The sequence below is a fragment of the Panthera pardus genome, unplaced genomic scaffold (genome assembly GCF_024362965.1).
Source record: "Panthera pardus isolate Hobbes unplaced genomic scaffold, ASM2436296v1 HiC_scaffold_22, whole genome shotgun sequence".
NCBI lineage: Eukaryota > Metazoa > Chordata > Mammalia > Carnivora > Felidae > Panthera > Panthera pardus.
In genome coordinates, this window is record NW_026526788.1 from 30,360,653 (window position 1) to 30,501,427 (window position 140,775).

Sequence of the window (140,775 nt, forward strand, 5' to 3'; positions counted from 1 at the left end):
TGTGTATAAAGCACTTGGGACAGTGCCTGGCACGTGGCGGGGGCGGGGGGGGGGGTTGCCTGATAAGTGGTGTTGAGCTGCCGTCACCCCGCTGTCCTGAACCCCAGCCCTGCACCCTTTGGACTGTTCGCATTGCCTCTCTTCCCAGTTGCCCTGGGGACCAGCCCTTCCTGAGGGCTGTCAACAGGAGCCCCTCTAGGCTGTCTGGTGGCCGCAGCAAATGTGGGTGTCTCCACTGAGCCCCCTTGCTGTATACAGGGCCCCAGCGGTCAGGTGGGCACAGCCCTTTGTAAAGGCTTGGTATCTGCACTGGGAGATGAGGGCGAGTCCTGGCATTGGTGTACATTGTGTGGCCCTGACTCTCTGGGCCTCAGCTCCTGCATCTGTGAAATGGGGCTATGACAACATCACTGAGTAGCTGGGAGAGGCCCGGGGGTTCATCTCTGGGAAGGTTCTTTGAAAGCTCTACCGTGGATGTTGCCATTTGCCATGAACCTGCTGGTTGTTATTTTCGTATTTACATGAAGGTGGGCAAGACCTGACCCTCTCCTTCCAGAAACCCATCCCCTCACTGGATCTTCAAGCAGTGTCCACAGGAAGCATTTCCCGCTTAGACCCTGCATTTAGAAAGCATGGTGGTCTCAGAAGCCTTTTGGGGAGAGATAACCCCTTCATTCATTCATTCTCATGGGCAGACACCAAGCTAGGCTCTGGGGATATAAGGATCAACGTCACTGACAGGCCTGCCCTCCTGAAGCTTCTAGTCCAGTGAAAGAATTAGCCAGTAAGCACGTAAGGAAATAAACGAGAAAATACCATTGATGGTTATGACAAAAATGAAATCAAGACATATTTTCTACAGGGTCTGGTCAGTGGGGAGCAGTGCTTCTGTGTTTAATGGTGGTCAGGGAAGGCGTCCACGAGAAGGGGACATTTGAATTGACCATAGGGAACCAGCCATGCAAAGAGTTGACAAATGATTCAGAACTTGAAAAGTGCATAGAGTGAGTCTGGCATAAGATAAACCACAATAAAAGTGCCCATTGAATAAATTAATGAAGTAATTAAATCAGAGGATGGGGAGTGAGTGTTCTGACCAGCAGGAACAGTGTGTGCAAAGGCCCCGAGGTGGAAATGAGCTTGTTGTGTCTAAAGAAGAAAAAGGTCAAAGTGGCCTGATGGGATGAAAGAAATGGAGAGAGAAGAACAGCTCAGAGTGGTCATGGGGCCAGCCTGGGGGCACCTTGCACGCCTCCTGGCCAGTGGGTTTGTAAAATTTGCCCTCAGTGAACCAGGAAGCCACTAGAGGGTCTAAGAGAGGGAGCCACACCCTCAGGTTTAGATTTCACATTCCTCTTGGCCCTGATAAAGAATGGATTGCAGAGGTGGAGAGGCAGGGAGAGGAGAGCCTGTTGTGGGTGTGCAGGTGAGAGATGACGTTGACAGGGGGGATGGGGAAAGCGGACAGATGCGGGAGAGGTTTTGGCGTTGATGCTGAAACAACTGTCCGGGCTGCTTGTGGGGCTGCGAGACCAAGGGGGGCCTGGCGGCTGGGCTGTGAACTGGAGAATGGCTGTGGCCCAAGGTGCTGGGGAGGAGGCCGGTGTCCTGGAGGGATGGCACAGAAGAACGGGCTGGAACAGACTGGAAGAAGAGTCTGGTCGCTTGGAGGTCCTGTAACTGACACCCCTGGCCCCCAGCTGTGGCATCCGTTTGCGACAAATGTGAGAAGCGTTGGAATGGCCTCGTTTCACCTCTGTTCATCAGGCTTGCCCTGCTTAGACCCCACATAGAGGGCCTGGGTCAGGGGCAGGGAGAGACGGGCAGCCTGTCCTTAGGGTTGTGGGAGTACAGCGTGTTGGCTGATGAGATGCAAAGGGCCCCGGAGTCAAAGATGTCCTGAGTTCCCCTTCCCACCGCGGCAGCTCATGTGCGTTTCCTTCTCTCCCACTCCCGAAATACTAGGGATCATGGGCCCCCCTTTGAAACTTGAGCGAGGTAAGTTTAGGACAAATTAAAGGAAGTCCCGCTTCTCACAGTGACTCCGGAGCTCAGGGGACCAGTTACCCCGCGAGGTGGTCCAGGCCGGGGACGTCACGGGATCCCAAAGGGATCTGGGTAAAAGACAGATTGGAGCCCTAACTGCTCCTGAGAGGAAACCTGGGATCTGTGTGACCTTTGAGTTGACGTCAGCGAGGCAACCAGTCCCCTGAGGCTTCTGCTGGCAGTGAAATCCGGAACCTTCCCAGCCTAGCCCCATGGGCCTCATACCCCCGGACGCCAGAGCTGGAGGGCCCCCAAACTCAGTCCTCTCCTTTACGCAGGACACTCCTCTGTCGCCCCTCTGCCTGAAGCCCCACAGTGGCGCCAGTGCCTTCACAACAAAGTCAGACTCGGCCGTCTGGCCCCTTCTCTCCCCCACTGCCCCCCATCTGCCTTGTGGCCTCACTGCTGCACAGCCTTCCTTGGGCTCTCCCCCTGCCGGACCTTTGCCCGTGCTCTGCCCTCGGCCAGCGGGCCCTCCAGCATACCTTGAATCAGGGAAGTCCTCCCTGATTCCCAGCCTCACCCCTCCAAATGCCTCTGTTAAACGCTTGTAGGTCTTGAGCAAAACCTTATCCTGCTGTGTCATCATGGCCTGTTTACTTGTCCGTCTTCCCTCTAGATAGTCAGTTCTGTGCCCTTCCCAGCACCTGGCATAGAGTAGATTCTCAACAAGTCGTAATTTAACGTATCGGTCTCAGAGAGCACAATTGCCTGGCTCAAAATGACAGCAGCATCCTTTCATGCATTCGTGCAATTCATGTTACTGAGCACTTACTCCATGCCAGGCTTTGTGAGGTGCCGGGGACCCCACGGTGAGCAGACCATGACACCTGACCCTATGGCCCTTAAGGTTTAGTGGGGGAGGCAAATGCACAATTGCAATGGTGACCAGCCTTACCGAGGGGAAATACGGGGCTTCGTGGAAAAACTAGAAAAAGTCCTTAAGGTCTCTGGGAAGGCTCCTCGAAGAAGTGATCCTTGAGGAGGAGAAATTAACCGGGCAAAGAGGATCAGCTTGTGCAAGGGCCCTGGGGTGAGAAGGAGTGTAGCAAGAATGAGGCACAGAAGGAAGAGCAGGGTGGCCAGAACCGAGAGCTTGGGAGAGGGTGGTAGGAGACAGGTGCTGAAGGTCAGCTTAGCTGGAAGGCATGGGCTTTGCAGGCCGTGTTAAGGTTTTGGTCTTTATCTTAAGAGCAACAGGGAGCCAGTGAAGTATAGTGAGAAGAACCCGTTCGGATTGGGGTCACGAGAAGCTCCCTGGCTTCTGTGCAGAGCAGGGATCAGAACCGAGTGTCCTTGCACCCAGGCCCCATGTGATGCTCATATCCGTAGCCCTCCCCCTCACCCCAGGCCACTGCCTCTCTAAGGACGGCATCCCACTCCCCCCCACCCCTGCGGCATTCATCTGTCCGGGCTCCTGCGACACTAACGTCATCCCCACCCCAAACACTGGCTTCCAATGATGCCATAGTCTTCTCTACACCCTCGTCTCCAGCAGCCAGGACAGGCTGTGGGCTCCCAGATGCTGACCCCCACGTGCTGCCCCAGGGGTGCGAGGGGCAGTGTCAGCAACGGCACCCGCCGGGCGAGGACTGCTTCACTCTCGTTTGCTCCTGTGGGGACCAGGGATCCCAGCCCTGGTGGCCAAAGGCCTCTTGCAAAAAGACTGTGGCTTGTGGGATGTCAGCGAGGGAGGATGTGGGTCATCTCCTCCGGGGCCCACTGTCACAGCAGGAAAGGGGACCCAGGGGGGTCCAGGGTCTCCCACAGGTCCACCCCAGTCCACAAAGCGTCCGAGGGCTCAACGAGAGGCCACGGAGGTCGCGGAGGTCTAGCTCCTCCCACTGCACCCACCATCGAGGGGTGAGGCAAGGAAGATGGAGGTACGGCATGGGGGGGGTCCAAGTCCGGGCGTCGGGGGTCCAACACCCCTGGTCGCGAGTCCTACCTTTGTCATTCATCAGGTGCAGGCTCTTGGACAAATTACCTAGCCTCTCGGGTCTCCCTTCATCCATGACATAACCACCATGTCTGTTATGACCACCCTTAGTGACCTGTGGCTCTATATTTAAATCAATTAAAATGAATAAAATTTAGAATTTAGTTCCCGGGTCACAGCAGGCGTATTTCAGGTACTTGAGTGGCGAGGGAAATTGTACTGCACAGCACAGACGTAGGACATTCCGTGACTGCGAAATGTGCCACCAGACAGCTCGTATCTGGAAAGCGAAGACCAGGGCAGGGCTTCCGGTGTGGATCGTGATGGGAGTGAGATGATGAATGCACAGCAGGCCGCGTGGGGCTGAGCGCATAGTAGGTACGCGACTAACGTTTACCGGGACGGCGAAGGCGGTGACGAGGTTGATGACGGTGCGGTCACTTCCACCTGTGTCCTGCTGCGTCCACCACGAAGGCTGCGGTCAACCAGCACATCAACAAACCCGGATTTGTGCGTCAAAGGTGCCGAGCATGTGCTCTGGCCAGGCACTGTGGCCAGATTGTGACCGATCACAAACCTAGACGAGACGCGGTCCCCCTCCTCCAGGGCAGATGCCCACAGACACACAAGTGAGGTGAGAACATCCTGCCGTCGAGAGCAGTCCCTTCACAAGTACAAGGCGGTCTGAACTTTGTGCTCAGTTCTCATCTGAAAAACTGGGAAATAACAAGGGCGCCTGGGTGGCTCAGTCGGTCAGGCGTCCGACTCTCGGCTTTGGCTCAGGTCGTGATCTCGCGGTCTTGTGAGTTCGAGCCCCGCATCAGGCTCCGCGTGGGCAGCGCGTGAAGCCTGCTTGGGATTCTCTCTCTCTCCCTCTCTGTCTGCCCCTCCCCTACTCGCGCTGTCCCTGTCTCTCTCAAAATAAATAAGTAAACTTCAAAATATCGGGAAATAATAGTCACTCCATCGGGTCGTCATCAGGATTGAGCGGGTCAATGCATGTGGCGTGCCCAGCACGATAGCAGACACGAAGCGAACACTTTATATAAAAGGGTCAGCTGTCAACGTCGGCAGGATGAGAACAAGATGGCCACTTTTGTCTTGGAGAAGGGAAGCGTCGGCTGACCTGTCTGATTCATCTGAGAAGGACTTAAATCCTTTAGGTTCCTAAAATCATGGCAGCCATGCCTTACCTGCCTTAAGGGTGTTTGAAACCCTAAGTACAGACGCCAAGTGATCGCCCCCTCAGAGAGGAGTCCCCCAGACTCGATTACAGCGTGCTGGGGAAGCGGATGGGATTAAGTCTCGGTTCCTGAGTTGACATACTGGTTTTGTTCTGGAGCGCCTGCGTTTCGTTTTGGGAATCCAAGGGAAGTGACTTCATCTGGGTTTTGAGAGATGAGTAGGAGTTTACTGCAGAGGACTGCAAGAGAACCATGTCACCTAGTCACCTCATTAGTCATGTGATTCTCTGTCCCCCAGTTTCTTGATTTGCAGAAGAAGATGTTTGGATGGTGCCTAAGATCCTTTCTGAGTAGTATCTTCTGTTTTGTTCCATGGAAGGCTTAGGACTTCTCTGGAGGTTCCTCTCCCAGAAGGGGCCAGCCTGGGCAGGCCGCAGGCACTTTCCCTCTCCCATAACTTCTGCATCCAGTGGTGCACGGGCATCAGGGAGGATGGAGAAGTCACAGGTGGAACAGTGTGGGCCTGTGTTGGAAAGGAAGTAGGTGATGCCGAAGGGGCCACTGGCCTCTCTCGAGAGGAAGAGAGAGAGAGGGAGAGCGAGAGGGAGAGGGAGACAGAGAGAGAGAGAGAGAGAGAGATCACCTCCAGTCTCCAGCTCCCCATACCTTTCCAACAATCAGAGCCCGGGACAATGTCCCTGATTTCTGTACCCAAGAACCACTCGGTCCCGGAGGATCCGTGGGAAGTGGATGGGAGACCGCTCCATGCCCCTGATAACAGTCTGTCCTGTCTCATGGCCGAGCTCACGCCTACTCACTCCTCAGGCCTTAGATGAGAGTTTCCATGCAAGGGGAGCTGCCTTGAACCCTCACCCAGATTAGCTTAGGTCCCCTACGTTCTGGGCCTAGCACGAGGTCCGGCACATGGTAGGCCATCAGCATATGATAAGTGCCGCAGCTGATGGGGGACCAAGGCCCTTGGTCCTCAGCACACATTCCCACTCAGCTGCAAGCAGGTCTCGGCGTGAACAGGGATGCGAGTGCACATCTCCGCACGGCTCCCCTTACGCCTAGAGAGGCCATGTGCACGCTATAGAGATGGGGTAACAGAGGGGTGGGCTGGCAGCCCCTCACAGGCCACGGGGTGAGGAGCGGAGATAGGGAGGAGGGAGAGTCTTAGGTCTCCTTAGGCGAGGCCCTGCACCTCCACAGGCCTCAGTTTCCCCACCTGTAGCATGCCCAGAGTGCCTCTGAGACCTCGTCCTGTGCTCCCCTTCCCTGAGTCCGGACCAGAGGCCAGGGCTCTGGGCGCTCCTTGGCCATGCCCTGCTGGGTCCCCTCTTCACACGTCATGCTCGGTGACATCTCTCTGTCACCTCCTTTGTCCTCTCTTCCAGGACCCTGTTTCTCCTGGGTTTGCTCGTGCCTCCCTCCTCAGTCCACTTTGCTGCCTCATCTCCCTGTGGTGCTGGGGTTCCTTGAACCCACCCTGGCCCCCCAAACCCTCCCCCTCGTGGCCTCATTCACTGCAGCGACTCCCCTTTCCACGGAGATCAGCGTTTCCCAAATCGCAGTCATAGCCTCTCAGCGTACAATCAATTTAGGGGGCTGTGACCGGCATTTTTTCCTGATGTAATGAAATCAAATAAAGAAAAATGAAGTCGGAAGTATCGAGTGCATTGCACCTGGGAAGGGAACTACTGGTTCACAAAACTTTTTGCTTCTGCGGGGGACTGACCTTCTTATACTAGGTCGGTTGAAAATTCGAAAGCCACAACGACTTGGGCCCTGCGATCTCCAAATCCACACCTTTATTTGTTTGTCTTTCCCCTGGATCTGCAATGTCCCCTTACTTGCCTGTCCAGGGCCCGTCTCTCCGAGGAGGGCCCACAGAGAGCTCCCGGTTTCCGGGTCCAGAACCAAATGTCCCAACTTCCCCTTGAACCGGCCCATCCTCTCGTGTCCTCAGCCTCAGGGGGAAGCAGCGCTCTCCACCCACCTCTGAGACTAGAAACTTGAGAATCACTGCAGTTTCCTCCATGGCCCTCCCCCTCAGTCCACTAGGCACCGTGTCCTGTGGACTCAGCCTCCTTGGCATTCCCCGTGACTGTCCGCTCCCCCCCGACCTCCTGCCACCCTCTTCCGCACCCCACTCTTGGCCCTCATTGAGATTCCTGCCCTGGCCTCCTAATAACTGCCCCCTCCCCCGTTCTGGCCCTCTCCACCCATGCGACTTTGCAGCTAGAACGTTCTCTAAACTGCAACCTCAAGCAAGACCTCCCTTGCCGAAGACATCAAACTCCCCCGGGGGGACTTCCACGATTTCACTTCTCGCTCAGGCTGGGCTTCTCCTGTGTTCCAGCCGCACCAACCTAGGCATTCTGCGACCCACCAGCCTGCTGCACCCCTCCTCTGCCTCAGCCTCCCCTTCCTCCCCAGCAGGGATCAGCTCAGGTTACCAGCTCTAGAAAGCCTCTCCTGTCTCCGGCACCCATCCCTACACCTCTTCTCGGCACTACCCCCCCCCGCCCCCCCCCCCCCCCCCGCCCATCCCCTGCATTTCAGCCTTCCTCCAGATCAACGCTGACATCCACCTGCATCAGTATCACCCGCTCTGCGTAAAAATGCAGATGCCCAGGTCCCACACCAGACCTCCAGCATCAGAATCTCCAAGGGTGTGGCCTAGAAAGCTGCATTTGGATAATCCTTCCAGGCCATCCTTTTCCTGTTGCTTTCTGAAAGCCACTGTTATATATACCTTTCCTTTTAGCGCATTCTTTTTGTTCTTCTCTCTTCCTACCCCACCCCCACCCCTGGATGGCGAGTTCCCCGGGGGGCAGGACCTAAGGCAGGGACAGGAACAGTGCCTTGCTATCTGTTTCCCAGTGCCCAGCACAAGCCCTGGCACAGAGCCGTGCCCACGCTGTTCGGAATGAACCATTCCTGCACAGGGCACGGTTCCATGCCCCCCTCTTCCAGCCTGTGCCGGAAATAACCTTTTATGAAGGCCTTCCTGAGTGGTTTTCCATCTCTCTGGGAGGCCGGGCACGTTTCCCTAGGTTACAGGGGAACCTGGATGAAGAGTGGCCCAGCCCTTAGTGACAAGGGGCCGGAGGGTGGCCCCAGAACAGGGAGCCTGAATGAGGAGGGGGTCTGGTCAGGCTGGAGGGGTGCTGGGGGAGAGCGTCCTGGTTCCTAATCAACAGGAAGGGCCTTCTTCCTCCAGGATCACTTTTCAGCCCAGCTGCTTGGACATAACCTGAGCTGGGGTTGGGGCAGTGGGGGAGGGGCGACAACAGACAGACAGGCTGATGGGAAGGCCAGCGTCTGGACCCACGGCCAACCGCCCCACACGCCTGCCCAGCTCCCACACACCCCCAGTGCCCGGGGAAGGCCTGTCCAGGGAGAAGTCTCAGCTGGTAAACACTTACCGCCCTCCTCTTCCCCTCCCCCAGTGCTTTTCTCCCCTCCTCTGCTCTCTCCAAGCTCAGGGACATTCAATCCTTCCTTTGATGGACAGCCAAGAAAAGACTTCTTCCACATCCTAAATTTGTTAGCACCAGCTAATCATCTTAACCTTCCTCCCTCCCGCGCTCCCAACAGGCGCCTCCTTAAAGACACAGGGTGCCTTTTTGGTTCTCAGCAAGGAGCCCCCCACCACCCTGGGGCGGGGCGGGGCGGGGAACCAAATTCCCACCCCCTGAGGTCCCTCTGCAGTAATCAAGGAATTTGAGGAGGGGGCAGTGGTGACAGCTCTGCTGCTTGGAGCCCTCTGGTCCCCTCTCCATCATTCTTAGCTGGGGCCTTCCCAGCGGGATATGCCATCTGCCATCCACCTTTCCTTAGCGGCCCATCCCCGGGATGCTGCTAGAAAGCGGAAGCAGGCCAAATCCCAGGTGGACGCGAGTGATGAGCTCTCGCGCTCGGACGCTCCACCTCACCCTCTGCTCTTTGTTCACCTTGTCTGTCACCCCCTTCTGCCCTAGCCTCTCCTCCTCACGACAGCCACCGTTGCGCTGCTCACGTGTGCATGCGAATGAGCGACCTATCGTAATCTGTTCCAGTAAACGCCTGTGAGCACCTCATCCAAGGCCAGGCACAGAGTAGGCCCTCGATACGTGAGTGCCCTCTCCCCCATCCCATCCCCTTATCTCTCTCTCTCTGCCCCTTCTCCTTCCCTCTCTGCTTACAACCCAGGTGAGAAGAGCCAGGGCAGAAGAGAATGTGGCCACAATCTCATCCTGGCCCTAAGCCTCTCAATAAATAACCGGTCTGTGTATAAACTTCTGGCTCTGCAGCATCTCAGCTTGGGAGGACAGGCGTTATGCAGGGAGGGATTAGGAGCCCTGGGAAGGAGGGACAGGGGCCTTTGGCCAAGGTGGGGGAGGGGCTCCTATTCCCCCTTCGCCTTCCCCATCTGCGACCCCCAAAAGCAATGAGGCAGGCCCCGCAAAATCAGCCAAGAAACTTAGAGAATGTTCAATAGCTTCTTCCCAGCAAGGTCCTCTGCGGGCGTGGGGCTGGCCCACCGGGAGAGAGGGAGTGGGGGAGGGGACCCTCTCCCTGCACCAGGCTTGACGGGGAGGAACAGAGTCAGGAAGCACAGCCCCCTTCTTGCCCCCTGGCTCCACCTGGCTTCCTCTACCCGCCTGTCTGTGTCCTTTAGTGGGTTGTCTGGGTCCCTGGGACTCTAGGTGGGGGAGCCACGGGAACCAGCTGAGACGAGGGGCTCCGGGGGAGAGGTGGCCGAGCAGATGGGATCAGCTGGCTGCGTGAGTGCCACGAAGCCATAGGCTGAGGCCACTGACAAACTGCGAGCGAACTGTGCCTGAAAGAAATGAAAATCACCCTGTGGCGAACATCCTCAACTCACATGATGGCTTGCTAACAAGAAGCGAAGCTGGAGTTTATTTTGAGTCCTTATGAAGTGCGAGACCTTTTACGTCCCTATGTCCTGCCCTCCCGATAGTTTTGCAAGCCGGTGCTGTTGGTCGGTTCTGTTTCATAAATAAGGAGACTGAGGCTCAGCGAAATTAAAAGGAACTTGGGGGGGGGGGGCTCCATAGCTCCTGAGTCGCTGGGATTTGAACCAGAGTCTGTTAAAGCTTAGGTGCCTCTGAGGAAACGTCTGTTCTGGTATTGTCAGGACTGCTGGGAGTGTAAACAAATCCGCACTCTGAAAGGGAGGTCAGCCGGCAGGCGAGCACTGACTTTCTGTGTCTCTCGGATGGCATCCGAGAGACTCATCCTGCTTCCCTGCCCCGGACTCCTGTGGTGTCTCTTTTGGGAGACATATGGACAAGGATGATTCCTTGGACCAAAAAGGGACCCCCATCTCCTTATGAAAATAGAACGAGGGGCACCCAGGTGGCTCAGTCGGTTAAGCGTCTGACTTCGGCTCAGGTCATGATCTCACGGTTCGTGGGTTCGAGCCCCGCCTCGGGCTCTGTGCTGATGGCCCGGAGCCTGGAGCCCGCTTCGGATTCTGTGCCTCCCTCTATCTGCCCCTCTCTTGTTCGTGCTCTGTCTCCCTCTGTCTCTCAAAAATGAATAAATGTTAAAAATTAAAAAAGAAAGAAAGAAAGAAAAGAGAATAGAACAAATCACCTCCCACTGAGAAAACAGCTGGCACTATCAGGAAGCTTAAGGACGAGCAAAGCTGTGCCATCACCCCTGATATCCCCTCTCTGACAGCTCACTTCTCCTGGCGTGCCATAGGCAAGCTGGACATTTGTCCGGCCAAGGGCTGCCACAACCAGCCAACATTTACTCCTGCAACACTGTCCCCAGGGGATTTCCCACCGTTGCCACCAGGCCCAGCAGCCCCAGGTTCCTTGACCCCTTTCTCTGCCTGGGCCATGACAGCTATCGCCTCCACATTCTCTCCAGCTCAGATGGACTGGAATTGCCGTAATGGTTTTACCAAAACAAAGAGAAATATCAAAACCATTTTTTAAAACGTCTCAGCATTCCAACAGTTCTTTTTAACGTTTATTTATTTTTGAGGGGGGCGGAGAGAAAGAGAGAGAGAGACAGAGCGTGAGTGGGGGAGGGGCAGAGAAAGAGAGGGAGACACAGAATGCAAAGCAGGCCCCAGGCTCTGAGCTCTCGGCACAGAGCCTGATGCGGGGCTCGAACTCGGACTCGTGACCTGCGAGATCATGACCTGAGCCAAAGTTGGACGCTTACCCGACTGAGCCACCCAGGCGCCCCCCCCAAAGGGTTTTGAAATCACAGTGCTTACAAACAGTAGGTTTCTCCCATCCAAGTACTAACCAGGCCCGGCCCTGCCTAGCTTCCAAGATCCCATGTTCAGGATAATATGGCCATAGACTCAAGCAATAGTTTCTGGCTCTAAACCAAAGGAAGGTCATTTCCAGGCCTCAGCCCCATTCTCTGGTCCCAGCAGAGACAAGACAGAGTTTCCCTCCCCTGGAATCCCTTTCCCACTTCCTCTAAGAGGGCGGCTGGAGGCTGGCGTTGACGCCCTGGTGGCCTACCCAGACCCTCGAGGGGGACTCAGTAGGCAACGCCGACCTTGGCCTTTCCCTCTACCCCACCATGGAGGCCCACGGTTGGGACGAGGCTCAGCAGCCAGGTCAGCCCTCTGCCTGTCTTTGGGAAGGGCTGTGGGATGATTCCCTCGTGATGGCAGGTTTCTATTCTTATTTCTTTTTAATAAGAGGAAAGAATGTTGTTTCTCTTTTTTTCTCATCTCCTTTTGATCCTGGCCCCAGCCCTCCCCATCACCGGGCCCCAATTCTGAGAACTTTATGACCCTAGTCGATGGGAGGAACTGTTTCCTCAGAAGCCTTGTGTAGCTTTTGCATAGTCTCGCGTCGTGTTCAGGGCAACAAGGGCAGTGTCTCTTGACATCTCCCCAGGCTGCCTCAACTGTCCCCAGGGCAGGCCACCACTGTCATCCCCAAGTGACTTTTTTATGGATGTTTTTTCCCATTTGCTGAAGTCACAAATGTTCCTGGCCCCTTTCCAGGCCTTGCCCACTGTGGGCGGCCTCGCAGATCGCAGCTTCCCTGAATTGTCCTGCCCCAGTACCTGGGATAGATGATGGTCCCGGAGCCAGCTCCTGAGTGAGGTCAGAGGTCAGGAGAGTAGCTTGGGTGGACCATCTTGGGTTCCACTGAATGATTTATCGGCCTCTGTCTCCGTTAGGGGCTGTTGGCACATCAAAGCAGTATTTGTAGAGCCTGGAAAAGTAGTGACTATGACAGATGACAGACAGTAGCTGGTAGCTGTAGCCACCCCATCAAGCCCACTCGGTGAGCAGGGGGTGAAGGGAAGAGAGTGTCGCTTTGGTCCTTGACCGCGGCAAAGGCGAGAGGGGATCCGAATGTCCGTGTTCTTTGACGCGAATTCGTCCTTCAACGCATGAAACCTGGGGTTTGAAACTCTGCGAGTCTGGGCTGCATGGCGCAGTGCAGGCGAAAAGAGTGGATTCTGGAATCAGTAAGGTCTGAGTTCAAATCCCAGCCCTGGCCTCTGGGAGCTGTGGGAAATTGGGCTCGTCACGGACTCTCTCAAAGCCTGGGCCTCGCTTCCGGCGGGGGGTCGATTGCAACACTGCTCCTGGAGGCCCCGGGGAGGGGACCTGGACCCGCACGTGTAAACTGTGTGGCAGGGGGGGGACTCGGAACATATGATTTCTCAGAGGAGGACGCCCCCTCTGGTCAGGGCTGGACTGGACTTCCTGCTGCCCTCGTGGTGACGACTTTGTGGTCCGACTCCTCAACTGTGTCCCGCTAAAAGACAGGCTGTTTTTCTGTCTGTTTTTCAGCTGTTTTCCCTCAGCTGAGGGGCTGAGGCGGACTGGGTGCCCTGGGAAGCTCAGGTCAAATGTGGGAGGCGGAGGGAGGGAGCAGGAGCGGCTGAGCTGTGATGGAGCCTCGAGGAAGGCCTCCGCCCACCCCAGGTAGCTCCTGAGCGGGGACTGTCCCAAGTCAGGCACGGGGTCCGGGCCACCGAGGGGGCCCTGAGACAAGGTGGCTCTCTTCAGCCAAGGCCGTTCCTGAAGGGAACTGCCGATAAAGGCTCTGTGCCGACAGCACTTTCAGGGTCCAGGGGACTGTCTTTCACCCTCCGAAGGGGCGTCTGGGGGGCACAGCACAGCTTCCACCACTGAGGCCTTTGTAAGGTGCCAGAACATAGCCAGGACCAGGAGCTCCACCTCTGCCTCCGCGAAAGGGAGTCACTCACCCCTTGGGAAAATGCCAGCTGCCTGGGAGTTTCTGTGGCATTCCCGTTTACTCTTCAGAACTGGGAGGTTTCTCATACTCGGTGAACACATCTGTTCCCCTTCAGCTCTGACGTGGAAGGATTCCGCAGGCTCGGACACGTGGGAGAGTCAGCGGGTGCTCCTTCTCTACCCCTAAGCCGAAGTCTGCACCCCCAAAGGTTTCCCAGTGCGCTTGGGACGATCCGAGGCTCCTTGCTCTGGCCTCCCGGATCCTTTGAGGTCTGGCCCCTGCCTGGCCTTCCTGCCAAATCTTGTGTCAATCTTTCCTCTTCTCCCAAAGCTCTAAGGCAGAGCCGCTTAATAGAACTTTCTACAGTGATGAAAATGTTTTACACCTGTGCTGCCGAATATAGGAGCCATTAATCACATGTGGCTATTAATGCTTGAAATGGGGCTAGTGAGATCGAGGAACTAAATTTTTATTTTATTTCATTTTAATATAAATGGCCTCAGGTAGCTACCGGCTACCATATTAGACATCACAGTTCCAGCCACCTAGGCCTTTGTCTACTCTCCGGGGACGTAAGCTTGTACTTGCCTCGGGGCCTTTGCACTTGCTGTGGCTTGTGTGGCATGATCAGCCCCTGGATCCTCTCAAACCAGCTCCTTCTCATTTTGTAAGTTTCAACTCCAATCCCTTCCTCAGAAAGGCTTTTGCCTACCACCTAGGCTAAAGCATCTTCTCCAGCTCCAGGCCCCCTCCAGGGGGGTACACCACGGACTTCTTCATGGCAGTTATCAATGCCTGAATGTTCTCAGTTAATTGCTTCTTTTTAATGTGTGTTGCTTGCAACCAGAAAGAGTAATAACGATCAGTGTAGAATGCAGTAATTCACACGGACTTCCTGTGTGCCAGGCACGGGCTCGAGCGCTTCACATACGTCACCTCACGTGGTTCCCACCACACCTCTCGGCGGCAGATGCTTGCGGCTTCATCCCCCTTTTACCGATGGGGACGCCAAAGCTCAGAGGCTGACTTGCCCGAGTTCACACGCCAGGACTCATTATCTTTTTCGCCACTGCAGCTCCAGCAGCAGCTTAAGACAGTGCCAGGCACCCAAGGCAAGGGTCCCATAAGCATCTGTGACTATGGGCTGGCTAGAACTCTGCTAGGTGAGGAGGCTGGGCCCACGTGGGCCCAGGAAGGCCCTGCAGCTCTGCGGAACGCCAAGCTGGAACAAGGAGCTGGGGACAAGGTCCGGGGTGGCGCTGAGTATGACCTAGAGTGACACTCATTCAGTCCTAGGAGGACCCCAGCGGGTGGAGTGGGGAGAGGGGTGGGGCCTGGAGGGCTAAACTGACAGACCTTTCTCCTGGGCAGTTGAAGTGTGCTCTCAGTCAAGGGGGACCCTCAATGGCTAAGGCTGGGCTGGGGCTAGGACTGGGGCAGGGGCTGGGCTGGGTCTGGGGCAGAGGCAGAGGTAAGGCTGGGACAGGGGCTGGGACTGGGACAGAGGGGCAGGGCTGCGGCAGAGGCAGTGCTGGGGCAGAGGCAGGGGCTGGTCTGGGGCCGAGGCCGGGGCTGGGGCAGGGGTTGCTCGGTCCTGTGTTTATTGTACTTTCCTGGTGCCTCGGGCAGAAAAGGACCAGAACTTGGGAGACCACCCAGCCTTTTCCTCTGTTCTCACACTCGCCTGGCCCTCCCCACCAAAGCCCGAGCCTGGGGGCTGTCCAGCTGCAGGAAGGTGGGGTGGAGGGGCTCTGTGCAGAGATGCAGTGAGTAGAGCCTTCTCTGCTGTGAGCTCCTTCATGCGAATCAACACCTGATAACACAACCTGGTGTGCCAGGGTGACCCCGCCCCCCCAAAAGCGTTTTCCTCTTCATTAAAAAGTCGTACGGGGGGTGGCACCTGGGTGGCTCAGTCGGCTGGGTGTCCGACTTCAGCTCAGGTCATGATCTCCCGGTTCATGAGTTCGAGCCCCGCATCGTGCTCTGCGCTGACAGCTAGGAGCCTGCTTTGGATTCTGTGTCTCCCCCTCTCGCTGCCCCTCTCCCCGCTCTGAAAACTCTCAAGAGTTTGCACGCGTGAGGTCAAAAGCCAGTGCAAAAAGTCATAGCGATGCTCCTACGGAGTTTTCGCGCTGACCCCACAGCTCCACTTCCTTCGCTTAAAATAAAAAATAATCTATCAAAAGAAAAAGTGCTCCGTGCACAGAGGTATTCGTGGTAGCATAAAACATAAAAAGCACAGAAACTTCCAGAACTAGCAGCCAACAGATCTAGGTAAATCATGATGTATTGTGCAGCCATTTGAAAACTGTCGTCTGGAAGGGTTGCACCGTGTGGGGGATGTGTTTACCTTGTCACGTTTAAGCGAAAGAGGCAGTGCGCCCTATTGCGTGCGTGCTAATTTCCACCCTGCAAATGTATGTATGCACGCGGAGGAGGGCCAGAGGCAAGAAGAGAAAATGGAAACAGTTGTGGGAGAGCAGGGCGCTGCGGGGTTAGGGACGATGCTTTTCTTTCACAAAAATGTCCTTTAATGTTCTTAAAGAGCTGTTTTAACAATAAATAAACGTCAAAAAAACAAACCAAACTATTTTTTAGAAAGCTAAGCCAATGTGAGACCCAAAGTGTTCTCACTTTTCGCGGCTCAGATGTATCCAGTTCCTTGGCTCCTCGTTCGCCCCAGCACCCCCACAGCCCCAACACGTACGGGCGGGGTCCCATGCCAGCCCTGCCCCCCCAGCCTGTCCAGCCTGGCATATATGCTACGGGCCTCACTTCACCCTCTCCTTTTCCTCCTGCCCCTTTTCCTGTCGCATGTCTAAGATAGCAGTTTCCGTCTATCTCTGCTTGCCACTGGACTCTGGCTAGAGTTTCTACATCCTACGTTACGGAAATTCTTTTACTTGCTCTGCTGCTGAGACCCTGGCCAAGGAAGGCAAATATATTCGTCACAGGTGCCAGCTCTAATTGATTGGTTATGGCTGCCCAAAATTACAAGGGGCAGTGCTGAAATCGACTAGTTCTGTCTGCCATGGGCCACGGATAGAAGTTCGTGGTATGTGTCTCAGGTATTTGCAGTCTGGGTGCTAAAAATAGGGCTCCGACATCTGGGTTTCGTCTCAACCCTGCCAGTGGTTCCCTGGAGAATGGTGGATGCTGTAAGGAAGAGTAGAAACACCCCGTTCCCCAGGCAGTGCACTGGTGTGGAAAGAGGATAGGCTTTACAGTCTGATAGACCCAGGTGAGAATCCCAGCTCTACCGTTTAGTAGCTGTTTGATCTTGGACAATCCCTTTAACTTTATCGAGCCCTTGAACTTCCATCTGTAAGTGAACATATTTGCAGAAAAGTTGTGTTATGAAAATTAAAAATTGGGAATGAAAAGTACCCAGTCTGCTGCCCGGCACATAGTGGGTGTTTTCATGACCACCATGAGGTTCAAGGGCTGGGCTGTGGGGGTGCAGTTCAGGCAGGTGGTATGGCAGATGATGCATCCAGGGTCTCCAGGCTGCTGCCCATGAGCCCATGTATTTCTTTACGGCTCCCTGGCCCATACCTGCACACACATGCCTTAACCATGGTCTTATGAGCAAATAACACAGCTAGCTGCTTAACACATAATTGATGGAGAGACAGAGACAGGCAAATTTTTCACTTGATTATGCCCCTATAAATTAAAGCACTCTGTATTATGACCAAACGCTATCATTTATTAATTACTAATTATGGTATACATTAAAAAAAATTTTTTTTAAGTTTGTTTATTTTTGAGAGAGAGATGGAGAGAGTGAGTGGGGGAGGGGCAGAGAGAGAAGGAGAAAGAGAGAATCCCAAGCAGGCTCTGCACCGTCAGCACGGAGCCCGACGTGGGGCTCGAACGCACAGACCGTGAGATCATGACCTGACCCGACACCAAGAGTCAAGATGCTCAACCGACTGAGCCACCCAGGCACTCCTACGCTATATATTTTTAAATGTGTACAAAGTAAAGTAAGGTTTAAGAAAAATGGGTACCCAGGGCAGTTAAGTACCTAACTGATTGTTAATTTATCCCAGTCACTGCTCAACATAACCCTGCTTTCCCTCCAGGCCCGAGTAAGGTTCAGCCTTCAAACTCACCTGACATCCGGAGACTGGGGCCTTGGTCATGCTGGTCTTCGGCTCTGGGCTTCCACGCGTGGTAGACGGAGGGCGAGGGATGTAAGCACGCTCGAAGGTGGCATAGCCGAGCCATTCCACACTGGGTTAAAACTCATGCTCAAACACAAGTTCAGTTTCCAGACTCCGTTACGACATCGTGTCTTCACAGCTCCCTAGCTCAGGTGCTAGCCAGCGGACCTACGTGTACTCATTCGTGAATTTGGCAAGGATTTACCGAGCCCACTTTCTGGGCCAGCACTTCTGGGCTGTGGAGTTGGAACGCATCAGGCCTGGAGAGCCCCCCAGAGGCTGTGTGTTGTGAGTTGGCAACTTGAGGACCAAATGCAGCTTCCTTTTTGGCTTGCAGACTAGTTTCTCTATTTTCTGAAGCGAATAGGGACATATAGAAACCAGAGGATTTTGAATAAAATCTGCAATCTTTCTTGAATATTTTCAAGATCCAATAATAATGAGTCTGCATCCCAACCTGGTGGTATTTGGTTGGAGCTGACGAGTGGTAACTCCATTTTAGGCACGCAGGCTAGCTCTCAGCACTTTGCCACAGTCTCTATCCTGCCCTATCGCCTGCTTCATTCATTGGTACTTCCTTGGCTCTTTGCAGGCACTGGGGTTTGCAGCATCTAATCTCCCTCAACTCCTCTTGGAGTAGTGGCTAAAAGATAAATGACCACACCCATCAGAAATCGTACGTTCTGGCAGAAAAGACCCGAAAGGAAAGATAGGGAATTAACATCTGTACATAAAAATGAGAACGACAACTAACTGAATATTTTGAGGGCTTGGGAGAGATCCGAGCGTGGTACCACGGCATTGTGGTCAATCAAAGCCGACTGCTTGGAAGAGGTGATGTGCCCCTGCCCTATTTCTGCTGCCACTTTTGCTGGAGAACCGTTCCTGGCAGGGGAGCACCATTTATTTGTTCAATGGCTGACTTCCTCAGCTTCTCACTTCCCGGGAAGGACCTGAGGTGAGGGGTGGGGGTGGGGCAGGAAGTGACTCTCCTTGAGAGATATCTCCAGGTCACTCGGGCCCACGTCACTGCTTCTTGGAGATTCCGTCAAAGGTGACAAGTTCAAGTGAGACTCCAGATCCTTATCAAAATAGAGTCGGGGCGGGGGGGGGGTGGGGGGGCGGTGGTCAGAGCCACCAGATCTTGATGGGAGCCTCATCCTTGATTTCTTGATTGACCTCCACTCTGACTACCCCAGGGGTGATTTGATGGAGAGCCTCTCCCCAACCCCCTGCCCACTGCCCTCATCTGCGCTCAGGCAGCTGGACCCCTCTGCCCTGAGCCTGAGGCTGTTCCGGGAAACCAGCCAGAAAACAATGCCTGCCGCCCCTCGGCCTGAATCTACAGAATTGGTCCTGTAATCTCCACCCCCAAGACCTACCCTCCAGATTTCCTTACTCAGGACTTCTGATTCTGACCCCAACTTGGAAGTGTCAGGGGCCCAAGGAAGCAAGAAAATGCGTACGTAATTTGTCCCACTAGTTCAGAGCTGGTGACTTTAACCGGTACTATTTTGGTCAAATGGTCACCCGACTCCATCCTGCTCTGCTTATCTCCACACCCTCTGACCCCTGCCTGTTTGTTCCCCGTGGTTTCCAGGGTTTCGGGGGCTCGTCTGCGAGGCAGTGAGTGCGACCAAGAGACTAACAGCATGGGCCCTGGAGTCAGCGTGCTGCAGCTTGTGACCCCAAGCAGGAGATACTGTGCCTCAGTGTTCTCGTCTGTAAAATGAGAGTGATGAAGGTGTCCATCTGATAAGGCTTAGTTAATAGCCCTAAACCGTTAAGAACAATGCTTGGCACATGGAAAGAGCTAAGTGGTAGCCATTCTTCAGGCTGGAACGAGAGGAAGGTAGCAGGCCCTTCTGGGATGGGATGCCCGGATTTCAGAACTGTAATAATTGCCAGAGCTCTCATCTACTGAGTGCTTACTCCAAGCCAGGAACGCTGCTAAACCCTTTACCAGAAGTCTCTCATTTACTCCTTGAAATCCAATGAGGTTGGCCCTACTGTTACCCGTTTTACAGAAAAGGACACTGGACCTCAGAGAAGTTAAGCAACTTGCTCAAGGTCACCCAGCTCACAAAGAGCACACTTGGGATTTGAGCCAGTGGCCGTTTGTCTCCAAAACCGACGCTCTTACCCACCATTCTGGGAGGGAGACCAGTTTGATAAGCAAAAGACCCAAGGTGTCAAGTCAGGTTTCTGTTCCATTACTTCTAAGCAAAAGAAGGAACAGTGAAACCATGAGACCATGTGTGAGTGTGGCTGGGCCTAGTTCCCCCTCAGATGCGCAGCGTCTGGGTGGTGCTGGCAATCAGTCCTCAGTGGGAGGGCTCAGGGAGCTGGACTTGAGAGATGACAGTGGTCTGACATAAGCCCGTGGGTGAGGTCGCGAAGTTCTCAAAGGGACTAGAAACGACCTACTGCCGATTATCTTACTCTACAGTCTGCCCTTCTGGCCCCATCATCTACGTTCTGCTGACTCTTATTGGCTTCTACAGTTGAAGCAATAAATGTGGAAGTTAAAAAGAAAAGCATTAGGGGTGCCTGGGTGGCTCAGTCAGTTAAGCATCCGACTTCAGCTCAGGTCATGATCTCGCGGTTCGTGGGTTCGAGCCCTGAGTTGGGCTCTGTCCAGCTCAGAGCCTGGAGCCTGCTTCAGATTCTGTGTCTCCCTCTCTCTGTGCCCCTCCCCCGCTCACGGTCTGTCTCTCAAAAATAAATAACCATTTAAAAAAATATTTTAAAAAAAGAAAAGAAAAGGATAAAGCCCTTTCCCCAGGAGGTTAAGATAAGACCTACGGAGCCTGTGGCCTGTCCTGGGCCTCTGAGGGAAGCTCCTGTCCTATGTGGGGGCAGGAGGGGGAGTCCTTCACAAGGGTCCTGGCCCCCCCATGGGGGGTCTGACCAGGACCGCGACCCCTGGCTGGCCCCCCCCGCTCCTCTCCTTCCAGCAGTGGCCTGGTGGGGCCCTGCCAGGGGAGCGGTGACGTTTGAGCTGCCCCAAGCAGGGCCTTCCACGGGAACATCGGATACAGTGGCAAGATCCGGTGTCAGGAAGAAGGACCAGGGTCAGAGGTGTGGTGCCTCGGAGGCTTATCCTCCTGCGGGGACCCACGTGACACCCCAGGGAAGAAAGTAAGCCCTGGCTCGGGGCTGGGAGTGGAGGTGGAGGGTCTTGTGAGGACCCTGGCCCTGCGGTGCAGGCCGATCCTCACGAGGCCTTGGGCAGCACGTCCCCTGCCTGTACCTTGGTTCGCCACCCAGAAGGGGGCTGCTTTTACCTGCTCCCACTCTCAAGGGTGTGTGTGTGTGTGTGTGTGTGTGTGTGTGTGTGTGTGTGTGTGTATCAAAGAAGGAAAGGTGAAACAAGAGCCTGGAGAAGGCAAAATCCAGCCACATAGCACGAGGGGCAGGAGCTCCCCAGGGAGTGGGCAACCCAGACCCACAGCACATCTAGGCCTAATCTGGATGGCACTCAGGGCTTAGGGCTGAAGCCGGGGGACAGCACGGGGGCCCCGGTCTGACTTGGGTTTCTGGGCTCGGTCTCGGAGGTCTGCGGGAGGCAGTAGGTAGGGTGACCGGCAGGCGGCCTGCGCCAGAGGGAGAAGCTGGCCGGAAGCTGAAGCCCGGAGACAGAGTGTCGGGGGTGGGGGTGGGGGGGGAGTCACTTGGGGTGGGGAGGCATCTCCTGAACTAGAGAGGAAGTCCCCCAAGAACAGCGACAGTGTCTGACTCTTAGCACCCCCGGCACAGCTGGCCACGGGGCTGGCGTTGAGCAGCTGTCTGCGATAGCAAACATTTGTGCAGCGAGCACGGTGGGGACGTGGCTCCGGTGAGCCAGGGCATACTTTCCCTTCACCCTCCTCGTACTGCGCTCCGGGCTGCCCTCAAGCCTCTGCCTGCTTGAGGGCGGGAAGACCAACCGGGCCTAACTCAGCCCCTTCCTGCCCTTGCCAAGCCTTCCCGGCGCCCTGCTCTCTCAGGCTCCCAGCATCACAGCTGTGGTTGCACTGTTGTGGACGGGGACACAGGTGTGGCCGGGGGCCAGCTGTGGTCTGAACTGTTGTCCCTCCTGCCTGAGACTGAGCACTGCCCTCTGCCCCTGGGCAGGACCCCCACGGCCAGGTCCTCCCTTCTTCTCCTCCCTGCTGCAGCCTGTAGCCACCCTCTCAGCCACCCCCCAGGGCCTTGGGGCTGCTTCCCCAGTGACAGGGGAACAGATCCCCTGTCCCTTGGTGTCCTCGGCCGTGGCTTTCCCCCTTGGCCTGTTCATACTGACCCCACCAGAGCCATCTTCACAAGGGTCCTGGCCCCAGGGACAGGGGCCCCTCGCCCATTCCTAGTGCTTGGCCTGGGGTTGGCTTCCCTGCAGACATGGGGCCGTGTGGAGGATGTCAGAGACCTGAGGAAAACAGGGATCACGTTGGGAAGGAGGAAGGGAGAACAAATGTGGGGCACACAACCAAGAAAGTCTGCTACCCAGGTGTGCACCCGGTGTCCAGAAGTGCCAGGCGAGGCGCCGAGCCCCCCCTCGTCCCACCACCCTCTGCCTGTCCCCACACACTCACCAAAGAAGATGGGAAGGAAGGACACGAGAGAGCACAGCCTCCAGATCGAAAGGAAGGGTTTGCCAAGGGCAGAGTGTTCCAGAAACCCCTGGAGTTGGCCTGAGGCCCCGCCAGGGACAAAGGCCACTTCCACGGTGTCTGCAGGAAGGTGGCCACTTGAATTGCCCTCTGATAGCTCCAGATGGGGCAGCATTAGGTCCCGGGGCCCGGGGACATCCTGGGGCCAGAGCATGAAGTGAACTGGAGGTGGGGGGGATCTCACTGGCTGCTCCTTTCCCTGCTCGGGCTCCCCACTCCCAATGCCATTCTAGACAGCTGGATGGGGGTGGGGAAGAGGGCTGCCGTTAATGCTACTCTCTACCCCAAGTGTGCGGCGTGTGTAGGGGTCCTGGAAACCCAGCCTCTCCTCCTCCATCTCTGCTATGCCCCAAGGCTAGACCCAGCTCACCTGAAAAGGCAGAAAAGGACCCTCAGGCTTCTCCTACTTGCCTCCCTATGTCTCAGCCCCCAGGTGGCTCTAGTTCCAAGATGACTAATAGGTTCCATCTCCCATGCCAGTTCCTGCTGATTTATAGTGGTTGTGTTGGAAAGAATTCCGAAGCCTTGTCAAGGCTCATTGGGGAAAGACTAGCTGTGATTGATTAGCAATGTCTGCAGTGAGTGCAGAAGTAAAGCATGTGGCGTGTGTGATTTTAACTGCTGCCCACTCCTCCCAGGACCTGTTACTCTCCACCAGCCCCAACTGGAAAGGTCTGTGGATGTCTTGTGGCCAAGAGATATCATGGGACAGATCTGAGCTGCACCGTGCTGGGAAATGATTAACAGATGGCTCTTGGGGCGGGGGTGGGGGGGTGGGGCTGCTTTGTAGCTTTTGCCAATTTCTGTGGTGTGAATACTCCCATAATGGCCAATTTCCAGCTGCCAGTGTGAAGTCCCTGAACAGAGTTGGAAAGAGATGCACACGGCCGGCTCTCACAAGGCCATAGGATGAGCTGGCTTCAGCACAACCCCATCTGAGTGGTTGTGTACTTTTTTGAAGAGACGGAAAGCCTCCTTCCTCCCCCTCAAAGCTCTGCCAGTAGTAGGCTGCTGTGGGAATAGCACTGGAGTAGGAGTCAGGATCACTTACCTGCCACCACCCACAGTCAAGTTATGTCCCCTCTGAGCCTCAGCGTCCTCATCTGTAAAATGGGAGCTGGGTTGTGGTAGAGCTCAGTGAGCATGCTCCCAGTCATAAAGTTTGACTTGTCAGACACCCTCTCGGAGCACGGCACCCGGAGCGTCTGCCCAGAAATCTGCCTTGGCCCTCTCTGTAAAGTCCGTGTTCCTGCCGCGGGGCTGTAAAAGGAGACAGCCTTGTTGTTCATTTTGATGTCAGACTCAAAAGACAGAGGCTGCCTGGAGGCTCCTTCAGTTTCCCTTAACCGGCCATCACGCCCGTCACTGATGAATTTCTCGTAATGGTTTTGGAAGCTACTCGTGTTTCCCTCCTTGGCCACTCCTTAAGACAGAAGGGGCTCCATTTATTTCCCACGCGTGTACCTTCTGCAAGCTTCAGGGACCCCCCCGGTCCTGTAAGGCTGCACCAAGTTGTGCTCGTGACGCGGTGGTGCCGGGAAGATCCGTAGTGCGAGGGCCAGCTCAGGCATGCGTTAGCTCTGGACCGTGAGCATAGGTCTTAAGCTCTTCCTGGGCCACAGCTTTCTCATCTGTAGAATGGGAAGAAGAAGAATAGAATCTATTTCACTGGGTTGTTGGGCGGACTGAGTGCAATAAAATACGTAAAGTTCTTTGCATAGTGCCAGGCACAGAATAAATGCTCAATAAATGAATTATTTGTCCTAACAAGGTCTTGAGTGGAGGTAGAACAGGCCAGCCTTCAGAAGAACGGGATCCCCAAAGCTGGCAAAGCGCCAGGTTGAGGGAAGGCTGCAGGCTCGACATAGGGCCACAGGCGGGACTGTAGGCACACTGGGAGCCCCAAGGCAGGACTGGTCCCTTTAGTCTGGGACAAGGTTTCTCACCCGCAGCGGAACTGACATTCTTTGCTGTAGGAAGCTGCAGGAGACCAGAAGCAGATTGTTGTAACAATCACAAATGTCTCCAGATATGTCCAACCCCCTGGGGTGCAAAACTACCCCCGCTCAAGAAACCCTGCTCCAGCTGGCACGGCATGACCAGCAGGGGTCAGGGCCAGGACTTCAGCTGCTGGGAGCACAGCAATCCCGCAGGATCAGATCACGGCTCATAAGACGTGGGCTTATGAGCTCACCCTGTGGCTCTTGGCTTCCCCATCCAGGACCAGGACTGGACCCAGGGTCTGGGCGGGGCCAAACCCTCCGGAAAGGGGGAGGGGGCTTACCCGCCCACATGAGAAAGGTGTGGGGCTGAGGGCCGCGCTGTGCTACCCCTGATGACTTTCGTGACCACTGGCTGGAGAGCACAGGCTTCTGGGTAAGAGAGACCTGGTTCAAATCTAGGCTCTGCTGGACAGAAATTAAACCTAACACACACACACACACACACACACACACACACCCCAGACACCACAAGGAGACCACCTTAGGCGCCACAGCAGGCACTCAGTAAATGTTGTCGACTGATTAAATGAATGGATCCTGTGGCAAACCTCTGTCCTGAAATCCTTGTGTTCATTTTCTCTTGTCTGGAATTTTGCCAGCTTTCTAACACAGGAAACTGTTGACTTCTCAAGGGGAGGAAATGAGTGATTCATCTCCGTATCACTAGAGCTTAGCCTGGGGCCTGGTGGATATTAGGTGCTTAGCTAATGAAGTTTTCCTTCCTCAAAGGGTGATGACTATGCCTTCTCTTTCTGGACAGAGCCACAGCCTGACACAGCAAATGACACATGGCAGGCAACTGTCAAATGTTTGTTGAATGAATGAATGAATGAATATACAAAAAATGGTTGAAGAAAGGCATGACCTAGAACACTACCCCAGGATTCTTCTTAGAAGTTCATTGCTACAGGTCCATTCAAGAGGAGCATTGCTGTTTACTTGAAGTAGGTCAGCCATACCCTGGAGAGGACAGCAGTGTCCTCAGAGAGGTGGTGGGTGACAGAAATCAGGCGGGGAGGAGGGTCTCAGGCAGAACCTCTGCCGTGGACCTACCCTGGGAACCTCACCACAGGCTGCTGGGCTCACCCCAGGACCTTGGCACAATCTTCATAATCCTCCCTGCTGCAAAAGGCCCAGGGATGGAGTCAGGTGATTTCCCCCTCCCTCCAGCTGTGGTAGTGTGTGAGCGTGGGATTTATTAGGAAGACCCCTGGCTGGGGAGTCAGGAGACCTGGGTTCTGGCCCCATCCCAATCATCTACCCACACAGTGACTGCATGGTCACTACCCTCCCTGGGCCTCTGTTTTCCCATCTGTACAATGAGGACTTGGGGTTGCCTTGGGGTTGACCCTGTCCTCTGGTGCCTGGGCCGTGGAACAGGTCAGTCGGCATCGGTGTTACTGAGGAATGGCCAAGGGGCCACCTGGGAGGCCCATCTATAACCGCAAGGCACTGCTGGATCTCGCAAAGCCGTAGGCTCCCAAGCCACCTTCTGACTGCTGGGCACCGAATGGAGCACTCTGAAATCCAGTGCTGGCGGGGGCAGGGCCGCAGTGAGGTTTTCCAAGGGCCTGAAGAGTTCAGGGGAAACACTTAAGGATCGTCACTGACCGGAGAAACATGTCATTTTTATGTAACTCCCCTAACCTCTTTCCCTTCCTAAGGTACAGAATCCAGTGACAAACCTGGGTTTTTCCCATTCCTGAAGCCTCAGGTGGGGGAGTGGTGGCCTGGAAGAGATTGACCCAGCCAGCTTCCCTTGCATAAGAAAAAGGAGCCCAAAACAGAGAGATGGGAGGATCTAAAGAGGGGAGCCAGAGGCTGAAAAGCTGGGCATGCGGCTGAGGGAGAGGTGTGGAGAGGGGCACTGTAGTGAAGGGCCTGGGTGGAGTAGCTCTGACTTGCTGTGACTCAGTTTCTTTATCTGCCAAGTGGGGGTAATAGAACCTTCACCATAATGGGGAACACTTAGAATTGTGCCTGGCACCGAGGGAGGACCATGGAGGCGTGTGCCGTGATAATGGCGGTGAGGATGATATAAAAACTCCTGGGGCGCCTGGGTGGCTCAGTCGGTTGAGCGTCCAGCTTCTGCTCAGGTCACGATCTCACGGTTTGTGAGTTCGAGCCCCGCGTCGGGCTCAGTGCTGACAGCTCAGAGTCTGGAGCCTGCTTCGAATTCCTCTCTCTCTGCTCCTCCCCGCTTGTGCTCTGTCTCTCTCTCTCCTTCAAAAATAAATAAAAACACTAAAAGAATAAATAAATAAATAAATAAATAAACTCCTGAAATCTTTTCTTTCTTAATTTTTTTTAATGTTTGCTTATTTGGGGGAGAGAGAGAGACACACACACAGAGTGCGAGCAGGGGTGGGGCAGAGAGAGGGAGACACAGAATCCAAAGCAGGCTCCACGTGCTGAGCTGTCAGCACAGGGCCCGACGCGGGGCTCAGACTCACGAACCATGAGATCATGACCTGAGCCAAAGTCAGACACTTAACTGACTGAGCCACCCAGGCGCCCCCAGAACTCGCGGAATCTTTAATAGAATTTCTATCACTCCGGGGTGGACCCAACAAATGGCTCTCCCGGGAGCTGGCTGAGTGCCAGCCTCATCGGGCCCGCCTCATGGGGCATACACATGCAGCAGAAAGCCTGCTAGCAGTGGGCTGGGCCTTCGCCGGAGCCTGCAGTGCTGGGAGCTGGGGCCCTGTCAGGCCCGGAGGATGCGGGGCATCTGCCCTCCATGTGGCTAAACCGTCCCCAAACTGCCGTGTACTGAACTTTGTCACCAGCCTGCTTCTCATGAGAATGCTTCCCCCAGCCGGGAGGCACGGACTTTCCAGCTGGGCTGGCCCCTCTGGCAAACTGCACTCAGGGGATATTTTCAGATTCTGGGTGACATTCCCCTGCCCCTCTGCCTAATAGGTCCCAGACGCTCCCCTCCTCCCTCAACCTCCCTCCCTCTCGCTGTTCTCAACCACCCCGGCCTGCCTTGGGCCTCTCCGCCCAGTCACTACTCCTCTTGACTTATTATTTTCCTAATTTAAAACATTTTGTTCCCCCTTAACGGGATGGCTTGACAGGGGCCAGCATGAAAGAGGCTGTTTTCTCCTGGCCGGACGGAGAGGCAGGCAGATGAAGGCAGAGAGAAGGAAGCCGGCTTTGGGAATGTGAGGAGCAAGGGGAAACTTAAGGAGTCTTTCTTGGCCGAGCATAAAAGACGCAACAGAGTAGCAGCTGTGTTAACGTGGCCAGGTCGCTAGGGGCCCGGCGGACACACCAGGCCCAGCTGCGGATCCCACTGGCCCTGGGGGTCTCATGACTCATGTTCCGCAGACATGTTTTTAGCTCCCTAACTTGCTGCTGCCTCTTCCCCACCTTTCCTCAGCACCCATCCTGCCCCCTCTGTGAATTTGCAATTCTTGGCTGGCATGGGCTATTGCTAAGGCGGGGGGAGGGGGGCGGACAGGAGAAGGAGACAAGAGATAAGTGCAGAGGGAGGGAGACCCCTGGGCACAGGAGGGCGGGGAGGAGGAGGGAGCGGGCAGCAGACCCAGGAGGGTAGAAACGCCTGACTCACCCGCTTAACAGAAACCAGGCCAGAGGGACATCAGGCAGGGAACCTAGCGAGAAATGTCGTTCGCCCCTGCTGCTTCCTGCTTGTTTTCCCTTGCATTTCACGGGAGCGTGGAGAGGACAAGGAGCCTGCTAATAACCATCATCTCCTGAGGTTCTGTCGCACAGCTGGCCTTTGGCCGTGTTGCCTTGGTGCCCACGGCCCTGTGTCCTGGAAAGCAGCCGCGTACCCAGGTTGGGGCGGGAAGCGAGAGGGGACTATTCTCGGGAAGTTAGGGCCCCAGCCGGGCTGCGCCTGGGGCCCAGACCTCTGGATTTCTCATCCAATAATGCAAATATGGAGATGAAATAAAGGGGGAAGAGATTATATCGGTGAAAGTGGGCCAGGAAAATACAAACTCCAAAGACCAGATGGAATCCCCTCGGCCGAAGAATTTTTGGATGCTGCTTCTAAGGCAGCTCTGCCTGTCCTTCCAGCAGTGACACTGACCCTGGCCTTTTCTCTGTCTCTTTCAGGACCTCCTGTAAGTAACTCCAGCCGCGGCCCGGTCTTGCACATCTGAAAGGCCCTGCTCCCTGCTGGTAACCGGGCCCCGGGTGGGGGAACTGACAGCCGGCCCCACTCTCTTCCAGGGGCGCCCCTGGGCCTTCCTCTGCAGAAGCCTGCGGGGTCCCTCCAGAATGTTGACACAGGGAAGGAGGCCGCCATTTTGCTTTCCAACCACTTCTGCACCTCTCAGGGCGAGACAATGGCGGCTCCGGGGGCAAAGTAGGTCCCAATTTCAATCTGAAAGGCTGGCTTGCCCCATTGTCAGCCCAGCTCCTTTGTCCCCAGAAGAAGCAACTGGACTCAAAGAAGCTCCGGGTATTAGCAAGAAGAGATAATCTCTTCTCAGTTCTGGTCCTTGAAAGGTCTCCTGGCCTTTCGGTAAACAGGCCAGCGCGTGGCTCTGAGCGTGGACCTCTCCTGAGGACGTGCTGTCCACGCTGCTGTGTGGCAGCTCCATTCTGGCCCACTTACCTTGGGCAGGTGGTCGTGGCTGTTGGTGGTGGTGTTTTGATGTAGGGGATCAATTTCAGTGGGCTGGGTTGGGAGACAATACCAGTTCCAGCTTGTCAGGCTTCTTCCCCTGGCGTCGCCCTAAGGCCCAGGGCGGGGCAAGGGAGCCCAGTCATTTCCAGAGAACCTGAGAAGAGCCCAGAGAGACTGGCTCCCCGAAGTAATGGATCCAGAGAATAGGAGCACGTCTGCTTTGAGGGCAGCATCTGATACCTGGACAAAAGGCCCAGAGGTTGCCGGGGGAGCTGGGGATTGGAGTGGAAAGGGCGGAGCCCTCACATCAGATCTTTGTCAAGGTTCCCGAAAGCTGCTCTATGCTCACCCTTCCTCAGAGCAGCCACTGCCACACTGGTTTCCCTCTCGGTCTGTCCTGCGAGAGCGGCCGGCCCGATTTGCCGTAAGACCATTATTTGCTATTCCGTCGGGTCCCGAAAGGCACATTGAACCCGCGCTGACGGCCCTGCCCAGCTCTCTGACTGCCGGGTTACAGAGGGAGGAAAATCGTGTCAGTCTCTGAAAGCAGGGGGATGATTTATCGTGGCATGTTTTAGATGTCAGATCTCAATTCCTGTCATCAATCTTCCAAAATAAACTCCACCGTAGGAAACTTCAACAGACCACCTGCTGGAAATGGGCTGCTTTCCCCCCTCTTCTTTTTGCCGAAGCCAAAAAGAGTCCTCACTTCCCCCACTCCTCGGGCCTCCCCCCCACACCCGGCCCCACGGCTGGGCTGACCTGCCAGCGGCAGCTCTGGGTCCCTGCCCTCACCAGAAATGCCGCTTTCTGAGAGCCCCTGCCGGCCTCGCCCCCAGACCGTTCCCAGCCAGAGCAGGTGCTCCCACCCCCGGGGGGTCTGCACAGCGTCTGTGTGTGTCTTACACCTTCACTCAACTCTGGTTGAAACCACAAGGAGGAAATGGGAAGCTGGCCAGGGTGGGAATCGCCTCCTAGCCCTGTTCTATCTGCTTCCTGCAGGGGAAGAATCCTGTTGAGGAAGTCAAGAGATAGGGAGATAGATGGCAGCTGGTCACAAACCTGTCCCCACCCTCTGAGTGTCTCTTTGGAACCCCTCCTGGGGTCGCTCTGGACTCCAGTTGGAAGACCCAGGCTCCTGTGGGCACGGGATGGCCAGTGCCCGGAGAACACAACCACGGAGGATGGATTTAAGTAGCAGCAGGAGTCACTTAATTGGTAGAAACCTTGTAGTTACCGCTACTCCACTCCTTGTGTCCATGGCAGACATTGCTAATCAATCAGGAGGCTTCTTAGCGTAATGCTTGACTCGGTCACTACCAATCCACTGGAGTCTGCACTCAAGCTGACACCTGCTGGCCATGCCTGCTGTGGATTTCAGAGAGAACTTCTTAATGGAGTCTGTGAGATCAAAACAGATGACAGAGGGAAGTAGGGAGGTGTCTTTCTCCAGACAAATACAGGGACATATGTGATGGCCAGCTGCTACCCTGACTGAAGGTGATCCTTGCTGAAATACTAGCTAACACTTAGTACACGTTTGTAAGGAGGCAGCCTAATATAGTGATTACAAGCATGGACTGTGGCACCAGACTGCCTGGGTCCAAATCCTGGCTCTTCTATTGTGTAACCTCGGGCAAGCTGCTTTACCTCTCTGTGCATTGCTTTCCCCATCTGTAAAATGGGGATAGTAATAGTATGTGACTCTTCTAGGAATTGTGAGGAATATATATGTAATTGTACGTGCGTGTGTGTGTGTGTGTGTGTGTGTGTGTGTATGTGTGTGTGTATTTTCTTCCAGTTAGAATATATTAATGCATCTAAATCCTTGGTGATCCACAAAGATTCCAATAAGCTGTTACTTTTAAGGGGGAAATGATTATTCTGTGAGCTTTCATTAATTTATTTACTATTTCACACATTTCCACCCACCTTATTCTGAAAACTATTTCAGGGTGATTTAGAAACTAGACACGGAAATAGTGGAGGAGGGTGGAGAGCAGAGGCAGGAAAGCAAAAGGATCCAGAGCTGATGCCACCACAATACCCTGGGCAGGATGAGCCGCTGACTTGGCTTTGGGCTTCCTGGTGCTCAGAGCAAAGAGGAAAGCAGGGTTGTTGAAGGCACACGAGTGAAACACAGCTTTTCCTGGTACTGAGACCCAAGAGAAGTCCCTTCCGTGTGCAAACGAGGTAGGAGGAGTAGGTAGTTGGGACACAGGAGCGGTAGGTAAAAGTGGTAGGTCCCTTCTGTCCCTGTTTGGGGTAGATTGTGAGGTTGGAAACCGTCGGCCTGGTCCCTCCCCTGGGGTGTGAGGCGGCGACTGCCCGGCTTCTTGTGACATCAGGCCCAGGCAGTGCGGAAGTGACAGGAAGAGGGTATGGGTTCAAGGCTAAAAGCCCTGGGGTGAGGAGGACATTTGGCGGCTGAGCTGTGTTTGTGGGGGGCCCGGGAAAGAAGGAGGCTGAGTTCCCAGGTTTGGAGCATCGCCCGCAGGTTCATTCATCCACCAAGAACTCGGCACTCCTCGAGGCACTAGAGACACATCCGTGAACAAAACAGAAAAATCCCAGCCTCGGGAGCTTATGTTTTAGTGCCGTGGGGGCAAAATCAAGTGCAGTGAACACATGGGGACAGGCCCTGCGCCCGTGCGTGCCGTTACCCAGCATTCCCCAGGGACTCCCTGACTGGGCCCCACCTTGGTTCTCTAGGAGGGAGTCACTGCCCCACCGCCTCCGGGATGTCCTCAGGAGCAAGGGCCGGAGCAGGTGACTTACTCCCAGTGCTGCCTGGGTTTGTCCGAGCCCTGCAGCAGAAGGATTCGTCTTCCAGTGAGCACCCTGAGACCCACCCCTGGTCATGCTTTGGGTTTTGCGCGAAGAGCAGGATGTCTAGAAGGAGAGAACCCACATCTGGTAGCTAAGTCTCGGCAGGGAGAAACCGAAGCCAGCTCCACGTACCTCCTGCCCGTGCTTTTCTCTAATTGTCGTAATCGCCAGCATTTATTTAGCACTGTTGTGTGCCAGCCCCTGTGCTATACATACATTATCTCATTTAATCCTAAGAAGTAGCTATAATTGTTCTCCCATTTACAAGATGAGGAAACTGAGATCCAGGGAGGCCCGGCAGCTCGCTTATGGCACCGACCGCGACGTGGCAGAACCGGGATTTGAGCACAGACAGGCTGACTCGGGAACCCGTGTTTGTGACTCAGTCCTAGTGTCTCTGTTACTGTCTCTCCTGGACTCCGTGTCCCAGCCATGCCAGGGCCGCCTTTCAGTTCCAGAAGCCCTCTCCAGGTGTTTCCTTCCCTTTACAAGGTGCTACGTGATGCCCCGAGACAGCTCCTTGAGCAGTTTCTCTGCCACCCTCTTGTAGCAGACCCATCTGGAAGCTGAGTGCCAGAACAAAAAAGACATGATTTTCTTGGAATTTGCTTCGTTCCTGAGCTCTGCATATTGCTACTATGGCAATTATTAGCACTAATATACATGTTGTCGAATGTCTCCTGCTTTTCAGTGGGATTTCGGATCTATTACATGGAGCCTTTAGTCTGTGCCCTGAATTGTGCTCGACAGGAGCCCTAGGAAAATAGGAATAAAGGGCTTGAGAAGGACACTGATGTGGTCTGTGAGGACAGGCTCCTGGAGCCACACGGGGTCCCATGTATGAGGGGGACCAGGTTCCTGCCTCATGCCCTGCCCCGGCTCATCATGGAGAGGTCTGATGCTGGTTGGAGGCATCAGAGGAAGGAAGTCCTGCCTCCTCTGCCATCCCAACAGAGGGGAAGAGGCCCCCCCGGGGTGCCGCCCCCTCTCCCACCCCCTCGCTCCCTGGTCATGCTCCCTGGAGCCAGAAGATGCATCTCCTGGTGGACCTGCTTCGTCAGAGCAGGCATCTGACTTCTTCTTTGTGGTAGAATGGGGAAGAACGAGCCCCGACCCGCTCGGGTCCTTTCCCAGGCCAGAGCCGGCACGCAGGCCTGGCCAACAGCATATTGCACTGACTGAGACCAAAAGGCTCAAAGGAAGGGGATGTGGTGGTGAGGCCCACAGCCCTAATGATCCTTGAGTGATGAGAGGCAGAGACACGGGAGGTGACATTCGTGTCTTTCTTTTCCTTGCACCTACCCTGGGCCTGGAGGAGACCTCTATGAATGAGTGAATGAATGAATGAATGAATACTAGAACTGAAAGGAAGCTTAGTAATCAAGGCCCTACCTTCATTTTGTTCATAAAATAACAGAGGTTCCTAGAGCACCAGTGACATCAAGGTCACACAGCTGGCTGGGCAGGGTGGAATGCTTAGGTATTACTATCCTTTGACCTTTGTAAACCTCACTCTTTCCCGCTTTATTTCAGGGTCCCGCTGGAAGACCCGGCCTCCCAGTAAGTAGTTTGCATTTCTTCCTTCCTTTGTGTCTCTCTCGCCTGCTCTCCTCCACTAAGGGCTGGCTAGGTTGGGTGGCTGCTTTCCTCCAGGCGTATCTGGGTGAGAGGCCTCTGTCCAGTACCTCTAACCTCAAAAACTTCTCCTGGGGCCCCAAGCAGGCAGATGACAGCATGAAGGCCCTTCTAAGGCTGGACCCGACCTCTAGACTGAAGGCCCGCTAAGGGGGTGCTGGAAGGGGAGGTAGCTCACTGGCCTTCCTGGGTATCCTGCATACCAGCTTAGCTTAAGACCACTGTCTCTCCTTTGTCCTATGACCTCTGGTAAGAGTAGACTCAAAAACTTTGTTTCCCCTCCCCGCCAGTTACCATTTCTGAATGCTAGACAGGTTGTGCCAAGGAACCCTGTGGACTTTGGAATAAAAGGGGAAGAAATACTAATAGCCCTCTCTTACTGAGATCCTAACACATGCCAGGGTCTATGCTAATCACTCTTCATATATTTGATTCGGTCAACGACTCAGTGAAATGGCTATTAGTATACCCATTTTATAGCTGAGGAAACTGAGACCCAGAGAGGTAAAATACCTTGTCCAGTTGTCCAAGCTTCAGTGGAGACCTGTGGGGGGGGGCCCATGTTATCACACACCATTTCATACCTGTTTCCTGTAGTCTCTGCTTGACGTTTGAGAACAATCTTTGAAGTCTTCACAGACGTTGCTCTGCGCGATGTAGCCTGGGGCAAAGATGCGTTGAGTACTAGATATCATGGGGCCTCAGATGTCTGGCGAGTCAGGCAAGATGCTGGAGCCAGGCAGAGGGCCAAGGTGGGGTATGGAGGGTGAGCGAGGGCTGGCACCGGGCTGCCCTCTCTCCCTTGCGTCAGGGGCCACATCCGTTGGAGGCCAGACCCTCCTGTGCATCCCAGTTTCTCCTCTTTTAGACATGAATTATGCTGTAGCCTCTTGACTAATCCAGCAGCTTCTAGGATTCATGTCCAGCAGTGACTTTCTTTTTTTTTTTTTTTAATTTTTTTTTTTAATTTTTTTTAACACTTTATTTATTTTTGAGACAGGGAGAGACAGAGCATGAACGGGGGAGGGTCAGAGAGAGAGGGAGACACAGAATCCGAAACAGGCTCCAGGCTCTGAGCTGTCAGCACAGAGCCCGACGCGGGGCTCGAACTCACGGACCGTGAGATCGTGACCTGAGCCGAAGTCGGCCGCTTAACCGACTGAGCCACCCAGGCGCCCCAGCAGTGACTTTCTTAATGAAATGCATGTGGGAGAGTGTTCGGCCTTGAAAATGGAAACTCTCCCAGTTAAGTGTGAGCCCCGGAGCAAAGAAGGACGGGTCAGTCGGTCCCATGAAACCCAAGGAGGGGAAAAATCAGATGACTGGGGAGAACGTGGGCAGACTTTGTTTTTTCTGACAACTTCCACCTTTAAAAAGCATTTGGGGGCAGTTCACAGAGCAGGGGCTGCTTCTTCCCAGTCTCTGGCCCTTCCATGCCTGTCCCTAACCCGAGCATTTTATGGCCAGGACTGCAAAGAACATTAGTTTTAAAAAAGAAACAAAAAGAAACCAGTATACACGTCCTGCAATATCATTCAAAAGCCCAAGAGTGAGTGGGCCGTGGGGGGTGGCACAGCCAGTGTCCAGCAGGCCCTGGTGTCCTCAGCAGGAAGGGCGGGCCACTCGTCCACGGAGGGAACCTGGGAACGACCCACGAAAAGATTTGCTGCTCCCAGCCCCTTGTCAAATGCAAACAGTGTGATGTACCGACACGCTTATAAAATTCCCTTGCCCGCGGCCATGCTGGGCTCACTAGCTGTAGACTCCGTTTATGCGACACTCACCAGGTGCCACGTCCTGGGAGAAGGCTTTCCCGGGACCCCATTTCATGGCGTCCTCCCAGCAGCCCCGTGAGAGAGAGACACGGGTGCTCAAGGAGGCTACAAAAACAGATCCAGGCTTATAACCAACACTGCTGCCCCACCACTCTTGCAAAGGGTGAAAGTTTTCCTGGAGACCCCGTTGGCCTGTGTGTGTGACAAGGACCTGACTTCAGAGCCGCATGCTGTTCTCTGTGCGTCCACACACATCTTGAGATGCTAGCTGTCCCTCAAGGCATTTTGCCTCGGTGGGGTCAGCAGATGCAGAATCACCCCAGAAATGCCCACCCCCTTCAAGGAAGCCGCAAGCCCAGCTGTCTACTGCCTAGGCAGGAGAAGCCGGGGCAGGCACCATCTAATTGTTGGCCCCCGTTGCTTTCCGTCCTTCCGGACTCGTAGCAAACCCCAGGCCCCGCCCCAGATTTCATGATGTCTTCACACATGCAATTGCAAAAAAATATTTTCTAGCAAGAAGGAGAGGAACAAAACGTACTAAGCAGATTTCCAGAGCGAGAAGATGTAACCCCTGGCTACAAAACACAGTGGTTCCCTCTGAGCAGCTCACATCTGTGATGCAGGCACATCCCCATGGCTCACCGTCCTTCCCGTCCCTGCTGGGGGTGCAGGAAGGGCATGGAGAAGGGCTCCTTCGTAACCTTCTCAGACAGAGCGCCTGGGGAGGAGCCGGGGGACATGGGCACTGCGCCCCAGCTCTAGCACAGATAAACCACTCACCTGTCACGTGGGGCCACCACTTACCCTACTCTGGGCCTTGGAGTTGAACTGGTCAAGGATATGGCCCATCCTGGCCATAGCTGGAAGAGATTGTGACAGCAGAAGCCTAAGAGAGGAAGGGCCTTAGACCCCTTATGAAACACATAGGGAAACGGAGGCTCAGGCCAGGGACCAGACTCCTGCATTAGTGCACTTTCCACAGCACCGTGCCCGATGGGGTGGCTGCTTGCCCAACAGTCCTTGGGGGCTGAATGGGCAACTTCACCCACATGACCCCTGGCCATCATCCCAGTTGCCTATGTAAAGCAGGTCTGGGGTGCACAGCTGGCCCACGGGGTCCTTTACATGCTGGCCCGGCTCCAGCCACATCTAATCGTTTCTGCCTCCTTTGTCAGGGGGACAAAGGTGCCATTGGGATTCCTGGACGTGTGGTGAGTTGGCGCATTCGTACGTGCTTGGGTGGCCATTGCTTGCTTCTTCATGCTGGCCTGTCCTCCAAACCATGGCAGTGTCCCCAGCCCCAAGGAGGGGGCCAGGCCTCTGTCTCCCCCTACCCAGGTCTGCTTCAGAGAGGGACAGCGGGGAAGAAGGGAAGGAGTTTTATTCCAGTCCTTCAGACCTTGCAGTCTGACTCTCCTGAGGGCTCCCAGGGCAAAGGAAAAACCCAAGAAATTGCACCGATCAAGTTCTTGGACCATCACCCCCTGGGTGACAGGATGAGGCCCAAGCCCCTCTTGACATCAGGAGGACTCCCACCCACGCCAACCCCCACCCCCGAGGCTCCCCAGAGGCTCCACACCCCCCAGCAAGAGCAGCAGAAAATGGGGAGAAACGCGGCCCAAGATGCCCCACGGAAGCCGCTGTGGAGCTGGCTTCCCGAGGCGCCTTCCCTAGACAGAGACTAGAAGCTGGCGGGGACAGTGTCTCCAAATTCTCACAGGGAAGCTGGGAGTTAAAACGCTGAATGTTTCCTGCTGAACCCTTAGGTGAAGAAAGGGAAACAAGAATGTCCGGCAGGGAAGGTATGGAGCTGAGGAATGGGAAGGCCGGCACTAGGCCGCGGGTCCCAGCACCAGGGCCGTCCCTGCTGGCTTCTAGGGGCCAGGAAGGGCAGCTGAGGCACCGCGGGCGGCCCAATGTAGTGATGGCCACATGCTGGCCTCACCGCCACCCAACGAGTCTAGAACATACGTGCCCAAGCTACTCTCCTGGTCTACCCCCGACTCCCCACCGGCCATCAGCCCCGACGTCCACCCTGGCTCCCCCGTGCCCCCTGACTACCCCCACGCCATCCTTCCGCCACTCACATGCCTTGCCTCGTAACCTCACTCCTCACCGGCTTGGCCTTAGGCCTCGCTGTGGCCTACTTGTGCCTGGCGTGAGCTCAGAGAAAAGGCGGCCACATCACAGCTAACACCCGAGAGCGCTCACTGAGTGCTGGGCGTTGATGTGCTGAGAGCCTCACCGCATTAGCGGGCCCCACAGGCGCTGCCTGAGGCAGGCGCGATTTCCACCCCCATTTTTCAGATGAGAAAATCAAGGCTCAAATGTTGTGTCTTTCGCAAGCTCCCGCCCGGCCCTGTCCCTCTGCTTCAGTTCTCTACCTCCAAACCCTGCCCCCCGCCCCCCTCCGAGCTGTCACCGAGGCAGGGAAGGAACAGCCAGCCAGCCTTTCTCCGGAGCTCGCCGTGCGTGGCCTGGGCCGGCACGTTCTCCACCATAGCCCTGCAAGAACCCGTTCTATTGATAAGCATGTTGAGTCTCGGTTTGCCCAGGATCGGGGAGGAGCTGGGGTTTGTACCCAAGCTGACTGTCAGATGCCACAATCCTCGCTCCTAACAGGCAGGTTTCAGGGGTCTCTACGCCGAGTGCCCCTGCCAGCCTGCAGGGGGCGACTGCAAAACGCAAAGTCCTGCCCTGCTTCTGCCCTCCTCCTTGGGCCCTTGTGGACATGTGCCCCCAGGAAGTGTCCATCCGAGCCTAGTTCTGATCCTCCGTGGTGGGGGCAGAAGGGTGGGCCCCAGGAGGTCTCCCCATTTCTTTCTACACAAGGCTATTTTCCAAGCCAGTTGGGGGCTTTTGTGCCACTTGGGCTAACTTAAATGTGACAGTGGACCCATTTGGCTGCCCAGCAGGCATCCTAACCTGAGCCACCTGATAAGGACATGGGGGGGGGGGGGGAGGGGGTGCGGCCAGTGGGTGTGAAATGCTTGAGCTGCTCCCAGGGTTCCACAGAGCTGGCGTCACTGGCTTCCGTGGATTGGAGCTGCCTACCTGTCAGTCACTGTGGTTACAGGGACCCGTGGTGATTCCCCAGTTTCCTCTGCCTCCCGGACCCATCCCCCATCCACCCTGATGTTTATGTCCTACTGTCCGTCCTCCTCCTCCCACCGTCTTACCTGGCCGGCCCTGAGGACTCTCAGTGTGTCTAAGCTTGGCAAAACTTTGTGCTTGGTACTCGGTTGGACCTTCAAACCAACTAAACGGCTCACAGCAGTCTGCCTCCTGCCTATCCACCCCCCCTCCCCCACCTCAAGTGACCCAGGCCCTGGGGACATGGCTTCTCAGGCAGATTTTCTGACCTAGGTGGGTTTCTCTCTCTCTCTCTCTCTCTCTTTCTTTCTCTCTCTCTCTCTCTCTCTCTCTCTCACACACACACACACACACACACACACACACACACTCTGAGAGGGCCTTAATTTTAAGGCCCCGGCCACTGCTTCTCTCGGTTATCCGGAACGTCTGGCTGGGGCCGGGCCCGGGGGTGAGGCGGTAGCCGTCCAGGTGCTGTGCCTGTTGGACGCGGAACCTGTCACGTGTCAGCATCTGTGTTTTGTTTTGTTTCTTATTTCACAGTGATTTCTTTTGTTTGGTCGTTGTGCCGTTAACACAGATTCTTGTGTGTGTGCCTCTCTCTTATCCTTTCTTTTTTCTCTCCCCGCCTCTCTCTTCCCTACACCCTGTGTTGCATGTGGCTGCCCCAGGGAGTAAAGGGCCAACCAGGCGAGAAGGTGAGTCCTCGCTTTCCCCTCCATCCTTCCGCCCCAGTCTCTTCCCCTTGGACTTTCGGGGGTGCTTTCCGAGGCCCCCATCTCAGCCCTTCCCGTCCCCCAGCATGCAGGCCGCAGCACTCTGCTCTCACAGACTCTCCCGGCCCAGCTTCCAGGCCACTGACTCCCGGCTTAGGCCTCAGCTTCCGAGCTGAGCCGGTCTCCCTAGCCACCGAGGCTGCCTGTGGCCTTGTACTCACCCTTCCCAGAGGGAGGGGAGCACCGATCGATCGCTGTTTGGCGCAGCTGGTTCTAATCCCTCCCCAGCCCACTCCTAGTGCCCTCACACGTAGAAATGCTTTGTGCTGCCCCAGAGGGAGACCCCCCCGGGGTTGTAGAGTAGAGCCCCCTCGGAAGCCAGGAGCCCAAGAGACCGTCCTGGAGCATTAGCCCTGGTGGATTCTGAGAGCAGCACATCCAACCAGTTCGCTTTACAGAGAAGGAAACTGAGGCCCAGAGAAGGGCTAGGGCTTGCCCAAGGTCACACAGCAGAAAGTGACAGGGCTGGAGAGGAGTGCCGGCGTGTCTGACTCCAACGCTGGGCTTCCTAACTATTGTGCTGTGCCGTCCTCTGCCTTTCTGGCAGAGTAAAGACCCAGAAGGGGGGCCCTGGGCATCTCTTCCACCGGAAGGGGCGGTTCCTGGTGGGAAGCAGCAGCCGCCCTCCTCCCAGCAGGGCATCACCTCTCACCCCCATCTGTGTCCCACGCACCTTCACCTTTCTGTCTCCCGTCCCTGCCCCCACCACACACACGTGCGCACACACACAGGTGTAGACATCCGGTAGCCCGGTCACCCTCGGACGGCACCTGCGCTCCCCGTCCAGCAGCGGCCATCATCCCTTCTGTGTGACTCTCACAGCAGGACTAGGAGGCCCGAGGCAGCTCCCACCTGCAGGCTCAGGGCCACGGGACCCACACAGCAAGTGTGTGTCTCGTCCCCACCTCTGTCCTCAGCTGCCCCGTCCACGGGGCCGCCGGGTTCACCAGTTGCGGGATGTGTGTGCCACATGGGCGTTTGGGGGCTGCGCTGGGCTTAAAAGGCCACGGGGGCTCTGAGACTCGGGTGGGGCTGGGCAGATTGGAGGGCGCCAAGCAGGGCACGCGGGAGGCCTCTGGGGCCTGAGCGGTGTGGCTGAGCCGTGTGCCCTCCCCATCCCTATGTCACCTGTGGCTCATCCCTGCACTGAATCCCTTCTTCTCTCTTCTGCCTGGGGTCCCACCGCTCTCTGTCCCTGGTCCCATACGCTACCGCTAACCTGTCTTCCCTCTTTATTCCTCCTGCTTCTCACTCCCTCCTGGATGCTCCACGCACCCTGTGTCTCCTCTCTTCTGATCCCCCGCCTCCCTCCACACCCTCTGTCCTCCTGGCCCCTGCCTGGGCACCCCCACCCACCCTGCTCCCCTTCCCCACCTGCCAGCTCCTTTCTTTCCCTCCTCCGTTGCCCACCTCTCCCCCCCTCCTGCCTCTGCCCCTGTCCCTCTCCCTCTCCTCTCTCTCTCTCTCCCACAGGGGGCCCCAGGAGATGCCGGCATGTCCATCATTGGTCCCCGCGGCCCCCCTGTAAGTGGTTTTTACTCTTCTTCAGGGTGGGGGGACGGGCGAGTTAATAACAAGGGCTCTGGAGGGAGAGCAAATCCTGGCTGTGCCTCTGGGCCTGGCGGCCACCGCCCATAGTACAATCAACCCAGCCAGGCCTGACTAAATATCCCTAAATTACAGCCCCTCAGGAGGGTTCACAAGGGCCACCCTTTGGCCAGGAAACCAGCAGCTGTGAGGCGGCCCTGCTGTTTACAGGCAAGGGGGAGAAAGTACTCGCTCCTCCTCAGATGGGGCGCTCCAGCTTTCCAGGGGACAGACATTGTTTCTGGCAGCTTCTGGAGCAGATCCCCAGCATCCGGATTCACTGCCCCAAGCACCCGCTCCCGGTCTTGGCAGAGGCTCAACTTACCACTCGTCCTCAAAGGCTCCCTGCCGGGCAGACTGCCGGGTCCTACTTCTTGGTAGCCTCTGCCCCTTCGCAGGGGCTTGGAAAAATCAGAGGCTTCCCCTCAGATGCTTCCTCAGGGACCAAAAGTGGACATGGGTGATGATGTGGGAAGATATTGGGACTGCGGGAAGGAGGGCCCAAACCACAGAGCCTCAGCAAATCACCAAATGTCAGGGTAGAATGGACCTCAGTGAAGGTCTAACACAGCCTCCTCAGAAGGGGAAACTGAGGCCCAGAGAGGGACCAGGATTAGGGAGGCCCAGAGGCTGGGGCAGGATTAGAACCCAAGACCCTTGGCACCCAGGGTTTTCACCATAGACCAGGCCACCATCCCCACGCCCTGCCGTGCACTTTTCCTGCCCCGCCCTGTGCAGTGAGAAGCCGAGGGGAGCAGAGGGCTAGCCTCGGGGAGTCCGAGGCTAGCCCCATGGATGGGTGGGGTCCAGCCTGCCTATGCCCCTGCCCTCGCCGGAGGGAGCCAGTGGCAACTAGGAGTCTCTCCTACCCACAGTCTAGGGAGAAGGGTCAGAGAACACATTGCTAAGTTATGTCCAAGGGGAGGGCTGTGTTGAGAGCTGGGAGCTGAGAGGGGGGGCCATTCAGGGCCGCTTGGAAGCGGGAGCAAGTCAGAGGGAGCCCAGAGGACGGAGCTGGCGATCGGGGGTCAGGTACTCGGGGGTCTACGCTGGAGACAGAGTCGGAGGGGTCTTGGGCTGCACAGACATGGCTTCACAGGCAAGACTTTTTCTGGCTCAGACCACAGCGATGGTGTTTAGGGCTCACACTTGGCCCTTAACTTGTGGCAGGCGGTATTCTAAGACCTTTCCGCACAGTGTCTCGTCGAATCCTCACGAGAACCTCACAGGTAGGGGCTATTAACACCTCCATCTCAAAGGTGAGAAAAGCCAGGCTGGCACGGAGAGGCAGTGTGACTTGTCCAGGACCGTTCGCTAGGAACGCTCGGTCACTCAGGCCGGGCCGCGTGGCTTCGAGTCTGCACTCTGCACCCCCGCTGCCATAGCAGACCCCCAGGCCGTAGGGTCACCGACATCCGGGCTTCTGGGCTCACGTGGCCGCGGCACCGTTGGGCTACGAGCTTCTGTGTGTCTCAGAGGAGCCCCCGCAGGGACGCCCTGAGCCCGCTTGCTCCTGGCGAAGGTGGTGCTCAGCCAGGGGGCCACTAGAAGATGAGAAGCTCACAGAGAAATCTCTGCCTGCCTCGTAGTCTGACCACAGATTCCGTCGTGTCTGTCATGCCGGCCCTCCAACACCTCTCTGGCGATACCATGCCAACGAGGTCTCTAGAAGTCGTTGACGAGGCCCTACTTTGGAGAACAGGCCCCGGGGGTGGTAGTCTGCCCCAGCTCCCCTGGCTTCTGGCCCAGCCGGTGCCTAGGCCTCGTCAGGAACCACACCCCCTGCACTGCATTTGACTCCAGTGGTGAAAAGGACCCTCTATTCAGGTAGCAGTGATGACTTCTGTCTCCTGGGCACCTGTCCTGGGCACCTGTCTTATCCTAGCTCCTATGCTGAAAGCCCCCCTCTGCCCAGGCCTCTACCAGTCCTCCCCAACAAAGCCGGGAGGCAGGCCCGTCCGCCCATTTCACAGAGAAGGAAACTGAGGTTTTCATAACCCACCTGAGGTCCCTTCGGCTGGTCGGTGCTAGAGCGTGGCCTGGGCCAGGAAAATTTTAAAATGTTTAAAAGGGAGATTTTCCTTAAGGAGAAGAAAAAGTTCTCCCTGTGGGTGCAGCGCTGGTGGTGGGAGAGGTTTTATGGTACCCGGAGGCTTGACCAAGCCCGGCCTCCTTCTACTTTGGTCTGTGGGGGTGACCATTACCCAGATGACGGTGGTCTCCCCTGATGGGTCCTCACTAGAGACCGGGGAAACCACCTCAGCGCCACCCGGAAGCCACCCAGGTCTGGTGAGAGCAGGGGACAGAGGAAGACAAAGGGGATGTTTGTCATTCAGGGGTGGAGGTTAGGCGGGCAAACTCTCTGTGGCCAAGGATTATGGGGCACATGTGGCTTTCCGCACAGCCAGAAAGGACTCAGAATAAATGCTCCTAACAAGAACCAGCCTTGCCACTCTCAGGGACCACCTGCCTCTTCTTTTGATCTCTTCCTAAATAGTCCGAGCAAAGGGGGAACCATCCAGACACTTGGGAAAGGGATGGTTCACATTCCAGTGAGGCAAGATGCTGGAGTGGCCACCCCATTAAACTGAGGGGGAGGCCGGGACATTGGCTGGCCCGGCAGACCCTGGTCAAGTCATCTGCCAGGCTAGGAAACACACCCCATCTCAAGGGGAGCTCTCTCCTCCCCGAACCCCCCAGCTTTCCTTCAGGGTCCAGGAGGAGCCGTTTGAACGCCCAGCCCTCGGGCGCAAGGAGACCCGCCATGCTGGGTCGATACACCTGTTATGTTTCTTTGTTTATTCATTCCATTAATAGTTGTTAGGCACTGACTGGGGGCTAGGTGCTGGGTAGACAATGACAGTCTGACCACAGCCTGTTAGCCCCTTGGCAGAGAGACCAGCAACCCCATGGTGATTATAATACAGACAGCGGGGGGCACCTGCCTTGGGGTGGGGGCAGACCGAGAAGCGGGGATGACCAAGCTGTGATCAAGTTTGAGGAGAGGTTCCCAGGTAATGAGGCTGGGGAGGAGCCGCTGGGGCAAGAGAGGTTCTTATAAACCACCGGGTGAGGGATAGCAGGAAAGTTCTTTGCATAGGAAAGCAGGGGTCAGGCTAGCAAGGGGAGCGGGATCCCAGTTGTGAAGGACCTGGATAGGGTGTTCGGGAGTCAGGACTTTGTCCTGAGAGCAGTGGAGAGCCCTTGGTTTGCGTTCAGCGGAGGATGAACTTGATCAGATTTGCGGTTTGAAAAGCTCCCCTGACCCTCCCCCCCCCCCCCCCCGAGTCACCAAGTGGATGATGGTGCCTTTCTTCAGAGAGGGGAACACATTGTGCCGGGGAAGAGGAGTCTAATTGGAACAGGATGAATTTGAGATGTTCTTGTAACGTCCAAGGGGAGATGTTTGCCTGCCTCATCAACTGGCTCACAAGAGCAGGTCATGTACCCCCCTCCGATCCCTCTGTTCCGTGGCATCATGTTGGTAGCTTAAAATCAGCTGTGGTGGGAGGTATATTTACACCACAGAGATTGGTAAATACTGAGCCAAGCAGGACTCTCCTCTCCCACTCTCTGTCATCTCAGCCAGCGATTAAACATTGACCACGCAGGATCTTGTTTGAAAGATAGTCAGCACATGCTTGGAGGAGGAGACTGGCTCTGGGCAGATACAGGACTGATCCATTTTCAGGGGTCAGACAGAAGGGAAGGGAGAGAGAACCTCTGTCTGTCTATGTATGTCTACCCCGCATGAATTGCAGGTAGCAGGGGTCCACTTCCAAAAAGCGGGATCCTCCTGGCTCCTTCTCTACCCCGGCCCTGAATTAAGGGAAGAGATGTTGGAGAACAATACAAATAAAACTTACTTCCCTTGTTCTTATATGGAAGGACATAGTATTAATCCATAATTAATCTATGGATAAATTTATAATCCATAATTATAATATGATCCCAATCCCAGTGAACTTTTGATGGGGTTGGGAGTCCAACAGAATAACATTCATAAAAAAATAAGCTTTCAACAACAACAACAAAAAATAAGCTTTCATAAGGATGTCAGGAAAATACTGAAAAACTTGAGTGCAGGAGACAGGGGTGGAAGGGACTGGCTGTTTTACTACATATCAAATGTATTGTAAAAACAGAGCAGTTAAATAGAACAGAATGGGGAGGCCAGAAATAAAGCTAAACGCATCTGGGAATTTAGTCCGTGGCAAAGGTTTCATTTCACAATGGGAAGAGAAAAATAGATGGTCCAGGAGATGAGGCGGGGACAGCTGACAAGCCATTCACCAAAAGGTAAAGCCAAAAAAAGAAAAAAAGAAAGAGCTGCATATGTCCACCTCACTTGTTAGATCAGAATAAATACCAAATGGATAAAATACTTAGATATAAAACATGAAACCATAAAATACAAGGACAAAGCGTGAGCAAACATTTATTACATCCGCACTGAGGAAAGCCCTTGGACACATGACACGAAACCCCAGAAGCCATAGGAAAAGATTGATAAGTTTGTCAACACACACGTAAAACTTCCATCTGGCAGGAAACACAGCGTAAAAAAGACAAATGCCAAGTTGGAAGGAATATCTGTAGCACACATGACTCTCAGAGAGTTACTGTCCTTGACAAAGAGCTGTACTCAGGTCAATGGGAAACAAACCAGCTAGGGGAGCTTGCTGGTAAGGAATACAAACAGGCAGTTCACAAGTAAATGACCGGCCATTAAACACTGGAAGAGACGTCCGACTCCAGCCTGAAACTGAAGAGACGTAGATTAAAATCCAGTTCCAGGCCTCCCTGAGCACCTTAAGCCAGCCCAGCATCTCCAGGAAGTAGAGTCCCAGTTTCCATTTGGTCAGTGACAACATTCTTCCCGAGATCCTTGAAAAAGCCTTGGTGAGCCCCAGATTTGGCTCTGCGGCGGGGGGAGGCATCCTGCTCCCGGGACCGGCTCTGCAATTAGCAAACCATGTGATTATCCCTACCATGTAAACATTATCCCCAGTGGGACTTGAAGATGTTTCTTGGAATCCTGTCCTCCTGACCTTTGTCCTCAGGCCTCTCAGCATTCAGAGTAGTTGAAAGTTTACGCTGGGAGGTTCCAGAGGCCACACCACACATTTTCCGGGTTTTCTCCTCAGGCCTATTCTTAGCATCACTTATCCTTGAGAGGAGAGAAGCCCAGGTCCCTCTGATATATGAGTGGCATCTCCTCGCTCCGGCCCTTTGGCTGCCTGCCACAAGCCCGTCCCACCCTGTCGTATGCTGCGGCTCCCTCCCGACTTGACTGGTGCTCCCACCCTGATGGCAGGGTCCCCATCCCACTCAGCTGTGTCCCCTGAGCAGAGGCCTCCGGGCACTCCTGTCCGTGGCTTCGAGGAAGCAGCTTCCAGCAACAACCCAGTTCACTGGGATTGGGATCATATTATAATTATGGATTATAAATTTATGCATAGATTAATTCTCCAAGCAGCCTGGAGATATTCTAGGTTCACAGCAGATGGATGCAGAGAAATCTGCCTCCGAATGGGGTCTGATTTTGAAACCACCCCTCGGCAGGGACCATCCTCCATTGACCCGAAGGCGTACCGGGTCAAAGCAACCTTGCTTCATTCTGGTGCTCCTAGGTTCCATTCAGTCCAACAAACAGCTACCATTTCACCCGGCTTTCCCAGTGTCATCGAATGTAGTTCAATGACGCTGTGAGGTTATCCTGCGATCCCCACCCCCAAATGAGGAAAGGGAAGTCCAAGGAGGTTAGTCACACAGCCGCCGCGGGTGGAGGCAGGACTAGAACTCAGTCTGCCAGGCTCAAAAGCCCGAGCTTGAGAGGACGTTGTAGCCATCTCAGTCAAAGGGGGATGCCAGGCTGAGGGCTAACCGTGTGAAAGGTGCGGTGTGTCCAGGGAAAGCAGGTGAGCGTGTGCCTGAGCAAAGAGTAGGGAAAGTGGGGCCAGTGGTGAGACTGAGGTCGGCTGTGAACGATACGTGAGGAGAAGAGACCGCCAGCCTTGACCTCCTGCTTAGCCCTCCTCAGCCCCTGGGTCCACGTGGCCTCACGCTGTCCTGAGCCTTGGCCACAAGCCACCGGGCTGTGACCAGCCGGTTCTAGTCTCCAGCCCAAACACCTACACCTCCAGGAAAGTGGGCGTGAATGGGCACAAAGATTGGGAGACCCAGAGGTTACCCAACCAGGGAGTCCTGCTGGCCAGGGTGGATAAAAAAAGCCAGCAAGCTGACCCATGTGGGTCAGGAAATACACATTCCTAAGGTTAGGTTCTGATATCTGCTGATACCCAAACCAACCTCACATAAGGGGTCACGGGTGATGACTGTGTCAATAAAAAGGACGCAGGAGATCGCAGAACAGGAGTTTGGGGTGCTGCAGGCTGGTCCCCACCATTCTTGCTCTCCAGCCACCTGTTCCCATGTCGGGGTTCCAGAGCATGGAGGCAGTGAAGCCCCACCCCGGGAACCCCCGAGGGGTGCTGGCATCTCCTTTTCCCTGCTGCTCCCCTTCCCCCGTCCCTGAAGGAGGCTTCTCTGGTGTTCATTTCCATCTTTGTCCATCTCCCACAGATGACCCCAGAGCAGTGGGAGGGAAACCACAGGCCCCCTGGGAGCGAAAGTGAACCAGGGGACTTGGTTTAGCTCCCATCTTCTCTCCTCTCCTGCTCTTTCCAGGGTCAGCCGGGCGCTCGAGGTTTTCCTGGATTTCCGGTAAGTGGGGAGGGCTGAGATTGGCTGTGTCCCCGGTGACCCTTGGGCCTGGCTGGGTTCAACTTCATGTGGGGCCAGCCCTCAAGCTGCTCTTGACCTTCCAACCCTGGTCAGTAAGGACCCTCTCCTGCAGCCTCTCACGGAGAGCAGCCGAGGAGAGCAGCTTAGCACTTGGCCCCGAGTGCAGGGAAAATCGCAGGGAGAGGAAGAGAGGAAGACACAGCAGGACAGGGACAGGCGAGTGAAGTCACAGGCCGGGTGAGCCCCAGCAGGACACTGGAATGTGGAACAGACGATGCGCCTCAGGGAAGCAACCTCCGACCTGGCGTGGAGAGCAGATCCGCCTGCAGGAGGCTGTGTGGTGGCCATCGGAATGTCCTGTGACCCCTGCCCGAGGGGTCTACCATAGGCTCTAAGAGGGAGCTGGCTCTCCTTTTCCCCAGGCCCCGGTGCTGGCCAGCCCCAGGCGTTCTAGGAACATACATTTCACTTTCCACTCGGAGCAAAGAGGAGGTCTGTGATCGCAATGGCGACTGTCACCCATCAGGTTGTCCTCCATGCACTGGACAGGGGGCATTTCATTCACTCCTCACAAAGACCCCTCGTGGAAGACTCTATTAGTCTCATCCCCATTTTAGGATAAGAAACTGAGGCTTCAACTTACCCATGGTCACCAAACCAGTAAGTCGTCGAGCCTACTCTTGAGCTCTAACTTGGAGTCCAGAACCTGTGCCCTTAACCACTGCCCCGAGCTGCCTCTTTGGCAGAAGACTTGTGATGCTATCCTCACATTTGGCCTCTTTCCTCTTTCAGGGTCCCATCGGGCTAGATGGAAAACCGGTGAGTGCACCCTCTCGGGGTCCTTAGTCCTTCTGCAAGACCCTAACTCCATGGGAGGAGCTCCAGATAGAATGAAAGTTCCTGGGGCCGGAAATTGTTGCCAATGGGAGGTGGGGAGGGGCCATTAGAATGAAGTGCCCCTGGCCCCAGCGGGCCTCCCCTGGGCAGAAGCCCATGCACAGCCACCGAGCTGAGCTCTCAGATCCAGAGCGAGAGCTACTCCTAGAATTTGGTGATTCTGGGGTGCCCTTGGAAGGGGCTGCGGTAGGGAGTGAGGCAAGGAGGTGGCAGGGAGAGAAGAGGGGCGGAGAGCTCAAGGCACTGACTCTAAATGGAGCCTGGGCACCTGCTCCCCAAGGCCCCTCCCCTTCTCCTCGGGTCTCCCATCCCGGTTGAGCCCCCCACACACCCAAGTTTCCTTACCCCCGTCCACGGCTCCTCTCTCTGTCCATTTCAATCCTTTCAATGTGGGCCCGAGACCCAAATGTTTGTGGGGGGGAAAGAGACCCCTTCCCACTCCTGGGAAAGAGTGAGCTGGGGGAGAGCTCAGCACCTTTGATGCCCTCAGAGATGACAAGGGAAGGCAGCCAGTGCCCCCACGCGCTCCCTCACCCCCGAACAGCTGGCATCCTCCACATGAGGGCCTGGCCGCCCACCTGGTCAGTCCCCCACTGCAGGCCAGAGCTGAGTACAGCGAAGGGTCTAGTGGCCATCTGTCTCCTCTCCCAGAACTGGCATCCCCCAAAGCTTCCCCGGCTATGTGCCTGGGGCAGGGCTCTTGAGGGGCTGGCCTCTGCTAAGTAAAGACCCAGCAAAGGCGGCAGGCAAATGGCCATGTCTGAGCCAGTGGGTCCAGGACGGGGTGCTAGCTCAAGGGAGCAAGAACACAGGTGAGGAGGAAAGACGTGCAAAATGAGCAGTGGGTGATGGAGGGAGCAGCCACGCGGGGCAGGCTGTGGCTTCTGGGGTGCCGTGTACCTGGCACTCACACTCTTCTCCTTCCAGGGCCACCCCGGACCCAAAGGAGAGATGGTAAGACCCCCAGCTTTCCTGCCTTCCCTTGAGGGGTGGGGGGTCAGCCCAGGCCTCATGGGCCCCAGCCAAGCACCGCCCAGCAGAGGGGGCCCACAGGGACAGGCAGGTGGCTCCCCAGCTGTACACAACGCATCCCCTAGGTCCTGACATCAACGCAGCAGGGAGAGCTGGGCAGGAGGCTTCTCCACCTGATAAATGAGGAAAGGGAGGTGCAGAGAGAGTCTGAGGTCGCCAGTGTCCCACGGGGGCAGAGGCTGGTGCTCCCAAACTCCCCAGCTGCCACTGGTCTTGGCCTCGGGGCTCAGTTTGCATTCACTCACACGGGCGGGGAGCCCATCTGGTACTTTCTCTGCAACCGGCTCTGGAGTCTGGGCGCTCCTGCCCCCGTTGGGCACAGAGCAGACTCGGAGAAGCAGACTGTTACCCGCACCCGCTTCCGGGTCCCTTCCACCTTCTACGGAGCCTTTTAAAGGAATTTGCCATCTCTACAGTCTCCCCCAGGCCACTCCTTCCAGAAGGGAAAGGCCTCTTCTTGTCAGGGGCCGCCCGCTCCAGGGGAGGGGGCCACTTTGCAGCGGAACTGCTGGGCCATTAAGAGCAGATGGGCCAGCCCGGGGCTGGGATCCGTTCCAGCCTCGCGGGGTGGTCACCTTTACTTTGGGAGCAACCCTCCTGCCACTGGCCAGAACGTGCAGGCTCCCCGCCTCCCCGTCCAGCCCGGCTCTGGTGCGTGTCTTGCTCCCACAACTGGGGTGCGCCCAGGGCACGGGAGGCCAGAACCCTGCCCGCCAGAAGAGGTGGATAGCTTCGGGGGTGGGTAGGGAGACCTGGCCTTTGCCCCAGCCTCTCCTACATCGCACAGGACCCTTGAAAACTCAGCTTCCTCAGACCCAGCTAACGTTAATTGACGGTTTTCTACGGGGTGGGCACAGGGCTAAGCGCGATGCGTGTGTTGTCTCATTTATCGTCACTATAACCCTGTGCTCCAGATCCTACTAGGAGCTCCGTGGCGGCTGTAGAAACGGAAGCTCAGATAGCCTAAGTAACTGGCCTCAAGTCACACAGCCAGGGAGGATCCAAAAGAGGGTCCAAACCCAATTCTCTAATTCTTTCCCTCCACATTTCATTGCCTCTCTCCCTCCTTAGTTTCCTCTCTCCTTCCCTATCTCCCTGCCTCCTACCTTCCTTTAACACATTCTTGTCGAGCGTCTGCACTATGCTGGGCACGGCGCCAGCTGCCGGGGATATAAACAGGAGTAAGAAAGACACAGTGGTTGCCATGCTGTAGCTCACAGTCTAGCGGGGGAGCATACGCTTAAATAATCACTCGAGTCATTAACAAATTGCCTTGGCAATCGGTGCTGCAAAAAGGCAGTGCCAGTGACTCTGAGAAACCTTGGTGTAACAACATCTCACCCAGGCTGAGGATCATTGAGACCTTCCGAGAAAGACTTGAACCAGGGCCTGAGGGATGACGGTTTAACTAAGAGAAAAAGGAATGGGAAGGAGCACCCTGGACATGGGAGAACAGCATGTGCAAAGGCCCTGAGGGAGGCAAGTCCTTAAAATAGCCACAGAACTGGAAATAGAACAGTGAGGCCCTGGAGGCTGTGGGTGGAAGGGCTGGCATTGAAATCCAGGGGCCCAACCAGCTTTCCTGTCCGTCACAGCCACCTCCCCTTCAGGTGCATTTCTTGTTGTCCCCCCCCCCCCACCCCCTCCGCCTCCCCGTTCCAAGCCTGCTATGCACATGCATGAAGCAATGGAGACCATGGCAGGAATACACTTCCATGCTGCCATTGTTCTAGAGGCATAGGGGCTTAGATGCCAGGAGTTCGGGGTGCTTATTCCCTCAACCCTCTCCCTGCCACCTTCTTCCCCTGCCTACTGACCTGGATGCTACCATAACATAGTCCGTGGCAACCCAGAAGTGATAATGATGGTCAGCTAGGCACTGTTTTGTAATCCTCATAAAAGCTTATTATCCCCACTCTACAGAAGGGGAGATCGAGGCACAGAGTGGTTGAGCGTATTGCCTAAGGCCACCTAGCTTCTAAATAAGAGGGCTAGGATTGAGACCCATGGGGTGAGATCGTACCTGTCCACCACACCTCCTTTCTGCTGCCAGGGCCTTCGGTCTTGAAGGAAAGGAACCCTTCTATGGGGCTCTTCCTCTGCCATCCCTCTGGCTCCCCCTTAACCACCATGAGTCTCCTTTGTCTGTTTGGGGGTCAGAAGTAACTTGGGGGGAGGCGGAAAGGTGAGGCAGTCCCATCTCCCATGAGCCACATCGGTGTGATAGACCCCCTGCCTGTGTCTTAGTCATCCATCAAAATCGGCCAGACCACAGAGCCATTAAGCTTCTGTTTGGCTTGGCCCAGGGATCCCGAGCTACTAATTCAACACACTGTCTAGTGTAATTATCTTGGCCTGCTTATCATCTGTCTGTCTCCCGCTCACCTCCATCCCCAGATGGTTTCCCCTCGGCTAGGTATCCCATATGGGGGGGGGGGGGGGCTCACTCTCATGTGCTTAGCCTGTGTCCCCACCTCAAAAGGGGATCACCCCTGCCCCGGCCACCCCACAGTAGCTCTGAGAACCTAATGTAAGGTGTAGACAGGATCAGGGATCCCACACGTGCCATTAAGGAGAGCCAGGACTCTGAATTCACGTCTTATCCCACGGCTCAGGGCCGCCCATCAGGGTGGGAGGAGCTCATTCACACCCAGTGCTCAGAACAGTGCCTGGCACAGGGGAGGTGTGACAAGAGCCTTTAGCACATCATCCACGACCTTTCTTAAAGGGGCAGCCACTGTCCAGCTAGATTTCATCGGTGCCATCTGTTGTTGGACCTTGAAATATTTAGAGAGACTTGAAATCCAGGTTTGTGTTGTATTCTCCTTGCTCTTAACTGTTAGCAGCTAATTGAAATAAAACATCAACACGATACCTCCGGGACCACTGTTGTCCCACGGGCCACCGTCTGGGATATCTGGACCGGATGCTCCAAGTCTCTGCGGTCCCCAACCTTGGTGTTACTTTCCTCGGCCCCCGGCCCTCCCCTTCGTCATATGCCTGTCTTTGTCGTGAGAGGGAGTGGCCCGGCCACCTGCAGTCTGCTTCCCTGCCGGATGCGTCGCATTTTGCTGGCCTTATTCTGAACACTTGGTCAACCGCATGGGCTGGATGCCACATGGATTGTCCCGAGGCCACTTGTCCCCTCCCATGAACCTCCTGGGAATTTCCCAGTTTGGCGGTTGGTCGAGTCGACAAGTCAGGGGCCAGAGACGCTCCTCTCCCCAACGTGGACCCATCCCAGGGGGCCCTGAGTTCTTTAAGCCCCAAAGAGACCGGTCCAGCAGGTGGATCCTCACAGGCCCTCAAGATGGTGGCTGGAAGCGACCTCAGGGCCCAGGGCCTGGGGCACTGCTGTGGCTCTAGCCAAGTCTAGAAGCCCTGCCTTCTGAGCCTCAGCCCAATTCAAAGAGTGTGGCAGAGTGGAAACAGCTGGACCTTTGCCGTCAGCATACCCGGCTCTTGTCCCAGTGCCCCCATTCACTGAGCCGCAGGACCTTGTCTCCGTCACCTCATCTGGGAGGCGGAGCTGACATGACCACCTTCTTCGTGGGCCAGCGTGTGTGCGGCATGCCGAAAGCCTGCCTCAGAGCGGGTCCTCAAAGCCTGATGCGCCAGTCCTCCCCTCTAACCTCCACGCCGGTCGTGCGGGCTCTCCAACACCAGCCTCAGGCCAGCTCCTGAGACAACAAGCTGAACCCTGTGTCCTCCTCAAGGACCAAGGGTCCACCCTGAACCCAGGCTTCTTTTTCAGCCGTGCAAACTTGACAAGACACCCCAGGAGGAGCCCCAAGGCCCCTTACATTCCTCTGAGGGGCCCGGAACGTGGCTTAAGTCGCCAACATCCTGCTTCCTGTCTCTCACCAAACGTTTCTCCAAAGCCCCCAGTGTCCACAGCGCTGCCCCGGCCCCCCCCCCCACGTACCCAGTACCAGTGCCCACTGACCTGTGTGTGTTTCCTCCCCGCAGGGCCTGATGGGTCCCCGAGGACAGCCGGTTAGTACCTGACCCTAAGGGCCCCCAGAGGGGAGGCTTCGGGCCCCTGTGACCTCAGCTTCACTTTCTAACTCTGTCGTTTCCGTCTCTTCCTAGGGACCTCAAGGACAAAAAGGAGAAAAGGTAAGCCTGATGGAAATTTTCCAGAACTTTCATCTCAGGAAACAAAGCCCCCGCCCCCCACGTTAGAAAGCAGTCCAGAGCGGCTATTTTCAAATGTTAGCAGAACCGGGGCATCCCCGGTGGTGCTGCGGTGTGTGAGAGAGAAGAGAGAAGCTGCCCTTGGGAGGTGTTCCCTTGGCGGGAGGGGTGGCCCGGAGCCCGGCCTTTCTCAGACGCCCCTGCCCGCCCGCCACCCCCAAGTGCTTCCTGGTGCGCCGCCGTGAGCTCTAGGATTTTGAGGTGTCAGTTTGCAAACTGGCTTGGCTCCCTTCCTGGCTGCCTACATTCTCCACCTCCTTACGTTTCTGACGGAGGCTCTGCTGGGCTTGCCACAGGCGAATGGCACAGGAGCCTGGCACCCCCACCTCAGAGAAGGTGTCTCCGAGAGCCCCGTGGCCCCCAGCCCTCTTAGTGTCTGGAGTTCCCATCCACGGGCTCCTGCTCAGGGCCACTGGGGGGACGCACCCAGAGCATCGACCTTTCTGGAAGATACCTGCAGCCAGGCAAGGAGCATAACTCCTGAGTGCGGTCTTGGCATGTGGGGGTATGGCAGCAGAATCCTGCCTGGGGTCCGTGGGGCCAGAGCCAGGCAGGCCCTTGGGGCTTCTTCTCTGCTGCCAGCCAGGGGCAAGGGAGGGAGTTGGTCCAGGACCAGAGCAGGGCCGGTGGGCGATGAGCATGTGGGGAGGGGGGGCCCTGAGGGCACGATTGCCCCTAAAAGTGCCTAACGCCAGCCTCTCCTCTCCCTTCCCCAGGGTCAGTGTGGAGAGTACCCACATCGGGTAAGTGAACCCCTAAAACTGAGTCTCCCTGGGGCACAGTCCCCTGCTCAGCCTCACCTCCCTGGGCCCCCAGCACCTACAGAGGTTGGGGAACACTCAGCAGCCCGCGCGGTGGCCGTGGGGATGGCAGGCCCCCAGGACGGCGCCCGGGGGTCAGCGGTGTGTTTGTGCAGAGCTGGTCTCCAGCGCCCATGTTCTCCGCCACCCCCCCCCCCCCCGGGGTGTGTCTTTGTATGTTTGTCCCTGTGCTGGAGGGCCTGCCAGCCTTCCAGCATGTTTGTGTCTGGAACTCCGGGCGTCCAGCCCTGCGTCTCCTCCGCGCATCACCTCCTCCGTGAGGCTGTGCAGCTTGTGCAAGTGTGCGTGTGTGTGTGGCTGAGTGCGTGTGTCTGGCGGCCCGCCCGGGCTGAATCAGAGGGACTTTTGGGTTAGTCATTGTTTCAGATGACCCCAACCTCAGTGGTGGGAGACAACTGGGAGCTGGCCGCATCGATTCAAGGATAAAATCTCCCCTGTGCCTCCTTAGGAACAGAGGAGGCCCTCTCCGAGCAGGGTGGGGATTTCTGAGCTGGGAGGGTCTCCCAATCGCCCCCCACGCCCCAGCTCCTTCCTTTTCCTTGCTCTGCCCCTGAATACAGAGCCCAAAGCCTGCTGCAGCCCATTAGGAAGCTTCAAATGGGTACACTGATGGCAGGGGGTCATTCTTGGGACAGGGAGGGCAGAGACGTGTGCCCTCCATCGAGGGCCCCGGTGAGCTGGGACCAGAAAAACGCCACTCTCAGATCCCGGCGGTAGGAGTAAGGAGGGCTAGCATCTTTAGGTGCCCATCCCTGTGCCCTGGGCCTTATTGTGCCCAGAAACACACACACACACACACACACACACACACACACACACACACACACAGTGTGGCTTCCCTGGCTGCCCAGCCCCACTGGGCAAGGGGACTGAGGGACTGCAGACAAGCACAAGTCAGGCTTGGAGTCCGTCTGGCTCCAGAAGGCCACTGGAAGGGCCTCGCTAGCAGTGGTCAGCCACCCGGACTCTGACCCCTGGGTTCCTGGGCCTGGGAGAGGATGCAGGGGGTCCACAACATGGGGAGCTGGGCCGGGCCCGGGCAGGGGGCACAGGCCGGTAGCAGCACAGACAGAACTAGCCCGTCAGTGGCATGATCTCCAGGGACGTGGGGGCCCTGGTGTTCCGGCCAGCCTGGTCCTGATACAATAATAGAAGGTCAGCTGTGTTTATTTGAAACGATGGGCTCACAGGATTGTTATGTTACCCGAAAGAAAGACAGCATCCCCCAGCACCAAAGACAACAGGGCAGCAGACGCTTTGGCAGTGTTTCCTTAGTGAACGTGTGGGGGTGGAGGTGGGGGAGGGCTCTCTGCCCCTCAACCGAAGACAAGAAGAGGGAGAGAGCAGTAATAGAAGGCTCCAGAAGCACCTAGGCCACGGAGTGCAGCAAACCAATGACGATGGCAGTGTAGGGCACAAGTCAGGCCGGGAGGAGAGTGGATTTGGTTGGGGGCTCAGCTGACGGACAGGGAGAGGCAGCTGGAAGTTTATCTGGACGTGGGCAGGAAAGCAGGGGGCATCTAGGGAGAGTGCTCTGGTGGTTCTCCGAGGGGTTTGCAGGCATGGTGGGGTGGCAGGCCTCCAGGCCCACAAGATAATGGGGGACCTGGGCTGGTCCCTGCCCCGGTTCCAGCCTGCAGCATCCCAGGGAGGGAGGGAGGGGAGGGGTAGGGAGGGGAGGGGTGGAGTGCCCTGGGGCAGGGAGCAGGGCCCCTGGTGTGTGTGGGCTTCAGCCCTCACGCCCCCATCGCCCTGTCTCTGCCACCTCGGTCCCCTCCCATACCAGGAGCACCCGAGCGGCACTTTTTCGTCTCTGCGCTCCAGTCAGATCATTACCCTGAAGGTTTGTGGATTCTGGAAGGACTCTGGGCCCCTCTCTGCTGAGAGGCTCCCTGGACGCAGAGCCCAACATTGCACGTCCCCAGACCCCACAGTGGGAGATGGCTGGGCTCTCGGGGCGGCCGCAGTCCCTACAGGCAGCGGTGACCTAGAAGGGCCACAGCTGGGCTCCCCTTCTCAGCCCAGGGAGCCCCCACTTCTTAACACTCATCCCGGGGGCTTCGTGTGAGTTAAAATGCCTTCAGAAACGAGAGGTCAATTATGTGCATCTTTGCTGTCACACGGGTTCTGACCACTTCCTAAAGCCATGGGGTGCTCAGTTTTGATTGGTAGGGAGACTGAATGCAACGAGAATTTCCAGAAATGAAAATCACATCAGATAATGTGATGGAGAGTTGCCTCCCCCCCAAAAGTGGTTGAACAGGCTGGAGACATCTTTGCCCAGCCTTTATTTTCCAAACCCACCGGCCCCCGGGGCCGGGGGGAGACCTCAGTAGCACTTAGCCTGCGCCCACACCAGCCACACCCTCGGCCGGCTCAGCCCCTGGGAGCCCAACTTGGCACGGCCCCTGACCGTCCTCCCCAGATTTGCTGACACCAGCCCTTCTCGTCCGACCCAGAGGTTGCCACAGACCAGCTTGGCTTCGAGTACCAATGTAGCCAGTCCCGTGGCTCCCCACCGGAGCCTCTGTGTGCTCCACCCTTGGCCAGACAGCCCCCATCCACCCCCAGGGACAGGAAGGGACAGCAGTGCAATGGTGGGCTGTGTGTCACGAGGCCTCTACGGCTCAGCCGAAGAGGCCCACTCTCCCGGGCTGGGGGTGCTACTGGCCAAACCCCCGAGGGCCGCTGCCCTTCAGGGATGCTGTGCCATCCAAGGGCAAGCTCATTGCTGCACCCCACAAGCCACGAGAGGGCCCCGTCCACACCTTCCCTCACTGTGCCTCATGCTCACTAATCACTCTTCTCTCTTCCTCTCCTCCCCTCCCACTTGGCCACCCTGCCTTCCTGGCGACATTCGGCATCCTTCTGAACATCTGCGATCTTTGGCCTTTGCCCTCTGGCCTTCCAACTCATCTTTCTCCTCAGCTGCTGCCTCTCCTCAATTCAGTGCGACTGGCTCCACCCCCAGTCATAAAAAGGCGGACCTTCCAGGTAGACACCTTCCCTTTGTCGAGACCACGAGTGGCTTCCCCAGGGGCTCGGCGGGTCTCCCGGCCCCGACGGGCCAGCGGGGACGGTAGACAAAGCCAGAACCTCACTCTCCTTCAGTTACATTCAATGAGACGAAGACGGACCCACGAATGTCATGGATGTGGAAATACACAACACCCAAGCCCAGGAGATCCACAACTGTCACACACCTCTGTTCCTCATAACAGTCACCAGCGACAGCCGCCACTGGGCCTGTGCGTTGTACAGATGTGACTTCATTTAGTTCTTTCAGCAGTTTTATGACTTAGGCATGATCATCCCTATTTATTACTAGTATTATTATTATTATGAGGAAGTCAAGGTTCGGAGATAGTAAGTCAGTTGCCCAAGGTCAAGCACCCAGTAACTTACAGAGCACCCAGCTTCTCGGACTCTTATTAGCTGTGGGCTTTGGGGCAAATTGCTTAACCTTTCTGTGCCTCAGGTGTTCATTTGTAAAACGAGGATATTAGCAGTTCCTACCTCAAGGGGGTATTGTGTGTGCAAAGCACTTGGCATTGCTCCTCGCATTGTTTCAGTGCTATGATTAAATTGAGGCTCTGAGAAGTAAATTTGTGCCCAAGGTCACGCAAACAGCAAGTGGCAGAATGGGAGCCCGGCAACCGGGTCTTCAGACCCCACCCCACCCTCCCGGCTCACTCAGTTGGACCCGCACCCTTTATATTTAGAAATGGATCACTTAGCACCTGATGGCTTGTAACCTGAGTCTGAGGAGTGAGGGAATTTGGAGGGGGAATGTGGCCCACGACCAACAGGTGTAATGGCTATGAGCAACTGCTTCCTTCTTCCTGCCTTATGAACCCAAGGCGGCTGGGAGAGGACCAGGTGACCAAGAACGGAAAACAAGAGACCACAGAGCCAGGGATCCAGGCAGAAGCATTGCAGCTTGATTCCAGGCCAGGCAGCCCGCGGCTGCCGCTGATGCCCCTGGCCTTCCTCACGCTGGGCAGGAGCTACCCCCAAGGCCGTGGGCATGCTGGACGTGGCAGGGCTCTGAGATGCTCCCTGAAAGCCTGACGGCAGGGCCTGGAGCCACCATCTGGCCATACTCAGGAGTCACGAGCCCAGAGGCCAGCGTGTTGAGGCACCTGGCTGCACGAGGCTGAAAACTCACTCCAATTAACAACTAAAAATACAGAGGGACACGTGATGCATGTGCCACCCGAGCCCACATATCCCATTACAGCGGCCAAATCCTCGAGAGTCTCCATGTGCTCCCAAGGCTTACTCCAAGCGTGACTCTTCAGGGGGCCCCCTGGCCGCTCAGAGAGGCACCAGGCCCACCCCTCTGTCACCCCCCCCCCGCACCCCAATGTCAGACCCCGTTCCAGAAGAGCTGTCTTGCTGTCAGAATGGCCATTCGCCTCAACCCCCGAGAGCCACCTCCTGGCCTCTGTTGCTTTAGCTGCTGTAGGCTGAGCCCTCGCCGGGCCCCAGGCACTGCTGTAAGAATGCCACACGGATTAGCTCTTGTAATGTCACACCAGTCACCCGCCAGGGCGGGTGCCGTCATCGTCATCCCCATCTTACAGATGAAGAAATTGAGAGGGGCCCAGGCTTCGATCCAGGCCACTGCGTGTTACTGCCTCCCTTTTCAAGAGCAGGGCGCGGGTGAGCCAGAACTTTCTGTGCTGCCCTGACCTGGTTTCCGGAGTAGGGAGGAAAGAACAGGGGCCTCTCCTCTGCCTGCCGCAGGTTTTGCCCGGAGAATAAGATTTTTATGCTGTCGGCCCTCATAGGACATAGAAAGGCTTGTCCATTTCCTATCGATAAACCAGTATTGATTTTACAGGCTCTGTAAGAGGCTTAAACGTTGAGTCTAACATCTGCTGACAGAGGACACTGTATGAAATACGATGTACTTAGCAGATGGTGTTGGAGGTCACTTCCAAAGTGCAGAAAGTTGGACAGTGAGTCGTTTTTTCTGGGGGAGGGGGCTTATTTTGAATGAATAAGAATAGTCCAGAGTTCCAAGTTTGGGTCCTGGCTCCCCACTGAATTCTCCACGTGGCCTCCGTCAGGGAGGTCCACTTCTCCGAGCCCGTTTTCTCTTCTGCAAAATGCGACTTGTGACCCATCGCTGCCCCTGCCTCCTCCACCATGGACACTCCGCGCCCTGCAGCGGCTTCTCAGAGCGGGCAGCAGGACGAAACCCCGGGTCATCTGCGCCAGCCCGTCCCGGCCAAGGGAGGTTGAAGCAGGTGCTGCTAGGATCCCACAGTCCTCCTTCTGAAGCTGGGCGCCCCCACCCGTACTCATCATTTCCTCCTGTGGGAATTGCCGAGAGCACACTGAAGCCGCACCTCCGGCCGCCTGTGTCCCCCTGCATCCCAGCCTGGAGCTCTCGCACGCCTGCCCGGCCATCCGCAGGGATGGGCTCCCTCTCACAGGAGCTGAGCCCAGATGGTCCGTGGGGAGGTCGCTTAGAAAATAATATGACAGCATCGGTCTAGATCTAGGATGATTCGGCTTGGCCCCCAGTCCCATGATCTGGGTCACATGGCCAGGCTCTCTCCTCCTCCTGAGGGGGACCCGATGCCACCCCTAGCTCCCTGGGCCCTCGGTCCACCCTGGGCACAGGGGCGGTGGGTGACAAAGGCTGGGCTCAGAGCAGCTGACTGAGGAGTAGGGGTGGGGCAAAAGAACACTAACTGAGACCCATACAGGCATAAAGCACTTTACGGTTTCAAAACTCAACCAAGTTCAGGGCTGCCAACTCAATTGTCCTGTGAAGCCAGGCACAGATCATGTAGGTGACAGAAGCAGGCCTCACGCAGAAAGGATAGGGGAGGGGAAACCCAGGCCACCTGGACCCGGGGCTCCGTCTGTGATCACCCGCAGGAATGTGGGCCTCGAGGGACAGGACTCTCCCTGTGCCATCAGAAGCCCCCAGCCCAAATGTTTTACATAAAATCACTCACCCAGTTGTTTAGTGAGCCACACCAACTTCTGCGGCGTGTGACCTAAGGCCCTCCTTTGACCGTCCGAGTCAGACAATCAGACAGCAAAATCCTGCGGCAGGAAACGGAAGCAGAAATGTACTGCTCTCCTTCGATGCCCGGCGGGTGGGTGTAGAGAGAGGATGTGACCGTTCACACGGAGGGAGGAGCCGAGGCAGGCCAGGCTGAAGACCACCTGGGCTGGACCCCGGCCATCTGACCAGGCCGGAAATATGCTCGAGGTCAGGTGGGGTCTTCTTGCTCACTCCTCTGCCTCTGGTCCCGGCAGGGCTCCTGCTCAGGGGCCAGCCGCTAGTGTGGCAGATCCTCTCTGGGACCCCTCCTCTTGGGAGCCGAGTGTCTTGGCCGTCTCCTTGCTGCCACTGGTCCCTGCATGCAGTCACCACCACGGCATCATCACTGTCACGCCCCACCGCCTTCCCACCAGAGCCCACGATAGGGCCCTCACCGGGTGCATGGCACTGGGGCGGGAGCTGTTCCCCAGCCCTGAGGGTCTCCCTCTAACTCTCATTTCCACCAATCTCAGGGTGAACAGGGCCAGGCCGGTATCCAAGGACCACCGGGGCCACCAGGCCCCCCTGGACCGAGCGGACCTCTGGGGCCCCCGGGACTGCCAGGGCCCATGGGGCCACCCGTAAGTATCTCCTTCCTTTCTCTACCACCTCCTCTCCCAAGGTTTGTCCCAAGAATTCTCTGGAAGCATCCCAACTTTGCATAACTGACAAGAATCTAACAGGCAGAAACACCTAACAGGCAGAAACACCTTGGCAAGGCCATTGGACATAGGCGGGTCACGCAAGAAGCTACCCATCCCTGCCCAACTCAACTGTTGCACTCTGGTTCTGAAAACCCAGCTCCTGAGGCCAGGCCTCAATTCCAGTCTTTGCCTTCCTGGCAGGAAATCACTAAGAGGCTGCCCCTTTCCCAGCCTCGGCAGAGAAGAGCTTGGAGAGAAAGTTCCCAGGGCCACCTTTGAAGGCTGTCCCCTGACCCCTGGGCTTAGAAAAACCTGAGTTGGGGGCAGTGGGTTCTGAAGAAGGTAGCTAAGGGCCATCTGACCACCCGGCACCCTAATGAATATGTCTTTGCTGCTGTATGTGGGTTTTGCACCCCTGGGCTGCCTTCCAGCCAATCTGGATGTCTGGTAAGCCAGGGGGACCCTGAATCAAGCCTGAGGATTGGATCAATGCTGTAGCCAAGGGAGGTCAACAGGTGCCTCCTCCAGACCAGACCATGCTCAGGCAGTAGGTCAAGCCACCAAGGTTTCCAAGCCTTGGTCAAGACCCCGCTCTCCTGGCCTATTTAATACAACAGAGAACCAAGGCAGAATAACCTGGATTTCTTTGCAGAAAATGGGTCCTCTCAGTCTTTGAGGTAAGACTAAGGCCATATGTTTCTGAAGGGACAGGGTTAAAGGCAACATCTGTTCAACATGGTTTATTCACATGATTGAAGGAAACCTTTATCCTTCTTATGACAAAAGCATCATACATTCATTGAGAAAAATTTCGAAGATGGACAAAGTGTTTTAAAGCGTCTATTTTGCCCTATGTATAGAGTTCCCCGTTATTAACATTTCGGAGGGCCCTTCCATTTTTCTCCTTAGACGTAGCAGCACTCACGCATTTTCCAGGTCCGCAAGCGTGCTGAATAATATAACGGTTTGTGTCCTCTTATGTTTTTTACTTAATATCATAAACCACTCCCTTTCCTACGGCCGAAGTCCCCCGTGATGTGGATCTTTGGGCTGCTGCTGGGCCTATTTACAAATAGTTAATGAGTTCCTTCTGTAATATATAGCCTTGACCATAAATGTGTGTGTGCATCTCTGATTCTTTCGCTGCAACAGATTCCCAGAGGTGGGGAATTGCTAGGTCAGCGATGTCCCTGCCAAATAGTCCTCGATGACAACAGCTACTTTCCAGGTCACTCGGCCACAAACCTGGGCCCCTCAGCTGCTCTTGCCACCGATGCTGAGGTCCCGGTGTAGCTGAGGTTGCTACCAATGCCGGGCAACAGCCCTGGCCGCCCAGGGCACCCAGCTTGGCACCTCAGCAGTGTGAAAACCTAGCTTGCCAGCTCTCCCGCCCAGTTTGACCTCCACAATAGATTTTAAATATTTCTGTTTTGGACCCCGGGGAGAAATATTAGTCTCACTTCTATGGGTTTGGAGATGGGAAAATGGAAAGCCTGAAAGGAAGTGAAATTTAGGGACCTGAACCCAACCCAGCCAAGAAAACCAACAACGTACTCAAAATCCACTTCTTTGAGGACCCCTACCCCCCGCCCCCCCCAAACGTATCGGGTTCCTACTCACTGGACCCAAGCCAGATGGTTTTCTTTGTTAGGTTGTTTATAAAGAAGAAAAACCAGGAAGCATGTTTTGAAACCAATTGAAACAGACCAGATTTGGGCATTTTGGTTTCCTTCAGCCCACGTTTGCTGCCCACACCTACGCCCCAGACCACAGTGGAGCCACAGCCTTCCTTCGCCTCTCCCTTGGGCTCCCGCAGGCCCTGGGCCCACACCACCTCCCCACGGCTAACTGCCGTGGTCACAGCGCCCTGGGGCAGAAGGAGACAGAAGGCTCTTCAGGAGGCTGACAGGGCCAAAGAAAGGCAAAACCCAGGCTCTGTTGGGCAAGGTCGGCTTCCCAGGGAGGGGTCCCAATTAGGAGGCGGGTGGGCGGGGACCTGGACCAAACCACACCGCCAAATTAGCAGGATGCCTATTTTCCAGTGGGCGGGCACAGCAGAGATGCCCACGGTGCCCACATGGCACCAAAGAGGCCCTCGAGCCTGTCGTCCCCGTGTGCCCTCGGCAGGTTTCAGATACCGGTCCAGGATCTTCTAGACCCGCTCCCTAGCACATCCAGAACTCATTATCGCTGCTCGGGCCCTCCTCTGGCCCGGCCTCCACCGCGCACACACCTAACCTGCACTGTCTCCCTGCAGAGCCCATCTCTACTCACCTTGCTCTTGCTTCCACAGGGCTTACCTGGGCCTCCAGGACCAAAGGTGAGGGCCCTTTGGGGTGACACACTGAATGGGTGGGAGCGCTGTCTGCGGGGGGAGACTCAGCACCTAAGGCTGTTGAGTAAGGAGCTGAGAGGGACCTCAGTGAGGGACAGATCACGCCTGGCCCGCTCCCAAAGCGCCACTCCCCTCTTGGGAATTGCCTGGGTCCCCTAGGCATTGCACACTTTTGTGTGCAGGCACGATGACGAGTATGGGAGCCGCGGCCCCACCCTCCGAGGAGCTTAGAGTCTGGCTGGAAACTCCAGGTTGATGCCCGGGGCACTGTCACAACGTCCCAATAAAAGAGCGATTCACCTGGAGTCAGAACCGGAAGGGACCTGCGGGGTCATCGGGTTTCTAGTGAGACCTTTCGTGGAGGCCCAAAGTGTCAGACTCTCCCTCTGAAGCCGGGGATCCCGGGGCTCTGGGGACAAGAAGTCGCAAAGCACTGACCGTGCCTGGCCACGTGGCACGTGTGTTTCAGAGGAAGCAGAGCTATTGATCCAGGGTTGGCTGGAAGTCGGGAGGATTCGCAGTCGTTGAGACGAGGAAGGGCAATGTGAGGGCGACAGTGCGAGCCAGAATTTGGGAAAGTCCCACTAACGGTCTTCTCTTCGTTCCCCCAGGGAGACCCAGGAATCCAGGGCTACCACGGCCGAAAGGTAAGGAGGAGCGGGAGGGAGAAGGAAGGATCTTACCTCCCGCCCCCCCTAGCAACCCAAGTGGGACTTCACCATGACACATGCGGGGTCAGGACTTGTGCCCATGCGTGTTTGCACACACGCTTGCCCAGTGTGAGCCTCAAACTTGTGAGGTTGGCTGGACAGGAATTTGCGTCTCCACTGGGGGGAGGAGGAGGCTCAGAGGGGCAAGACCTTAGGTGATGAGTGGCCCAGCCAGACCTCAGACTCAGGTGGGTCCCCTACCACCAACTGGGGCCCTGTATCTGTACCAAGGCAGTCAGGTTCTCACTGGCCCCCTGAGGGCCTGGTAAATGGGAACAGATTACCAGGGCCCACCCTGGGCAGAGCTCCATGCTGAGCATGGTGGGGAATATGGAGGTGGGGTCCCAACCCCGCTCTCTGGCAACTTGCAGTCCAGAGAGACAGAGATTCCTGTACAAATAATCCCGGTGAAGGCAGGTTGTGCTAAGCTACCATCACAAAGCACTGTGTGAATATGGGTAGTGGGGTAGAGAGATTCATCCCAGGCTGGGAGGGGTTTGGGAAGCCTTCGGGGAGAAAACAGCCTGTGAGCTCAATCTTGGTGAATGGGTGGGCGTATCGGTTATCCGTAGCTGTGTAGCAAACCGTCCCAAACTTCCTGGCTTCAAGTGGTAATTTATTTCTCACTCTGGTTCTGTGGATTGGCCATCTGGGAGTTCTGCTGGTCTCCTCTGGGCTCGCTCGGGCCGTTGCGTTAGATGATGGGTGGAAAGGCCAGAGAGGCCAAGACGGTCTCATCCGCACGTTTGGGGGTTGGTGCTGGCCGTGGTCTGGGTGTCTCTGTTCTCCCCCGTGTGGCATTTCAGCCATCGGCAGGCGACACAGGTTTTCTTACAGCATGGCAGGCCCAAGGCAGTGTTCAAACCCGCAAACATTGAGAGCACAAGAGCTTTTCCAAAGCGGTCAAGGCAGCACACTTTCTGCTATCCTATTGGTCAGAGGAAGTCACGTGGCTAAGTCACGCGCGTCAGTGGGGTGCTGGAGGAGACGCCGCCTCCACTTCTTGTGGAAGGAATAGCAAAGCACCCATGGCCGTTTTTAATCCACCACGGTGATCCTTCAACCAGCAGATCTGAAGGGACATGGCACTTTAGACAGGGAAACAAGTTGAGCAAAGGCCCAGGGGCAGTCATTACAATAACGATAATAACTTACAAATAATGTTAATAATAGTCACCACTTACTGAATGCCTACCATGTGCCCAGGCTGTCCTTCAATGTGACCTGCGTTATTTCTAATCCTAAGACCACGCTGCGAGGCTGGTACTATTCTTTTTTTCTTTTTTTTAAATGCTTATTTATTTTTGAGAGAGAGAGAGAGAGCAGGGGAGGGGCAGAGAGAGAGGGAGACAGGATCTGAAACGGGCTCTGGGCTGACAGCAGCGAGCCTGACTCGGGGCTCGAACTCATGGACCGTGAGATCGTGACCTGAGCCGAAGTCGGACGCTTAACCGGCTGAGCCGCCCAGGCACCCTGAGGCCGGTGCTACTCTCCTGTTTAACAAATGACACTGAGGCTTGCCCAAAGTGTCATGGCTCCTCAGGGACAGAGCAGGAACTCCAGCCCAGGCCTGGGTCCTTCCCGTGGTACCACCTGCCACAAGGAGCCTCATGCAGCCCTCTAGACCCAGCGCCAGGAGAAGGAAGGACGCAGGAAGGAGAGGGAGAACGAGAAGGGGGAGGGACTTGGGAACGGGCAAGATTGCTCTGGAGAAGCACATTCCTCACACTCTATAATCGGGCGGCTGCCATCACCACACTGTTTTATGGGAGCTTGGCGGGGGGGCAGGGGGCCAAAATGGCAAGACCTGAGAGACCTTTAATTAGTTCTGCACAAACTGAGAAATTTGTGTTGTGTCAGGAAGTGGAAATTATAGCCTCTGCGGTTGCTTCCATCCACACACACAGGCTTACAAAATTTGCTGCCTCCTGGTTCCGTGCAGGCAGCCAGAAGTTCCCCCAGAGTCACCGCCATGCCAGCGGCGGGGAAACCGTGTGCCACGGCAGGCATCTGCATCCGTGGGCCCACTGGAAATCTGGCTCATCCAGAAAGGAGCTTGGGGGTCTATTTTCCTGAGGTGGGAGCAGCCTCAGCTCAGGGCCGGGGTGTCAAGGGACTCTCAAGAGGCTACAAGTGCCCGTCCCACTGCCCCAGACCCACTGGGGCTGTGGGTGTCTCGAGCCAGTGACCACCATATTCAGGCAAAAGTTTGCTTCCCGTAGGAGCGCCGAGACAAGGATGCTGGTGCCCAGGGACAGGTGCCCAGGGACTTCCCATCTCGGGTTTAGCCAAAGTTCACGTGCTCCCTATCCCACCGGTCCTGACCATGGCCCGTTAGAGCTCTGTATCCCCCCGCGTACAGATGAGAAGTTCAGAGAAGTCAGTCCTTTGCCCAAGGTTGCACGGCTGCCGAAAGATCATGCTGGAATCGGAGGCCAGGTCTCATGAGTCCAAGCCCAGGGGCCAGTCTTCTGGCCCAGACACAGAAGTGAGTGTCTACTCAGAGGGTGTCAGCCTAGGCTAAGCTAGCTGTGCACAGACTGTCCTCCCTGTGCCTTCCCTGGAATGTGGAGGCTTATCCCCCGAACTCCTTCTTTGTCTATCTATCTATTCTCTCTTTTCCTCTCTCCTCCCCTCTGTACTTGGAAGGGGCGTGCAGAGGAGACAGCTGGGTGCTGGCAACAGGCACCCACCCCAGCACCCAGGGAGGAGTGAGCGCTGGCGGTGGGAGCACCATACCGGGGCAGAGGCCATAGGACGGCCCCTGTGTTTTGGGTGCAAGGGGAACCCATGGGGTAACCGATAGACCCACGTCTGCTTCAATTCTCCGTCCTGGCGACCTGATACACAGGCAGGGAGCCTTTCTTTCAGCATGGGTGGAACTGAACTCTTAGCAAAGATGTTTCGTGGCCTGCAGAGTTTGCTAATGATCGGTTCTGTCCACCACCGCCACCCCTGGGCGGCTGGACCAGGCCTGGCATCCCTCTCAGTGACCAGCCAGGCCAGCAGGCAGTCTCCTTCCCTAGCTCCTTAGGATCAAAGCCCAGGGTGCCAGCAGGCCCCATGCTGCCCCCACCCCGCTCGGGACCAGCCACGCTGCCTAGACACTGTGAGTATTATCGTGTACCCATGTGGTACCGATTTGATCCAAATTTACGACCACCGATCTACTTTAAATGTGTCGTACGATCCAACGTGTGTTTAAAACATTGCAACCTTGGCTCTCTCTCAAGGGGATCGACGGGTATTGTCAGACGGTATGTAGATCACAAAACCTGGTGAGAGCCCCTCTCTAAGCGTGTCGGAGCTGGTCCATCTGACCCGGCAGCAGGGGGTGCACTGGCGCGGGGCGGTCAGCGGTAAGCCTTGGGGTCTGCATGAAGGACCAGGACTGAGGCACACACTCCCTCCCCGCAGGCTAGGGGCTGTACGTTTTCAGACCAGGGGAGGCAGGCTGGGACGGCCCCCTGTTAGAGCAGCTTCCAACTGCAGTCACTCCTTGCGGAGGCTGTGGGGCTCCCAAGGGACATCAGCTGGGCCCTAAGGTGGGATGTCTAGGGCGCTGGAGTGAGGGCGAGAGGAGCAGACGCTCTCCTACCCGGTCCAAGTTGGGCCCCCGCCATATGGCCACGCCGGCCCTTCCCACACTCCTTCAATCCTTCTCCAACAGGGTGTGATCATCCCGATCTGCCAGTCACAGCAGGGGGCCGTGTGGGTGGACACATTTCTGTAGAAGGACCGCTAGTATCATTAAGCTGCCTTACCGGGTCTTTTCAACATGCCAGGCTGCGTACGTGGCACTTTGCATACATCATGTTCCTGGATCCTTATAGCAACCCTGTGAGGAAGGTTTTATTCTTAACCCTAACTTACAGATGAGCAAACTGAGGCCCAAAGAGGTGAGTTCCAGAAGGTCCACAGGCAGGAAGTAGTAACCCAGTTCTGTCTGACCCCCGCATCTTTGCCATGAAGGACTTTACTTTGCTCTGAATGACTTTACTACCTGGGCCTTATGGCAGGGCGGTGGGGGGCAGGGGTGGGGGGTGGCCATGATTTCCGGTAGGCCCTCCTCCCCCAGAAAGAAGACGGGTGGGGGTAGGCTGATCTCCTTCCCATGAGAAAAGGCTGTGGCTGGATTCAGGCCTTTCTCTGAGCTTCCCAGGCTCTCTGCGAGCAGAACTCGGGGGCCTTGGTGCATTTCGGTCAAGGAGCCCAGGAAGTGGAGCGCTTTGTCCATTGGCCTTGATTCCTCCTCCCTCCCCACCCCCCAATGATTGCCCCAAGGAGTTAGCATGGTACCAGGCCTTCAGTAAAACCAGGAGAAGGCAGCTTGTCTCAGGGCCCCACCACAGCTATGCCTGAGACCCCCCCTCCGCACCCCTGTGGCTCTCAGAGGGCCTGAGCAACCCCAGGCTCCACAGGGCACTCACGTGCAGCCCCGGGCTCCATGCCGAGGGCAGCCGTGGCTGCAGGAGCCTTCTGGGGTGGGGACAGCACTTTCTTTCACAACCATGAAATCCCAGTGGGAACATCCAGACTATTTCAGTTAAAGCAGATCAGGGATCCCCGACATAGGCCTCAGATCTGAGGCCTCGCGGGGACTGGGAGTCTCACCCCGCCGGCCTCCAGCCCCTAGCCTGTGCTCTCTGGGCCCTGTTTCTCCCACACTCCAAAGCCCACAGATTAATTAGAGCTGACTTTTCTTTTTGGAGCTAACTACAAAATCAACCGATCTCAAATCGAGATTACAAGCCAGCCGCCCTTCCAAAACCCTGGCCTTCAATGGGGCGCCTGACCCCGGTAATTCCCAAGATCACTTCCTGCCGGTCCTAATTACCGGAGGGCCTGGCATCCCCCTGGTTCCAGGCCTCTCCTGTCTGGAGCTGGCTAGGGCAGCGAAGAAGGAAATGAGCTGCCTTTTCCTGGAAGGGAGTCCTAGAAACCCTTTAGAGGAAAGAGAGACATTAGCCCTCCTCACCCAGCTTTCCCAGCCCGGGAAAGGGCCCTGGGCCAGGCCCAAGGCCTGAGCCGCCTGCTGGCCTCCCCCCACACACCCCCACCTCCTCCCTTCCCTGCAGCCTTCCACTCCCCACACTCAGACAGGCCTTCCTCCTCCCTGCAGAGAACAAAGAGTCTGTGTGTGGAGCTGCTCTGCCCGGCCCCTCCCGCCCTCCGGCCGCAGAGGGAGCTTCACGCTAGGGAGGTCCCTGCATCACCCCACACTCCTCTGGCCCGACCTGCGCTTGGCTGGGAGCTGACCTTGAAGCCCCCCACCTCCCTCCAGCCTATGTCTTCTTGCCAAGTCCCTGCCCCGCTTGTTCAACAAGCAGTAAATCACCAATTAAGAGGCCGCTCCCACGGGACAGGAGCGTGGCCATTTTGTGCTCCAAGGAGCCGGCCTTTATCCTGTCGTCTCAGTAAATGATGGGTCCCTCCACCTGGAAGTGGGGACCAGAAAAGAAACCCTACTGATGCTACAAGGCGCTCCTGTACAAGGCCCAGCTGGAGAGTCAGTGGCCTCATAAAAGTCAGGGCTAGGGCAGGCCTTCAAGGTCATTGCAGGCAGCCCCTGCTCTACCCACCTGTGCTCACCCAGAGCTTTCTAAGCCACAATGACTGGAATCTACCCGTTCCCGGCCAGCAATCGGGCATTGGTTCTTGACAGCCTCTTGGGTCAAGAGCCAGCCTCCCAAGTGGGGGGATGTCCCGGCCTGGGGGTCGCTGGCCTGCTCCCACTGCAGCCTGTGCCATCCATGCTTTGTGCACCTGGGACAAGACTTGCGGTGCCCGCCTCCGCAGCTGCAGGGTGGCCCAGCAGGGGTCTCCAGGAGCCCGGTGGGGGAGCTCCTGGGGCCCCCTGGGAAGACAAGAGAAGGCAAATATGGAGGAGTTAAATTGGGGATCTTGGACTTGGACACACTTGGAGGACGCCCTCCGCACCCGAGATGAAGACACTAGCAAGTTAGTGAATCGAAATTTAGCACAATTCCAAACTTAAGCCTTTTGAAGGGGAATGCTTTTCATTGGAAAGAAGGAGCTTGTAAATCTGCCCCCACAAAGACACACGGAGGGGAAAAACTGTGGGAACAAAGGTGTCGTGGTCCCCCTTTTAGCGATAGCCCCCAGAAGCTCGCTTCTCACTCCCTGCAAACAGGTGCCCTTGCCCACAGCCACCCTGAAGTCCTTGACAATGACTCACCCCTGTCTCACCTCACAGATCCAGGAATCAGTGCTTCCTAGAGTAGGGCCAGGTCAGTCCCCAGGGCAGAGGTCAGGCTGGGGTAGACCCGGCCTGATGAGAGTGGAACGAGCCTGCAGGGTGGGGTCAGCGGGGGGTGCCCCTGCTTCCTGCCCAGCAGAGGGGTGGGAGTGAGGGAGGCCTGAGAATGGGATCAAGGGAGCCTGGGTCGCCTGCAGAATTAAAAGACTTGACCCAGAGGGGAGGGAAGGGGCAAAGGTCAGCCACGCTAACGAGGAGGGCTGCCTCCTTAGGCTCCAAGGGGCCCAGATTTCCCTGGAGTGGATGGTTTTGTCCTTTCATACGAGCTGGCACGGGCTGAAGACAACCCCAATTAGCCAGAAACCTTCACTCGCTGGTGTCACTGCTTCTGCTGAGGTTGGAGACAGAAGCCCAGAGGCGGGGTTTGGGCAGACCCGCCACCCCCCTTCTTGAAGCATCAGCAGGTGTCCCCCCGCCCCCGGGTAGGAGGGAAGGAAAGCAGAGACCCACTGAGACCCCTCCTAGACCAGCATTTTCCCCCCACAGCTAAACTCCCACCTCCACAGCCTCGTTCTGGAGATGCCAACAGACCCAGGGGCCCCTCCCCAGCTCTGACCTCTCACCCCACTCAAGGCCTCACCTAGGCAGGGCTGGGGGTGATTGGAGAAAGCGGGTGGGGCAGGGGTGGGGGGGAGATCTCCAGTCTAACTCACGTTGCAGGTGAGGATCCTGGACCCAGAGAGGGAAGGTGGCTTACCCAGGGTCACACAGCCTTTCCTGACTCCCAGCCGGTTTCCCCAGATCAGGGTGGGAAGAGGCTGGCGGGGGCATTAAGGAAAGGCTGAGGGAAGGACAAGGGAAGAAGGGCTGAATAGTCAGGGACACCCAAGCCGATCTCCCACCTGTGCCTCCCCGCACCTGGTGTCTTAGGGCCAGTTGGAATGTTAGCAGGAGATCCTGGTTCTTTGAAGGAAAGGATGACAGGGGCCCTCAGCTGGCGCTACTGCGGGGAACGGGCACTGACACCATCGGTCACAAGCGCCAGTTTTCTGACGAGGTCCTGTGGCACCCTCTGCTGGCCACAGAGCAGACCTGTGCTGGCAGGTGGGGCCCTACCCAGCTCTTCCCTCTGGGCCATGCCTGTGGTCAAAGACCCAGCCCCCCAGTGAGCTACCCAATGAGCCCCCCAATGAGTTGACCCGCTCACCCCTATGAGGCACAGACCTGAGGGGCCTCCAGCAGAGAGGGACTTTAGAATCAGCCCATCTGATGCTTGGGGTTGGCTTAGAGAAATGGGTACCTGGGCTTTGGCAGACAAAAGACCTGTGTTCTAATCCCTGCTCTGCACGACCTTGGCGATCATACCTGGCCTCTCTCTCTGAGTCAGTTTGTTCACCTGGGAACCAGGAATAGCATCAATTCCCACGTCGGAGAAGAGTCTTGGAGATTGAATACAGGGAAGCTGGAAAGCACTTAGCCCCATGCCAGACACAAGGCAGGCACAGTAAATGGCCCGGAAGAGGGATTTCCCGGAACTCGGTGGCTGGGGCAGACCTGGGGCGCTGACCCGTCTGCTGTGTTCACTTCCCGAGTACAGCTCTGCTGACCTTGCCTGTGGTTCAGGGGTCCTGGTGGGCCAGGGTGAGGAAGGGCTCCCGCGTTTAGAGCTAAAGATTCCGGGCCTGTTGCAGAATACAGAGACTTAGGCCAAAGAGGATGGAGGTAGACACTGGCCGTGCGTGCAAATTACAGATGCACAGTGGTCCCTACCACGCTGAAGAGCCAGCACTGGGTTATGGCACATAGCAAAAGCCTACACAGAGGACGTGGTATGTGACCAGCTCCCCCCCCACACACACACCCCCACCGGCTGTTTTGAAGTGGGGAGAGTTATTGTCCAGCCTGTGCACTGGGGAGCTTAGCTGGAGGCCCGCGTGGAGGCCCGGTCATGCAGGACAGAGGTTGGAAGACATTCTACCTCTGGCGAGCAGAAGGGTGGGCAGGACTTCCCAGAAGATAGCAGAGACGGGGTGAGGGCAGCGGAAAAGACGGGAGCCGGGTGGGGCCAGATCACCCCTTGCCCAGAAGCCTGTATGGGAACTGCAGCCTGGCCCGAAGGCCACAGCTCTTGAGACCCGAGTGGGGAGGCTGGGCCAGGACAGCGTCTGTCAGGGCCCCGCGTTGTCCTCCAAAGCCTTCAGATGTGCTCAGAGGCAAGCAGCTGCCGCAGGCTCGTGGCTGTCACCTGTCACTGCTCGGCATTCAGAGCCCTGGCCGGGGCTTCATCTCGGGTTCAGCTCATGGCGACAGGAGCTGCCTTCCTTCCTCTCCCGAGCACCCCCACCCCCGACTTCATTGACCCAGTAGGTGAGTCTTGACTCATCATCTCCGCTTGACCTCCATTTGTCGCTGGCTGTCATCTCCAGCCCCATCTACCTCCTGTCCTTCCTGAGCTCACAGCCCGGCCCCACAGGTGTGGCATTTTCATGGGGAAGGCAAAAGAACCTGAGGAGAAAGACGGGACGCTGCTGAGATAGTAGAGCAAACCCCACAATGTCCTGAAGCCGCAGCCCCCTCGGGGCCTCTGGATGGGCTCCAGGCACAGCCCTGCCTCCACCCACAGTCCCCGCCCCCCAAACCAAGGCCCACCCTCCGCCACGCCCTCTGGAGGAGTTAGACCCAAGGAGGCCGGGAGGAAGTGGCCCAGCCAGCAGGCACCAGAAAATAAGGACAGAAGGGCCAGGGGGGACCTGGAGGGAGGGGACACCGGTGATGGCCAAGCAACCCCTTCCACCCATGGCCCTGCTGCACTGAGCTCCGAGCCAGCGGGGCCCCTGGCTGGTGGCAGATCTGGAATAGCTCCCCCTGCAGCCCCCTCAGGACTCAGACTCGGCTGGTGGGCCCTTCTTGCTGGGCACCTTTCCTGCACCGTGATCTGCGCTCTGGGACTTGGGCCCTTCCGTGAGTTCACGTGGCCTGTGGTGGCCGCCGGTGGTGGCAGGTCCTCCAAGCTCAGCGTGAGCTGCACGGCCGTCCCGGGCTTCCAGACCAACCAGGATGGACGCCTCGTTGACATCCTTGCAGGCCATGCTTCAAGGGCCGAGGGCCTCAGGCGAGTCAGGCCCTCTCCTCAGCGTTTCTTCTGTTTCTTCCTTCAGGGAGAACGAGGCATGCCGGGGATGCCGGGCAAACACGGAGCCAAGGTACGTGCCCCTCACCCCATCCCAGGCAGCCCCTGCCTGAGCCCCAGCTCTCTCTCTCTCAAGCCCTGGGACACCTCGGAGGCCCCACTCCTCCTGCCCATGTGCCGCTGTGAAGACGTGAAGGCGGGTACACATCTCCTCCCCAGCCCTCTCCCCTTGCTGTGCCAGCCTGTTCTTCCCGTGAGCCGACACTCACCAGTGCCCTGACGTGGCCAGGCCGCCTCCTGGGCATCTCTGGGTTGTTACAAAGCTTCCCGGGTCACCCCAGCCCTGGCTGCGGTCCCACGCAGGGGGTAGGGACTCCTTAAAAATCACCTCCACTTGGGATTTACTGAGGGGTGCCTTTGGCAGCCTGTTTACCTCCAAGTGGTTGGTCCTGGGCTGATGTGGAAATGGGGTTCGTTCCCAGTTGCTCCCCAGTCCATGAGGGCACAGGCCCAGAGAGCTCTCTGTGAGAAGATCCCCACTTGCAGGCTCAGGGGTCAAATCAGCCACGTCCCATTCTCCCCTGCCGTGCGGCTCTCCCTTCCACCCTCCTTCCTTCCCATCTCCTCTTCCTCCTCCTTTCCTGTCCCACGGAAGCCCTCCCCACATTGCATCCCAGAGAGACCCCCGTCTGGGCCCCCCTGGGCCCCCTGAGCAGGCGGCTGGGAAGCCTGGGGAGCTCACCGGCACAGAGCCTCCTCCTTCCTCGGGAACTGCTCTCCCCGTGCCACACTCAGCCACCCACCCCTGCTGAGGGTCTGGACAGCGGGCAGAAGCCAGTGGTCTGGCTCCACATCCCCCTCAAGGGGAGGCCGGGAGGCGGGCCGCTCCCTCCGTGCCTGTCCCAGCTGCGGAAAGTCACCACGCCTTCTCTTCTCTCTGCCAGGGGGCTCCCGGAATCACCGTGGCGGGGATGAAGGTGGGTGGAACGTTGTCGCTCAACACACAAGGGGCAGGATGGGGGGAAAGGAGAGAGGAAGACAGAATCGGGCCTTCAGGGACTCAGTGGGCTGGCCGCTGGACCAAGGAGGGGGCAGACAGGATTCAGAAACACTTCTCTTAAGGCCACATTTAGGCCCTTATGCACAACTTGAGCAAGAGAGGCTTAACTAAGCCTTGCAAAGTAAGTAGCGAAGGTTTACCAGCCTCAACTAAAGGTCTCACCCCCCTGCCGGCGTGCAAGGGAACCCGGCGCTTTCCTTCGTCCCTCAGAATTCAGCAGCTGTGTGCTTGCCAAGCTTCAGAGCAGGGAACAGGAGACCTTCTCCCGAACCCCACCCGAGCCGCCCGTTGGGTTGGTAGGCAGATGGTTGCGGACCCCCGAAGCACAAGTGTGGATCTCCCGGCAGGTCCACTCACAGGGGGCACCTTGTCCAAAGCCAACGCCCGTTCCTTCCCCTCCCTCCACCTGGGGTGCCTCGCTGGCATTCACATTGCCACATCCCCACCGAGGGGAAGGGTACGGAATCGTCCAGGAGGCCTCCTTTGGCCTGGGACCTGAGGCCTAGGCAAAGGAAAGCCGTGGGCTGGCCAGATGCTTCACCTACCCCATGAGTACCTTTGCTTAATGGCTCCTACACTAGCTTGCTCACTCTCTCTCTCTCTCTCCCTCATCTCTTTACCTGAGTCTTCTTTTTTTTTCCACACAGGGTGAGCCGGGGACCCCAGGAGCCAAGGTACTGATACAGAGGGAATGTTCTGGGCTGCACGGAGCATCAAGAATGGGGTGGAGGTGACAGTGGCTGCTGTTGTTATGCTCCTGGTCCCCCTGAGGCTGACCCGGAGCTGGGGACCTGGCTGAGTGGAGGACGGCCCACCCAGGAGGGGCCTGCTGGTCAGGATTGCCTCCCACTCCCTGCATTCTGGTCTGGGAAGCTCAGATAGCTTGCCTACACACCAGCTCCAGCAGGCAATAACTATTGTCCCCTGTGCCTACAGGGCTCTGTCTCTCTTGTCTGGAACCGTAAGAGACGTAACATGAAAAAAGCTTCCATGGTCACATATGTTTGGGAAATGCAGACGTAAAAACTATTTCACAGGTTGCTTTACTGCAGGCCTTCTCAGAACCTTTAAGATGCCGTATATGTGTTGGGAAGCTCTAAAACTGTAATTTCTGGTGCAGCATTTTCCAAACTTTCTTTTGACTAGATCATCCTTTTTTTTAAGAGGAACATCTTATGGGACTAGTATTCTGGAAACACTGGTTTATGATCACTGTCCACCATACCCCTCACCACCCCCATCCTCTTATCAGTGACTTTCTCTTCTTACCCCAAAGGGAGACCCAGGAGCAGCAGGGAAGCCAGGGCCCCCAGGTTTGCCGGGGAAGAGGGGGCAGAGGGTAGGATATTGTGTCTTTGAGTGTGTGTCCCCTTCATCCTGGCCTCTGCTGGTCTCCCACTCCCTGCCCCACCCCCATGGCTGGTGTGCTGCCTGCGGTGTGCTGGGGGGGGGGGGTGCATGTGTCCCCAGAAAGAGGGAGTGCCGGGATGGCCCGGCAAAGCTTCAGAAATCCTGCACTCAGGAACACACCCTCCCTCCTTGAAAGTGTTGGTGACCCAGGAGGAAAGACCAGCAGAAGGAAGGCCTTCCCCCCCTTCCATCCCCCAGGACCTCGTGGGGCAGCATCTGTATCATTTCCCTTCAGACTCGGCCTGTGGCAGGGCAGACCCCAGTTAAGGCACATCCCAGGCACGGCCCAGGCAAAGCAGGGCCTGCTGGGGCCCCAGGACTCCCTTCCCTCCCAGCACGTGGGCCCTTACCCGGCATTCCTCTCCTCCCTGGAGCAGCTTCAGGCTATTTTGTCACTCAGCTTCTATGCACGGTCAGGTGGCAAGGGGAGGCCACCTGAAGACTTGGTGCAGTATCTTCTGTGGCTCCAGCGGCAAAAATCATCGAGACATCTGGCTAATTATGACCCCCGGGGCCCTCAGTGTGTATTATTACCTAGGAGAACCAGCAGCCACCGGGCTGTGGAGAACGCGCCCTCTAGCGCTGGCCTGCAGGGGTTCTTTTGGGGGTGCTCTCCCCGTAGGAGACACTCTGTGGGCGCAAAGTGCCGTCTCCATGGTGTAGAAGGCGGAGCTTCGGCGGACGCGGGGGCGGGGGGGGGGGGCCCGACCTGGCTCTGTCACTGAGGCCGCGAGGGGTCCCGCATAGCCACGGTGCTGCATAGCCACGGTGCCGCTTCACCTGCGCAGCGAGAGCAGGGCCCTGTGACGCGTGTCATGGGAAGAGCTCTTCGTGGCAGAAGAAGATGCTTAGCGAGGGGTGTTAGTCTGCTAGAGCCGCCCTGACAAAGGACCACAGACTATGTGGCTCAAACCACAGAAAGTCACGGTCCCGCAGTGCTGCAGCCCGGAAGTCTGAGGTCGAGGAGTCAGCAGGGCTCACTGCTTCTGCAGGTCGTGAAGGAGGGTCTGCTCTGTCCCTCCCTCCTTTCTGTTGGTTTGCCGGCAGCCTTGGTGTTCCCTGGCGTGGAGAATTATCACCCCGGTCTCTGCCTTATCCTGACATGGTGTTCTTCCTGTATGCATGTCCGTGTCCAAACTTCCCCTCTTGCAAGGACACCAGTCGTATGGATTAGGGGCCCCACCTCACTCCAGTATGACTCTCCTAGCTTGGCTAATTGCATCTCTGATGACACTATTTCCCAAGAGGGTCACGTTCTGAGATACTGGCAGTTGGAACATCAACATACGAATTGGGGGAGGACGCGAGTCAACCCATAACAGGAAGCAAACTTCTCAAAATATGGTTAGATGGTTTTTGTCTTCCCTGGAGGCAGGGAGGAGGGAGGCAGAGACCAGGGAGCTCTGAATGCTGGACGTTTTAAAAAATGAAAAGAGCAGAGTACTTTAAAGAGCTTCCCCGACTCCCGGCCTTCTAAACCGTTCACCTGTCCCCAGGAGACCCCAAAAGGGGCTAAGTGCTCTTGGTCCCTGTCGCTTCGTGAATGATGAGGGCCCAGCCCGTATGGGAACAGGAGACCAGGGAGGCAGGCCGTCACCAGTATGAAGTGGCCCAAGGGAGGAGTCAGGTGCAGATGGGGGTCTGGCAGGAAATGGAGTCTTTCAGGAAATGGCCCCCAGAGGGGGAGGGAAGCAGGACAGAGAAAGCCTCAACTCCATGCTGGTGGGGCCGGTGCCTTCCCGGTTGTCCTGGAGAAGCCGTTCCTAACCCTGCATTGTCTGCATTTCCTCCACAGGGCGAAAAGGGGGCTGCAGGCTCCCCCGGGCTGCTCGGCCTCCTGGGGCAGAAGGTGGGTGTTGGCAAGCTCTGAATGGTGGGCTCCGTGTAAAGGCCTTGGTGTTCACCCGCACCTGACCATTCACACGGGCCCCGGCACGGGAGGTGTCCCTCCCAGATTGGGGGAAAGCAGCTGCAACGCAGCTAGATTATTGTGTGGGGTACCACGTGGGAGCCCCTGATTGGTAAAACAAAACAAAACAAACAAAACAAAACAAAACAAAAAAACGCCCATATACAAAGACCAGTAGCTATGACCTTGTCAGATCTCTTTGCACCAGCTCTGAAAATGCGCCCCCTAGTACATGAGATCCATCAGACGGTCCATTTAAAACAAAACAAAAGACTAGAGGTCAAATACGTTTGGGGAGAGCTGCATAAGACAGGCCCCTTGGGATGGCACAAGGCACCCTAGCCCGTCAGGGCCTCAGAGCACCCTGCAGGGAAGGAGCCTGCCCTGCTCCATTTCACTCTGCCTTTCCTGACATCCTTTGGCCACCAGACTCCTTTTTCACATGCCAAATATTCCCCACCCGCTGAAGGAAGTGTCCATGGACACACTCTGAGAGTCTAGACCCAAGTTACAATGGGTCTCCTGTTTTAGCTCCCTACCTGTTCCCCTTCTGTAGCTGGCTCCATTGTCTGCTCACATCCTACGGCCCATAAGACGAGGCCAGGCTTCTGAGGGCCTCCGGGCCCGGCCTGGACCGAGGGGTGGTCTGCTATCTCCACCCCATGGAACCACGAGGGGGGAAAGACAGGGATCAGCCACCTCCTTCCAGAGCTAGACGGACCCAGTGATGGTTAACTTACCTCCCATCCTCCCACCCTTCCACCCCCAGGGAGAAAAAGGCGACGCTGGCAACTCCTTTGGAGGGGGCAGAGGGGAGCCCGGCCCCCCAGGGCTACCTGGGCCCCCAGGCCCAAAGGTGAGTTTCCCTGTGGGATCAGCACTCAAGGGGGATGCTGTCTGTGGCCTTTATCTTCAGCCCATTCTTGGGGACTCTGTCCTGAACACCTTGCCCTCTCTCATGCTCCAGATGTGTTGGTTTTCCAGTGGATTCTACAAAGGCAATTTGGACCGAGGGCCTGATTCTAAGTGGTGACTGACCATGCAAGGGAAACAGTCAAGAGGGCGGATAGATGGTCCCCTTGATCCAAATGGCTATGATATAACTGAGTCAGGAACCGATGGCTACAGAACCTTAGGACAGACAGAAAGGCCCCTCACCCAGGCTCAGAATAAGTCAAGATCAGGGATCAGCCGGGCTCCACCACCGGGTGCTGGCACACAGGGTGGGGGAAAGGGGCTGGGGAGCAGCAGTGGGGTCATCTGCAAATGGGACAGCCCTCACCTTCCTGGCACTGGGTGGAAACGCAACGGTAAGATTTGGGTTTCCCAAAGCAGGTGCCTTTTGTGCTATTTGGTTTATGCCAGTAGCATAGGGACATGGGGACGTTCTTTCTCTTGGCCTGTAAGGAAAGGACTCATGACACGATTTCAGACAACACACACATTCATCCTACCAACGTTTGTCAAGGGGTGGCTGTGAGCAGGGCCCCACCTGGGCTGCAAGGCTGCAGAGAATCTGCCCTCCACTTGCTCACAGTCTAGCAGGAGAAACAAACCCACAATTCACACGGATATAGTGTAGGGGGTTGGGGGCAGAAGGAAGCCCATAGACAGGTGAGATGAAGTGGCAGAAAGGGTCTCGGGCCCACCCCCACATGCCCACCTGACTGTGGCTCGTGCCCTGTCATGATCACCAGCTTTGCCAAAGGTGGCCCTGCCACCTGGGCTCTGGGATCCCCGGGGCTGGAGTCTGTCCCAATCTGTCCCACCGACCCCTCAAGGAGTGGATACCTGGCATGTCTTGGGTCTTGACCTGGGGTTAAGGATGGCTGGGAACTATCCCTGCATCCTGGGACAAAAAGGAGGAAAGATAGAAGGCTGCTCCCAAACCTATGTCCTCCTTCCAAGTCCAGGCAAAATGTTGACTAGGGGAAGTATGTGCAGTGGGCCTCCTCCCATCTGTCTCTGCACCTCCCCTCCTAGACCTCCTGGCGCCGCTCCCTACATGCCCTGGGCCTTCTCGGTCCCCTCTGTCTCCCAGGCAGGACCTGAGGAGTTGTGCCTTTCCAAGTGTCCCGGGTTCCAAAGTGACCTGGCCCCCTGCAGCCAGGGGCAGCCGGCAGTCCACACATGGGGGCTGCCACAGAACTGGCCTGTGTGTGTTAATCAAGAAATGAGGAGGGCCCGGCAGGGCGGTATAGACCCCAGAAAGCCGTGCTGGACTCAGAGGAGGAAGGGAGTAGGCAGGGAAGGCTGCCAGGAAGAGGTGAGACCCAGGCTGGCTGGGTGGGAGTCAGATAAGTAGAAGGAGGTGAGTTAGCAGAAGCCAGTGCAGACACTGACGGAGATCCGAAGACACTCAACACCCAGAACATCAACAGCAAGGCCCTCGTGTGGCCCCTTAGGCAGCCGGCCGAACTGCCCTGCACACCCTCAGCCCGTGACTCTCCTCTTCCCCAGGGAGAAGCTGGTGTTGATGGCCAGGCCGGCCCCCCAGGACGGCAAGGAGACAAGGTACAGAGGCCCCCAGTTCCGAGACAAGGGGCAGCTTGGGAGCTCAGGCCCCAGCTCAGAGAGAGAAAGAATCATGGTGGCCATTCCCACAGCTGGACCCCCAGGGCACAAGGCTGATGGGCCGTGACTCCTGGGGCCATCACTCCTGTAGGCTGGGGAGAGCCTTCCCCCAAGTCAGCAGTCATGCAAAGGCTGGCTCGGGGGTGCACGCTTGGGCCAGGGAGCCTCCCAGAGCCTCTGCTTCTGTGAGCTTCCACGCCGCTGGTAAAGGTGGGGCTCCCACTCCTCTCCGGCTCCTTCCTGTGGGAGGGTCAGGTCGGTGCTGCCCCATCCCTCACAGGTGCTCAGCAACTGAAATGCTGTGGGGACAGGGGCATAAGGGTCAGGTTACCTGCAGGTGGCAGTGACTCAACGCTCCATGAGCTGGCCCACTGCAGGGTCACGAGGAGCTGAGTTCTATTAAAGGGCCTGTTGTCCCTTTATCTTTACTTTCTATCTTGACTTTTGAAATTTGTCTTGAATGTTAACGTTGTCCCAGAACAGTTGGAAGTGTGGTTTGTTTTCATTTCTTCCCCCATAACTCTGTCCTCTTTCCAGCAGGAGCAACCCCCACCCCACCCACCAGGGAGGTTGAGTGTTCCCCTTACGCTGAACTCCCTTTTTCCATCCTGCAGTTTGGGGCTTTCACACTCAGGCCTCTGGAAGAACCCACGGTCCTTCCGTGGCAATTACGACCACCCAGGCCATTGGCAAAAAGTTACTGAGCTCTTGCTCCTTGAGCTGACTGGAAATACAGCGGAGCAAAGGGCCTGGTCCCTGCACCCAAGGAGGTGGCTGACTTAGGGGCTGGGGAGAGGTGGCCAGGCAGACAGGTGGAGTCCCTAACAACTAACACAGGACAGAAAGAATGTCCTTCCAGTGAAAAGCAGCGGAGCCCAGAGGCGCTGGGAGGCACAGAAGAGGGCCTTCGGGTGGAGACGCTTCCTGGAGGGGTAGAGCCGGCACTTTAATGCACAGGGACGTTTGCAGCCTCTTGGCCTGAGCTGAGATGAGCCTCCCGGCCCTCTGGGGACATCAGGTTCTCTCGTACCCAGCCCTGACTGCGTCTCACTCCAACTTTGTCGTACGACAGGGTGAGCCCGGAGCAGCCGGAGAACAGGGACCGGCTGGCCCCAAGGTACGTGCGTCTCTCGCCCAGAGTCCCAGGGCGACATCTCACTTCCCTGGGCTCACGGCACGAGGTGGCTGGACTCTGGGTCTTGACGGGGAGGGAGGGAAAGACTGTGGCAGGAGGTTCGCGACCGCAGCCGTGACTGGACTCGGTCTTCTCCAGGCCTGGCTAGTCCCCAGCTGTCGCACGGAGTCTTCTGTGTTCATCGTGGAACCTCTGGGCACCCTGCCTCAGTGTTGGGAACCCGCTGACAGGCTCCCCATCCTGCTGCTCTAGGTCCACCCGGGCGCAGCCAGGCATCACCCGTGTTGGGGACAATCCCGTCTAACAGCGGGCAGCGGTTGCTGGGCCCCGGGCCGGGGGGTGAGACCACGTTTGTCTTGCAGGGCAGCAAGGGGGAACCAGGCAAAGAAATGGTGGACTATAATGGGAACATCAACGAGGCTCTCCAGGTGAGTGGGGGCTAACCCAGACTCGAGATCTGGAGATGCCCCGGGGGCCTCCAAGGCTCTGCACCACGGCCTTGATGAGGGAGCGCTCCAGCACCCCAGTTAGTGTCCTTGAGGCCAGGCTAATGGGCAGAGCTTCCAGAAGAGAGGCCCCCTTGCTCTGTCTCCCTTGGCCTCTGCCTGCAGCCTCCGGGAAAATGCACCTCCCTCGTTTGGCAGCCGGGAGGCCCAGCCCTTGGTGTGGCCCGGCTGGCGGGTTATCCTGGCTCTGGGGAACTGAGAGCCGTAGCTGGAGCATCCTGGCACCCTGTGGGATGTTGACCTATCCAGGGTTCTGGAGCCCCGTTTCTTCAATAGCCCTTTCACATGGTAGAATCTGTCTTTCTGAAACATATCTCCTTTGCGTGCCTATTTAATCACGTTTCAAGTTCATATGGTACCCACCCTTTGAAGCAGGGTATCGCCATGAATGGCTAGAGCATGCTCGTTGGGAGTTGTGGGGGAGGGGTGCCCTGCATGTTGTAGGGTGATTAACCACTAGATGCCGCTAGCACCCCTCCCCCAGTTGTGACAACCAAAATATGTCTCCAGACATTCCCAAAAGTCCCCTGGGGGCCAAACCTCATCCCCGGGGTTGAGAACCACCGCTCAAAAGAAAGTACCTCTGTGAATCCATCTGGAAGGTGTATAATCCTGATTTCATGCCAACGCTGTCCCTCTGATTTCTTGAGTGGCTCCATATCTTCCTATACGGTTCCGTATCTTGAGCGGCTCCCTTGTTTATGAGGAAGTACGTCAGAGGCTGGAAATCTGGGCTCTGGGGGAAGAGGAAAGAACAAGGGAGAGTCCCAGTCGGTGATTAGAGAGAATAAGAGATGTGTTGTGCCCTCCTGCTTTGGCAAAGTGAAGGGAAGTCTGCGGTCCATTTCGGGACTTGACTGAGTTCGTTGTGGGAGAGCCTCAGAGCAGCATTTGGTGAGGCGTAGGGACTTGTCTGCCCAGTGCGAGAGGTGGGGTGGTGTGGGTTGGGAAGCACGGAGCCCACCAGCAGGGCCTACCCCTACTGTGCTCCTAAGGGGAGGCCCAGCTCCCACGTTGCCTGGGCCAAGGGGTGCCTCCAGATGGCTCTGGACTTGTTCTTCAACTGATTGCATGGCTTTGGTTTTCAGGAGATCCGAACGCTGGCCTTGATGGTAAGTCTTCCCCTTTCTGTTGGGTGCAGGGCTGGGGGCTGGGGGCTGGGGGCCAGGGGAGGGCAAGGACTTGAGGTCTAGCTTCCCAAAAGCAGGTGCTAGGCATCTGGGTTTGGACCGACCGTGAAGTGCTGGGGCAGAGGGTGAGGGGAGCCCGAGCAGGGGGGTCTCAGGAGCCTCCCCCACCCAGGGTCCCAATTGTCCTCTGGACAGCGTGTTCCTATGCTTCTCCATAAAGCTGTGTCAAGGAGATGGAGGTAGAGAAGAGGCTGCTCTTTTTTAAGTTTATTTATTTTGAGAGAGAGAGAGAGAGAGAGAGAGAGAGAGAGAGAGAGAGCAGGGGAGGGGCAGAGAGAGAGGGAGAGAGAATCCCAAGCAGGCTCCACACGGTCAGTGCAGAGCCCGACTCGGGGCTCGATCTTACGAACCGTGAGATCATGACCTGAGCTGAGATCAAGAGTCCGATGCTTAACCGACTGAGCCACCCAGGTGCCCCAAGGAAGATGCTTTTATAGGCTTCTCGTTTTCCTCAACCTTCAGCCAATAAAATCCATAACCCTAAAAAATCAGTAGCAACTCAACCTCCGCATTTTCACCTTCCCTAGGAATCAATTTCATTTTCTGCACTCAGAAAGCCAGAGAATTCCAAGCCCAGGTTTTACTTGTGCACCTACCAGTGACAGGCCTGTGCATTTTTGTGGTGAATATTTATGGTTAACACAACCACCCCGAGGTTTAAGTTCCATGTGGAGAGAAGAAAGGAGATCACAAAGTTCTCAAACTGTTGGGATTTCATTTCACTTACTATTTTTCACGGCCACGTGCCCCAGAAGGCTTAGGGGGTGTACAGATCCAGAATCAAGCACCAGGCACGGCATCCCCTGACCCCGGAGGTGGGTATTAACATCACACGATTCTGGAATCGATGAGCTTCGTTTGGGAACATTAAAATATATTATTTGAAGTAGTATTCGGAGCTGAACTTTCATGGAATTCTTGGTTCTTTTAAAATCAACCTCAAAGTATAAGTTACACACAATAAAACGTACCCACTTTTGGGTAAAGTTGGATGAGCTTTGACGAATGCACATACCCACGTATCCTCCACCCCAGTCACTCCAGAAAGTTCTTTTATGTGCCTCAGGCGTCAATCCCACACCGACCCTCAGCCCCGGGGCACCACGGATCTGCTTTCTGTCACAGTAGATTACACTTGCCTTTCTTGGAGTGTCATTTGAATGGAATCACACTGTATTCTCGTCTGTGTCTGGCTTCTTTTACTCAGCATAATGTGTCTGGGTTTCATCGGTGGCCTGGCAGGAACCAGTGCCTGCTTCATTTTTTACTGCTAAGTAATATTTCATTGTATGGGCTGTCGCAGACCTTCACCTGCTGATGGCTATTTGGACTGTTTCCTGGAGGCATTTTTAAGTCCCCGTCAGGAGAGGTCAGGATCATGTTCTTGGAGCCCAGGATTCCCCAGGGGTGTTCAGAGGGAGAAGAGGAAGAGGCTGTTAGGCGTGGCTCTAGGTCGGTAGGGAGGGGGAGCATCACTCTAACCCAGACGCACTCAGGGCTCATCTGCCTTACACAGTGGGAACCCCATACTGTTTCCTTTGCAAAAAGGATGAAATGTTTGAAAATGATTGATCTCCGGAAACCAGCCTCCACACACACCCCTCTGGCAACAGGCCACGCCTCCTTGGTTGGAAAGTTCCTCCACGGGTCTTTCTTTTCTTTCCTAGGGGCCCCCTGGTCTTCCCGGGCAAATCGGCCCACCCGGAGCCCCGGGGATCCCAGGCCAGAAGGTAACACTTGTCTTGACAAGGGGGGGGGGGGCGGGCCCCGCAGAGGTACCGCGTGTGTCCCTGAGTGCGGAAGCCAATGGGTGACCCTCTAGTGTTCCCTGCAGAGCCACCATGGCAACTTGGCCTGTGACTCCTCCCGCTGCTCCCAGGCGCCCCAGGCCCTACCTTGCCCACATCGCAGCCACCCCCACACCGGCCACCTCGGCTCTGCTGCCTGACTTGGGCTCCTGTAATCCACAGGCTCCTTTGGTGTGGTGGAGCCTGGGTCTAGACAAGCCATGCTCCAGGCAAAACCATGTGGGGACCCCCAACCTACCCATCAGGCGACGTGGCACTTAAGCTCCTCCCCGATCTCCCTCCTCCCTCACTCCCTGCCTTTGCTCTTTTATATTCTGCCTCACCCCTGTGATTTTCTCAGAAGACCCTGCACGTTTGCCCCTCTGTCCTCTGCTCATGAGGGCCCCTGCCCTGAAGCTCCTTCCCCTCTTCCCCTACCTTTCCCACTCCTCATAGTGTGAGCCCAACTCAAAGGCCACCTCCTCCTTGAAGTCTCCCCTGATCTACCAGGCAGAATTCACTGCCCTTTCCTCTCCGCTCCCCTCATAGCCTCATTTTGCCTTGGAGACGTGGCTCGTTGTTTACTGGCCTCAAAGACAGAGACCAGGCCTCCTTTATCTCCCTCCCTGACCTAAAGAAGAGGCTTGGGTTGACGTGAAGATACAGGGAGCTCCCCCTGGGGCAGACGGGACAGGAGGGCCGGGTTGGGGGGCACTGGGAGACAACAGCCCCCCAGGGAGTACCCAGGGCCCTCAGTGGCAGCACGTAAGGTTGTGGCCAAAATGTGGCCTGTGGGGCCAGGAGGCCCGGACTCGGACCTAGCTCCACTCTGCACAGACCGCAGGCCTTGGGCACACACCTCTGCCCTGGGGTCCTCACCTGGAAATGGAGGCAGTGCAAGTACATAGCTCCGGGGGACCCTGGCACATAGGAAGCGCCCCATAAATGACAGTTATCATTCGTCTCTGCTCTGAGAGTGACCTTTAGTTGTTCTGGCCACAGGGGGAGATTGGACTTCCAGGCCCTCCAGGACACGATGGGGAAAAGGTAAGAACAGACACTCCCAGACAAGCCTCCGAAGATGGACCTTGACCTGGGCTGGCAGGGGGACCGGGAGGGGGGACAGAAGGCTCTGGAAGAAGCCCAGGTGTGAGCCTTGTGGGGAAGAGAGTAGGGGAGGTGGGGGCCAACCCTACGCAAGCCTGAGCCCCACATTGCCAGCCCCAGAGGAGCCAGGAAGACCAGGCTGGGCTGGGCTGGAAGTTTCTAGAATTCCCAGGGAAAGTGGACAGGCTCTTCGCCTGGGCCAGTCAAGCACTGAAGAGCCACATCCTTTGGACCTCCCGTTCTTTCCTGTTCTCTCTCTCTCTCTCTTTTCTCCATTAGTGTATATAAATAAGTATTGCTGATATTTTCTAAAGGGACCTCGAGGCAAACCAGGCGACATGGGCCCTCCCGGTCCCCAAGGCCCCCCAGGAAAGGCTGGGCCCACAGGAATGAAGGGTGAAGACGGACACGTGGGGAGCCCGGGAGAAAAGGGGGAGAAAGGGGAGACGGGGCAAGCAGGCCCACCGGTGAGTGCTGGGCCGGCCGGGACCCTACCCTGTGACGCGTGTATGCTTGCACAGTGTGCCACCCCAGCATGGCTTTCTCAGGGTCCCCACTGCAGCCTGGGCCAGAGACCTGCAGCCAGGAAGTGGGGGCAGGAGACTCAGCTGTGTTTCCCTTCAAGCCCCCCCACCCTTTTCTTTTATGAAGGCCAGTTTCCTATCTCAGGAGAACTGGTCCTGTTCTGTCATCTCCTGTGTCCTGGGGAAAGTTGCTGAGCCTTGCAGAACCTGTTCTGTCATCTCTAAAATGGGGATAAGAATGCTTCCCCTGGACCCTTCCCTGGGTTGTTGGGAAGGCGATGAAGTCGTAGGTGTAAATGTGCCTCTTTGGAAAGTATGCGGAAGCCTGACACCCCGGAGAGGCTGCAGGTACAAAGAAAGGACCGTACCCAGTCCAGCCAGGCTGCCGACTTGACCTGGGAGTCTTCTCTGGGCCTCAGTGGTTTTTATCTGTGAAATGGGCACCATCCTAGACACCTGCCCTTGGAGGAAGGGAGCCATGTGTGCATGCCACGGTTGGTCGCAGAGGCCCACTTGATGACCTTGCTCTTGACTAACAGAAATCTTTGTCGATCTGTAGGGTCTAGACGGCCCAACTGGGGAGAAAGGAGAACCAGGTGGCCAAGGGAGACCCGGAACAACAGGATTGCCTGGCCCGATCGGGCTCCCGGGATTTACAGTAAGGCGAGAGGGCAGGGTATCAAGGTTGTCAGCAGGCAGCTGTGGACGAGGGCATGCGAGCAGGGGCGCCCTCGCTGTGGTCACCAGCCCAGCGGATGCCCGGCGCTATAACGATGCTGCATTAACCCCCGCCCGCCTGGCTGGCCTCAGTGGGGGGCGGGCGTGTTCTCTTGATGAGCAGCTACTCCGTGCTGGGTACTGACTGGAGTGTGAACAGTGGTTCCCCCTTCTTCCGCTCACGGCACGGCGGCCCCTGCCTTCAGGCACCAGCCTGGTTCAAAGGCGCTAGAATCTTAGACTCAGAATTCTCCTCTTAGAAGTATAAAGAACCTCAGAGGTCAACCCGCCCCACCTCTGACCCAGCGCAGGAGTCCCTCGGGAGCCACTAACTGGGGCTGCCCCACCCAGATGGGACAGGGGGACAGCTCACGGCCTCCTGACGTGTCCCCTCCAGTGTGGAGCGGGGGACCTGCTCCTGGATGTGGTGTGGGAGCTTCCTCGTCGCCCTCCCACCACGGGCCCTTGCTCTGTTCATTTCTGCAGCTGTGTTGCAAATCACAAGTTCAGCCGCTTAAGACAGCGTGCACCTGTGACCTCAGAGTGTCTGTGGGTCAGGCGTTTTAGGCTACCGGGTCTTCTGCCCGGGGCTGCGGTCAGGCTATTGGTCTCTGTTCTCACCCAGGTCCTCATCCAAGCTCGCTGCTGTTGGCATGGTCCATGCCATAGTAGGACCATGTGCCTTGCCATAGTAGGGCCACGTCCCTCAGCTACTCCAGGCTGCCAGTGCGGGCTGTTCCCCATGACAGACAGTTCACATTAGAACAGCTTGCTTCTTCAAGGTCAGGGCCGGCAGGAGTCTCTCAGTGCCTGCTTCCAACAGAGCTGTGTGTGTGTGTGTGTGTGTGTGTAACATATTTCTAACATAACCTTAACATGTGTATGTTATAGTTTGTACCGTGAACTTGTAACATAACCACAGGAGGGACATCCCATCACCTTTGCCAGGTGCCATATTCTGTTGGTTAGAAACAGGTTTCCGGTCACTGTAGGGTCTGTGCACGGCAGGATCCACGCACAGTATCGGCCTCTCCTCCCGTGGGATGGAACCACAGAGTCTTTTTTTTTTCTTGATGTTTATTTTTGAGGGACAGAGCATGAGCAGGGGAGGGGCAGAGAATCCCAACGTGGGGCTCGAACCCACAGACCGTGAGATCGTGACCTGAGTCCAAGTCCAACCCTCGACCGACTGAGCTACCCAGGCGCCCCATGGGACCGCAGAGTCTTGAAGACCGCGATCTCAGGGCCCTTGCCGGGGCATCATCCATCAGGCTGACTGCCTCCTCAGCCTCCGAGATGTCCCCCGGTCACACCTAGGCCTAGTCTAGTGCTGGTTGGTTTGTCACACATTTGAGGGTATTCCTGTGCCAGCCTTCCCTGAGGGCCGGCATCCACACCGTGGTGTTTTGTGCCCACAGGGGGAGAAAGGAGAGCCCGGGGAGAAGGGAGACCCAGGAGTGGAGGTAGGTTGTACCTGCCCTACTTTCTGTGTCACGGGGGTGGGGGGGGGGGCGTTGACAGGGGTCTCATCACACCACAGCCCCTCCAGGGTTCCTGTGCTCTAGAAAGAAACCCACAACTGCCCGACACAGGGACCGAGGAAGAAGCTGAACATTCACTGAACATAGAGGCTCGGCCTCAGAGCCCCGGTTCACGGTCTCCCCCTTGGTGTTCACAGAGCACCCGCCATGCTTCGTTCCCGGTGCTAGAGTCTGGAGGTAGGAAAAGAAACAGAGCCGTCTCTATGCAGCCAACAGTCCCAGCAGCAAGCATACAATGGTTAGCAGCTCAAGGAGTTAGGTGAGCATCCTAGAAGATGGGCCATTTGAGCAGGGTCTTGAAGACTTTGTAAGAGTTTGCCTCGAAGCTCCGGAAGCCGGGCTTTCCAGAGAGACGCGTTATTCTCCGAGAGATGTCTGGTGAAGGGAGGAGGACACAACAGTGGAGAGGAGCTCAGGATGGAAGTCAGGTTCTCACAAGATGAGAGGGATTCCGGCCTATTTGTAGGCTCAGGGAAAGAGCCAGGAAAGCAGCAGAGCTCAGTGGTATGTGAGGGAGAGGACGTTTGGTGGGTGGGCCAAGGCCACCCAGACAGAGCCAAGGAAGAGACCACCAAGGCTTCCCAGCCCCCAGAGAGGTCCCCTGCCCCCGGTCACGTTCAGTGTCACCAAGGCCCAGCCTCACTTAGGGAGACAAACCTGATGATATGATATGGTTACCGAGGTGGACGTGCATGGTCTCCTAACGGAATGCTCCGAAATGCGGGAAAAGCACCACACATAGAAATGTTCCTTCCCGAAGTATTTAAAGTACAAATTGGAAACAGGCTACATTTCTAACAAGAAGGAAATGATTCAATAACTTACGGTTGATAATACTACTGGTAATAAGGGTCCCCATGTTTGAGAATGTTTGTGCCAAGCACTGTTCCGAGCCCCAGCTGGGGAGGAACTCATTACGTGCCGTGCAGTCGCCATGAAAAGGACGCTTGTGGGGAACGTACTCAAAACATAGAAAAATTTGTTCTACTTAAATGAAAAACCAGCAGAGAATCAAATTATACATATAGATATAATTTATGATAATCATCATAAATTATATATATATATATATATATCATGTATATGTATCATGTATATATATAATCATATATATATAATTAATGATAATCATCATTAAGTACGGACGTATTCAAATACATTTTACGCCGCATCAAAAAAGCGTGGAAGGAAATAAAGCAAAATATTAGTATTCAGATGTTTATTCTTTTTCATTCTTTCAATCCCTTGTAATTTACAAAATATTTTAATGGGTCTGTTATTAATTATTTTATTTTCCAAATTATCATCCGGTAAAATCGACGTCTGTATAGTTCGTGAATTTTATTCAATACATAGGTTTGGGTAGCTTCGACCACAATCAGGATACATGAACTACTTATTTATAATAAGAAAAAAAGCAGTAAACTTTTTCACAAAAGAAAATCGAGTTTCCAGAGGTTGAGCCGAGAAGTCCACAGATCCAAGAGACATTAGAGGTACCAGTTCTGCCCGGTGTAGGGAGCTCCTCTCTGATGGCCTGGCAGAGAGGTCACACCCCGTCCGCACTCCGTGGGATTCTAACCCTGGGAAGGCGAGAAGAGCTTCAAAGTTGAAATGGGGTGAGCAGCTCAGAAAGGAGCAGGCAGGACTTCCCCTTGCCTCCTGGGTGACTGACTGTGGGCAAATGGATGTCCATCCTGATCAGAAACAGAATCTGCAATGAACAGCATCCTCCACAGAGAGAGAGAGACCCCCTGGGTCCCTCCCCCTTCCCTGCCCAGTGTGAATCTGTTCTACCTCACTGTGTCTTCAAGGGAAACAGAGACCAGCGGTCTCTGTTACAGACCCGAGGAGACTTGAGGGACATTTTTCCAAAACTGCTCAGCGTCGCCCCCATTCCACATAACCAGTCTCTGCTCCTTGAAGCCAAAGATCTCAAATTCAAATGCCTGCAAGGACCAGGCATGCAACAAATGAAGGTAAAGGTCGAGGTCAAAGACAATAGGGGGTGGTGGGGACTGGGGTCGTCGGAAGATCTCATGCCCCAGAGGGGAAACCTCTTATTCAGCTCTAGGCAATTGTTGCCAGGCATGAACAAGAGTCTTAGTGCTGCCAGATGTTTTTTTTTTTTTTCTTTCTTTCTCTCTTTTTTTTTTTTCAAGAAAATCTGGAAGTCTAGACGTTTTGACAGCATTTCCTGGCAATGTTTGGGTTTTTGTTTTTTGTTTTTTTTTTTAATATTGTACAGGTTAATCAATTGCTGTGAGTTTCTGCCCTGTTCTAAGCCTTCTTTTGGGAGACTACATGCTGGGCAGTTCTGTCTTCCTCTGGCTTTGCAGTCAGTCCCCAGCTGGACCCTGAGCCATGTCAGAAGGAGAGGCCACTTGGAGCGTAAAGGCGGTGGGCTAACCATCTCCCTTTGGATTCTAGGTTCCTGGGCCCCCAGGGCCAGAGGGGCCTCCCGGACCTCCGGTAAGTCTGGAGGGCTTGTCAGTGTTTCAGTCCACTCTAACCGGGCCCCTGACATCCCCTCGCCGCAGCAGTCACTGGGGTCAACCTCAGAGGCCTCAGGTCACTGTCATGGCCTCCTCCCAGGGTGGGATTTTCTCAACCGCAAACCCCTCCCTACTCCTTTTCCTTCCCTTGCTAAACAGGCACCACCTCAGTGACACCAAAGAACCTGGGTGTTGCCGGGTTTCCCAAAAACAGTGGAGTGGCCGGGCAGCCCTGGGGTCTGGTCCCACGGCCCTGCAGGAGTCCCTCTGTCACTAAGCTCTGCCCTTGGCCATCAGGCGTCTGCTCTCCTGTTTCCTCTTTCTGCTATCTGGCTAGCAAAATGAACTAGATTAATAGAGACAGTGATTTAAGACCAGCCCCAGTGGATCGGCCTTTCCATGGTTACAGGTGATAAGATGAGGCCTTTATAAGGTCCCCAAGCATCCTCAACCAACAGATGCTGGTCCTTCCTCTGTGGGGTTCACAGTCCCCAGGGCACTGTGTCACCCATTGTCACTGGCAGAAGTAGGAGTAGTAATGATGAGAGTAGCCAACATTTTTCGAGACTTATTATGTGCCAAACACTGCTCCAAACACTTTGCGTATGTTAATTTATTCCACTTTCGCTGTGTTCTTTCTAAATCTTCCCTTCGTGAGACTCTAGGTCAGCTGTGGGGGTTACAGAGAGACTCTCTGTCAGTCCCTGGCTGGGGAGCCTGGATCAGACCCCGCCCCAGGGAGGCCCAAGCACAAACCCCCTTAGCATCCCCTCTGCTTCCCCTGGGCAGGGACCCTAGGCCCTTGCTCTTTCGTGGTCCAACTTGTGGACAAGGTATTTTTGACTTAACCAGAAATGCAGTTCTGAGACACCCCTGTTTTGCTTCCAAATGCAGGGACTCCAAGGTGTTCCTGGACCAAAGGTAAGAAGAGGTCATGTGACAAGTGCAGGAGCAGGGGAAGGGGCGAGGGGTGAGGGCTGCAAAGGAAGAAAGTCCTTCAGAGACAGGTGGCCCAGCTGACCCCCTCCCTAAATGGAATCGCGTGACCCTCTAGCCAGTGGCTACAATCAGGACAGAATGAAGTCCTACAGTCCTTTTCACATCCATCATTGACACTGGGCGGGCTTTGGATTTAGAATTTTCCCATCCATTAATCCACCCAGTGAGTGACAGGTTAGATTCTTAGCAGATGATGAAATCCTTTTCCGTGTGACCCACCCCAGATCCTTCACTCGCCCTGAAGTTTGGGTGGGAGACAGAGAGGGGTGTAGTGTGGGCCCCCTCCCCGGGTCCAAACCCACTGGTCTCTAGCCTGGAGGTCTCCCAGGCTCCCCGCTCAAAAGCATTCCAACTGGGTAAGAGGGGCTGGGCGCTGATGGCCTACTGGCCCTTACTTCCTGCCCCAGTATACTTCAGGGGACTGTTGGGCAATTTCTTGTCCCAGTCAGTTTGCAAGCCTCGGGGTTCCCATGCTGGCATTTCAGGCACCTGCCAGTGTCTGGAAGGCCCCACTTTTGCTGCTATACAAGTGGTCACTTAGGCCCAAGCCCCACCTGGAATTGTCCTGTGGGCTTGTGTCCACTCCACCCCCTTTTTTTAGGGGGACCTCCCAGTCACCACAGGCATACTGAGGACTCGAACTGAGGGAGAGTCAGGCTAGGAATTCAAGGACTCCTGGAGTCTCCAGCCTGCCATCCCTGGGCCAGCCACCTCCACCGCCTCCCTCCTTCATCCTCTACCTGCCCTCATCTCCCCAACCCACCCCACCCTCCAGGATCCCAGAACGCAACACTGAGGTGGCTGAGACGTGCCCATCTGTGATCTTCCCCCCTCCCTTTCCTTCAGGGGGAAGCGGGACTGGATGGAGCAAAAGGAGAGAAGGGTGTCCAGGGAGAGAAAGGAGACCGAGGGCCGCTGGGATTACCCGTAAGTATCTCAGAGCCAGCAGCACCGTGAGGAGCCCAGCTGGGTGATCCTGAGGAGGCCGGGTGGTATACGGGACCCCAGGAGAACACTGCTGCAGGTTCTCAAGCTCTGAGCATCCCCGAACTCCGCGTGGTTTTGCTTTCCTACCCCGGGCGAGGTCATAGCCTCTAATTCCCTTACCGAGGGCTCCCTCTGGGCCAGGTCCTGGCCTGGGTGTGGGGGGAATAGAGAGCTACATATGACACACCCCCCCCACAAGGAGCACCCAGCTGGAGAGCCACAAGTGGCCTGAGAACAGCCTCTGGCCTACATGTGCCTGATTCAGAGGCAGTAAAGCTCTGCCTTCCTGGGAGCCCAGCGTGAAGGACCTGGGGGCAAGGAGACAGTGAAACGTCTTCGTCTCTCTCTTATTTTCCTACTGAGACCCGAGCAGAGCCCCCGCTCTCTGCTCTTAAGCACTGGCCACGGCAGAAAAGCCTGTACAGAGGCAGATTCTCTGGTCCCAGCAGGCTAAGGCCTTTCAGATCTCCCGTCGCAGCCTGCCCTGAGATCAGATCCCAGGTCAGGGCGAGGGGCCGCTTGGGAGGCATCTACATTTCCAGACGTGGGGCCCGGCCTGGGCGAATCTTTTGTCCCAAACTCCAGGGGGCTCGTGGCCTTGTCACCGCCTCGCCCTCCCTGGAGCCCTGGGCTTCATCCTCCCTCACACCCCAGAGGGGCTGGCACTCTTCGTGGCTTGGTTTTCTAGAGCTAGCGTGGTCATTCGCGGTCCATCTCCTCATTTTACTGATGGCCCCAGAGAAGAAAGAGGGTCACTTGATGGCATATGTGAAGTCAGTGGTCAGGCCACGCCAGAGGCTGCTCCTTCACTGAGGCCTCAGCCTCGAAAAGGGGCTCATTCCAGCCACTGGGGCTTCCTCCGTCCCAGGCACAAGGCCAGTTCCCACCCTGGGAAGCCGTAAAGAACAGCTTTGTTCTCCAACAAAGAGAAACCCAATTACCCCAGCTTGGCAGGGCTCGAAGGTCTGGTTAATATAATCACAGCAACCAAACAGCAAGAGCAAAAGGTATGATTCCACCCTCATTAGCGCATCAAATGTAGGACCATTTAAGGAGCTGATGTACCTGAAAGAAAACTGATGACTTGAACAGACATTTTCCTGTGTCTCAGGCTATGTCCGGCATGGTTAAATGCTCCTTACTGTTAAAGAGCCTTCCTGCCCCTGCTCAACCACAGATCTCTCCTTGTCCGCCTTCATGGCCCCAACACCCTAGTGAACACTGGGGACTGGAGCCAGAGGTTGAAATGCAAACGGCACAGAGACCGAACAGGTCACATAAACAAAGAAAGTGCCAGAGGAAAGACAAAGTGCCAGTCTACCTTCAACCTGTCAACTTTCAATAGCGAAACGGGCACAGGGAAATACTTTTGCTAGCTTACGAAAACAACAGAGCAAGCATATTCACAGCTGGCAACAGACGGGGACTTCGGAGAGACAATAGGGAGGAGTGGGGACTGTGGCCCATTGGAGACCATGGGTCCCTTCTTAAGGAAAGCAGTCCCTCCTCAGTTCAGCTGACTGTTGCCTTGGGGGAATGAGGGTCCAGTATTCTGGATAGTCTCATTTTTCAAAGGAAGCTGGACATCTGGCATTTTACATGACATCTCCCCGTTTTCTAACGTGAAGTCAAAATTCCTTGCAACTCTGCAGATTGTGCAAAATATGTCAGTGGCCCACATATGCCCTGAAAACCTCCAGTCTGTGTCCACTGCTCCAGATCTCTCAAGATAACTCAGTATTAATGCTGCATAGACAAAGTGTGTGGATATTTAGTGAAAGCTCTGATTTTTGGCTTCACCACAATATTGTATGCTGTATGGTAGGAGTCTGCTTCTCTAGGACATCCTATTCAGTTCCTCCTATTTGCCCTACGGAAGTGGTTCTCAGGGCTGGCTACACACTGGAGTTGCCTGGAGCTTTCCAAACATGCCATTACTCCCAGCCTCATTCTTGGAGACTCTGGTTGAGTTGGGGTGGGGTGGGACCCAAGCATCTGTATTATTTGACATGTTCCCCCAGGAAATTCTCCTGTGGCAGTGGGGTTGAGAACCACAGCTTTCTAGGCTGTGAGTCAAGATCATCCTGGAACTTTTGTGATTCTAATACTGAGAAGGAAGTCCCCGGAGGACCCTACTACCCAGCACCCTTTCCCCTGCCCTTCCTTGCCAGGGGGCATCGCCCCACCGTACAATCCTGAGGCCTAGGCGCATTTCTTTTTCTTTTTTTTTTTTAATGTTTTAAATGTTTATTTATTTTTGAGGGAGAGAGAGAGACAGGGCACAAGTGGGGGGAGGGGCAGAGAGAGAGGAAGACACAGAATCCGAAGCGGGCTCCAGGCTCTGAGCTGTCACCCCAGAGCCCTACCCGGGGCTCGAACTCATGGACCACGAGATCATGACCTGAGCGGAAGTCGGACACTTAACCAACTGAGCCACCCAGGCATCCTGGCCTAGGCTCATTTCTGAACTGCTGGAAGTAGTTTTTAAGAACTCAGTCCTTACCGGTCCAGAGTGTCTCCACTGCCTTCTCTGTGGTTTGTCACATTGGAGTCATTAGACAAATTCCCCCCTGGTTTTTCTAGGTGGGTCTCAGGGGCAGCTTCCCAGCCTATTCCCCCCTTGTATATCACTGGATGCTGCATTGCAAGTGGTCTTAATAGCATCCCACCCGCCAGCCAGTTTACTCCAGGGCGTACGTGGCCTTAGACCTTTGTCGCAGTCAGCTGCCCCCAAAGCCTTCTTCTATAAAAGGGCCCTTGTTTGGGACAACACGAAAGGATCGAGTTCGTGCTGAGTTTTGCAAACTGCAGTGCCAGAGAAAGGTCAGGCATCGTTAGCACTAACATCCGAGCCCCAACGCTGGAGCAGAAGCAGGCTGGCTTCTCCCCCAGGTTCCCAACTCAGTACTGATTTCCTCAGGGTTCCCCAGCATGGCCCGGTCTCAGCTGCTGTGCAAAAGACGCTGGGAAGACAACCCACCGTCCACACAGGCTTGTCCCTCTGCAGTGAGACTGGTCCTGGGGAAGGGATGCACTACCTCTGGTTCCAGACACCTTCCCACGAATTCTCTTTCTGCGTCCCTTTCTCCGGGGCACTGGAAGCCCCTGGGAGAGGGGTTTCTGAGAGGGGATAACAGGCGAGAGGGAAGCAGGGGGCGCTGAGGATCAGAACGGCCTTCTGCACGGATCTCCACCGGCCTGCTCAGCGGTCGGCCCCACTGCACCCAGTGTCCGTTTTCGTTGGTTTCCGTGTGAATACCATTACCTGTCCTCCCAAGCCTATTTCTCCCGTTTTGTTTGATTGCCAGCATTTGTGTCTGTCCAGAGTCACTGCTTCACTCACCTCTTCCCTCCCCGGTCCCTTTTTCTCCCTCCCGTTCCTCCCCTCCCCTTTTCTTGGTCAAACTGTTCCCTTCGTCCAGGGAGCTTCAGGTTTGGACGGCAGGCCTGGGCCACCGGTGAGTGTCGCTTCTCCGTCACCCGTCATCCCACCCCACCCCACCCCCGGCCTGTGACCCCTCTCGTCTGTCCCTGTCCCGCTGTGGCCTCGTTTTCCCCGTGAGTCATGCCTCATCCCACCACCAACACCAGAAAGGTACCGTCTGCACTCAGTTCAGAAACGCTTATTCGGGTCTCTTGGCCAAAGATGGACGGCCTTCATCTGAATTCCCCCGGCCATCGTGTGAACCCAGGGTCCTCAAATCTGAATTTCCTGACTGCCGGGCACGGGGTGGAAGTCTGCTCCAGCGGCATAGACTCTGTTTCTCGTGGAGGGCCGAGTGTGGCCTGGGAGCCCAGCCCCAGGGGTCGGGACCCTGACTCACGCCCACCAAACACAACAGTGTCTGTATGTGCCTGTCATGCCGTGTTGTCTTCATGCTGTGAGCTCTGTCCATCTCCTGTCTGCCCACAAGGGCTTCCTAGTCCTGTGCAGCCCCTGTGGAGTGTACTGGGGTGAGGACAGGTGTAGCATCTAGGATCACATGGGACGGTCCCAGCTCAGTGTTTGGCAGGCTTGTTATAGCCACTTCCTGTGGTGCCGCAGCGGCCCCGCGATTCAACGGGGGGCTTATGCAGAGCAAGTCAGGAACATTCGGGTCCCCTCTTCATTCTTTTCTGATTCCAGAAAACAGGCATCACTACTCATGACTAGAAAGCGCCTGGCCCTTCTTCTCGTGACAAACAGCTGAAGCATCAGAAAAAGAGTCTCTCCTCTCCTCTCCACCTGCCAGGCCCCTCCCAGAGCGCCCCAGGAGGTCTTTAGGGAAGTGGCTTTCCCACTGAAGCCTGTCACCTTCCCAGGGTATAGGGATCACTGACCACCGAGGGCCAGGAGGCTGAACTTCCCTGCCCGGGAGCCGTCACCAGAGCTGTGGGTACGCCCGGCCCCTTCCAGCCAGGGAGTCCCCGCCCTGCCTTTGCGGGACACTTGTGAGGCCACGGCTGCATGGTCTGCCTAGAAGTCGAGGTTCTAATGAGCTGGCTGGAATGGCCCTCAGGGGAAAGCGAGTTTGCAGGCTTTCATTTGTGGAGGTGCAGGATATCCACTTGGGGTACAGGCCGATGTCAAAAGCACAAAGGCAACAGTGGGCCTTCTCGGGGCCCTGGAGGTGGACCTCACAGCTGGTGCAGCGGGAGCCCAGAGCTTCGAGAAGGAGCCGCAGAGCCTCGTCCTAGTGCACGTGTCCTCGCCAAGCAGAGGCGGTGACGTGGCTCAGCCGAGACCACGGCCCTTCCAGAGCCCCTCTCCACCATGCGTTTACGGAGGCGACACTATACCTGCTCCCATACGGAGACTAGACCTCTTTTCCAGGCATCATTCCGGCTTCGCTCCTCCCCAGTCCCTCCCTTTTCATCCTCCTCACGCCCAGCGCACCTTCCCCAGGTGGCCCGTCAGGCGAGGGGGATGATCTGTGGCTGGAATCAGAGAAAGCAAAACTGTCCTCACAACGCGCTCCGTTCTTCCTGGACGGACGGGGGAGCAGTGCAAATTCAGAGATGCTGTCCCCTTTGGGCCCCAGGTTTTATTTTTCCTCATTAAATCAATATCACAACCTTAAAGGAAAAGTTTTATGGGGCAAATAACCCTGCCCAGCCAATACTGACATTTATTGGTGCCGAATGCGTGACATACATTCAACTGTTTTAATGGGCAGGGGCCTCAAAAGCAGATGCTCGTATCATCATCCCCATTTCACAGGGAGGAAAATGGACCCTCAGAGAGCCCAAGAAACGTCTCCGATATCGCAGACTTGAGAGGCTTGACTTGAGGCCAGGGACTCTGGAGTGCCATTCTGAGCCTGATCGGGCCTCCTTCATTTTTGACGCGCTCTTGTGCCACCTGCCCAGTCCTCCCCCCGTAGTTGCAAAGGGGGCACCGAGAATGTCTTAGCGCTCTTTTTCTTTTCTGCGTGAGGTCAGTCAGCGTTTCCCCCACTGGCTTGTGCCCCAGAAAGCCCCCCACAGGCCAGCCCCTCGTCCTCAAGTCCCTGTCTGAGCAGGAAATCTAAACACCGAGGCCGAGCAACAGGAAAGCTCTGAGATGCACACTTCGTCCAGTCCGGGTGGAAACTGGCGAAGATAATTGTGTCACAGCCAGCCCCGCCCCCACCCCCCGGCAGCCCCGATTCGGGAGCCAGCAGGACACATCTCCCGGCCAGGCCAGCGCTGGCACCCGTCCGAGGCACACTGCTTCACTGTCCGGTGCAGCCTGCCCCGCGGGGCCTGGGAGCGGGTGCAGAGGCCCGGCCGGAGGCGGGAGGCCGGGGCGGTGGGGCGGGTGGGCTAAGCGGTGGCTGAATGACCCTCCCGCGCCTGCCTCTGTATGTGCGTCTGCATCGGTCTCTGTGGCATGAAGCACCTCCCGCTGCATGTGGAGCTGCGACGGCAAGCAGGTGCCAGCCCGCGCCCCCACCCCGGGGATGGCACCCACCCCTCCCAAGCGCTTCAGGGAGCAAACTAAGCAACAGTTCTACCGTTTTCAGCCTTGGCAAGCTTGGTGGTGAAGCGAAAGGGTTTCCCCCCTCAAATCTGGCTCTGAGGCAGGGGGACGCCTCTCTCCCCGAGGCCCCCCACCCAAACAGGAACCCGCCCCAGTCGAATGACTGCCCTGAACGAGCCTGGCCTCGCCAACCCTGAAAATGGGCCTCTGGACCTTGCTCATCTCCAGCGCCGGGCGGGGCTCCCGGGGCTCCCCCTGGCACCGGCCCCCTCACGTCTGCTTTCTTTCGCCTCCCCAGGGTACTCCAGGACCAGTCGGAGTTCCAGGCCCAGCGGGACCAAAGGGCGAGAGGGTGAGTGCTCGGGAACCCTGCACACACACAGGGGGGTGGTCTGCACACCAGGGGCAGTGAATGTGAACACCAGGAGGGGGCCAGCGCCCCGGCCTGGGCTCAGCCGCGGGTCCTTAGCCCCCACCCATTCCTCCTGGAGCAGCAGGGACCTCCTTGTCCTCTCCCAGTGACCCTCACAGCAGCCCGTGGGGGAGCCGGCCGGCCTGGGTTGCTCACTTTATAGCTGTGAGTGGACAGACGGACAGCTTCCCGTGCTGGGCTCCTAGTCACCTGGCATTAGTCACAGGCTCAGTCTGGCAAGGTCCCCGGTGCTGCTGGGACCAGACACACCTAAACCCTGTATGATTGAGGAAGACAGCATAGAACGGAGTGCCAGGTGGCATAAGAAAATCCTGGCAGTCAGGAGGACGGGCGTTAGGCCAGCTCCCACAGTCACGTCTCCCAGCCGCAGCCCGGGGAGTGGGCATGTGCGGTGCCGGTGGGGGGCTCGGCTCAGGGGACGAGGAGGGCTGCCCGTCCCGTCCATCAGCTCTTCCCCAACCAGGCCCGCGCGGGGCGGGTCACCGGAGAGCCGCTGGGACACTAGACCTCCTCCCTAGGTCACAGGCTTCCCTGAGATCACAGCCACTTTGGGAACCAGGATGGCTGCTCTCAGAGGGGACAGTTGTGGCTTCAAAGAAGAAATCAAAGCTCTTTGCCTCTTCCCCACCTTCGCTGTCCATGCTCATGTCCTGCTCCTTGTTCCCCTCCCCAGCTTCTGCTTGAGGGCCAGCAACTACCTTCAGGACAGTGTCGGTTTTTCCAGAGGGCCTCGGGGGATGGGCTCTGCTGGAGGGAGGGAGGTGCCGAGGCACAGTCCACACCAGTCAAGCCCTCCGCTCAGCCCTTGCTTTGCAGTGACAGCTCTTTGAGGGGACTGGAGAGGTTTCCTGGGTTTCACACAAAAACAGAAAACGGTTGATGGAAGGTTGTTGCCCCGTCAGGGAGGGCTCATGGGTTTCTCTCTCCTGTTTCAGGGCAGCAAAGGAGACCTTGGGATGACAGGACCATCAGGAGCGGCTGGGCTTCCTGTAAGTGTTACGGGACGGGAAGTTTCTCTCCGCCTATCCCTACCCCCAACAGAGCCATCGTCACAACAGAAAACCCAGAGCCCGGAGCAGACATCCAGAGCTAAGCCAGAACGCTGATTTCTGTGACAGAGGAGGCTGCCAACAGCCAACTGGCCGTGGAACTTCCCTGCTGGGCACTGCTCGAGGCAGTGCTTGGGACACGTGGCCCCTGTTGGGCCTCAGGTCCTCAAGCATGAGGCAAACACGTACGAGCCCCTCCCGCTGCAAGCCTCTGTGTTCCGTGCAGTGGGGGCCTCACAGATGAATGTGTCAGCGGCCCCTGCCGTCGAGGAGGGGCAGAATCAAATCCGCATCATAGTAATGCCAGAGGGAGAGGTTTCATGAGAGGGGCGGCTCTCCCAAGAGACAGCCTTCCCAATTACGGCAGATTTTCCCGTTGGGTTGTTATAAAAGTTGGTCGCCCAAGAGAGCCAGGACCTTTGTTTCCCACCCACTGGAAGGTGGGAGGTGGTACATCTGTTCACCAGTTCCATGCCCAGGCAGCTTTGCTCGGGCTAACCCTGGCCGGTCCTTGCCTTGTGCCGTTCCCCTAGCTAAAGACAATGGAGAACAGCCTGTACCTTGAAAAGAGGGTATGAGCAGCTTTGGGGTCATTTATCTAGCAAGAGCCTGGCGGGAGAGCCATGCAAATACCTCTTCTGCCAGGAGAGCTCTCTGTGTCCAGGCCGTGTCCTCAGCACCTGGCACTCATTAGCACGAGTGAGCTAGAAGAATAGAGCCACCGGCCCGGGCCTCGGCTGCAGCGAGAGAAAACCAGGACCCTGTTCTTGGCTTTGCCCATAACTCATTATTTGTCTCTAGGTCAAGCCCCTTTGTCCCCCTTCTGTAAAATGGGGATAATTAAGCCTGTCTCTGATGAATCAGACATCAGTGAAGACCTTTATGATCCTGGAAGGAAGGACGGGATGGCCATCCTGCCTTTTCTCATTAACGTGTCTTCATTTGTGCGATTTATTACAGGGTTTACATGGACCACCCGGGGACAAAGGAAACCGGGTGAGTCTGAGCCTTTGCACTCTGGCTCTGCTTACTAATGTCTTCATGATGTGGTGGAATGATCAATTGGGGATTCCTGACCCACCATTGGCAGATACAGTTTTTCCTGGCAAATCATCCTGAATTAAAAGGCTTTATAGTGAGGGGCTCACTGTGTAGCACGCAGGCAGCCTGAGGCCTAATCCTGAAATAGAAGCATGGATTTTTCCACAAGACAAGGGGAGACTGAATCCCAGGGTGGCCATCAGATTAGCATTGCCATCCAGCAACGGGAGTCACGTGCCCAGCTCTCCCTAGGGTGCCCTGATAATGGACCCCTAAATGGTATTTTCTGAAACTTAGTTTCGCCAGGCATCCCAGGCCACTGGTGAGAAAGAAATAAATTCCAGTTCCAAGCGCAAGCAGACAGCTGTTGTAAGCAGCCAACCCTTTAAAAAATCATCACAGCCATTATTTCTCTTGGAAAAAGTCAGCAGGACCATGAAATGAATTGCACCTCCCGAGGTCCTCTGCTGTCCCTTTGGTTTCTGCCGTCATCAGCAGGACACAATTATTGAATGTCCACAGCACCCATGGCCATATGGTGGTACACGGTGGATGACACAAGACGCCTCTGGGCCCAGCAGGGACCATTTAACTACACCCGACCGAGAGATGACCACCGGGTCCCTTCATAGAACGTCTCATCTGCTGTTTCCTCCCAGTGGTTCTCGGAGTGTGGCACACAGCTCTTAGAGGCCCAAGTGCATCTTCTAGTGGGTCATAATATCCAAGGGTCTTAGAGGTAGACAAGAATGAGTAGGGGAACAGATGGAGAACAGGCCAGAATCACGACAAAATATACTGAGCTCACGCAGACAGAGGCACAGCAGATAGCTTTCAACCCCTGGTCTTCTGGCTGATCTTCGAGCACTGATAACCGTGTTCATGGCTAGAAAGTGCCAGAATCTGTATGCTTATATCTTGCTTATATCTTATATCCTGTCATTTCAACTTAAGGTGTATTTACTGAACTCCTTCTATCCCTAAATTGTCCTTTCTGGCAGCAGGTCAAAAGCAACTCAATTTGTTCTGTGGCCTCTATAAGTAAGAGGGAGCAGGCAGAGGGGCCCCTACTAAACTGTCCGTGGAAAACCAAGTCTAGAAACCACTGGAAGAAACAGACCTACTTCCAGAAATGTGCTGGCTGTTCAGGCAGGCTGGGAAGCCCACCTTCCTGACTGTGACCACCAAAAAAATTGATCATTCCACCTCTTAGCTGGCACACTAATTCCCTTTCTAATTTATTTCTACAGTGCTCTGGTTGTCTTTGTCATACTCAATTAATACTTTTTGAACTATTTCTTAAGACTTTTCCAGTTGGCTTGAGGCAGTGAGCCATTTGGAGGCTGCAAAGCCAGTCCCCAGTGGCAGCGACCATGTTGCCCTAGACGTGGAGACAGGCAGAAAGATGCCCTTGTCCCAGCTGGAGGGGTGGCAGGAAACTGGAGGTGCTGATGTAAGGGACTGGGGTTGCTGAATGCGCCAGTGAGGTCCCAGGAATCCACGGGAGAATATTTCTTCTCCACGACTCCTTCCTAGCTAAAAGTTTTACACACTTTCCCCTGCCCCACCCATAAATTAGCAATATGCCACTTAGTAAAAGTCAAGTCCGGCAAACGGTCAAGTTGCACAAGCCCGCTTTCGAGCATACCGTACCGGACAACTGACTTATTCCGAAGAGCGGGTCTCTGAATCAAGGAACAGCTTGTGTCCTCTATTCAAGAGATCTGACTCTCAGGGTGCCAGAATGTGCTGGAAGAGTTCCCCCTACATCTCACCTCCTCAGACAGACCTCTTTCTACCCCAGGCCCTAATGGACCTTTGGGTAGAGATGTAAGGGCTTGGTGATAAAGCTTTCAAAACAAAGGAAGTTCCAAGCACAGTCAATGCTTTGCCATGGACAGTTTTTTTCCCTTAGGCTTGAAGCTCAAGAGTATTGACACTTTGGTCAAGGGAAAAGCCCAGAGGGGCTTAGATGACATTCTAGTTAGAAGCTCCACTGTTGCTCATGAAGGTGAAGCTGCAGGTGTTCCAAGCCCTGCCCCCACCCGGTAGGAGAGGGTGGCTACCTGAGGTAGCTCTCAGAATTCACCACACGTCATGCCTGGGCCTCCGAGAGGCCCCCGGTCGCTGCACCGAAAGCCTGTTGTTCTGTCTTATGGTGAACCAAGGCGCCATCTTAAAACTAGGCTTGCCTGTGTCCCACCAGGCAACGGCCTTGGAGCCTCTTTCCTGTTCGTGGAAGGAAGAAGGTCCTTGCAGTAGCCGGCAAGGCCCAGAGCCCCAAACAGGCACTTTCCTAAGGGGGACACACAGGGCAATGGAAAGAATGTTCTGTCCTTGTCGCAAGAGACGGTACTCTTCTCGGCCTTTAGCGGCCTCGTGCATTAGGCCCAGGAGCCACGTTTAGGATGAAAAAGGCGGTCACAAGATAAAGGGTGGCACGAATTTGGCAATCTGGCGTCAGGAAAATTGGGTGCCGCGGTGGGACTGCCTGCCAGCCAGCCAGCCGGAAGGTCTGCGTGCACGCGGGGAGGCTGTGGTCACTGCGAGACATGCCGTCTGGGTGTGCATGTGCTTGTGCATGCGAGCGGCCTGCTCCCCCAGGTCCCCTTGCCTCCTTACCTCTCCTTCCTCCATTATCTCTTTTGGCCCGGGCTGGACACTTCCTTCCTTCACTCCTTCGATATCTCTCCCCCCGCCCAACACGTTCACCCCATTACCATAACCCCATACCCCTCATCCTTTTCTTTCCACTCTCCCAGTTGCAATTTATTTCTTCTAAGGTCAATTCATGCATCCCTATATTTTACAGAAGCCTCTGCTCCTCGACTTTAACTTGCCCTTTCCCCACCTAGAACCCCCTCTTTGCCAGGGCCTCTTTTTGTCACTCTTTGGGGGTGGGAGGCAGGGAAAATGTAGGTAAAGCTAGTACTCTACTGTCTCTAGAGGGCGTCCACTGTAAAGCCATTTCCTGGGCCCTTAGAACATGGCGCCCCGTGGTGCAAGCTGCCCACCTGGAAAGTCAGGACCACCGCCGACCCTCTGTTGCCCAGAGGCGAATCATCAGGGCCCTGGAACCCCACCCCCGCCCACCCCTCAGGAGCTTTGCCCACCCTCTGAACATGGGAAACTGTGTTTACTTTTACACTGACCGGACCCAAGGTGAATAGGGGACCACATTGCTGAGAAAGTTGACCGTGGGCTTCCCATCCAAGCAGCCGGTGGTTTTGCTTGTCCACTGCTCGGGGACAGTTCACACCATCACGTTCTCACTGGTGGGCAGAGCTCAGGGCCAACACAGTCACACCTAACGCGCATATACACGTTCCCTCCTAAACACAGCATTTTCCAAGTGAGGATTTGCACTTCAGAAAACCCACTCAGACCAGTGCACTGGCCATCACAGGGAACCCCTGGAATCAAGAAATGGGCGGACTTTCCAAAGATTCGGGGAAACATAAAAACTATTCTCGTCCTTTGCCTCCCTCCGAGGAACCTTGCAGCCTTCCACTGCAGGAACACAGTAGACGTGACAGGATCGTGTCCGGAGCCTCGGCTCCAACACTGGCCAAAAAGAAGTAACAATCGTCATTGGCATCATTGTGCGGCAACTCTCTCCGGCTGAGCACGTGCCATGTGTCAGTATTAAGCACTTACCGTGCACAAAGTCATCACACCAAAGTTTTGAAGCAGGTCATATTATCCACGTTCTACAGGCTCAGAGAGGTCGAGTAACTTCCCCAAGACACGTTGCTAGTAATAGGCAGAACGCGCTCTGGCTCCAAGCCTTTGCTCTGATCCCGCGCTGCCCGCCTTCGAGGTCTTGTCCACCTCGGGGAGCACAGTGGAAGCCCCCAGGCATTACGCCATCGGCCTTCTGCGGCCGAGGAGACCCGTTCCCAAGAAGGCTCCCCACGGGCACACTCGGCCCCTTCGTAAGGAAACCCAACATGTGAAAATCCAAACTCAAATTCATTAAAGAACTCCCCATTGCCCCTTTTTAAATGGAGAGTGATCCTGACGCATACAAAGTGGGGTTCCATTTAGAAAGAGGATGCTTAGGGAAGTTTTGCAGAAACAAATGAGCTCCTTGAACCAACCTGTCAATATACAAATAGCTGCCTATGATCCGGACCAGGACGGGCCAGAGACACACGTACAATGAGAGGACCTCACTGAGAACCAGGAGCCACCACGAGCCCCGGACACACACGTACACATGGACGCTTGTACACTCATGTGCAAGCACACAATCGTACACGCACACACTTGTACACGCATGCCCAAGCACATCTTCACACGCTCACACACACGCATGTGCACACACACGCACACAAACACGCACACATATCCCAGGGTTCTAGATAAAATCATCTTGCCTCCTAATAGAATATCAAAGGGATGAAAACCAATTGGGACAAAAGTTGCCATGTCAAAGCCTTTCAAAAATGGACCCTCGAAGAGAAGGAAGTGGGTCCTCTGTTCATCACAGACCGCTCTGGGCTCGGTGTTAGCAACGCTGGCCACAGATAGATTCCATCGACACTTCCCTCCACTTCCAGCTTTGAGCCCCACTGCTCCCTGTCCCCGGGCCTCAGTTTCCTCCCCTGCCCCCTGCCCACCTGCCTGAACCAAAGTCTCCAGTTTCTAGAGGAGTAAGGATGGGTGCTGGCCTCAAATCCTACTGGGAAGAAGATCCTAATTAAGAGACGGTATTTTCCCTCTTTGATTTTTCTTTTTTTCTTTTTCTGTTTCTAACCTTAACACGGGAATGATCCTAAAGTTTTGATGTTATTTTTTTCTCTCGGACTAAACCATTATTTACAGGGGGAGAGGGGGAAGAAAGGCTCTAGAGGGCCTAAAGGGGATAAGGGAGACCAAGGAGCGCCTGGATTAGACGCCCCCTGCCCGTTGGTATGTCTTCATTTATCACTCGCATTGTTCTGGTGTGTTCCTTGAGGTTTGCCAAGTTTGAAACCAAGAAGGCAAATATCTGCTCACTCGGCCAGGGAAACTCTGCCTGCTGTTGGCTTTGCCTTCAAACCACAGCTGCAGTCATTCTGGCTGAATCCCTTTCCTTCAAAGCTGTAGAACAATGGACGTGTGCAAATGAGAACCCGCTCCGGAGGAAAGGGATTTGGGGAGCAGGCCTTGGCCGCGAGCTCCAGCATGGCTTTGGAAGCCGGTGTAGCGTTTGTGAGCCCCTCATTTGCCTTCTTCGTTTCACGGCCACCTCTGTGGCCAGCAGTTCAAGCTGTTTTGGGATCCTTTGTCAGGATGCAGGAGACCGCCCGGGTTCATGTCCCCCGGGGGCCATCTATACCCCAGACTGGGTAGAACAAGGCCGGAAAAAGGGGGCTCTTAATATACAGCCTCCCGATGCCCACTAGCCATCCAGCTAAAACCAGTAGGGAAGCACCCCCAAACAGGCTTCTGAGGAACGATTTGTGGCACATCAGCCGGGCTTCTCAAGTGCCTTCACAATCCATTGGAAGGCTCTGAAAACGATGTTACGCTACCTTTGAAGTTCATCTGCGCTGTTTCCAATTGAGTCTTTAAATGGGGAGGGGGCTGGTTGTACATGTGCCACGGCTCAGCTCTCGTGGCAGCCAAAGAGAGCGCAGAGGTTGAATTTGGGACAGGAGGATCAACGGGGATTTGGGCCCTGCTCGTCGTAGATGCCTCAAGGCCCTGCATCCTGGCTGGGGTAAGACTTGGGCCTCTCCACTCCACAGTCGGAGCTGGCCGGCCTCAACCTAAATAATCATCGTGGTTGGTTTTGTGAACAGGGACACCGAGGTTTTAAAGGAGAGAAAGGGGAGCCGGGGTTACCAGGGCTGGACGGACTGGATGCCCCGTGCCCATTGGTATGGCATCACCCTCCCTCGCCTGCATGGCCGACTCAGGCTTCCCCACGTGTGTGGTTCTTGCCCGCATGCCTCTCCAGCCGCCCTCCTCACGCCTCCTGCCCCATCCACTCAGTCTCCACTTCCTGCCCCTTCTCTCTGTAGACGCTAAGGGTCACCCTGCCCTGGCTGGTCCTCAGGGCCTCCAAGCATGCCCCCTGGAGCACGCAAAGCTTGCCAGATGTTTTCTTGGCTTCTTCCTCCAGCTGCTGCAAAAGCGCATCCCCTTAATGTGAGCCATCCCGCATCTGACCCTCCCTTCCTAGGGGCTTCTAGCCAAACCTGCCCGCAGAAAGTCAGGAAGGTGAGATCGTCTGGACAGGTTCTTGGCAACTGTGACTTCTCTTCCTTCACACACTGCGGTTGGTTCAGCAAGCATCAGCTGAGCCCCAGGCGGAACGTTTGAATGAGATGCCTCAGCCAGTCCCACACCCCTTCCCGCTCCGCCATCTTGTGATGTGGCCGGGGACAGACGGGCATGCTCATAAACGTGGGTAGACTGAGAAGTTCTAGAACTGAGTTAGAAGAGGGGGCCACTCTGCCCGTTCTTCCGGGCTGGCTCTGGGGTCACTACCCCGGTGCTACCACCAGAACTAAAGGATGGTCCAAGGTCAGGATTTTAGATACTAAACGATTCATCCTTTTTGCTTCAACCTGGGGAAACACTACAAAACCCTCCCTTGGCTTCCCTCCCTTTCATCTGCAGATGACCCACCACCGGCAAGTCTGGAAGAGAATGGAAAGGTCGAGAATGTAGTTGAGGAAGAGAAGAGGGGAGACAGGGAGGCACTTAGGAACCCTCCCCACGCATGTGCTTGCCGAGTGGCCACAGTGCTGCTCACACCTGGCTCAGGGTCTCTCGGGCAGGGACGTTCTAGCCCCATAGCCACCCTTTCACCTCACTGCAAGGAGAGAAATGGACGGCACCTCACTCCAAGGCAACTGGCTTAGGAGGTTCCCGCTCTCCTAAACTTCCCCAGGAGGTCTAGAGTGCGTGGAGCTATTTTCATACAAGTAAGAGATGAGGGCTCCAGGTCCCACGTCTCACTCCGGGGTCACACGAGAATTATCTCTGAAGAGAAGAGAAAAAGTTGTAGGAAAATACGCTGTGTGCCCCTGAGAGGTGACCACGGAGCCCCGTGAAGGGACTTTTTAGGACCAGTATAGACAACAAAAGAAGACTGCAGGGTAGCATGCTCCCCCTTCCTCCCACCCCCCTGCTGAAGCCCCTGCTCACTGCCTCCACCTCCCCACCGCCTGGCCTGATGACCCCCGAGCACGCAGCCATAGGACCCCGGTCCCCCCAGAGCACCTCCACTAATCACCGGCCAGGTCTCCTCTCGGCCACGTGCCTTCCGTGGCCTGAGTACCTTGAGTTGCGCTGGCCCGCGCCACCCTGCTCCTCTCTCACACACTCCCTCCGCCTGCCGCACTCTCCTCTGTCGCCCTGCCACCATCACGTGCCAATGGGAATGCCGCCGTGGCCCCGCGGAGGCTCCTCTCCCTTCCAGGGTCCATGTGAAGTGTCGCCCCACGGCAGGCTGGGGAAGGGGGCAGGTCTCCATGAAGCCCTGGAATGCACCACCTCCCCCTGCAGACCCTCCCTGACCCAGAGGGGACAATGAAAGTCATCTTTATTTGGTCCTTAATGCAAACCGGCATTTTCTGCAATAACATCCCATACCGATGTGTCCTTTATCTATGAATCTCGCTGGGGAAGTGTACATATCTTCCCTTTCTTGTTTCTCGTCGTGGCTCTTTTCCCGTCCCCTGCCCTGTGTTGTTGTGGACATGGGGGCAGGGGGAGCTATCTCAGTTTGAGATAACTAGGCTTCTTCTGCCCTCCGCGGCGGGCCGGCTGCCTGCTACTTGCCAGGCGAGAGGTTTAGGCACCTGTCGTGGTGGATGAAATCGATCTGCGGCACAGAGGGCTCCCATTCAACCACCTCTGGGCTAACCGCTTGCTCCAGTCATCTGAAACCCTGTGTCCATCCTTCTGTGCCCTGGAGCGTGGAATTCTAGGATCTGGGCTGCAATTCTAGACCAGATCTAGGCCCCGGTTCAGCCTCACACTCCCACCTTGTCTCACAGTTTCCAGATTCCCCCAGGGTATGCCAGAGGGGGCCAGGACATCAGGGCCGGAGAAGCCTCAGGACGTCCTGGGGCTACAGGTGCTCCGTGGGTGCCACCGGCAAAGGGGACAGATGGGGCACGGTTGATCCCCATCCTCCACTTCATCTCCGCCCCCGGCCCCAAATTCCCAGTAATGGCTGAGGCTGAGCCCGAGGACAGCGTCGCCCTGCTGAAGGCACCTCGAGACCATGTTGCGATTCCCATGAGGTTGCTTGCCTCTTTGCACCCTGCCCTCCTCCTTATTGATTATCGGATGGGAACCGCCTAGATCTCTTCCTCCTGCTGCTCAGGAAGGGAGGAAACTAAGATCATAGGAGAGCTGGGGACACCTTAGTGATCACCTCCTACAACCGCACCTTCCCCAGGTTTCACAGAGGACGAAACAGGCCTCCAAACGCTGAATGACTGAGCTGTGAGCACCTAGCATTCAGTACAGCCAGAGCAGAGACCTGCGCGGCCGAGGGCTGTTCCTAACAGGACACTCAGGTCACCGCTGCTCGCTGACCTCACAGGCGAGGGCAGCCTCCCCCTTGGCCTTGCACGGTGACTGCGTGTGACCCTAGTCAGTGGGAAGTCCGGCTTGCCTCCCACCCATTTCGGAGGCTCTGCCCTGAAGCAGAGGAGAGGGATAGACAAGAGGCGGGCTGCCACAGTGTTTGCGGCCCTTGCTCCCCTGTCCTGCCTGCTCGCCGGGCTGTCCCAGAGTCTGAGCCACCTGCCTTCCTTCCTCCCCGCAGGGCGAAGATGGCTTACCAGTCCAGGGCTGTTGGAACAAGGTAAGGCCGCCCGGTGGTTTGCGGTGCCTCGGGGGACACAGGGGTCCTTGGGGCTCCATTCTCAAGTGACATCATGCACGCACACTTTCCACGCTGAGCCTTTCTGCAGATGAGGCCGCAAGGCATGGGTCGAGAAAGGAATGATCCCAAAGGCAGGGTGCCCATTACACATCCCATTCACTGCACGCACTTAGAGAACCTTCAAAAATGTTTTCTGAGGCATCCGAGGACCCCAGCGTGCGGCGGGTCCATGTGGCCCCACAGCCGATCTCTTCATGCTTCGTGTGGTTAATTTCTACAGCACCTTTCCTCCAAGGACTACTAGACCTTGGGGTTTTTTTGTTTTGGGTTTTTGTTTTTGTTTTGTTTTGTTTTAGAGAGAGAGACAAGGAGAAAGGGAGGGCATGAACGGGGAAAGGGACAGAGAGAGGGTCTCCACACTCAGGGTGATCCCACAACCCTGGGATCTTTGTGAGCTGAGCTGAAATCAAAAGTTGGACGCTTAACCGACTGAGCCACCCAGGCGCCCCTAGACCGTGTTTCAAAATTAGTTATCGGCAGCTATTCTCGCAGCGTTCACGCGAGGTCAGGTAAGCCACATGATGACATTTATACAGATGTCGGGAATCTAAGTTGCTTAAACTATAAACTCACTTAGCTTCTGTACCTCCTCGTAGAGACTGACCGGCTCACCGCTCTACCCTTCCCCTTGAACTTAAGCTGCCAGAGCTTCCTGCTGGCACACGGGGGACCTGCTGCCCAGTGTCTCCTGAGCTCCCAGAATTCCCATCAGCAATGAACTTTCATTTGCTCACGCTAGCCTTGGCGTTGGCATCATTAACACCGTCTAACACCACAGGGCTGTGCTCCTGAACCCAATCACCCCGCTCAGTCCGGGCCCCCAAAGCACAGGGCTCCTCTGTGCTGACTTGATGACAGCCATCAGGTCACTAATCCGGAAGCCCACCCGGGTCCTCGGCAGAGGTGGCGGCCGCGATGCTGCCCACCCTCCCTCCGCAGCCACCCTCCACCTGGCTCCCACCGAGACTTCTCACAGCCCTCACTACGCGGTCTCCAGGTGTTGGTCTATCCTTCTAAGAGGGCTGGAAAGGGGCGCCTGGGTGGCTCAGTCGGTTAAGCGTCCGACTTCAGCCTGGGTCACGATCTTGCGGTCCGTGAGTTCGAGCCCCGCGTCGGGCTCTGGGCTGATGGCTCAGAGCCTGGAGCCTGCTTCCGATTCTGTGTCTCCCTCTCTCTCTGCCCCTCCCCCGTTCATGCTCTGTCTCTCTCTGTCTCAAAAATAAATAAACGTTAAAAAAAATTTTTTTTTTAAATAAATTAAAAATAAAATAAAATAAAATAAAAGGGCTGGAGAACCCAACCTATCCAAGAGTTTGTGCATACCTAACCCAGCCCTGTCTCAGGGACAGTAGTGGCCCGCTTAACAATGAGATGAAGGGTTCCTCTGTGCTAAATGCCCGGAATCTCCTTAGCTCACGGGATTGAGTTAAAGGTAGTGAAACCACCAAGACGCCAGGCCCAAGGTGAAGTACATGTACCCAAAGCATCCCTGAGCAGAGAAGGGAAAAGCTCAGCTTCAAGGGAGATGCCCCCCTGAGAATCCGTCTCTCCAGCCATGCCTCGTCCCTTTGGTGTGTCCCTTGAGACCTAGTTAAAACTCCACCGGCGGAGGGAAGAGACGTGTCAAATGACGTGTTTCCAAGATTTCCTTCTTCAAGGTTGCCGCTGATGGTTAGGAGACGGCAGTGGTTGAGGTTGGCAGGGGGAGAACAGCCACTGTCCAGAGCTACGGTGTCTTGGGGAAGTAACTAGAAAGCCTCCTGTCTGTTGGTCCACACCAGAAATTCAGTCCCGGACGATGCGGTAATTCAACTGCCAAGCCCCCAAAGGCCACATAGAGAGCAAGTGCCCTCTAGTGGCCAGGAAGGGGGTGACAGGAAGGCGAAAGTGATTCCCTGCCTCTGCCTTCTTTCGGGGTGCAGACAGCTCGGGGGTCTTCCGCCCAGGGGGCCGCGGGGCCCTGTTCCAGAGCTGCCCCCTCAGCCCTCCAGAGAGCACACTCCTTCCCCACCAGGGAAGTAGACGCCCGCAGACCCACTGACACTAACTCTACGTTGTTTTGTGTGTTTTTGTTTTGCAGTGATGCCTCTAACCTGGGATTGGCCTGTGTGTGTGTTTGTACATAGAGTATTTATTTTTATACAGTTTTCACTTTTGGCAAATGCCGGAAGTATGATGCATCTTACAGATTATTATTAAAAAAAAAAGAAAGAAAAAGAAAACCTTGCATATTTTGTACAGAAAATGCCAACCTCTTTCCTTTTTGTTTACAAGATGTTTTGTATACGTCTACGACTCTAATACACTTTTTGTTTGTGAGTACGGGCATATGTTTGCATGATATTTGTGCACACTTATTAAGTATTGAAGCTTAATAAATTATTGTGTTCTGGTGCCGAAGGGGGCCGGCCAACACTAAGGTGCTGGCTAGCTTACGTGTGAACTCACGGGGATGTGGACATCGGTGGTGTTTTTGCCAAGAATATTTTAAGCTCTTACGGATTTTCATTATTAAAAAAAGTTAAACGTGGCAATTCCTGATCCTGATCAATCATTAAATTAAATACATTCTTTCTTGTGAGAGCAGCAAGTTCCGAAGCAGGGGTCCTCAGAAGTAGACAGCAACTGTATGAAACTGTGAGGTCCAACAGAGGGAGGGAGGGGACTCTGAAGCAACGTCTATTGTACGATATCCCAAGTTCGTTCTAGAGCCATGTGAACATCTCAGATTCACTTGTGCTGAAACCCTCTAGGATCCCCAGGGCTCCAAAGGGCTATTTGTTACTGCTTTTGGTTTCTTGGGGGGGTTTTTTGTTGTTTTTTGTTTTTGTCTTTGATGATTTTGTGTTTTTCTTCCTTTTGAGTGACAGTCACTAGTCACAGCTACTGCTGTTGGTGGCCGTTCGTTTGACACAGATTTGCAAGGCCCACGCACCACTAGCAGCTGGAAAGCTTGCCTTGTGGCCACTGCACTCCGACAAAGAACATTCAGAAAACACTCACAAATCTGGGCCAGACTGGCAATCCGAAGTTGTGTTTATTTGTTAGTAAATAGAGGGTTACAGAGTTCTGTTCACAGCACACGGCTTAGGAGAGGTCTCAGGAAACCTGCCCTAAGTACCCCCTACGTGTGGCACACAGGTTTACTGTTCGATGTTTTACAACATACATTGGTGCTTCCTTGGGGCTTGAAAATAACACGCTGCTCTAGACACAGTCACACGAACACTACGTTAGGGGGCTTCACGTTCGTGGGACCCTTGCCACATTGTGGTAAGGGGACCACCGGCTGCCCCGACCCAGGGGACCAACCATATCAACATTCTTACTCTAGACGGCCACTCATGTGTTTTGGGAATCTGCTTCCTTCTCTGCATCTCAGCTTCTTCGTTTGAAAAGCAAACGAAGCTACTGAAAAGTAGGCCTGGAGCTGACCTCCATGGTCACTGACCAGTCACCTGTCCCCTCCCCACGGGGCAGAAGCAGGCGGGCCCCAGGCCCACGCCGCCAGCTGGCACTGTCATTATTCCTGTGGCGGGAGACTTCCAGGATGTGGCCCTTCCCGAGTGATCCTGAGTCCGGGATGTTATCAGCCCCAGCCAGGGCCGCCTTCTTCACGCACAATGCTGCGAGCCCGGCCCCACGGAACTTTCAGGAGCTAAGAAAATATTTGCCTTTTCATTTCTTTTAAATTCAGGGGGGGAAAAAGAATGTCTAATAATGAATCCAGCCAGGGTTATATTCATCTTTCTGCCAGAGCAGTCATAAAATGTAATTGTGGCCATAAAAGGGACTACGGGCCCTGAAAGTCAGAGCGCTGCCCTGCCCACATCCTCCACTCCCGGAGAGAGTGGCCTCCTCACCCGCTCCTTTTACTTCCTCCCACCCTGGCCGGACTGAGGTGCTGAGGAATCAGTATAACCTGGTTCCTGTAGACCCACTCCCTTTCAGGCTCTCGTTGGAGCAGTCCGAACCCACTGATGGCCTCAGGCTAGAGTCAAACATTAACTGGAAGGCTCCAGAACCTGAGCTTCTGTGTGAGCTGAGTACTCGGGGTAACTGTCCCCAGAGAAAACCCTCGAACTTTATGTCCGTCCTGGCGTTCACTTCCTTATTACACCCCCCGTTAATACCACAGGGATCCCCTTCACAAGAACATAGAGAATAGCCTAGAAATATATGTTAGGGCAAGTTTAAAAGTCAGCGTCAAGGAGAAATAAGTTGGCAGGAGAGCCCTGGATGGGCAGGGGAAGGTCCTCCACACATGTCACTTCAAGCTGCCCGGTGGTCGGAGACAAAAAGAAACAACCAGCCGGGGACCACCCTGCCCTCCCGGGTGAGTGGCCGTCCACTGAGGTTTGACCCTCACGTGCTTTGGTGCCTCGTGTATCCTCAGCCAGGACCTCCTCCCTGCAGGGCCTCGAGCTGCACACCTGGGGCCCCCTGGGACCTTGACTCAACTCATCTCTGTGTCACACGGGGTGCGGGGACGTTAGAAGCAGGGAAACCGATGGTCGAGCGGTCTGCAGAATAGATCAGGACCAACACCAGCAGAGCAGGTGCACGAGATGCGGGAGCATTGCGGGAGGGCAGTGCCCGGGGCCGGTGACCAGAGAGGGTTCCCAGAGGTTAAAGACACTCACTCCGTCCCTGGGACGTGCAGCTCCTCCTGCTGAGACGTGCCTGCCCAGGAAGTGAGTGGCGCACCCAAGTCCGGCCCCACGGAGCCCATTACAGTCCTTCTGGCAAATGTTCTCTAGGAACTAAGTGCTGGGTCTTGAGACCTGTTGCCTTCTGGGGCTCACGCCCCTGCCTACCTGGAGGCTTACCAGAAGACTGAACCGGTGCCCCCCGTGGTTGACAGTGGAACAGGGTGGTCTAGGCCCACATAATCGCTCTCACCAAGGTCAGTGACTTGTGCCTCTGCAGTCACGTGGGCCAAAGGAAGCCCTCCACCTCGCTAAGGAAGAAACGACTCCCTCCACACCTCACCCCTTCTCAGCCTCCCCCTGTGCTTCCTCCCTGCCAGGCCGAGGGCTGGCCTCCCTTCCCCTGACCTCATCCGGCAGAATGGAGCGCCAAGGACACGGGGAGAGTTGGGGTTAGCCCCTGAACAGGGAGGGCGCTGGCCAGCAAGTCAGGAGGCTCGGCTTCCGGTCCTTTCTCCGTTGTCAACTATGTGGCGTGGGGCACGTTACTCCTGCTCTCTGTTTCCCTGAGTGTCAAATAAGGGAGTTGACTTAGGTGACCTCTGACAACCCTGAAACCCACTGATTCCACTGACCGGTCGGCTCCTGGGTGGACCAGACACTGGAGCATTCCCTGCCCCCTGCGCCTAGAGCCATCTGGCTGTGACAGTAGTTTGCATGGAGTTGGCGTTGCAAAACTGTGTGCTGCATGTGTGTGCTCCATAACCCTAAGCAGAGGACCCCAAGCAGCCCTGTGCTGGTGGGGTAGGTGAGCGGGGTCGGCTCTCGGAGGGCAGGGATGGCTGCAGAGGCGCTTGCTCTCATCGGTATCTATCCCGCTAAATTCATCAGAGACAAAGCGATAAGGGTTTAACTACCTGGCACACAGGGAGGATCCCCAAAGCCCCACAAAGGCTCAAGGACGCAGTGCTGCCGTGGTAAGGTTCGCCTTGCCTCCCCCCATATCCGGCTCTCTGCACCCCTGACCTTACACCACCCCTGCCCCCCCCAGGCCCTGCGCCTGGATTCACTTTAAGACACCCTGAGAGTCGAGCACCTAAGCTCCACGCCACTGAAAAGAGAAGGGTGGGCTGCCAGTGAGTGAGCCAGAAAAGAGGATGCACACAAAGAGGGAGGCAGGGAAAGAAGGAAGGACCAGGACCAGGCAGGGGCTGGCTGCTCGGTTCTTCAAGGAGCAGAGTTTTGAGGTGGTGTTTCCTCGAGGCTGCCTGCTGCTCACTGTGGTGGGGGGGTTGGGGGTGGCGCAGGGAAGGAGAGCCGGGTTTCATTCGCTAAGGCGGGATTGCACACACAGAATAACCCCCTGGTCCCTAGAAAAGCCTGCCCCTGAGCAACACCCAAGCCTCTGTCCAAGAACAGGATAGACGGAGGCGAGCAGGACTGGGGACAAGCCTCAGCACTGCGGGGCCTTCCCCGGCAAGGGTCTGCTTACACGGCCCACACACATTCTCCGCTTCTTCTCCACACCCTTGCCCACGCCGGGTCCTCTGCCGGGAACGCTGTCCTTTCTCACCTTTCAAAAGTCAGCTCTCACCACCAGGGCCCTGGGAAGACGTTTCTGGGTTCCTAAGTTAGGTGAGTCTCCCTCCTTGGAACAACCCAGAACTCTGTGTCTTTTTCTTCCTCCGCCTTCTATTGGAGGAGGAAAAGTCAGTCTTCCAACCCAGACAGTGAACTCTTAGAGGGGAGGGACTCTCTAATGCATTAGGCACCTAGAGACCCAGCTCAATGCCTCCCTCCCATGGCCAAGGTTCATAAACATCCATGACCTGCCGAGTTAACAGTCTACTTGGTGAAGCACCTACTATGTGCAGGCAGTGGGGCAGGAAGGCCAGGGCTCCTATGGACTGTGAGACACAGCCTGCCCTCCAGGATTTAACAGGGGTGCCCAGCAATGCAAAGACGTATGTGCTAAGTGCTAAATGAGGGCACAGCCAGAGGACCCTGTGGCAGCCAGTGTGGCCAGAATGAAGGGAGGACAGAGTTTGCCAGGGAGGGAGGACAGAGGACAGAGGGAGGAGCTGGCCCCGCAGACGAGCAGTCCTCCCCTTGCCTTGCCCGCCATCCCAGGCACAATCTTCCATTGAGCATAATCCCGGGCCATACTTGCTTCTCTAGTCAAGGGAGGGCAAATGAGATTTCTACAGACGAAAGCGGGTAGGAAGGGGGGCCCACGCCGGGACTCTGCCTGGGTCGGCCAGGTCTGTGGGATTCCCCTGGTCCGGAGAGGTATCCCCACGTGCCGACCACTGGTGGGGCTCCTCCTCAACCTTCCCCTTCTCTATGCCTCCTCAAGGGCCAGAGTCCATGGTTGGTGGCCAAGAAGTGAAGCCAGCCAGCCCAGAGCCTTGGGGAAAGCACCTTGCCCTGGAGGAGGGAGAAGACAGAGAGTCTCAGGCCAGACCCTTCCCAGGGGCCTGGCTTGAGGGTTGATCAGAGGGTGACCACAGGTGACTATGGGCCGTCTGCCCTTCCTGAGGGCCAGAGCTCAACCGGAAGAGTGAAGGCTCGGCATGCCTGTGTCTCCAGCTCTCTGCCGGGATTTCAGCTACAGCCACAGCTGGGACCGTCTGCTGCTGTGCTGCTATACCTTTAAGGGCTCCTGGATGCCCCTTTCTATTGGACAATTGAAGCTCTCTGAGCAGCCTCTCCCGCCAGCATTGTCATTGTCCCACCTCCGGAAGACCTCCCCGGGAAGCTGGGGCCGGAGACCTGTCACCTTCCTAGCTCCTTCTCAACATGTTTCCTTTAACTTCCTTTGGTGCGTCGCTGTTAACCCTTTTACTTCCTGGGTTCTCTCAAATGTCATCGGCTGATGAGTGTACCAAGCTGGAAAACCAGAGAGCATTTGTCTTCAAGAGGAAAGAGCGATGATGTCATAGAGGAGAGAAGACTGGGCAATGAGGTTGGATGCCTAGGCTGACCCTCAGAGCCAAGGGCCTCGCGCATGTAGTCCGGTGTCCTGAGAGGCTCCAGCTGGCACTGAGCTGAAATGATGGAGAGAGGCAGCAATCGACATATTTTCAAGAGGATCTGGAATAAGCCCTCTTCCTTTCGCGGAATTGTTGAAGGGACAGAGCTTGATAACTACCCACCCACTGCCTTCCTTCTCCCTCGGTCACCCTATGCAGACCACTTTGCCACCTGCTTCTTCTGTGAATAGGATGGCGATATTCTCTTGTCCCATCGAGGACTTGTTGCAAGTAAAGGAAGGCACCGTTGATAACCGTGCGCCGTGATGACAGATGTCAACCTGGCCAACCAGGAGGTGGGGTCACACTAGGACCCAATTCATGAGTCATCCCCCGGCCCCTCCAGGGCGACCACTGGCAAGGATTCAACATCTCCTTTTTCCTTAGAGCCACGACCTTGTACCAAGGCCTAAAGTGTTGGGACCAGGTGGACATTGTGTAGAGCACAAAGATACTGCCCCTGTTCTCACCTCCACTCACCTCTGGTGGGAGAGAAGATCAGAACGGAAATGACGTCCACATCTGAAGGGCAGGTAGGCCAGAGAAAGGCAGAAACAAAGGGCGGTGGGTATTCAAAGGCAAACAAGGTCCTTCTTGAATAAACCGACAGCTCCGAGAAATTCCTCCCCAAGGCACTTTCAGGAGGGAAAGACTGGATCACCCAGGGCACACATTCTGACCTTAACTCCATAACATCTTTTCTCAGCCCTGCAAGCCAAAGCAAATGCATTACAACGAGTTTATTATTTTTCCCACTCACAGTGCCTGACCCACAAAGGTGTCGATCCAGTCCTGACCCTCACTGATAACTGATAACTCCACATTCTCCCCTTTTGGATGCTTATCGTAAGTAGGAACAGCGGCCTCTTTACCTGAGTCGGACGAGCACATCCAACATCCAGGGGCTGCAGACAGCTTGAGTCCATCCCGGACCCCTTGGGGGTCAAGGACCCATGTGTATAATTGAATATGGCAAAAGTCACAGCTAATAGACCCAGATGGTGATCCACACATGACATGGGGCTCAGTAAGATCTGCTGGGTTTTTACAGCCGGGTGAACCAGCCACCCAACCCCCCTGCCCTCCGCATGAGGGCATGGGAGAAATAAAAAAGCATCCCTATATGACGTGACACACAAATGAATGGGTTTGAGGACTTTCGATGACTCACAGGATCCTGGACATTTGTATACAGACAAATGGTCTTCCGCACCTCCCACTCTGAGCCAATAACGGTGGAGGAAGACAGATCCACCACGGCCACCTTTTAAGAGAAGAAACTGCCAGTCCTGGGCTCTCTTCTCTGTAAGAAATACAGTGAAACTGCCCGCCAAGAGACATTTTTCTTGCACTCCGCTCATTCCAAAGACCAAATGTTTTATTGCAAACGTCCGCCAAAATAAACAGGCCTGCAAGTCCCACAGCCAGTGGGACAGCGCCCTGGCCCAGGGAGGGAGGTGCGCGTGCTGGCCCTGACTGCCACTTGCCCCCCGGGGCCACCATGGGCAAGCCCGCGGCGCTCCGTTCCCTCATCCCTGACCGGGGATGGGCTCCGCCCGCCTCACCGGCAACGGAGGACCGTCCAGGGAAAGGACTTGGAACACAGAAAAGCGCTATGTAAGGTTAGACAATGCAGTGGTTCGTGTTCACCGTCCAGGAAAAAAACAAAAAAAACAAAAAAACAAAAAAAAACCCCTTGCTTTTCATTGTCAAACCTCAACTAAATGGAGTCGCTTGGAAAAGATGCATTAAAATTTCTGGCAAATCAGGTTCAAAGCAGGCCCTCTTGCGCCCACACAGGGGGCCTGGAGGACAAATGCTAAGTGTGCTGAATAACAGAGAAGCAGAAACACTGGGTGGTCGGTGGTGGGGGGACAGGCCGATGGTTGTGGACTGCCCCCTGGGAAGTTGCTTTTTAAAACTAAATCCCATAAATACTCCTAGCGTTTTATTTTTCTTTTCCCTAACAGGGAAAAATCAGCATTTTTTTAAATCCTGCTTTAAAATTCCAGTTACCCATATTCCTGGTTGAGGAATGAGGATTCTCCTTTTTATTGACCCCAGCAGAAGATGTTTCCTTGGTGCTGGGCTGGCTCCCACCCCCCAGCAGGCTCCCACCCTCCTTGGAATCCCACCCGTGCCCTCTTAGAAGCTGTGGGCGAGGCTCCCCCAGGCTGTCAACCTGTCGTCTTAACAATCGTTACCTCAGTAATTCACTAGATAAAGCTCTGTTGCAGGAACCTTCAGTGCGTTTAATTGAGCTTTAATGCATTTTTTCAAAGCAGGTCAGAATGTAAGTTTCAGAATTGCATAATGAAGGTCACAGCTTATCTGACCACTGTATACATTAGGCAGTGGGGAGGGGGGGTGGAGTTTCCAAGAGTAATCCCTAGATGATAAAAGCTCCAATTAATTACTTTTTTTCTTGTAATTATTTTTGGTAAGGACCTGTCTATACTGCAGGCAGTGGGTCTTTTATATGGAAGAAAACATTTACCTGTATATAGTTTGCTAACGATTGAAGTTTTTCTATCATTTCTGTTTTGATGTTAAAGCGAGATGTCTTCTTTTTTACTAACGGTATTTTTCCTATGACTTTTAAAAAGTTATTTCCCCTGAGCTCTCCTTTGGGTCAAAAGCGCCTCCTGTGAAGGCACCTTGGTGCTAAGCCTCCTGGAGTGAGCCAACCCCTCACCCACTCTCCTCATCCTGAGTGTCCCCAACAACGTGCACAGCTGTCCTGTGACCCCTGCAGGAATCCCTTTCACGCCTTAGTGCCGTTTACCAAAAAGAGGTCATTTTTCAACATGCAGGACCTTTCCTGGGCTGCAGGTCAGTCCCTGATTTCCGAGGGGCCCCGTTTTTACCTCCATACAGTGCCCGGGGCTGGCTCTTCCTCACCATGTAAAGCAGATGGTGAGAAGCTGAGAGGTTTCTACCTTTTTGACATTTGTGGCACTTTCCCAAATGGTTACCAAACCCCTTACTAATCTCTGACCCTCCCCCAAGGGCCCCTCGCCCTCGGACCACTTGGTTCCCTCCTGTGTCCCTGTCCCCATCCCTTTCTGTCTCCATTCCCATCCTCTGTCCCCCAGAGCTCCCTGCCTTTCTAGCTCACCTTCACACAAGGAAGTCCTGTGTGAAGTGGGAGGAAGATTTGCCATCTTGTCAACTTACGTGACAATTTTGTTTGCCTACCAAACACGCCTGGTGCCTTTCATCGCGATAGCCTTTGACAAGGGTACCGTTTATCCTATTATGTTCCTGATGAGTAGGGAAATACACGCTTTCTATTTCTTTCATTTTTGGTGTTTATTCTCATAAAAACATTGTTATTAGGACCTCCTGGTGAAAAACTGCTTTGATTTCTTGGGTTTTTTGTTTGTTTGTTTGTTTCAGGGTCATAAGCAAGTCTCCAGGGTTTCCTATTGGTTTTAAGTTCAATACGTCACAGTGAACTTGTTAGTACAGACCTGTGCGTTCCGTGTCTCCAGGGGAAGGCAGCGGGCCACAGAGCAAAGAGTTTCAGCTTCCCTATCCTGAAAACGAACGGGTGGTGCTAGGTGTAATATGTTGTGATTCTATAGTTCCATAGCTTTTTTGATTTCGACAGGTCAGATGCATTTGTCTTTACGCCTGTCAGGGATTTGCTTGGTTTGCTTTGCTTTTTAACCACATCAGTGTCTATTTTCTTCTGATTTGAAGAGGTGTTCTGGTTCCGGTCTGAGCTGATAACTGCTTCCTCTCCAGCAAACCTGGATGCAAAGCTGCCTGAACAAAGAGGGGCTAAAATTCCCTGTGCTGGTTTCCTTCCTTTGCCTTTGGGAACTCACTCGGATTGCTCCCATGCGTGGATTGCGGGCATCCGGGATGAGGTTTCTGATATGTGATGAGATGTTCAGAGAAACCCGGTGCCAGGTATTTGTGGCCAAAAATAGAGGAACTAACCTTTTTCTTAAAAGCCAGCTCTGTACCATAACTTAGCCAAAAAAGCCAGCCAGTTCCCTGGCCATCCAAGACCTCCGTGAAAGACCCTCAGTATTTCCCATGAATGAGCAGAGGTCTGCAGGGCTCCCATCACCGTGGCCACTAGAGTTCCGTGTGTGTGCTCTAGAACGATCCGCATAAATCTCGGAGGGGCTCTGTAGCTGCCATGTGGCCAAAAGGGTTTAGAATACCTGTCTTTAAGAGAAAATTAGCTCCCGTGTTGTGTGTGTTTCTGGAAGGCATCCCCGCAGGTATATGAGGGAGAAAGAGGTGGCCCTGGGAATATGGTTGGGCTACTAGACCAAGAGCCATACAAAGCTCACCAGCAGGGACAGAGGCAGGATGGAGTAACGTTCCACTCTACCGCATGGCCACGAAATATGCCGTCAACCTGACACACAGACTCAGAGGAGTGGACTAGTTCTGTGTTGGGGTGCAGACTCCAGTTCCCCCATCCAAACACTAACCGTAAGGGGAGGGTGCCCCTCTCAGAAGGGGCCCCTGAAGGAAGTGTGGTTTCTCCAGTTAAGGTTTTCTTTTGTGAAACAGCCACTCGTATGAGTGCCCCTCACCAAGTCCTGAGGTGGTCACACCACGTCCCTCACAATGAGTGTGGTTCTGAAGGGCCGCGCTCACAGCTTTCCACGTGTCCACCCCAGGCTGCTGGCCGTGGGAAGATGAAGCCTCTCTGGGGCGCCCAGAGACCTGGGGATTCTTGGACTCCTACGAGGAGCCTCAGAAAGGCGTTCCACTGGACGGCGGTGACCCAAGAGCATGACAGCCTTGGCCTCAACCTCGGCCTCTCCCTACTGATCAAAGGGACTCCTTCTGGACAGAACCCCTGCCCCTCAGACCACAGCTTTTCTCCAGCAACCGGACTGTCATCCCAGACTCCACTCTCTGAGCGCTGTGGCCTCTCCCATCAATGATCTAAAAAAGGGTTCCAAAGAATTTTAAACACTCCATAAGTCTGAGAGCTTCTTATAATGAAAAGTATGTATTATGAGGTTTTTCATAATATATTTCAGTGATTCAGTAAAAATGCCACTTACCTGCAAAACCATATTAGGGGCAAAGGTGCCCGATTCTTTTATTCCCAGCAACCTCCTTTTACCCAACTGGACACTGCAACCTTCCTCCGCAATCCCAGGCGGATCGTTTTATTGAAGCAACTGGACTTTATGCATTTGTTACTTTCACTTTTTTTTTTTTTTTAAGTTTCATTTATTAAAGTAATCGCTACAACCACGTGGGCTCGACCTCGTGATCCCAAATCAAGAGTCACAAGCTCTTCCAACTGAGCCGGCCAGGTGCCCCACTTTTACTTTATTGAAGCTTTTTTTTTTTCTTGTTATTTGGTACATTTGGTGTGCAATGTTTAAATGCACATTGTTTTATTTCTATGATGACCTCGATAATGGAACAGAATTTTTCTTGCTTTTCCTAGCCTGCAGATAATTTCAGAAATGTTTCCATTTTACGATACCCATTTTATATATGTTGTGCTGTTGCTAACTTCTTATATGTCACATCTTGGTGTTTTAAGAACTGTCTCTTATTATTGTGATCAGTGTCACTATTATTCTATTATCATTCATAAATTTGGATCTATTTTCTGGTGCACTCAATTTATTTTTCCAGGCACCTTTGATCGTTTGGAAGCATGTTAGTTATTTGTATAAGTAGACATAGGAAAGCACTTTGCTTAAGCAGTGAGCAAGCCTTTTGGTAGATAGATACTGACGTTAAAAGATTGGTCCTTTTAAATGCCACCTATGTGGTTTTTTTCCCATTAGCAGGTGCTATTTCAACAAAACTTGTTTCTTTGCTGGATTTTTCTGTCCTTCCAGTCTCTGACTTTGATTTTTAATTGGCCACGATTCAGTTTTCCAATGCCTGAACATACCAGGTCAAAAAGAGCTTCCCGCCTCCCTCCGGTGGGCTCTTTTCTCCATTTCAGCAATGTCCAAGCTAAAAGTGAACAGGAGGGAGGACAGCCCAGGCGGTTGGGGTTTGCCTAAGGACCTATGAGTAGATGGCTTTTGGCAAGTGCCTTTTCAAGTGTCTTTGAAATAGAGGGCAGGGCCCCCAGCTAACCCATACCCACATCTCTTTGAAACTTCTGGCCTCCCATTCGATAGAATAAAATCTGGGATGCTGAGCTAACTCCATCCCAGGCAGTGAGACCAGAGTAGGGGCGCTGCGTGGGGGTCAGAAGATCCCGGTTCCAGCCTCAGTTCTGTCACCAGCACACTAAATGACAGCCCCTTCTAATCCTCGGCCCTATACGATACGAGGATGGGTATTCTTTGCAACGCAAATATCCTGTAGAAGACATAACTGAAAAAAATCTGACTATTCCTTGAAATGTAGCTTTGCTACTCCCAGATGGGGAGAACTTTAGCAAATGAGTACAACTGCCATTTTAAGGGGAAGGCTCTGCCCCCTGGGGACCCCACGAGGGCCAGTGTCCTGATCCACGATGACAGAACAGGTATCCTAAGGATGAAACCCCAAAAAGCAGTGTGGAAACTCAGTTATTAATTACACTGAAAAAAAAGCCTGTTTAGGAGAGGCCACCAAGCTAGAAAAGCGAGACAGTAACTGGCTAAATTAGCAAAATGGTTAGGCAACTGTTAGCCTAATGCTTCCATTTGTTAAGGAAAAACATAGCCAGAAAATTCCCTGTGGAAACTGTGGTCCTTTCTGTCTGTGTCATCCTAGAATTTTCTATGCGATTTTGTACTTAATATCTATGGTGTAAATACTTTCCACTGTACAAATGTAAATATAAATTATATATTTTATTTCTGTTTTTTTTTTCTAAAATGGAAGTTGATCTAAGTAATAAATTACAAATCATCTACATCTTGGTTTTTTATTTTTTATTATTTTTTTTAGGAATGATATACCTTTATTTTAATATCTTTCAGAAGGAAAAAGGGGTTTCATGATTAAAGGGAGCCCTCATTCCTAACTAATGAAAGTAAGATAGTGCTGTATAAAAAGGAAAAGATTAAAGGTCAGGAGAGTGGGTTTTAGTTCTGACTCTTGTTAACAGATGTGAGACTGACTAGATCACTTAAGAATGGAGATTCAGGGGCGCCTGGGTGGCTCAGTCGGTTGGGTGGCCGACTTCGGCTTGGGTCATGATCTCGCGATCTGTGAGTTCGAGCCCCGCGTCGGGCTCTGTGCTGACAGCTCAGGACCTGGAGCCTGTTTCAGATTCTGTGTCTCCCTCTCTCTCTGACCCTCCCCCGTTCATGCTCTGTCTCTCTCTGTCTCAAAAATAAATAAACGTTAAAAAAAATTTTTTTTTAAAAAGAATGGAGATTCAACTACAAATAAAAGCAGCTGCCCCAGGTGTTTTAAAATTCAAAAGATGTACGTGGAAATAACGAAGTCTTAATTTTCGTTATGTCAATTGGTTGGAGTATGAACATTTTATATAAGGGAAATTTCTTTTATATATGTATATATATATATATATAGATTTTTTTTTTTTTGAGAGAGAGCATGAGTGGAGGAGGGGCAGAGAGAAAGGGAGACAGAGAATCCCAAGCAGGCTAAATCTTGTCAGTGCAGAGCCCAACACAGAGCTCCATCTCAGGGCCATGAGATCATGACCTGAGCCGAAATCAAGAGTCAGATGCTTAACATTTCATATAAGGGAAACTTCTGTTTCATATTTTATTTTGCATGAATTCTATTTTGGGACAAAACCAAAAAGAAATGGAGTGTGAAGTTAACTTTTACTGTTGATACTTCTAAAGACCCATGATTAATAACCATAATTATTTTATTAGCTTTAAGAGCATTTGGGGAAGAAATCATTTTCAACAATTTTTAATGAAATACTCAAGCTTTGAATATCTTCTTGATCTGCCCCAAATTTCTTCACCCGTGTCTAACAACCCACGAAGAAAATTTGGACCAAGGCAGAAATATAATCAAATGGCCTGGAATTGACAAGCCAACCAAAGTGGGCAGGAGTCCCAAGGAATGGCTCAGGCAACCTCCACTGTGGAGCCATGGAAAGCCTGTAGTAACCCCATTGGACTGAGACGTGCCTTCTTATCCTTTCTGAGACCAAAATGAAGCTAAGGAATTAAAAAAAAAAAAAAAAAAGCCTTGATAGATAGCAGGTTCCTTCCCTCTTCAACACACCAGAAAGGCTGGACCTTGCCTTCTTACCATATCAGAATAGAAACAAGCCTGTGAGATCATCTGCACCTTGCTCATCTTCTACAAGAGAGGCTGAGAATGTTTATGACTCTCCTGAAGTCACCTGACACCATAGTCCCACCAGCTCTTGAGAAAACCAGCTAAGGATAAGGGGACCACGGAGGCCCTTCTCCGGAGCTGTGGTCCCTCCCTCTCCCTGCTGTTCAAGGAAACCCACATGGAGGGCAAGTGGAGGGGAATTTCTGCATTCACTTCTCAGTAATCTAGGGCCCTCCGTCTTCAGATTAGGGCGTCAGAAATACAGTTCTTGCGGGGCTGGGTGGGGAGCTTCTAAACATATAAGCTTCTACCTCTCTTCCTGTTTTCCAAAGAGCAGCGCAGACCTGCAAAATACGGGTTCCAGATCTGGGTCTGTTGTTAGATGCAACCAGGAGCCCTTCCTGCTCCACGATGGCAGCGCTGGGATGAAGCATATAAAAACATCACTTTGGTTTTCTGTTGCTTGACATTTTCTTTCTCACTGTCCTCCCCAACCGCCCATCAACTTCTCTTAACTCCTTGCAGCAAAACTGGTAAAACAGGGAAGTACTTTAGACACATAGTCCTGTGCTGTCAAATTAATAAACCCAACAGTGCATCAGAAATGAAGAAAAGAAAAAGTTTCAGCTGTGTTTTGTTTGAAAATACTGCTGTTTAAAAGTTCCAGTCAAAAAATCTCCAGAGACCCGGTCTGCATAACCAACTCTTAGACGGGAAAGAGGAGTGTAGCTGAATTTCTTCACAAGCCATCAGGCTGCAGAAGAATTTTGTGTTAAAAGGTAATACTCAGAAAAAGATAAAATCGGGGCGCCTGGGTGGCTCAGTCAGTGAAGCGTCCGACTTCGGCTCAGGTCATGATCTCACAGTCTGTTAGCTCGAGCCCCGCCATCGGGCTCTGTGTTGACAGCTCAGAGCCTGGAGCCTGCTTCAGAGTCTGTGTCTCCCTCTCTCTCTGCCCCTCCCCTGCGCATGCTCTGCCTCTCTCTGTCTCAAAAATAAGTAAAGACATAAAAAAATTTTTTTAAAGGTAAAATCATGATTCGCATACAGATATAAAAATGAATGCATGTTAAGGATTTTGACTCATGCGATGAGGAAACCAACCGTGTTTTAACCAGCCCAGCAGAAAAGTCAAAAGAGCACGAATTTATATGAAGTAAAGAAAGTGGCGATGAATTGCAAATTACGGTGGACTATCACCATCAGACACGACAGAATTTACGTATCGTTCAAAGACAATGGACAGATGGAGAATCCGATAACCCAGGGAGGATATACTACAGACGAAGCATCATTTTCTGTTGAACCGCAAAAAGATTTTCTACAATTGTAAAGCAATGCTTTGCTGTATTTAATACCCAGACCTATTTCACAGACATTAAAACCCATCATCATTTTCAACTCATACATTATGCTGGTAAATGTGTCATCAGGAAAACCCTTGAGCACGTATTGATGGAGCCCTGTATTTGAGTATTAACCTTCTGATCCCTGTGAGCTCCCGTGCCCTTCCTCTCCTCTGTTCACTGTCTCTCCACCCCACCCCACCCCCACTTTGCTTGGGGCTAAGAACTCTTGACGGAAATAACTAACTCTGCAGAGCTTATCAAAAGCAGATGTCGTGAAGGATGTTGACCCCCGCGTCTCCTAACACTCATCGCTGGGTGAGCAATAAATCTCTATGTTTATATGGCTAGAGCCTTTCCTCTGAATTAAAGACCCCTGACCCTTCACATGTGTGGCTGTTAACTGGGAAGGACCTCTTTGCTACTGGCCCCTTAATTCAATGTGCTGACAGTCAAGATGCTCTTAGAATAATGAATTGCAGTCTCTGGTTTTTGACTTCATAGAGCCCCATGCAATGACACTTTATGCATATTATCCACCTGACATTTTTAACCGAGCTAGCAAATGCACAGCATATTAGTCCTGGAGATGGGAACTATATCCATTCCCCACTCCTTCCCAGCATGAATTCAATTTATGTGGCCACTGTAGTTTTGCCACTGCTGAACAGTGGTTTCTCTAGGATTGCTGGGTCATTTCAAGTTGAAATAATAAATCAGAATATTAATTCAAGATGTGGCCGTGGCACTAACAAGCTATGTGGCCGTCACCAGAACTTCATCTCCCAGAGTCCCTACTTCCTCATAAAATGACGTCACCGAACTCTAAATCTTTCCGAGGCTATCACAGCCTACGGTGATAGCGGGAGGTACATTGTAAGCATGGGTGTTTTCAACACAATATGACAACAGATGCTGTTGACAGCCATAAGTGTGCTTGAAAAAAGTCCGTGTACAACCTCCTGGAGATTAAATCTGTAACGTGGGAACTGGGGAGACATTGGTTTGGATGGCGCCAACGCACAGAGATCTCTTCGCCAACTCATGCTCCATTTGAGAAAGCAGGAAATTCCCCCCAAAATGAGCCATTACATGGCATCTCTGGGGATTCTGAGCTTCAACAGGCCTTGAGGAGCTTGGGTACCGGATATTCCCAAAGTCGACTGTGTATTTTCCTGACTTTTCAAGAGTGAGGGTGGAGTATGCTGAATTAAGCACACTCTCATTCGGTCTGTCTACCTCCAAACTCTAGCATTGGATGTAAGCATTGGATGTAAGAATACAATGCAACGGAGGGAGATTCGACAAAAACACTGGCCTGTACTCTTCAAAAATATCAGTGTGGGGAATGACAAAGAGAGATGGAAGAAATGATCCAGATTAACAAAGGAGAAAGATTAAAGAGACATGAGAACCAGATGAATCCTGGACCAGAAAAATAATACCATCAAGTTTTCTATAGGGCAATTGGACACACTTGAGTAGAGCCTGCATATTAAGTTAGTACTATTGTGTTCGTGTTAAATTTCCCATTTTTTATAAGGATATTATAGCTCTCAATGTGGTTACTCTTGCCCTTAGAAAATACACACTGAATTACTTGGGGGGAGGATATCTACAACAGCTCTCAAACAGTTCAGAAAAAAAATAGAAAGTGACAAAGACAAAAATAAAATAATAAAACAAATGTGGGGAAATGTGAACAATTGGTAAACCTGGGTGAAGGGTAGGCAGGATTCTTCATGCTATTATAATTTTCTTTGTTTGAAATGATTTTTTTTTAATATAAAGAAGACAATGGAGGGGCATCTGGGTGGCCCAGTCAGTTGAGTATCTAACTCTTGATTTCAGCTCAGGTCATGATCCCAGGTTTGTGGGATCGAACCATGAGTTAGGCTCTGTGCTGACAGTGCAGAGCCGGCTTGGGATTCTCTCTCTCTCTCTCTCTCTCTCTTTCTGTCTCCCTCTGCCCCTTTCCCCTGCTCATCCTCTCTCTCTCTCTCTCTCAAATAAAAGATAATGTAGAAATAACTTCAAAGTTGAGGCAAAATAATTGTGAAACTAAATTCTATATACAATAAAACTAGTGTTCAATTATTAGCACAAAAAGAAGACATGTTCAGATATGCAGGACTCAGAATATTTCTTAGGCTGTGAACTCTCACTGGAATTATTACCAGAAAGTGTAACCCAGCATAAAGTAAGCCATGGAATATAAGAAACTGGAATGCACATAGAAATGAGTAAAATGTATAGTTAAGCCTAAATGATTGTTGTTTTACTGTTAGTAATCTAGAACAAAGAAAATTCCCAATTTTTAGAATTTCTCTCTCAACAGAGAAAGTAGCAACCTAGGGAAAGAGAAAATAAACTCATCCCCATGCTATTCCTTATCCTGAATAAGAGGAAGAGGAAAATGCTGATTAACTGTGGACATACAAAGGAGATGTGGTGTGCTAAACATTGAAAATTATCAGGTGTCCAGGGTACCATCGGTGAGAATGGTAAAGTAAGGAGTTCTGAAAATACTTCCCCTCTCAGAAGCAGCTGGAACAATGGCAAAAATTGTCAGAATCAACTTTTTCAGAACTCTAGAAATTAATGTTTGCAGCAACCCGGAAAACATTTATTCAAGAAAACTAGCTGACACTTGATTCACCTTCTTTCCATAACTCCCTCCCCAGCTCAGCAGTGGACAGCCTGAAATCACAGCGAAAACCAAAAGCCCGCCAGAAACTTGGGGTGGCGAATGGGGGAGCGGGGAGGCGGCAGGCAGAGCCAGGTTGGAGCTCATTCAAGGCCACGTTTCCAGAAAACTGTCATTACCTGACCTGCCTGGTCATTTCCTAGAAGGATCTCTTGGCAGGTTTATCTTTATTTGACATGACTCAGAGTTATCCCAATGAAAACTGTCTCTTCTCGAGGGGCGTTAGTCAAAAACCATCCGCAGTGGCTGTTTAACGTTGTGGCTACGTGAGTGTGGATAACAGTCGGGAAAAACAACAGTCTAACCAAAAAGTTTACAAGGAAAAATTGGGAAATGAAATGTCCATGGGGGACTTCTAAAAGCCCCAACATATTCCTAGTAATCTAAAAAGCCACATGCATACGTGGGACTGTGCTCACGCTCAGGAGAGAGCTGAGAAGCCCTGGCTATCACCTCTGGCTGACCTTGAGACCCGGTACAAGCAGTAAGTGAGGGCTAAGGCAGAGTTGTCGGCTACCTGGCTGAGCGTTGAAGGCATGTTCCAACACATACACAGAGCCCTTTGGCAAAGAATAGGAGACTTCTTAGCTCTAGCCATTTGAGCAATCCCTTTGTAACCATTAGCTGATGTCGGAGCTAACTGAGCACAGACTTCAGTGACTACACAGAGCAAATAGAAATTCTGGGGTTAAAAAAATACAACCAAAATGCAATAAATCTGAGCGTGGAGAAGACAGAATTAGCAAATGTGAGGAGAGTTCAATTGAGATTATCCAGTCTGAGGAACAGAAAGGAAAACCCAGGAATAAAACTAAACAAGCCTTGGGGACACGTGGGACACCATCAGGTGTACCAGTATGTGAGTAACAGGAGTCTCAGAAGGAGAAGAGAGTGTGAAAGGGACAAAAAGCATACTTAAAGAAATATTGACCGGGGCGCCTGGGCCAACTTGGGCTCAGGTCGTGATCTCGCAGTCGAGTTCGAGCCCCATGTCGGGCTCTGTGCTGACAGCTCGGAGCCTGGAGCCTGCTTCGGATTCTGCGTTGCCCTCTCTCCCTCCCCCTCCCCCATTCGCGCTCTGTCTCTCTCTGCCTTTCAAAAATGAATAAATGCTAAAAAAAAAAAAAATTAAAGAAATATTGACCAAAGGGCAGATGTAAATAGTACCTTATCAATAATTACATTAAATGTTTAATAGATTAAACTTGCCAATCAAAACTCAAAGTTTGTCAGAATGAATGAGTGGGAAAAAAGTATGATCTAAATACATGCTATCTATAAGAGACATTTCCCATTCAAAGACATAAATAGATTGACAGTCAAAAAAAGGAAAAAGATATACCATCCAAACAGTAATCAAAAGAGAACTGGAGTGACTATACCAGTATCAGACAAAATAAACTGTAAGACAAAAATTCCTACTAGAAACAAAAAAAGGACATTTTATAATGATAAAAGGGCCAATCCCTCAAGAAGATATAAAAATTCTAAATACATATGACCCTAACAACAGATCCAGGAATATATAAAGTAAAAATTGATAGAATTGAAGTGAAAAACAGACAATTAAAAAGTAATAGTTGGAGGGATGGCTGGGTGAACCAGTCGGCTAAGCATAATGACTTCGGCTCAAGACATGATATCAGGGTTCCTGAGTTTGAGCCCCGCACCAGGCTCTGCGCTGTCAGCTTTGAATCCTCTGTCTCCCTCTCTCTCGGCTCTAACCCTGCTTGCTCTCTCTCTCTCTCTCTCTCTCTCTCTCTCAAAAAATAAACATTTAAAAAAATAAAAAATAATAGTTGGAGATATCAATACTCCCTTTCAAAATGCATAAAACAAGGTAGCTGGTCAATAAGAAAACAAAAGATTTGAACAATAGTATAAACAAATTAGAACTAATAGATGCCTATTACTACCAACCTTACAGAAATAAGATTATAAGAAATAAAAGGGATTAGAGATATAAAAGGAATACTATGAGCTATTACATGCCAACACATTACATAATCTAAATTAAAAGGACAGGGGCGCCTGGGTGGCTTGGTCGGTTAAGCGTCTGACTTCGGCTCAGGTCATGATCTCATGGTCCGTGAGTTTGAGCCCCGCGTCAGGCTCTGTGCTGACAGCTCAGAGCCTGGAGCCTGTTTCAGATTCTGTGTCTCCCTCTCTCTGACCCTCCCCCGTTCATGCTCTGTCTCTCTCTGTCTCAAAAATAAATAAACGTTAAAAAAAAAATTAAAAAAAAATAAAAGGACAAATCTAGAGACATAAACTATCAAAACTGACTAAAGGAGAAAGAAATAGAAAGTCTGACTATACTTACAAGAGATTAAATAAGTAATTGTAAAACTTCCCACAAGGAAAGGTCCAGAACCTGATGGCTCCCCTTGGGAATTCTATCAGGCTTTTATTTTATTTTTCTTAAACCTTTTTTGTTTTTTTTAAGTAAGCTCTACACCCTTCCCATGTTGATAGAAGACTTAATATTGTCAAGATGGCAATACTCCCCAAATCGATCAGTATATTCAATGCAATCCTTGTCAAAATCCCAACCGCTTTTATCTTGCAGAAATTCACAGTTTGATACTAACATTCATATGGAATAGCCAAAATCAGGACATAAAATAAACAAAAAAATTCTGAACAAAGTTGAACTCACCCTTCTAATTTCAGAGTTTACCACAAAACCACAGTAATCAAGATTACGTGGTATTGGCATAAAGATAGACATTCCAGTAGAAGAGACCAGAAATAAAACCTCACGTGAACTGATTTTCAACAAAGATATCAAGACAGTTCAATGGGAAAAACAATCTTTTTAACAAATAGTGTTGCAATAATGGATATATACGTGTGGGGAAAAAAATGAATTTGAACACTTACTTCGCACCATCTAAAAAAATTCAATGGCCATGGATGATAGACTAGAAATCTCTTAGAAGAAAATATAGGATTAAATCCTCATGACTTTGGGTTAGGCAAAACCTTTTTAGACAGGACCCCAAAAACACAAGCAACCAAATGAAAAAAATAGATATAATAGATTTTATGAAAATTAAAAATTTTTGTGGGAATGCAAGCTGGTGCAGCCACTCTGGAAAACAGTATGGAGGTTCCTCAAAAAACGGAAAATAGGACTACCCTATGACCCAGCAATTGCACTACTAGGCATCTATCCACGGGACATAGGTGTGCTGTTTCGGAGGGGCACATGCACCCCCATGTTTATAGCAGCACTATCCACAATAGCAAAGTATGGAAAGAGCCCAAATGTCCCTCGATGGATGAATGGATAAAGAAGATGTGGTATATATATACAATGGAATAGTACTCGGCAATCAAAAAGAATGAAATCTTGCCATTTGCAACTACATGGATGCAACTGGGGGGTATTATGCTAAGTGAAATTAGTCAGTCAGAGAAAGACAAAAATCATACGACTTCACTCATATGAGGACTTTAAGAGAGAAAACAGATGAACATAAGGGAAGGGAAACAAAAATAATATAAAAACAGGGAGGGGGACAAAACAGAAGAGACTCATAAATAGGGAGAACAAACTGAGGGTTATGGGAGGGGCTGTGGGAGGGGGGATGGGCTAAATGGGTAAGGGGCACTAAGGAATCTACCCCTGAAATCATCGTTGCACTATATGCTAACTAATTTGGATGTAAATGTTTAAAAATAAAATTTAAAAAAATTTAAAAATTTTGTGCTTCAATGGTCACTGTCAAGAATTAAAGGGCAACCAACAAAATGGAAGGAAATATTTGCAAATTCTATACCTGATAAGGGACTTGTATCTACAATAAATAAAGAACTCTTCAATTCAATAATAAAAAAAAGGCAAATAACCCATTATAAAAATGGGAAAAGAGTTTTAATAGACATGACTCCAAAGATGATGTACACATGGCCAATAAGCACAAAAAGATGAACAACTCAAACCAAATCCACAGTGAAATACCACTTTACTCTTACCAAGGTAGCTATAATAAAAAAGACGGGGGCGTGCCTGGGTGGCTCAGTTGGCTGACCAACTGGCTTTTGATCTCGGCTCAGGTCACGATCTCATTTAGTTCGTGTAGGGCTCCGTGCTGACAGCAAGAAGTCTGCTTGGGAGTCTCTCTCCCTCTCTGTGCCCCTCCCCCACTATCTCTCTCTCTCTGTCTCAAAACAAATAAATAAACTTAAAAAAAAGAAATGAAGTTTTGATCCATGGTACCATATCAATGAATACTGAAAACATTACGCTAAGTGAAATAAGCCAGATCTATTACAATGCAAAGAAACACAAATGAAAGCGATAATAAAGCATTCCAAAGTTATCAAAAAATTATGTTTTACAATATGAAATTTGACAAGAATAAAAGACAACAGACACCCCGGGATACTATTAGAAAGGACATAAATTCAAATCAGTTTGACAATATGTCTCAAAAATTTTAACATGTCTCCTATATGAACTTGAAGTTCAACTGAAAAGGACCCACCACATAGAAATTCTCACACATGTTCCAAAGAGGAATGTACAAGAATATTCACTGTAACATTGTTTGTTATAGAAAAAAATAGGAACAAATCTATATGTCCATCAATAGAAAAAACATTTTAAAATTCCGATATGATCCCTTCTAAAGAATATGAAACGGCTCCCCTGTGAATTGAAAAAGCAAGGTACAAAACAATGTAGAAATGGTCCTATTTGTAAAAAAGAAAATAAGCTGTATACGTATTTGTATGTACGTAGCCACAAAGAAAGAAAATTGGAATCATGCTCACCAAATATTGAATAGAAACTTACCTTCAAAGGGCGGGGAGGTTAGTACGCTAGAAGGAAGAGGAGCTCTATTGTGTCCTTTCCACTTAATAATTATTTTGATCATGGGGCGCCTGGGTGGCTCAGTTAAGTGTCCAACTTGGGCTCAGGTCAAGATCTCGTGGTCCGTGAGTTCGAGCCCCATGTCGGGTTCTGTGCTGCCAGCTCAGAGCCTGGAGCCTGCTTCAGATTCTGTGTCTCCCTCTCTCTCTGCCCCTCCCCTGCTCGCACGGTCTCTCTCTCAAAAATAAATTTAAAAAAATTTTTTTTATTTTTAAAAAAGAATTATTTTGATTTTTTACAGTAAGAATGTATTCGTGTATTCTGTACGTTTTTAAGGCAAAAGACAAAGAATAAAAAACTGGGGGGGGGGGGGGGGGGCGGAGCCTGGGTGGCTCAGTCGGTTGAGCGTCCGACTTCGGCTCAGGTCACAATCTCGCGGTCCGTGAGTTCGAGCCCCGTGTCGGGCTCTGGGCTGACAGCTCAGAGTCTAGAGCCTGCTTCGGGTTCTGTGTCTCCCTCTCTCTCTGCTCCTCCCCCACTCACATTCTGTCTCTCTGTCACAAATAAACATTAAAAAGAAATTTTTTTTTAAAGTCAGGGTGGGGGGCGCCTGGGTGGCTCAGTCAGTTAAGCGTCTGACTTCGGCTCAGGTCACAATCTCGCGGTCCGTGAGTTCGAGCCCCGTGTCCAGCTCTGGGCTGATGGCCCAGAGCCTGGAGCCTGCTTCCGATTCTGTGTCTCCCTCTCTCTCTGCCCCTCCCCGTTCATGCTTTGTCTCTCTCTGTCTCAAAAATAAATAAACGTTAAAAAAAAAAAATTTTTAAAAACTGGGGGGGGAGGGGCGGAGAATGTAGTAATATAAAAGCCAAAGTGGAAGGAAATACTACAGTAATAGTATCAAAGGTGAAACTAAGGCTGATTTTTCTTCTTTTTTTTCTCTCCCTAAATTTTTTGAAGCAAGATTGATTTGCTTTTGTAATGAAAAATTTAAAAAAAAATTTTTTTTTAAGTTTATTTATTTTTGGAACAGAGAGAGACAGAGCATGAATGGGGGAGGGTCAGAGAGAGAAGGAGACACAGAATCTGCAACAAGCTCCAGGCTCTGAGCTGTCAGCACAGAGCCCGACACAGGGCTGGAACTCACAGACTGCAAGATCATGACCTGAGCCGAAGTCGGACGCTCAACTGACTGAGCCACCCAGGCACCCCTGAAGAACTTTTTAAAAAAAATTGTCACTGAGCTGGACTGTAAGTTCCCTGAGCACCTGGTATTTCTGTGACTGGCATCCCCCAGAATAGCCTAGAGCTTCTGACTACCCACCAAAAGACCCATGCATCTTTGGGGACAAGTAGGAGGAAGGAGGGGGAGCACCTCTCACGATTGCACTTTAGAATGGTTTCCATTATAACAGCTCGGTAAATGTGCTATTTCATCTTTTGAGATTATCATGCAATCATAAAATCATATGATAATGATAAAGGTAATGATGTAACTACACAGGGAAACATTTGTGACAGTTTTAAGTGGAATAAAATAAGCAGAAAACAAAATTGCAGACTCTAATTATATATGAACAAAACTAACAAATGGAACTTACCAAAAAAAAGTGCCTTGTGGAGAGTGACGGGGTTTGATTTTTTTTTTCAAGATTTCTTTTAAAATTGTTCTACCAATAGATAAAAGCTGAAGGGAAGAAAGGGAAATGGGAAGGAAATCGATGGGAAATCATTTCTCTGAGAGACAAGTATTCTCTATTACAAGTAAAAACAGAAAAATTCTGATCAATTGTTCCAGAAACTGCCCTTTATGTGACTTCAAAATATTTGGCAATATATTCTATATACCTTATATCATATATATGCACAACTTCAAAATATTTTTCAACATAGTCTAGATAACATATATGTGTGTGTATACATATAAATATATACTGTATTCTATTAGAAATGTGGCATTGAGAGGCATGTTCTTGAAATAAAATTTAGAGGCATGAGATCTGTTATGGACTGTTTGTGTCCTCTCAAAATTCATATGTTGACGCCCTTTCCCGAAATGTGATGGCATTTAGAGGTGAGGCCTTTAGGAGGTAGTTAGGTTTAGATAAAGTCATGAGGGTGGGAGCCCCATGATGAGGAGTGGGAGGGCAGATCCTTATAAAAGGAAGAAGAGAGCTCTCTCCCCTCGGCCATGTGAAGACCCACCACGGAGGCAGCTGACTGCAAGCCAGGAAGAGGGTTCTAACCAGGAACCAAATCTGCCATCACCTTGATCTTGGATTTCCAGCCTTCAGAACCACGAGGAAAAAATATCTGTTGTTAAAGGCAGCAAGTCTATGGTGCTTTGTTACAGACTAAGACCAAGACCTAAAAATGCTTTGTAATAGCACACTGAGATTAACCAGATAATTGCATTCCCAAAGGGAGCCTATGAAACATTTCCATTTCTGGGAGAAATTAAAACAGAATACAGTCCATTCCTGAATCACAAGAATCTCGTGGGTTTTTTTTTTAAGTTTATTTATTTGGGGGGAGGGGGAAGAAAAGTGCAAGCTGTGGGGTGGGGGAGGTGGGGGTAGCAGAGAGAGAGAGAGAGAGAGAGAGAGAATCCCCAGCAGGCTTCACACCGTCAGCACAGAGCCCAGTGGGGGACTTGAACCCACAAACGGTGAGATCGTGACCTGAGCCAAAACCAAAAGACTGACGCTTAATTGACTGAGCCACCCAGGCACCCCACCGACGATTCTGAATTGTTGAAAATAACATCAGGACAACAAGCGAACAATTCCAAAGGTGACTAAAGAAAGCGGATGTAATAATTTTTGTAAAATAAACCCTAAGGATTTGGAACTTTAGAGAAAAATCTTTCTGAATCCCTACAACGCTTAGAGCAGGAAAGCATCAACCACCACCATTGAGAGAAAAAATTCCCAGGTGACAACTGATGGGCCATTCGGTTGCCACAAGCCGTTCAAACATAAAATGCTCATTTCCATAAAGCGCTGTCCACCCTTGTCCACCTTGTCGAAAAGTCAGCTCTCCCAGCACTTCAAGGGGACAGAACTGACATGATTTCTTCTTCATACACGGCTCTGAAACTCCTGAAATTCCTTGACATTTTTTCTTAAGAGGTACAGTTGTCCAGCAATAATGTTCCGACTCCGTAACCTCTGTCACTTCTCAGCCCACTACTAAACAATACCATTGGTAATTTACAGTCTTTCAAGCAGACTGAGAGCCACGTGACCGTGTTTCTCATTCCAAAGCATCTTAAATTTTACGAGCAAAATTCTCAAACACTGAAATGTGTTGCTAACATTTATGCATATAATATCTACTGCGTCTCCTCAAGCTTCAAAACTATCAAAACAAACTGCACAGTGTTGCCCAATATAACTTTCTTTTTCCCCCCTAATCAGCCCTCTGTGCTTAAAACTCGCAGTTTTATTATCGTACTGGCCATCAGCCAGTTCTCTCGACTTCCTTACTATTCATTTAAAAATATCAATATTAGTTTTATCCATGCTTATTAAGATAGTCCTCATCTTCTCCACAACTCCCAGTGCTATCTTCCATGATAGCAAAGGAAATATTCACAAATTTCAGGGGCTATTTTATTCCAACTTTGGCCCATCACAGGTGGGCCAGGGGTGAATCTTAGGAGTGACCAAGGGAGGACGGGCAGAGATATGTCCCAAGAGAGTCAAAACCTGGGAAAGAAGAAAAAAGCCAGCATCCTTCGAGGGGAGAGTCTTGAACCCAAGCCAGAAAGGAGAGCTGCCAAACTCAACCCCTTTGGGAATAAAAATTGAGAGACGGATCCAAAAAGGAAGACTGAACAAAACTGAAGTTTCAGTGACTCCGGAACAAGTGAACAGATGCTAGAATCACCTTCAGGGGAGCCTGGGAATCAGCTTTATGGGTCACTTGGTGCTCGGTGTATGATTTAGAAGAATACGATTTAAGCGATAGACAAGTCTCAGGGCACCTGGGTGGCTCAGTTGGTTAAGAGTCTGACTCTGGGTTTAGGCTCAGGTCATGATCTCACAGTTTTGGGAGTTCAAGCCCTGCATTGGGCTCTGCGTTGGCAGCGTGGAACCTGCTTGGGATCCTCTCTCTCCCTCTCTCTGCCTCTCCCCCACCCATGCTGTCTTTGTCTTTCTCAAAATAAATAACTAAACTTAAAAAGAAAGAGAGAGATGGACAAGTCTAATCTTTTGTATGAATTACACCTTCTACAACTGATAAGACCTGCTTCACGCACTTCACAAGTTTTGGGGGGGTTGGGGGGGATGGGGGTGGGGGGGTGGGGGTGGGGATTCTACAGCACCCCTGAGAAATTATCTGGCAATAGCTATGGACATTCAAAATGTGCATACATTTGACATGTCGGGTCCAAAGGTCCCCAAGATGGGCCACTTCGGTGTGGGGATGATTTTGAATTAAAAAGCATCGCAGCCCGACAGGTTCAGGAAAAGCTCTTTACCTCCCCCTCAACTGCCTAAAAAGAATGTAGATGGAGGGTCGGCTCCAGGAGGACACATTATGACATAAACTAGGTACGGCAGACAGGGAGGAACCTAGCAAGGCCTGTCTGATGCAAGTCCTCTTCGTCCCTTTGTTCCTCCAGGGGCCCAGAAAACAGTTCTTTATCAAACCGTTAGTCTTTTTCAACTTCTTGTGAATTGCATGGATTCCCTTTGAAGTCCTAGACCCCTATCCCTTTCTCCTTAGTTCAGAACGACACGCATACCCCGTTTTGCCTATCTTTGGAATTTTCACATCTATGTGGATTCCCCATATGTACGAAATTAAATTTGATTTTCTCTTGTTCATCTGTCTGATGTCAATTTAATTCTTAGTCTGGCTGGAAGAACCTCGACGAGCAGAGGAAATCTTCCTTCCTGACAGATACAACAGTCCCACTTATTGGACTCAATCTTAAAAAAAATAATAATAAAAGTATCATCTCATGAGAACACAGGTACAAGGCTGTTTCTTGCAGGGGCACCTGGGTGGCTCAGTCGGTTGAGCGTCTGACTCTTGATTTCGGCCCGGGATCATGATTTCACGGTTTGTGAGTTCAAGCCCCAGGGCAGGTTCTGTGCTAACAGTGCAGAGCCTACTTGGAATTCTCTTTCTCTCCCTCTCTCTCATAAAGTAAATTAAAGACAATAAAAACTTTAAAAAAGAGTCCTTTGAACAAAAAGAATGTTTCTTGCGGTGTTATGCATAGCAGCAAAAACAGAAGAAGTGTTAATCACATGGACTATAGTGACACTACAATATATTAACCAACTTTTCAAAATAATTAGCTAACCTAAAGCAAGAGAAAAAAAATCCCTGGGGCCAAAAATGAAAAAAGAATTCAAATTAGAACGTTAAGAAGGAAGAAAAATCCTGGTGACTTAA

The 140,775-nt window shown here is 53.9% G+C and overlaps 1 protein-coding gene across 19 annotated transcripts; it reads left to right on the forward strand.

The window, feature by feature from the left end:
* The first annotated feature begins 33,171 nt into the window (after window positions 1-33,171).
* On the forward strand, window positions 33,172-113,127 carry LOC109264357 (collagen alpha-1(XIII) chain). 19 transcript variants are annotated; one of them, XR_002078702.2, is made up of 37 exons: window positions 38,555-38,833; window positions 40,385-40,435; window positions 47,189-47,224; window positions 48,038-48,064; window positions 49,070-49,096; window positions 53,144-53,170; window positions 53,267-53,293; window positions 54,088-54,114; window positions 57,121-57,186; window positions 60,733-60,840; window positions 63,197-63,223; window positions 63,850-63,885; window positions 73,327-73,371; window positions 74,243-74,275; window positions 75,006-75,032; window positions 77,564-77,617; window positions 78,447-78,533; window positions 80,138-80,191; window positions 81,324-81,368; window positions 81,749-81,814; window positions 82,981-83,004; window positions 84,750-84,812; window positions 85,872-85,916; window positions 86,291-86,443; window positions 87,060-87,158; window positions 88,636-88,680; window positions 88,896-88,935; window positions 91,189-91,230; window positions 92,148-92,174; window positions 93,099-93,179; window positions 96,662-96,697; window positions 99,479-99,532; window positions 100,549-100,602; window positions 101,623-101,658; window positions 106,531-106,617; window positions 110,480-110,518; window positions 112,680-113,127. XR_002078702.2 is itself a non-coding variant. In XM_019444387.2 (36 exons), exons 4-36 carry the CDS (start codon window positions 40,406-40,408, stop codon window positions 107,712-107,714), a joined length of 1,830 nt encoding a protein of 609 aa, XP_019299932.2. In that variant the 5' UTR covers window positions 33,172-33,192; window positions 36,218-36,253; window positions 38,807-38,833; window positions 40,385-40,405; the 3' UTR covers window positions 107,715-109,300. The 19 variants fall into 19 exon arrangements, 15 of the variants coding, with proteins under 15 accessions (XP_019299932.2, XP_019299934.2, XP_053744521.1 ...); XM_019444387.2 differs by lacking the exons at window positions 88,896-88,935; window positions 106,531-106,617; window positions 110,480-110,518; window positions 112,680-113,127 and adding exons at window positions 33,172-33,192; window positions 36,218-36,253; window positions 107,493-109,300 and having other exon boundaries at window positions 38,807-38,833; XM_019444398.2 differs by lacking the exons at window positions 88,896-88,935; window positions 106,531-106,617 and adding an exon at window positions 107,493-107,570 and having other exon boundaries at window positions 38,560-38,833.
* The last annotated feature ends 27,648 nt before the right edge of the window (window positions 113,128-140,775 follow it).

What these genes read in the sequence shown, in the direction of transcription:
- LOC109264357 (XM_019444410.2), top strand. Translation starts at nt 38,792, where the DNA reads ATGTGGCTGCCCCAGGGAGTAAAGGGCCAACCAGGCGAGAAG. An exon ending in CTGGGCCCCCAGGCCCAAAG is followed by an intron (nt 78,534 to 80,137) that starts GTGAGTTTCCCT and finishes CCTCTTCCCCAG; the next exon opens with GGAGAAGCTGGTGTTGATGG. An exon ending in CAGGACACGATGGGGAAAAG is followed by an intron (nt 85,917 to 86,290) that starts GTAAGAACAGAC and finishes TATTTTCTAAAG; the next exon opens with GGACCTCGAGGCAAACCAGG.